The sequence below is a fragment of the Chiloscyllium plagiosum genome, unplaced genomic scaffold (genome assembly GCF_037043375.1).
Source record: "Chiloscyllium plagiosum isolate Xiang-an unplaced genomic scaffold, Cpla_swu_hap1 HiC_scaffold_6, whole genome shotgun sequence".
In the NCBI taxonomy this organism is placed as follows: domain Eukaryota; kingdom Metazoa; phylum Chordata; class Chondrichthyes; order Orectolobiformes; family Hemiscylliidae; genus Chiloscyllium; species Chiloscyllium plagiosum.
This window is the reverse complement of record NW_028270144.1, coordinates 7,641,308-7,785,486: the sequence shown is the minus strand read 5'-3', so window position 1 is coordinate 7,785,486 and position 144,179 is coordinate 7,641,308. Positions and strand designations below refer to the sequence as shown.

The window sequence follows — 144,179 nt, the reverse complement described above, 5'->3', positions numbered from 1 at the left end:
TTTCCCATGACTAATACACCTTCTCCCTGAATGCTATGGATGATTTAGCATAGTCAATTCATTTAATCTGTATATCTTTGGACTGTGGGGGGAATCCAGAGCACTCAGAGGAAACCAACGCAGATACAGGGAGAATGTGCAAACTCTACACAGTCACCCGAGGCTGAAGTCATATCCAGGTCCCTGCTGTTGTGAAGCAGCAGTGCTAATCACTCAGCCACTGTTCCACCCTATTCCTGATCTAATGTACACATTCCACATTCCATGCTGCAGAAATCCCACTTCACTGGAGGCAGATAATGATTTAACTGACTGCTGCATTCAAGGAAAATGGCTTGCCCCCAATTTTGCTCCTGCAAAAACGTGAGATCCCAGGTTGGAGGTGGGACTTCGGTTTCCTACCTTCATTTGATATTTCTGATGCAACAGAAAAGCTGTCTGTCACCGTGAAAATCTGGGACTGAGAGTCTGAAAAAGATTACTTCACCAGTCAATGGACCACAATGAGCAACCAAACGCCTCCAGTCTTATCAACAACTCAAGGGAAATGAACTGCATATGGAAACCAGACCAATGTCCACAAATCCACGACATAGTCTAAGAGCCCAGAATATTGTCATAAAGATAAACCACTTCCAATTAAAAGTAATTCCTTGATTTAGAAATCTAGGACACTACACGGAAGACCATCGTTACTGCAAAACATGATCTAATTTCCAGGAAGCAAATTGAGACTTAATAGCCTCCAAATAAGGTGATGGATCAATGTCAACGTGGGAACCAAAGCAATAGTGAGAAAACGGAAAAGGCTGAGGCTGGTACAGTAAAGAAGGGGAGCAAGTCAAATAGTCAAAGCAGATAAAAACTTGGTAGAGGACAAGGTGAGACTGATAAACTGCATTTACTTCAATGCATGAGGCCTGACAGGTAAGGAAGATGAACTTAGCTATGATATTCCAGTCCCACACTATTACAGAAACATGGCTTAGGGGATAGACAGGACTGGCAGCTTAATGTTCCAGTGTATAGATGCTATAGAAAGGGAGGGAAGAGAGGAGGGTGAATGGCATGGATGAGTTGAACCAAAGGGTCTGTTTCCGTGCTGTATAACACTATGACTTTTCTGAACCCTTTCAAGTTTAAAAATGTCCTTCCTATAGTAATGTACAAGACATTGGTTAGGCTACTTTGGAACACCATGCAATTCTAGTCTACTGAGGAGAAAGACATTGAAGCTAGGGAACTTGGGGAACTAAATAATGATGTTTTAAAAATAGTACATGATATAGAGGAAGAGGTGCTGGAGGTCTTAAAACAGGTAAAGGTAATTAAATCCCTAGGACCTGGTCAGGTGTATTCTAGAATTCTGTTGGATGCTCGGGAAGAGATCGCTGGGTCCCTGCTGAGATAATTGTATCATCGATAGTCGTGGGTGAAGTCAGAAAGATTGGAGGTTGGCTGACATGGTGCCTTTATTTAAGAAGGGTGGTAAGAAAGCATTGAGATCTATAGACCAGTTAGTCTTACATCAGTGGTGGGTAAGCTGTGAGAGGGATTTCTGAGGGATAACATTTACATGCATTTGGAAAGTCAAGGATTGATTAGGGACAGTTAACATGGCTTTGTGCATGGGAGATTGTGTCTCATTAACTTCATTAAGTTTTTTGAAGAGGTGACAAAGAAGGTGGATGAATGCAGAGCAGTAGGTGTTGTCTATATGGACTTCAACAAGGCTCGACATGGTAGACCTAATGGTAAGATTAGATCACATGGGATTCATGGGAAACTAGCTAACTAGATACAAAATTGGCTTGAAGGTTGGAGACAGAGGGTGGTGGTAGAAAGTTGCTTTTTGGACTTGAGGCTTGTGTCCAACAATGTGCCACACGGATCGATGCTGACACAACTGCTTTTCATCATTTATAGAAATGATTTAGTTGTGAATTTAGGAGGTATGGTTAGTAAGTTTATAGATGACACTAAAATGAGTGGTGTTGTGGACAGTGAAGAAGTTGATCCCTGAGTACAACAGGCCTTGAACAGATGGGCCAATGGGCTGAGGAGTGGTGGATGGAGTTTAATTTAGATAAATGTGAGGTGCTGCATTTTGGAAAGGTAAATCAGGGCAGGAATTATACACTTAATGGTAGGTCCTGGGAAGTGTTGCAGGTGCATGGTTCCTTGAAAATGGAGTCACAGGTAGGCAGGGTGGTAATGAAAGCATTTGGTCCACTTGACTTCATTGAGCACTGCATTGAATATCGGAGTTATCATACTGCATCTGCATAGCACATTGATGAGGCCACTTTTGGAATACTGCTTTCAGTTCTGGTCTCCCTCCTATCAGAAGGATGTTGTTAAACTCACAAGACTTTAGAAAAGATTTACAAGGGTGTTGCTGGGATTGGAGGATTTGAGCTATAGGAGAAGCTGAACAGCTGGGGCTTTTTCCCAAGAACTCTGAAGCTGAGGGGTGACGTTATAGAGATTTATAAAATCATGACAGGCATGGACAGGATGAATAGCCAAGTTCTTTTTCCCAGAGTAGGGGAGTACAAAACTAGGTTTAAAGTGAGAGCGGAAAGATTTAAAAAGGGCTCAAGGAGTAGCTTTTTCACACAGAGGGCGGTGCGTGTGTGGAATCTGCTGCAAGAGGAAGTGGTGAAGGCGAGTACAATTACCGCATTTAAAAGGCATCTGAATCAATATACAAGTAAGAAGGGTTAGATGAATGTGGGCCAAATGCTGGCAAATGGGATTAGGTTAGATTGAGACGTCTCGTTGGACACATTGGACCAAAGGGCCAGTTTCCATGCTATATGACTCTGAGTCTACAACAATATATTCAAGAAACAACATCCTCCACAAAAGGTATGCAAAACAAAAAAGATTCTCCAGTGAAGAGGTCATCCACAGATTAGAACTAAGGTCAACAGTTCTTAAACATGTCCAAAGAAAGAATATTCTGAGATAACTGTAACATACAGACTTACCTGCATTTGTGAGGCCAGCGACTTGGTGAGGTTGTAGGTTTTAGTGTCAGAGAGTCATAGAGTTACAGAAACAGACCCTTTGGTCCATGCCAAAAGGGATGCGAAACTGATCTATTTCCATTTGCCAGTTGTGTTTGCAAACAAAGTTGCCATCAAGTGGAGCATTGTCTGTGCCTGTACAGAATTAGAACATTGCAGAGTTATGCCACTACCATGCTACAGTGTAAATAAAGATGGTGCTGCCCATATGTTTACAGGGCAAAAGGTCCAAAGTGCCTTTGGCAATTTTAAAGATTCTGATTAAAAAGATTAATCCTCTGCAAAGTGAGTATGGAGTCCATCAGCCATCATGGTAGTGAATATTGTATCAGGCGAACACAAATATTAAGGTTTCACTCAACTGCCACTACCAAGCTGGTAGAAAGATCAATAAATAAAGTTTAGTAATAAAGTCGTAGAGATGTACAGCACGGAAACAGACCCTTCGGTCCAACTTATCCATGCTGACCAGATATTCCAACCCAATCTAGTCCCACCTGCCAGCACCTGGCCCATATCCCTCCAAACCCTTCCTATTCATATACCTATCAAATGCCTCTTAAATGTTGCAATTGTACCAGCCTCCACCTCTTCCTCTGGCAGCTCATTCCATACACATGCCACCCTCTGCGTGAAAAAGCTGCCCCTTAGGTCTGTTTTATATCTTTCCCCTCTCACCCTAAACCTATGCCCTCTAGTACTGGACTCCCTCATCCCAGGGAAGAGACTTTGTCTATTTATTCTATCCATGCCCCTCATGATTTTATAAACCTCTATAAGGTTACCCCTCAGCCTCTGACGCTCAAGGAAAATGGTTCCAGCCTATTCAACCACTCCCTATAGCTCAAATCCTCCAACCCTGGCACCATCCTTGTAAATCTTTTTTGAACCCTTTCAAGTTTCACAACATCTTTCCGATAGGAAGGAGAGCAGAATTGCACACAATATTCCAACAGTGGCCTAGCCAATGTCCTGTACAGCCGCAACATGACCTCCCAACTCCTGTACTTAATACTCTGACCAATAAAGGAAAGCATACCAAACTTCACTATCCTATCTACCTGCGACTCCACTTTCAAGGAGCCAGGACCCTGCACTCCAATGTCTCTTTGTTCAACAACATTCCCTAGGCCATTACCATTAAGTGTATAAGTCCTGGTAAGATTTGCTTTCCTAAAATGCAGCACCTCGCATTTATCTAAATTAAACTCTATCTGCCACTTCTCAGCCCATTGGCCCATCTGATCAAGATATGGTGTCAGATTGAACTAAGCCAGAAATGGTTTTGTACCAAGACGGAGTATTAATGCCAGTCTAAAGAACTTTTTTTTATAATATATTTTTATTAAGAAAAAATATATTTTTAAATATTTCAACAAATACAAAACAATGCAATTCAAAACAGTACAAAAATAGTACAAAACTAAACCCAAATAATAAAAAAATTCCCCAACCCACCCTTCTATACGAATGTATAAACATATATAGAAAAGTATAAAATTAAAAAAAACTAAACTAGCTATTTAACTAACTAAAAAAAACCTAACAACAAACAAATAAATAGTAATAACTCAGCCCAGCCAAACAAAACACTCATACATTCACAGTTCCTCCTCCCTGGATATTGGACTCATGAAACACAATCGTTACGGCTATATAAAAGCCCTTGTTAGTGTGGCAGATAAATCTGTGTCCAGATATTTCAAAAAGGGTTGCCATGTCTTGTAAAAATTCTCAGTTTTGTGGTGTACCATATTTGTGAGAAAATCCAGGGGAATATGCTCCATAACAATCTTCCGCCAACCCGACAGGCCTGGGGGGTTTTCTGATATCCCACCTAGCAAGATATCCTTCCTTGCACAGAATGTAAGAATATTGAAAAGTTTTGCCTTATGCGAGTCTGCAGGAAATACAATGGGTGGGCCCAAAAGGAGCGAAATAGGGTCCTTCTCCACCCCTACACCTAAAATCCTCTCCATTGTACCACCACAGCACTCCAATATGTTTGAAGCCTGGCACAAGACCAAAGACAATGGGTAAGAGTACTCGTACAGACCTTGCCCTTGGGGCATGCTGAAAATACCCCTGGTTTAAATTTTGACAAACGGTGTGGGGCTAAGTGGACCCTGTGGAGAATCTTCAATTGTAAAACATGTGTCCCACTGCAAATTGATATCTTCCTTGCATTCTCCCAAATATCCTCCCATGCCTCTGAAGAAACTTCAACACCCACTCTCTTTCCCACATCTTGCAGAGTCGATCAGACTCATCTGAGGTGGCACCCCCCAATTGGTGATATAGAGTACTAACAGAGAGTGTACTCTTAGCCCTCAGTACCCCGCTTTCTATGTCCGATTTGTAGGGATCAGTCAAAAGTGTGGTCCTTTTTTGAATAAAATCCCTAACTTGAAAAAAATGAAAGCGGTCTCTATTAGGTACTCGTACTTCCATACTAACTGACTGAAGGACATCATTATATCTCCCTCAAATAAATCAGCTATGCAAGATATACCCCTAGCTGCTTTGTTATTTTAAGTTTCTGATAGTTAACTATACCATGTTTTAGCATACTAGTCAGATGCCTTGGAGTTAGAAATGTGTATGGGCCATACTGAGCCAGTGAACATTAATTTAAAGTTGAAACTTTATTGCTGGAACAGCACAGCAGGTCAGGCAGCATCCAGGGAACAGAAGATTCGACGTTTCGGGCACAGGCCCTTCCTCAGGCCTACATCAAACCAGCTGACAAGGGAGGCGCAGTAGTAGTTTGGCGCACTGACCTTTACACCGCTGAGGCCAAACGCCAGCTCGCAGATACCTCCTCCTACCGTCCCCTTGACCATGACCCCACCCCCCACCACCAAACCATCATCTCCCAGACCATCCATAACCTCATCACCTCAGGGGACCTCCCATCCACCGCCTCCAACCTCATAGTCCCACAACCCCGCACCGCCCGTTTCTACCTCCTGCCCAAAATCCACAAACCTGACTGCCCCGGATGACCCATCGTCTCAGCCTGCTCCTGCCCAACCAAACTCATCTCGGCATACCTCGACACGGTCCTGTCCCCATTAGTCCAAGAACTCCCCACCTACGTTCGTGACACCACCCACGCCCTCCACCTCCTCCAGGATTTCCGCTTCCCCGGTCCCCAACGCCTCATCTTCACCATGGACATCCAGTCCCTGTACACCTCCATCCCCCATCACGAAGGACTCAAAGCACTCCGCTTCTTCCTTTCCCGCCGTACCACCCAGTACCCTTCCACCGACACCCTCCTTCGACTGACCGAACTGGTCCTCACCCTGAACAACTTTTCTTTCCAATCCTCCCACTTTCTCCAAACAAAAGGAGTAGCCATGGGCACCCGCAGGCTCATTCCTGAGGAAGGGCCTGTGCCCGAAACGTCGAATCTCCTGTTCCCTGGATGCTGCCTGACCTGCTGTGCTGTTCCAGCAATAAAGTTTCAACTTTGATCTCCAGCATCTGCAGACCTCACTTTCTCCCCCAACATTAATTTAAAATCTCAGCTCATTCTTGATTGTCCATGATGTCATTGCAATTGCACAGGGGCATAACAGCAACTGAGATTCTTGATTCTTGACAGCTGTCAATGAGCATCTTTAACAATGACATATACAGGGAACACACACTCTTTAAGATCACTATGAAATGCAGAGAGGTTTTCTTACACAGCACATTGTTATGGTTGGAACATATTTCTTGGAAAGATATTGGACAAAGTCTCAAATAACTGAGACATAAACACTGATCTTTGCAACACTCTGCAAAGTACAGCTGCTAAATTAAAAATAGCTGATCTATTCCTGTTCCCTCCTCCAATAATCAGTCCTCAGTTCATAGTAATACATTGCCCTTAATTTTATGGGCCCTAATTCTGTGTGATAACTTCTGTTGAATGCTTTGTGAAAATCCAAATACATGGTGGGCGGCACGGTGGCACAGTGGTTAGCACTGCTGCCTCACAGCGCCAGAGACCCGGGTTCAGTTCCCGCCTTAGGCGACTGACTGTGTGGAGTTTGCACGTTCTCCCCGTGTTTGCGTGGGTTTCCTCCGGGTGCTCCGGTTTCCTCCCACAATCCAAAGATGTGCAGGTCAGGTGAATTGGTCATGCTAAATTGCCCGTAGTGTTAGGTAAGGGGTAAATGTAGGGGTATGGGTGGGTTGCGCTTCGGCGGGGCGGTGTGGACTTGTTAGGCCGAAGGGCCTGTTTCCACACTGTAAGTAATCTAATGACAACGACTAATTCCCTCCATGCTCTAAGTAACAACAACACCCCAGTAGTTCCTGAGCAGCTGCTTTTACTCATATAACCATCTTTCAAAGGCAAGGCAGAAAATGTCTGAACCACATCTCGGGGATAATTAATATGCAGAGGGTTCATTTGAAAATGTTCCTTTACCAGGTAATTAAATGTTAGATTCTAGAATGTATTATTATTATTATTCACACAACTCAATATCAGTTGTGTTTGGTCTCATCATGTACTCTATCCCATGGGATACATTCATCAATGATACATGGGAAAGTGGCCAAGGACACAAATATACCTGTGAGTTACACAAAACAACTGCTCTACTCAGTTATATAATGTGAACTGATTGCACATGAACAGTAGTGTACAGGCAACTGATATCCCTGATGTGGGAAGTCACTGTCATCTGGGTGCCTGCACACAAACAGTTATCCTCACTGCCCTGTCAGTGAGGTATTTTACTGAGGCTTCCCAGTTGCCATCTATGGATTACAGTATGACCTTGTCACTAAGCCCAGGTTGATAATTACATTATCAATTACTGTTGTCCAATACCTGAATGAAGCCTCAATATAAGGGTCAGAGAAAACATTTAAAATGATGTTCAGCTGAGTTCAGGAAAACTATCTTGGAACAGAACTTCTGCAAGGAAGAAGGAAGTGGTTAGATCTGGGGAGCAGTATCAGAGGAGAGATGGCATTGGGCTGGAGATAGTGGTAGAGGTGTCATGGGCCTTTGAGGGTATTGGAGTGTTAAATCCAATGTTGGGGAGGTGTGTTAGCTGGCCATTTGCTTTTGGGGGATTTGGAAGGGGTGGGGACAGAATCAATGAAGAGTCTGATGACATAGAGGGGCAGTTGGGGTAAGGTGTTAGAACTAGGATTATCAGTAGCAGTTATCAGTGGTGCATTTGGAAGTCAATTTAAAAGCCATCCTGGAGTAGAACAACGTTTAATTAATCTAACCTTACGTTACTCCATAACCTTTAGTTACGGAGTAACTATTAAGCAAAGTCAGCTGGGACCGCTCCAAAGCCCCTGACTCTAGGTTAGAGTTAAGAACATTATCAGAGTATTCCAAATGGTGGCCAATCGCCCTAAGAAAATTTAAACTTCCCAGACAATTTCCATGGAATCAGCTATAGGATGGTTGGAACTATTAGATTAGAAAGGAAGAGGAAACTTAACATAACTGGAACTCCATGGATGAATAAGGACACAGAAATGTCTGATGATTAGGAAAGAGGCAGACATAAAGTAAATAGACAGCATAAAATGAAAAAGGATAAGATGAAATTAGGTGAGAAACTAGAAAACAATAACGAAGACAAAGAGGAATGACAAATTTAAATTATTAAGGAATGTTAAAGAAAATAAAGAAATATTCCACAGGGTAATCAATAAAACAAACAGGCCATGATGGGAATAGAACCATTACACAATTGACAGGATACTATCACAGGTAACAATACCACAAGCAGAAATAATAAACAATTATTTGTTTTGGTGTTTGTCAGAAAAATAGAATACAAAGATGTGACATTGAATAATGATGCGAGCAAAGAGATAGGGTTATATTGAATAAACTGATCAAATGTAAAAAAAAATTCGACTTGTGAGAAAATACATAGATAGGAGTCTTCAATGTAAGATGGTAAACCTAGACATCCAATAAACAAATTTGGAAGAAATATTTTCTGAAGAAGAGTCATTGATTCAAAATGATAACATCTGTTCCTCTCTCTCCAGATGCTACTCAGTCTGCCGAGTTCCTCCACAATCTCTAGTTTTACCGTTGGAGTAGGTTGCTTCCAACAGCAAGACAAACAAAACCTCAGAGGTTTTGTTTTTATTTATTCATGCGCTGTGGGTGTTGCTGGCAGGGCTGTCCTTGAGAAGGCGGTGATAAGCTATCTTCTTGAACTGCTGCTGACCCTGTCCTGTTGAGAAACCCACAGTGCCCGTGGTGAGGGAATCCCAAGATTTTGACTTAGAGACCGTGGAGGAATGACAATAGTATTTCATGTCAGAATGGTGAGTGGTTCGGAGGGGAATTTGCAGGTGAGTGGTGTTCCTACGATTTTTTTCTTCCCTGTGCTTCCAGGTGGTGGTGGTCATCAGTTTGGAAGCTGCTGTCTGAGAAGGCTTGATGATTACTACCCTCAGCCCTCCTGTAGATGTGGTTTTGCTGTCTAAACTACTTGGGCGGTACCTTTCTGATAACCACCTGCCAGCTTCTATTGAATGGTCACAATCTGTTTCATCCTTAATAGAAACATAAGGAATATGACAATAGTAGGCCATCTGGCCCTTCAAGTCTGCTTTGCCATTCAACATGATCATGGCTGATCTTTTTAGGGACTCAGCTCCACTGATCTGCCCGCTCACCATTTCCCTTGGTTCCTTTATTGCTCAAAAATCTATCGAGTTTTGCCTTAAAAACATTCAACAAGATAGCCTCAACTGCTTCCACAGATTCACAACCCCTTGGCTGAAGAAGTTCCTCCTCAACTCAGTCCTAAATCTGCTCCCCCTTATTTTGAGGCTAAGCCACACACATGTTGTGACTCTTGAAGGTGCAGACAGTGGGTGGAAGGTTCCAACAGAGTAATTCCAACAAGGAGCAGTACCTGTTAATCCTGCACATTCATTGTAGTCAGTTTTGGAATACAGCTGACTGAGATTAAAAAGGTTTCTGTCTAAGCAGTTTTTAATACTCACACTGTAGGTGAATTGATGTTTTATGAGGTAAATAGCTACCGTCAGATTGTAAATAGTACAGGGGCTATCACACAGCTTTGCTTGACACAAGTTCAGATTTTGAAAGCAACTTTTTCCGATCTCCTACTCAAAGACAGTTACAATCATATCGTCGTGAATCATTTGCATAATTATGATGACGTTTTTTGGTCATGCAAATCCCCGAACCACAATCCGCAGAGCCTCATGATTTACTGAATCAAATGTTTGATCAGGTCGATGAATTAAATGAAGAGTTATTCTCAATATTTTTCTTTGATTAGTCGAACAATTAAGAACATGGGAAACACCATCCTGTGAATGAAGTTGAGTTTATCTATTTGACTTTGGTTTTAACTGCTGAAAATGTGTTGCTGGAAAAGCGCAGCAGGTCAGGCAGCATCAAAGGAACAGGAGAATCGGCGTTTCGGGCATAAGCCCTTCTTCAGGATGCTGCCTGACCTGCTGCGCTTTTCCAGCAACACATTTTCAGCTCTGATCTCCAGCATCTGCAGCCCTCACTTTCTCTCAATGACTTTGGTTTTAAGAGAGCATCAAAAAAAAAAATCACTGGTAATGATGGTCAGTATATTATTGAATCTATTTTTTTCCTTCCCACCACTTGTGCTTTATTTTTCCTGGTTTGCCTTTGGATGTCAGTCTTGGGTTGTTGGAATGTTGTCTTCTTGATTTGCAACCTTGAGCTTTTCTGTCAGACAATTGTTTTTGTTCCAGGAGGCCACATCTCTCTGCAACATTTTTGTGGATGCAGTCCTGGTAGTGATGTTATTTAAACCAGAAGTTTGGACATTTAATTAATTGCACTATTCTGAAAATGAGTTGGAAATGTGAAAATCTGCTGGATTAACTGTGTACTGTATTTGAATTCTTATGTTTAGTCAGACTGCTTTCGGATTGAAACATTGACTGTCTTTCTGTTGGACTTTGGATTCTTGCTGTTTCTTGGAGATAAGCAAATGTTCAGTACCCCTTGAACAAATCAATGATCTGACCAGTAGGCAGCAAGTTCCCTCATGTTTGTGAAACACAGACTTCACTCAGAGCAACGACTCAAATAATAACTTAATTCCAGAGGAGCCTGTGCTTTCGTTTTTGATTTTTTAAAAGCAATATACGATGCTTGTTATGCAACATGTAGTCTGAGCTGTTTAACACAATTAGCCTTTTCAATTTCTTAATGTGTTTTCCTTAACACTTAACATATTCTGAGCAAGGTACCAATTTATGGCTCTTCACTTGAGAATTTTCCTCAGGTTATTACAAGCAATAAGGAATATATTTAACGAAAAAACATACTATATTTGTCACAAAGGTATAGCAACCAAGCTTGGCACATATTGTTCAGCAGATACTGCTCCTGGATATTTCCATCTGAATTTGTCGTAGATTTTTAAAATTTGGGTTGGCATACATTTGTCAAATGATATTGTCTTCAACTGTCATTATTCAGTTTGTTAATAGTTTGTTCATAGATACACAACAGTATGTGTGTGTATTGTAAGTATGTACTTGAGAGCATCTTAATCAACTTTAAATTGATTTGCTTCAGTTAGAGTATAATATCAATCATGGAAGATGCATTAATCTGTCTTCATGGTTGCTGCTTCTAGACAGATTATAAAGTTGTTTTGCAAACACATGCATGAAATGTCACTCAAAATTAATACATATTGCAATCTGTTGTGACCATATACCATTAAACACATGAACTGTTTATCTTGGTATCTGCCTTTCTTTGCAAGTGCTCTTCAATATGTAACAGATTGGGCAAAGTGGAATCAAAATGAAAACAGCATATTGGCAGCAAATAACACCAGGGATTATGATGAATAAAGTCAGCGGGCTCCTGATGATTAGATTAGATTAGATTCCCTACAGTGTGGAAACAGGCCCTTCAGCCCAACAAGTCCACACTGACCGTCCGAAGAGTAACCTACGCAGACTCATTCCCCGATCCTACCACTGACTAATGCACCTAACACTAATGCACCTAGCATGGCCAATTCACCTGACCTGTACATCTTTGGATTGCCATCATTAGTGATGATAGTAGACTGGACTGTGCTGAGCCTTTCTGTTCCCCTCAGCATGTGGCTATATTGAGCTGAGTGAGTTGTCGCAGGGTACAAGTATATGATTCCACCACTGAATAGACTGGTTTTGGGTTGGTTGGTCTGGCCTAGCCTGATGTAGACTCTGTATCACTGTTATGGACAGCTACAGTTAAATGTTAAATAAATGCAAAGCATTGTGGAGGCTGGAAATCTAAAATAGAAACAAAGTGCTGCAGGAACCCAGCAGGCCTGGTGTTATCCGTGGAGAGAGAAACAGCATTAATGATTCGAGTCCAATGCTCTTCTTCAGAACTCAGTGAAGTGTTTACTGTCTCATTGTGGAATTTGGAAAAGGTGTAATGTGGCTCAGGCGTGGGAGATAGGAGACCTGAAAGGCTGCTGGCCACAGTGTGCTCACCAACTATTCCACCATTTTGCTGGGTTCTGATTCCAAATCTGTAGCTTTCTACCATCTCTCATGGCTTAAAGAGTGCTCAAGAACTGTATAATTTATAAGTTGAAGGAAGGAACATGTTTTTCAAAGCTAATCATCTGGTAGAAGTCAAAGATGACAATGAGAAGGTACAGACTCAAAATAAGATAACTCTGGAGCAGATATCTTTGCAGCATCCTTGAACAGGGGGAGGTCCCAGAGGACTGAAGAATTGCTAATGTTGTCCCCTTGTTTAAGAAGAGTAGCAGGGATAATCCAGTTAATTATAGACCTGTGAGCCTGACGTCAGTGGTAGGGAAGCTACTGGAGAAGATACTAAGTGATAGGATATATACCCATTTGAAAGAAACTGGGCTTATCAAACCTAACAGGATTCTTTAAAGAGGTGACAAAGTTGATTGATGAGGGAAGGGATGTAGAAATCATACACATGGACTTCAGTAAGGTGTTTGATAAGGTTTCCCATGGTAGGCTACTGAAGAAGTGAAGTCGCATGGGATCCAGGGTGTGCTAGCTAGATAGATATAGAACTGGTTGAGCAACAGGAGGCAGAGAATAGTAGTGGAAGGGAGCTTCTCAAAATGGAGACCTGTGACCAGTGGTGTCCCACAGGGATCCGTGCTGGGACTACTGTTGTTTGTGATATACATAAATGATTTAGAGGAAGGAGTAGGTAGCCTCACTAAGATTGGTGGAGTAGCAGATAGTGAAGGGGACTGTCAGACAATACAGCAGAATATAGATAGATTGTCGAGTTGGATGGAGAAACAGCAGATGGAGTTCAATCCGGACAAATGTGGGGTGATGCATTTTGGAAGATCCAATTCAAGAGTGAACTTTATAGTAAATGGAAAAGTCCTGGGGAAAATTGATGTACAGAGAGATCTGGGTGTTCGGGTCCATTGTTCCCTGAAGGTGGCAATGCAGATCAGTAGAGTGGTCAAGAAGGCATATGGCATGGTTTCCTTCATTGGACGGGGTATTGAATACAAGAGTTGGCAGGTCATGTTACAGTTGTATAAGACTTTGATTCGGCCACATGTGGAATACTACATATAGTTCAGATCGTCACATTACCAAGAGAATGTGGATGCTTTGGAGAGGGTGCAGAGAAGGTTCACCAGGATGTTAAAATCAACGAGGTAAAAACATTGGAGGGTGCTAGCTATGAGGAGAGGTTGAGTAGATTAGGATTATTTTCCTTGGAAAGAAGGAGGTTGAGGGGGGACCTGATTGAGGCCTACAAAATCATGAGAGGTATAGACAGGATGGATAGCAAGAAGCTTTTTACCAGATTGGAGGACTCAATTACTAGGGGTTATGAGTTCAAAGTGAAAGGGAAAAGATTTAAGGGAGATATTCCTGGAAAGTTCTTCACACAGAGGGTGGTGGGTGCTTGGAATGCGTTGCCAGCAAAGGTAATAGGGGCGGGAACGATAGCATTATTTAAGATGTTTCTAGGCAGATACATGAATGGGCAGGGAGCAAAGGGATACAGATCCTTAGAAAATATGTGGCAGGTTTAAACAGAGGATCTGGATCGGTGCAGGGTGAAGGGCCATAGGGCCTATTCCTGTGCTGTAATGTTCTTTATTATTTTGATTTTTTTCTATAAGAGAATAATAATGCTATTGGAGAATGGTTGGAAGTGTATGGCATGCTACCAAATCATCTCACCCCCCATATGTGCGTCATTCAAAATATCCATTACCAAGTTGGAGGAACATTTCAGCCCTAAACCACTAGAGATGGTAGAAAGCTACAAATTTGGAACAAGAACCCAGCAAAATGGTTTCTGTGTGTACTGTGCAATGAAGAACTTACAACTTTGGTGTATTCCTGCACCATGCATTATGAGACAGATTTGTGTATGGAATGTGACAAAAAAATCTAATCAAAATTACTGAACATACAAAATCTTAAAGTTGAAGATTGCTTTTCGTATGGAGATGGCATTTAGAATGTTGGGGATGCTCCATTCTGTTCATAATGTTAAGGCTTCCAACAAATCTAAAGTAGGCAGGGTTTAGCGAAAGGAGCATTTGTGATAGTGGCTTAGTAACTTGTTATTACTGTTTTCCCAATGCAGTTTCAAGCCTACAATTGACATGACCTTTTCAGTTTGACAGCTTCAAGCTGCTGTGAACAAAGAAGACCTCCATATCCCTGCATTCAGTGTTGTCTCTACAGCATCCGACCTTGTAAAATAGGAAATCTATTTCAGCTCTGGAGAAGATTGGCTGCCTGCTGAAGCTGCTCAGTGTGAGCTCCTTTAACCATTTACAAATGTATCCCTGTACAAAATGTTCATTTCAATGTGCGGTCACATATCATCATCTTCTCAGTGATGATCTGTGTACAGCCTCCATTTCTCACCTCTCAAACCTTACATGCTAAATGGGAAGTACAATATTTTCTGTTATTTTCTATCGCCAACTCCCTGGTCTGCTTTGCCAGACTTGGTTTGCTTTCTTGCAAGTTTCCTTTGCATCATCCTTTGGATGAGCAACTCCTCAGACCACGATGTCAGCCTCAATTGCCCTCATTCCCTCACTAACCACTTGTGCATCTTCTCTCCAGGGTACCTAAGATGGGTCTTCTTCCTCACTTACTTCCTTCTCCAGTCTTCCTCGCTGTCTTCAGGCTCCAGTGCCAGACCCCTTCACAGTGCATGGGCCAAGCTAAAATTACATAGGACAGGTGCGTACTATAATGCCTGGCCCTGAATGATGTAGCATCTGACTAGTCATGTGTGTTGCTAGCTTTTTATTTCTTCTATGGGCTGTTGTCATGGACTATGAACAGGCACCTCCTCAAGGGACACCCTTATCCCCAAGTATCAATTCATGTGCAGATGGATGGAACAATCGAGGCAGACTTCTATAAAATAAAGACATAATGGCGTATACATTCAAAGGCAGGAAGTTTTTCCTGCTTATGTACTGATTTGCATTCTGTGTAGGAGAATATACCCATACTCAAACGCACCTTGCACTTATAGAAAGCTGACTATGATGCAAAGCCTATCGATCATGTGTTGGTGATGAGAGAGGTGAAGTTGGCCACCCTGGTCACTGCGTGGATTCACCTCCATGCAGCTGCTTGTGAGATGCTATACAAGTCAACTGCAGAACCTTGGAATGGTTCACGGCTGTGGCAATCCTCAGGGCACCTGGCACAGTGTGTCTTAGATGTTCCCTTCCCTGCAGCTTGTTGGAGGTGTAGTGGACAGCGAAGAGGGTTACCTCAGATTACAACAGGATCTGGACCAGATGGGCCAATGAGCTGAGAAGTGGCAGATAGAGTTTAATTCAGATAAATGCGAGGTGCTGCATTTTGGGAAAGCAAATCTTAGCAGGGCTTATACACTTAATGGTAAGGTGTAATGCTGAACAAAGAGACCTTGGAGTGCAGGTTCATAGCTCCTTGAAAGTGGAATCGCAGGTAGATAGGATAGTGAAGAAGGCATTTGGTATGCTTTCCTTTATTGGTCAAAGTATTGAGTACAGGAGTTGGGAGGTCAAGTGCGGCTGTACAGGACATTGGTTAGGCCACTGTTGGAATATTGCATGCAATTCTGGTCTCTTTCCTATTGGAAAGATGTTGTGAAACTTGAAAAGGTTCAGGAAAGGGTTCAGAAAAGATTTACAAGGGTATTGCCAGGCTTGGAGGATTTGAACTATAGGGAGAGGCTGAACAGGCTGGGGCTGTTTTCCCTGGAGCGTCGGAGGCTGAGGGGTGACCCTATAAATGTATGGTTATCCACTTTGGTGGCAAGAACAGGAAGGCAGATTACTACCTCAATGGAATCAATTTAGGTAAAGGGGCAGTACAGAGAGATCTGGGTGTTCTTGTACACCAGTCAATGAAGGCAAGCATGCAGGTACAGCAGGTAGTAAAGAAGGCTAATAGCATACTGGCCTTCATAACAAGAGGAATTGAGTATAGAAGCAAAGAGGTTCTTCTGCAGCTGTATAGGGCCCTGGTGAGACCACACCTGGAGTACTGCGTGCAGTTCTGGTCTCCAAATTTGAGGAAAGATATTCTGGCTATTGAGGGAGTGCTGCATAGGTTCACGAGGTCAATTCCTAGAATGGTGGGACTACCTTACACTGAAAGACTGAAGTGACTGGGCTTGTATACTCTTGAGTTTAGAAGACTGAGAGGGGATCTGATTGAGACGTATAAGATTATGAAAGGATTGGACACTCTTGCAGCAGGAAACATGTTTCCGCTGATGGGTGAGTGTCGAACCAGAGGACACAGCTTATAAATATGGGGTAGACCATTTAGGACAGAGATGAGGAGAAACTTCTTCACCCAGAAAGTGGTGGCTGTGTGGAATGCTCTGCCCCAGAGGGCAGTGGAGGCCCAGTCTCTGGATTCATTTAAGAAAGAGTTGGATAGAGCTCTCAAAGATAGTGGAATCAAGGGTTATGGCGATAAGGCAGGAACAGGATACTGACTAGGAATGATCAGCCATGATCATGTTGAATGGTGGTGCAAGCTCGAAGGGCTGAATGGCCTACTCCTGCACCTATTGTCTATTGTCTTATAGAGGTATACAAAATTATGAGGGGCATGGATAGGATAAGTAGACAAAGTCTTTTCCCTGGGGTCAGGGAGTCCAGAACTAGAGGGCATAGGTTTAGGGTGAGAGGGGAAAGATATAAAAGAGACCTGAGGGACAACTTTTTCACGCAGAGGGTGGTATGTGAATGGAATGAACTGCCAGAGGATGTGGTGAAGGCTGGTACAATTGCAACATTTAAGAGGCATTTGGATGGGTATATGAATAGGAAGGGTTTGGAGGGATATGGGCCGGATGCTGGCAGATGGGACTAGATTGGGTTGGGATATCTGGTCGGCGTGGACAGGTTGGACCAAAGGGTCTGTTTCCATGCTGTACATCTCTATGACTGTCTGACTAGAGCTCACAATTCGTTGAGATTTCTCTGGAGAACTGCAGTCTCTTGCTGCATTGTTTCTTGCACATGGCAAGTAAGTGACCCTGTTGTCATAAACATTGCCGGAGGATTCATGCTCACTCTCTGGCATTGAGATCCCTGCTGCCTATGTTCCCCTGCATGTTGCAGATGGTGAATCAGAGCATCAATGATGGTGCTTGTAGGTACCTTGGTGAAGTATTATGGATAATGGGGTCATTTTAAAGGGAGTAGTTAATTGCTACAGGCCTTGAGCAGTGAAACCTTGTTGCTGACAGATGAGGAGGTGGACTGAGTGTAGCCTCTACAGACACCTTTCCTTTTCCCTCCCTAACAATGAATTTCCTTGCTGGCCTGCCAGAGGTATTCCCAACACAATGGAAGGTATATGGTTTTAGAAACTTCCAAAATGCACATAAACAGAGGAAAATAACATGGACAGGGAGAGGAGGTAATACATATTTACTCTGCCTCATACAATGGCAGCCCCCTGTTCTGCAAGTACATCTGCAAAGCCACAGCCTTAGCTGGAGCTAATCTGCAAAATGATCATCAGGAAGACTCAGGAAATTCCAAATCAGAGCAGGCAAGGGAGCGTTTTTATCATTCCTCACCATGTTCCTGCCTCCACAATGAGAAAGAAATTCTACCCTAAAATGTCAACTTCAATCACATCAACTTATTTTATTTTCAGTGTTGAAGTTGTATGCTAAGTGAAAAAATAAATTCTGTAGAATGGTCACTGGACCCAAAGTGTTAACTCTGCTTTTCCTCTCCAAATTCTGCCAGACCTGAGTTTTTCCAGCTATTTCTGATTTTGTTAAAGACAAAATCAGATTTATAGTAATACAGAATATATCTAATGCTTCATGAGTATAGATTTTAATGCACAGATATGATCTTGTGCCAATAATCTCAGAAAAGTGAGTGTCCTCTAGCAAGTTATTGACATGAAATCCATTGCTACATTTCCCTGAAACCTATGTTTTCTTGGCCTTAGACAAACTAGTACAAGCTCCCTGAGATACACAGCCAGTATTGTTTAAATGAAGAATCAAATTAAAAATCTCTAACATGACACTGTGAAACACTCACACTATTTTGAGAACCAGATGCTTGTGGGCCTAGGATCTACATCTACCCAGAGCCAACGGCTTTTAATGAATTAACCTTGTCATGCCAATGCTCAAACTGTAATGGCTCAGATTTTATTATCGGATAATCATCGTTATTGAAGTGTAAACTGAAATTGCATGGAGGACCATGAGGAAATCTCGATGAGATTGACTTCACTGAAATTGTCCAGGACCTCGAAACTTCTTGCAGCTGGGGCAGGAGGTGAATTTGAAGGAGGGCATCTAGAAAGGGGATCCAGAATGGAATGGGTCCAGAAATGAGGGGATCTAGAAAGGAGGGGATCTAGAAAGGAGGGGATCTAGAAAGGACAGGATCGAGAAAGGAAGGAATCTAGAATGTCTCTGTGGAACTTCCATCAAGGAAAGAGTGCCTTTGTCAGGCTGCTTATGGAGCAGAAGGCTTTGGGGAAAGAGATAGTGAGGACTGCAGATGCTGGAGAGGCCATCCCACCTACCTTTCCTCTAGCCTCAACCACCTCCCAATTTATTACTTAGCTCCCCTCCCCCTCCCCAATCCTGAAGAAGGGTTATGCCCAAAACACCGACTCCCTTGCTCCTCAGATGCTGCCCGACCTGCTGCGCATTTTCCAGTGCCACACGTTATTGACTTGGAGAGAGTCTGCCAGCCAGGTACAAAGTATCCCTCAGATCAGCCACAGGCTGTAACCACAGGCTCAGTGCAACATTCATACGCTTTATTCCTACTTGTAGCCTTAATTTAACTTGACCTTTGTAAAGACTTGATGCCGGTAGAATAAAAAAAATCCCTGCTCATAGTTTGTGGATGATTCTTGTACTTAAATCCTCTATTACACTCTAGAGAATATCTACTGGAATCTGGAACCCACCAAAAGGATCACTGCAAGTGTCTTTGACATTAATGTATACGTAAAAATATGACAAGACTTTGTCTCATTACAGCCACTCACAGACAAGCCACCTTTGGAATTCAATTCCTAAACAAGTTCATGAAATAGATTCCTCTTCCTCTCTAACTTGTTTTGAAATGAATACAGCTTTAATTGATCATCTATTTAATGAACAAACAAATTAAGATATAGAGATTGACTTATGGGGAAAATTGCTTCAGATTCATCACTGGCAAATTCATCAATCCTAATGAAACAGCTGTCAGGACTGTGGCCTTGGCATCTGGAGTAGGAGACAGCAGAATTTTGAGCTGACTTGTCAACGTTGCCATGTTTACTTTGACAATTCTGTTGCTTGATGGTTTGGGAGATTGGAACAGACTGGTTGTGTGATATATAAGGAGAGAGAGTTTGCAGTGTAGGAAATTGACGATCATGTCCTCTCTTGCACAGTATTGTGGCAACATGAAGCCACAGTAATTTATTTACTTGTGGGGATATGGGTATTGCTGGTTGGCCAGCAGTTATTTCCCATTCCTAGCTACTCTTAAACTGAGTGGTTTGCTGGGCTATTTCACAGGCAACTAAGAGTCATACACATTGCTGTGGGTCTGGAGTCATATATAAGCCAGATCACTTGAAGATCATAGAATCCCTACAGTGTAGAAGCAGGCCATTCAGCCCATTGAGTCCACACTGACCCTCCAAAGAGCATCCCACCCAGACCCACCATCAATGCACATCCCTGGACACTATAGGGAATTAGCATGGCCAATCCACCTAACTTTCACATCTTTGGACTGTGAGAGGAAACCGGAGCACCTGGAGGAAACCCACGCAGACAAGGGGAGAATGTGCAAACTCCACACAGTGGCTTGAGGCTGGAGTTGAACCCGGGTCCCTGGTGCTGTGAGGCAGCAGGGCTAACCACTGAGCACCAGTTGGCAGATTTCCTTCCATGAAGGACATTAGGGAAGAGGTTTCTTGAATAAAGTTAATAGTTTCTTTACCTCAGCAGATTCAGTGAGTAATTTTTGGAAGTACAATCAGATGAAGAATGTTATATAGTGGCAGCATGCCAAACAATAAGTACATAAAAATCTGTCATTATTGGAAAGGTTCAAGCAGGTCATAGGGTCCAATGAAGTAAAAATGTTGCTGACTTGGAATCAAAGATTGACACATTACCGTTTTGCTCCTGGCCTCACTGCAAATGACATTTGCTTCATTTCAGGATAGAACATAGAACAGTACAGCATGGGAACAGGCCTTTCGGCCCACAATGTCATGCAAAATGGTAGAATAGTGCAGTATGCTGTCTTTTCCAGGACTGTAAGTAAACATAAAAATTTAACTTTACAGCTAAACTTTAAAATTACGGTTGCAGAAAGGACTGGTGTATTGAGGTAGTATGGACTGAGATTAGAAACAGGAAAGAGAGGTTACACTGTTGGGAGTTTTCTAACTTTCCAAACATTGACTTATAATTCAAGTACTTTAGATGGGTCAGTTTTTGTTCAGTGTGTGCAGAAGGGTTTCTTGACACAGCATGTAGACAGGCCAACAAGGGGAGTGGCCACGTTAGATTTGGTACTGGGTAATGAACCTGGCCAGATGTTAGATCTGGAGGTAGGTGAGCAGTTTGGTGATAGTGACCACAATTCGGTTATGGTTACGTTAGTGATGGAAAGGGATAGGTATATACCGCAGGGTAAGAGTTATCACTGGGGAAAAGGCAATTACAATGCGATGAGGCAAGATTTAGGATGCATAGGATAGGGAAGGAAACTGCAGGGGATGGACACAATTGAAATGTGGAGCTTATTCAAGGAACAGCTACCACGGGTCCTTGATAAGTATGTACCTGTCAGGCTGGGAGGAAGTTGCCGAGCGCGGGAGCTGTGGTTTACTAAGGAAGTTGAATGTTTTGTCAAGAGAAAGAAGAAGGCTTATGTTAGGATGAGATGTGATGGCTCAGTTATGGTGCTTGAGAGTTAAAAGTTAGCCAGGAAAGATCTAATGAGAGAGCTAGGAAGAGTGAGGAGGGGACATGAGATGTCATTGGTAGATAGGATCAAGGAAAGCCCTAAGGTTTTCTATAGGTATATCAGGAATAAAAGAATGACTAGAGTATGATTAGGTATAGTAGTGGGAAGCATAATAGTGGGAAGTTTTGCATGGAGGCAGAGGAGATAGGGGAAGCACTAAATGAATACTTTTCGTCAGTATTCACACTAGAAAAATACAATGTTGTCGAGGAGAATACTGGGATACAGGCTACTAGATTAGATGGGATTGAGATTCACAAGGAGGAGGTGGTAGCAATTCTGGAAAGTGTGAAAATGGATAAGTCCCCTGGGCCGGATTGGATTATCCTCGGATTCTTGGGGAAGCCAAGGAGGAGATTGCCGAGCCTTTGGCTTTGATCTTTATGTTTTCATTGTCTACAGGAATAGTGCCAGAAGACTGGAGGATAGTAAATGTTGTTCCCTTTTTCAGGAAGGGGAATAAAGACAACCCTGGGAATTATAGAGCAGAGAGCCTTACTTCAGTTGTGGGTAAAGTGTTGGACAACGTTATAAAAGATAGGAGTTACAATCATCTAGAGATGAATAAGTTGATTAGGGATAGTCAACACGGTTTGTGAAGGGTAGTCATGCCTCACAAGCTTTACTGAGTTCTTTGAGAAGGTGACCAAACAGGTGGATGACGGCAAAGTGGTTGATGTAGTATATATGGATTTCAGTAAGGCGTTTGATAAGGTTCCCCACAGTAGGCCATTGTGCAAAATATGGAGGCATGGGACTGAGTGTGATTTAGTAGTTTGGATCAGAAATTGGCTAGCTGAAAGAAGACAGAGGGTGGTGGTTGATGGGAAATATTCATCCTGGAGTTCTACTAGTGGGGTAGCGCAAGGATCTGTTTTGGGTCCACTGTTGTTTGTCATTTATATAAATGACCTGGATGAGGGTGTTAGTAAATTTGTGAATGACACTAAGGTCGGTAGAGTTGTGGATAGCGACAAAGGATGTTGTAGGTTACAGAGGGACATAGAAACGCTGCAGAGCTGGCTTGAGAGGTGGAAATGGAGCTTAATGTAGAAAAGTGTGACATGATTCACTTCGGAAGGAGTAACAGAAATGCAGAGTACTGGGCTAATAGTAAGATCCTTGGTAACGTAGATGAGCAGAGTGTCGAGGTACATAGATCCTTGAAAGTTGCCACCCAGGTTGATAGGGTTTTAAGAAGGCATACAATGTGTTAGCTTTTATTGGTAGAGGGATTGTGTTTTGGAACCATGAGATCATGCTGCAGCTGTACAAAACTCTGGTGCAGCCACATTTGGAGTATTACATACAGTTCTGGTCAGAACATTTTAGGAAAGATGTGGAAGCTTTGGAAAGAGTTCAGAGGAGATGTATTAAGATGTTGCCTGGTATGGAGGGGAGGTCTTACGAGGAAAGGCTGTGGGACTTGAAGCTGTTTTCGTTAGAGAGAAGAAGGTTGAGAGATGACTTAATTGAGACATATAAGATAATCAGAGGGTTAGGTAGGTTGGACAGTGAGAGCCTTTTTCCTCAGATGGTGATGGCTAGTACAAGGGACATAGCTTGAAATTGAGGGGTGATAGATATAGGACAGATGTCAGAGGTAATTTCTTTACTCCGAGAGTAGTAGGGGCGTAGAATGCACTGCCTGCAACTATAGTGGACTCGCCAACTTTAAGGGCATTTAAACAGTCATTGGATAAGCATATGGATGATAATGGTACAGTGTAGGATAGATGGGCTTCAGATTGGTTTCACAGGTCGGTGCAACATCAAGGGCCAAAGGGCCTTTGATGCGATGTAATGTTCTATGTTCTAACCTTAAAGCCTTTAGCCTGACAATATCAGAGACAAGGCAAAAGTGAGGTCTGCAGATGCTGGAAATCAGAGTCTAGATTAGAGTGGTGCTGGAAAAACACAGCAGGTCAGCATCCGAGGAGCAGGAAAATCGACGTTTCGGGCAAAAGCCCTTCATCAGGACTTTTCCAGTCCCACTCTAATCGCGACTCCAATATCAGAGACAAAACATTCCTCAAACCAAGATGTGCAACTGCAGGAATCATCAGACATTAATATTTTAATTTTCTTGGTTTATGTCTGGATTTAAGTCCCATAACCTTCTCAGGGATGCAAATGATGTCCTTGATGATTTTAGTTGTGAGTGTGTAAACAGGTTGTGACAAGCATAATGCCTGAAAGCACAGAGCTGCCTGTGACCCTTTACAATTGGCTTTCTGTCTGTTGCTTCAGCTTCACAACGATAAACTCCAGAGTTCTAGTGGGGTGAGTCAGCCATCTTGCCTCGTCTGCAGAGGTGCTAATAACCTAAATTTCTTTCAGTTCTCCCCCTCTGTAGCAAGGTAAAGTTAACATAGGTCTTACTGGAACGGACGCTGCTCGCTTGTTAGAGAGAAATGGCAGGTAGTGGTTTAACCTACCTCAGGTTACTACGCCTCAGGTGAGGAGAGAGGTTATGAGGGCGAATTCTTTATGGCAACCTCATTTAGTGTGGGAATTGAATCCAGGCTGTTACATTCCAAACCAGCTCTCTAGCCAACTGAGCTAAATCAACTTCCTTATGCTGCATTATATATATATATATATATATATATATATCTAACAGTTAAATCAGCAGAAAATGCTGAAAATACTCAGAAGATCCAACAGCGTCTGTGGCAAGAGAAACAGAATTCATTGAGTAAGTATTGAGTCAAAGCCTATCTCTGCATGGTTCGCATGTCCTGCTTTTATTTTGCAAGCCATAGGTCTTAATTATTATGAAGCAAGACTTACAACACCATCTGAGAGGAGGTTTTGCCTCACAGAGGTGCAGAAGTACAGAACCTGCAGCACCACAAGAAACAGGGTACTGCCAACACAGCACCAAGAGCATTGAGGAAGCATTTAACAATGGGATGACTCTCCAGTAAGTCTGGGATCTCACTGGCACTACCTGACAGGGTTCAGCACAGTCAGGGTTCAGAAGGGACATGTTGGACAGGGCAGGTTTAGGGTGGACATGGGGTTGGGGAGGTGTGGAAGAGGACCTCTGATTAGTCCTGGGGACCCAGAGAGGAATTACATTTCCATCCACTTTCATTGGCTATCAGAGCAGCAATGGCTTTCATTGCCCACATACAAGTCTCAAATGGGTTATGGGCAAGCGGCTTACTGGAGACTTCCCCCACTACTTGTAAAATCACTAGCAGGCATGGTGCCAATGGCACAGTGACCGATTATACAGGTCCACTTGCCTGCTTGTTTACCTGCAGATGGTCAGTCAAATCCAACCCATTTAATCGTTAATGTTGATGGTCCTTTATGAGAGCTGACTGCATTAACTATTAGGTAAAAACAATGACTGCAGATGCTGGAAACCAGATTCTGGATCAATGGTGCTGGAAGAGCACAGCAGTTCAGGCAGCATCGAGGAGCTTTGCATTAACTATTCATGAGTTTTAATACACACATCACACAAAGGATCAGCAATCTGAAATTATAATGCCTTATTTCATCTTATGCATGCTGCTTCATTTGCTGTGTAATTCCCTTTCTCGTTCAAATTTCCAACTTTGACAATATTCACTTCCATCACAAACAATCCACTGTCAATCCCCATCAGCAGCTATTCATTCTCCCAGGCTGACCATTACCCATTTATTTGTCACACAGCTGCTTTTTTCTCTCTCTGGGCTCCATCACCATCTATCTTTTAATCCTCCTCCCCTCCTCCCACCCCATCTTCAGAACATGTACCAACCTTTTCCAAGCTCCAATCAGTTCTGAAGAAAGGTCCCTGGACTTAAACTTCAACGCTGCTTCTTCTACACAGGTGCTGCCAGACCTGCTGAATTTCTCCGGCAATTTCTGCTTTTGTTTTTAATTTACTTGAAGCTGTAGGTTGAGAAATCTTTTCCTGAGTGGCCCCAAGAGTTTTGAAGCTGTGTTCATCCAAACAAGAAAGGAACACTCTAACACTGTCCTGACTTTTGCTTTGTCGACAGTGCGTAAACTTTGGGAAGTAAGAATAGGTTACTTCCAGAGTTCCCAGCCTCTGCTCTGCTCTTACAAACACAGTATTTATGTTTTTGATCAATGATGATCTATAAAGGTGTTGATGGTGGGAGATTCAGGCTGGAAGATTTGATTAATCGACCTGTTGCTTCAGTTCTCAATGTCCCAGGTAAAGGGAGAAGTAATTTTTGCACTATTGTTTACATTGAAAAGAGATAAGTTGGATCACCCCAGAGGATAGAAGTTATTGTATCACCAATTGATTTATACAGTAAAAACCCCATGGATTGGTAATGTTAATAGTTTATATATTAAGGAGAAAGTGAGGACTGCAGATGCTGGAGATCAGAAGGAGATCCTGAAGAAGGGCTTATGCCCGAAACATCGATTCTCCTGTTCCTTGGATGCTGCCTGACCTGCTGCGCTTTTCCAGCAACACATTTTCAGCAGTTTATATATTAAACTTGTTTGTGGTAAGTTTTTTTAATATCCCATCAATTCAAACTTACCCAGAACACTTATTTATCTTTCCATATTTCAATGTGCAAGCATCTTGTAATAAAGAGCAGCACACTTCTCTTTCTATTTTATTACCTACTGGAAGTTTCTCAAATTAAATATTCCTTTGCATGCTCTCTTCATTTCAAGGACCATGCCCAGTTCCCATTCCAGCAACTTTTTAAATTATTTGATTCTTTACAAGACATTCTTTGATTCTTTACACATGGCTCAAGAGACCAATAATTCACCACTCTCCACAATCTGTGCTCTTTGACTCTTTTTTGTTGTGAAATCAGATCTTCCAGCATCAGTGGATAGGATTCCTGAGGTATCAATCGATCCTACAGAGTGAGGGTCACTTTCTATACATCAGTATCTCATTATTCTGAAGCATCTCTCTCATGACACAGTCTCCACAGTATTTCCTTGCAGCATGTACATTCTAATGATTAACTTCTGATGTAGTGATTTTCTGATCTTGTTACCTCATCTGTATTATTTATCTTTTGCTTGGAAATTGTATTAAGCATTCTCTGTATTCTGCCTACTTAACTTTGATGTCTGCTTTGTTCCATTAAGTGTATTGAAGCATGGAAGATGTGGATAGATGAATAGTACAGAGAAATAAAAGGAGTAGGTGGAAAACACAGGAGTAGAAAACTTGGAAGAGCTAGCAAAGAGAAAGATTGCATGAAATGGTTGCATTAAGGTCAGTGGTATATTTTATAATTATCAAAACTAAATGCATATAAACAAACAAATGATGTTATGTTTCTAGACTAACAACCAGATTCATGTTGTGTGCATTATAATCAAGAGGCTTGAATTAATAATCCACGGAGTGGGAATCCAAATGCTAATATAGCAGTTTAGGAAGATGAATTTCTGAATTAGAGACAAAATTGAACATTAAAAAAAAGCTAGCATCATGAAAAAGAGCACAGTGTTGTCAGATTAACATAAAAGCTCAAAAATTTTGTTTTTGTTTTAAGGAAGGAACTCTATCATCTTGGGCAGTAGGAGTCTGATTTAGCCTACACACATATAGTCAAATTGATGTCTATAATAAATGCTGATTATGCCAGTGAAATACCTGCACAGAGGTCCATATCCTGTCACCAAGTCACCCTTTGTTTACATGTGCACAGCATGCTGGCTGTGGCCAGTTTGGAGTCAATCCCTGCAGTGAGATTCTGACTCTCCTGTTTATAACTGTCAGCCAGGGCTCCCTGATCGTACCAGATTAACAACCCCAATCAGTGATCTCGTAGTCAATAAGACCCACCTGGCTCCAATCACCACAGTTAGAGATGCCTACAGCTGAAGAACAAAGCTCTAAAATGTCATCATTATGTTTTCAGGAATTTACACTTGCAGAAAACAAAACCCAAAAATTTGTTTAAGACCCATTGCATGAGTTTGGGTCAACATAATGAAATCTGAACATTTAAGATTTTAGAGTTTTGATGATTGAGAAACAATAGTGGTTGGAACAGTATGAGAACAGAACAAATAACTTATTCTTTAAAATTGATTTAGCTAGAATGAGTCAGGATAGTTTGAAAACATGAGTAAAGACTAGTTATGTACTCTAAGTTCCAGGCAATTTGCAGCTGACAAATGAATCCCGTCATCAATATATAATAGATATTCGCTATTGTTAGACTGGAATAAAAGCATCCAAAAAAGACTTATACCTGCATTTTACTATAGTTTGTTTTCCTATGAACTTTTTTGATTTAAATTTCCTCTTCTCCCTGTTGGATCTTCATTATTAAGGAGATGCCGTGCCGTGAGTTTGAAAAGAGCAGTTATTATTTGGGCTATCCACAAGATTAGAAGACCCTGCTGTCTTAGAATCTACTGACACATGTGAAGTAAGGCAGTGAGGAGCAATAATAGATAGATGCTCACCAGATCATGACTGTGCCAGAGGCAGATAGTGTTCGCCCTACTTCATTAAGTTAAAAATCACATAACCCCAGGTTCTAGAGCAACCGATTTAATTGGAAGCACTAGCTTTTGGAGCTCTGCTCCTTCATCAGGTGGCTGTGCAGCACTTGCAAAGCTAGTGCTTCCAATTAAACCGGTTGGACTATATCCTGGTGTTGTGTGATTTTTAACTCTGTACACCCCAATCCAACACCGGCATCTCCAAATCACTCTACTTCATGTTCATAAGCAGAATCAGTCATCAGAGAAATGTTTGCACATGTCTTAAATTACCAACCAGACAATGATAAGCAAAAGCAAAAATTGCTGGAGAAACTCAGCAGAACTGTGAAGGGAAAGTAGAATTAATGTTTCAGATCCATTGACCCTTCTTCAGAGTCTGTCACAAGGAAACTCACAGCTTAATCACGATATACTGGCACAGTTAATGATGCTAACAATCATAATCTCAATTTCACAGCCTCTATTTCATTTCAGCATATTTTAAAGCTGTCCTGTAGGAAGCTGCTCCAATAGTAAATAGAACCTGAGGAGATTTGCTCATGGTGTTCAGGAAGCAGGGAGTCTCGGATAGGAAGGAGGGCCAGTTCCAGTGATGTGGAAGAAAGAGTAGTACCTTGTGTCTGTGGTTTCGGATCCTGTATATGGGTCGAAAGAAGATTTCCAGACGGTGGGAGGCATGTTACTGCTTCAAGATGTGAGAATGTGACTGAGGGAGGACCCAGGCTGATGATACATAACCGGCAGCCACGAGGAGACCAAGCTAGACTAGGGATGTGTCCCTAAATTGTTCTGCAACTGCAAGTTATCAGTTAGTCTGTAAAGTAATCCATTTCCCAATTTAGTGTGAGATTAACCCAGTGTTGTGTTTAGGGATAGTGCCCAGCGAAGCAGTTGAGGCTAACTTGTTGAATGTTTTTAAGGCAAAGAGAGATAGATTTTTGAACAATAAGGGGTTTAATGGTTATGGTGAGTGGGCGATTGAGTGAAGCTGAGTCCATGAAAAGATCAGCCATGATCTCATTGAATGGCGGAGCTGGCTCGAAGGGCTGGACGGCCTACTCCTTGAAGTTCGTATGGTTTTATGTAACACAGCACAAGATACAATACAGCGGTCAGTGGTGATTTTGCTTAAAAATAAATGAAGGCAGTAATCTGAACTTTACAACCAGAGGCAAAGGTCTCAGATAAGTTCTGAAGCAGTGCAGGAGTTACTTTCTGTCAATACCCCAGAGGGAGAGAAGGCCACTGTACAAGCTCTGCTGGTTAAATGGTGAGTACTTGATTTGTCAGCTGGCCAGATTAGTGGTCCATGTGGATGATGACTCAGTTCCAATTTGGGCTGTAGAAACTGCAGAGCCATTGAGACAACTTTGAGTTCCAACTCTGCACATAAAAAAAGTATGCTGAATAAAAGGCTTCAGTCACAGCCAGAGCAGCAGAGGGACTAATTTAAAAAGCAGCTCATATAGTACGGCAGCTGCACTGCTGAATTTCCACATGGTGTAGCCTTATACACTAATGACTGTAAATTCCTTAAACGTTGATAACATTTGCAAAAAACAGGGAACATCAGAAAAGTGACTCTGAAAAATAAATTGCAAGACCACTGATATCCTATCTCTAGTATTGGAAAGGAACAATGTTGCAGGGTAATTAGACTGATTTCATAGAATTCCCACAGCATAGAAACAGACCATTCAGCCCAGCACATCCACATTATCCTATTGAAAAGCATGCCACTCAGATCCATCCCCGACCCTATCCCTGCATTTCCCATGACTAACACAGCATATCTACATATCCCTGAACACTATGCGTAATTTAGCATTGCTAATCCACCTAACTTGCACATCTTTGGTCTCAGCACATACAGCTGACCTATATGCAATTGAAAGTTATACATACTCTGTGTTTACCAGTGATCCAATTATATGTTACTGACAAATTCTCCAAATGGTGCAATGACCAGCAATGCCCTGGTTGTAAAAGCTGCTCCGATTGCAGCCTCAGGGGGATGATAACCAACTGAGTGTGACCTCATGGGTTGCTTGATGTTGGAAATGTACAAATGATGTCTACATGTCAGAGTGCACATGTCAGAGTGCACAGAGATTGATGCAATTGATGATCATGAATTGACATATGAAATGGCATTCCCGTAGGACAACCTGCAGCCCCAATGCTCACAGCTGACATAAAGGCTATTTGCTGACTGATACTTCCAACTACCTGCGAGGACCTGGTGGTCTGAGGTCTAGAAGCCTTCATTATAGTTCTCTCATGCTGAAAGTGATAGAGGTATTAACAGAGGAGAGCTGGAGAAGCAGAGTACCCTTGGGGAAGTTCTGGGGTGAAATCCTCTGACTGCCTTTCTAATCCTTCTCTCCTCTTCCACATATGATGATTCTTTGAGGAGAAGGGGCATCAGGGAGATTGATGTACCTCATCTCCCTCTCATCGTGCCTAAAGTGCTGGAAAACATTAGTTTGGGTCAGATCTCTGAAGTTTGAGCTGACAATGTCCTCCAAGACAGTTACCACACTTTCCATGAAGAGAGTCGAGAGTGTGGTGCCGGAAAAGCCCACCATGTTCAGGGATATGAAGTGAGGCAAGTCTGTGCATGTGGGAACTATGTTGGTATTCATCAAGTGGACATACCCCTCCAGCCTTTATTCAAATATATGGCGCCACCTTAATCAGATGGGGAGGGTCTCAGATGCCTTCTCTGGTAATCAGGACCTGCTGCCTCTTCAGAACAACTGTGGTCAAACTTTCAGAAAAAGTGAGGACTGCAGATGCTGGAGATCAGAGTCGAACCGTGTGGTGCTGGAAAAGCAAAGTAGGTCAGGCAGCATCCGCAGAGTGGGAGAATCGACATTTCAGGCATAAGCCCTTCATCAGGGTCAAACATTGCTAATTATGGGGTCACTCTCCTACTGCAGTGTGACGACCTGCTGGAGAGGGGAGCTGACAAGAGATGCAGAAATCCAAAAGATGAGCAGGTGAAGAGCATGCGTCAGTCGCAATGGAATCAAACATGCCAGATGTTCATTGAAGGTCTTGACTTTCCAGGAATGAACATCCATCCAGGTTATCTTTACATGTGGCTCCCAGATTTTCGACCCTGTCAGATATCAGTGGAGACTTTGACTTCTGGCTCTGCAGCTAGATTCATCATGCTCAGCACATGTGTAGATCGAATTCGCTCATCTCCATAATTGTGACCTGCCTACAAGTAAAAGTGGCTCTTATTTCCAGTCCCACCACAAAACTTTGACTGTTGAACAGAAGTTTTTGCTTTTTGTTTCTTTTCCCTTTACCTTCCCAGGCTTCTACATACACAATAAGATTTTGCTCAGTGTTCCATTTTATACTCTAACTGACAGATCTTCGACAGGCAATAATCCTTTACTCAAAACTGTCATCTATGTGCTTATCCCTGGTGCTATCAGTTCAGTCGATCAGCTCTCTGGATTGACATTTTAGTTACCAACTGCAGAACTGCAGCTCTGCATGTGTGGCTGCAAAGGTAGTTGCATTATACCGTGGAACCCACAGGCTTAGATTTAATTGCCCTTTTATATGAGGAAAGGAAAATTCCAGACATGAACTCTTTTTCAAATGACAAAGCTCTTGAAAATCCATTTATTTCAGACAGTATCGTAACCACACACTGTGCACAGCAGTTACAATTTTCATGACTGTAATTCTCACATAAATTGCATGCATTGTGGATAATTGCACAGATTTAAATATCTTAAATACCATCTAAGATGAACATTCGCTACATTACAAGTTAGAAATGATATTTTGAAAAGAATCATTAACTTCATTTTCTCTCTCTCTTCTCAGCCTGTCCCCTGAAGGAATAAGTAATGTTCAGTTTTTATTGGTGATATAGGTTGTAAAAATTTTATCTTACCTTTCGTAATGTTATTTAAGAAGTTTAATTCAATTCACATTCTTTGCAAGTTTCATATTCTCAGCTCAATTTTCTTTTTGTTTATGTTTTTGTACTGCAACTTTTTTTCTCAAACTTAGTTTTTGTTTTGTAACCATGAAATGATTTGCCTGCTTTCCCTGAAAGTTTGTTCATGCTTTAACTGGGTTATCTCATTCACAACCACTGATTGATTGGAGCTTTTAACTTATGACTACATATGTTGTGTTTTGTTTGTAGAGAACTGTGTATCCAGTGCTATATATTATCTCCTGTTCCTTTATTTCTCACCTGTTGTATCAGTCACAGGTTTGAAATCTTATCAAAATATAACACTCACTTCTCCAGTCAATCTTATCAATAATTCTTTGAAATACACTAACAGGTTGGACACTAAATTAAGAGTGATATTTAATGAATGGGACAGAATGTTTATTTGGAACATACATGTCAACACATACTGACCTTATTTTCAACACATCTTATTAAAAAAAAATTTGGATTTTTATACTACTGAAAATATGTAAGAGATATTCCAAAATAAATTCCTGCTGGTAACTTATCTTCTCAATTTTAGAAAACTTACCGTCAACTAAATTTTGCAGAAGAGGTTGCTTTGGTCAGACCTAGCCTTGTTTATTCTATTCAGTTGTGGAAATCAAGACAATGAAGAAACAACAACACTGTGGATGTGATTGGAGTAAAGACCTGTATGCTGATCAGTGGCATTAAAGATATGAGTTCTAAGCAAATTTCAGAAAGTCATGCAAGAGATCTCCAGAACATGTGTAACCTACTGTAATCTTCAAATAGGAAAGCTTATTGCATAGCTACCTGCACTACCTGAATGCTTGATGTATTTGTGTGAGGGATAGAAGGAAACACAACATGCTACTCCAGGCAGTAGCTACATCAAGTTGTGGGAACCACAATTTAAACAATAAGTGAGGAAGGGAATATTGTAGAGATGGGTTTCCTAAATGACAAAGCTCCTGAAAATCCTGGATTCTACTTCTGCTCCCCATGAATTGTGTGCAAACCACTGAATAGGGAATCGGTGCAAATTTGGATTTATGCCATCTTCTACAACTTAGAGATACTCTAAAATAACTTTCCAGTTATTGAAGTCGTTTTGAACTGCAGTCAACTGCGCATTGTAGAAAATATGGTCGTCAATTTCCACACCAATGTCCCACGTGGAGCAATGGCCAGCTTTAGTGGGAATTGAAGGATAAAATATACACCAAGAAACTGGGAAAGCTGACTGGCTCCTCTTTGAATAGTGCCATGGAACCTTTTCCATTTGCCCAAAATGTCAGAAAGGGCTTTTGTTCAACATAGTGTTCAACAAATGACACTGGGACAGTACAGCACCTGCTTAATTCTGCACTGGAATTTCATCCTAGATAGAGTCATAGAGATGTGCAACATGGAAACAGACCCTTCAGTCCAATTTCAGTCCATGCCGACCAGATATCCTAAATTAATCTAGTCCCATTTGGAAGCGCTTGACCCATATCCCTCTAAACTCTTCCTATTCATATATCTATCCAGATGCATCTTATATGTTGTAGTTGTACCAGCTTCCACCACTTCCTCTGACAGCTCAAACCATAGATGCGCCATCTTCTGCATGAAAAGGTTGCCCCTTATGTCCCTTTTAAATTTTTCTCCTCTCACCCTAAACCTATGCCCTCTAGTTCTAGAGTCCCCCACACCAGGGAAAAGAACTTGCCGATTTATCCTATCCTATAAACCTCTATAAGGTCACCTTTCAGCCTCTGTTACTCCAGGGAAAGCAGCTCCAGTCTATTCAGCCATTCCCTATATCACAAACCCTCCAACCCTGGCAGCATCCTTGTAAATCTTTTCAGAACCCGTTCAAGTTCCACAGCATCCTTCTGGTAGGAGGTAGACCAGAACTTCACACAATATTCTAAAAGTGGCCTAACCAATGACATGTACAGCCACAGCATGACCTCCCAACTGCTGTATTCCATGCTCTAAGATTTGATTCCATAATCTTGTGATTTACATCTGATAGTAAATTAGATCCAGACTGACCAATAATTATAATATACTATATAAGCACAAATAACTTTACATGCAATAATGGATTGTGGATAACCCTGGTATGTACAAAGGTGTCCTTTGGGCATGTTCACTGTACAGCCTTGGTGGGGTCAGGTGCCTTTTGGGAGAAATAGGTTTCCTTTTGGGATTACTAAAAGCAAACATGTATGGTGTAAAAACTCATTAGAACTGTCAAGAAGAGCTGTCAATCTGTCAAGGCATTCGAAACCTCTGCCCTTTTAAATCTTAGGGAAAGTAAGTATAGATTTTAAAAAGACAATGCTTGCTAATTGACTTTGTTGACATAAGCTTGAAGGGCTCCTCTATTGATTTAGTGCAAATATCACTGTAAGTGCCTGCCATCCGACAGTTTGATTGACAACTCCAGGTAGTAGTCTCAGATTCTTTGACCTGGGATTATGAATTCTAACGCTGTTGTTATAAGGGAATATACAGTTGAATGAAATGTTAGTGGCTATACAGGATTATGCAGTTTAAGGAAGCTAAATGCAGTGACTTTTTTGGAGAATTTGAGTTTTTAAAAAATGTAATGAATTCCGCAATAGACACTTTGAACTTCATTTATCTCACCCCAGCGTTAGTCATGAAAGCTGCTTATTGTTGCCATGGTGGATATATAATGAGTTAACATGGGAGGTTTAAAAGTGGTAGGTGGGAGTATGAGTTGGTATAAATTGGCACTAAGTTGACATGAAGCTGGGCAGGGGTCACAGGTTGAAATGAGGTCTTTGCAGCATCTTGGGAGCTGGGCAGAGCATTGGAGGTGACATGGGTTGGCCTAATTAGGGCATGGAGAGTGTTTGTGAGGTGGAGGAGTTAGAGCTGGAAGTGGGTTTTTGTCTTTTTTTCCAAACATTCTTCAACACAGCGCTGGAGCACTGCAGTAAGTGTTGTATGTTTATGTATGTTGGACTGTTACTTTAAGAGTCCAATCACTTGACATTATGACTCTGTCAACAGCCATTTTGAAGGGAAATAGTTCAGTCTAACCTTGTTGCTGAAGGGTGAACATCTTCCTTCGTAAATCTCCTGATGTTGTTTAAACACTTTGGCCTTGTATTCCTCCTTGTATGTAACAGTGAGCCTTCAACCCAGCCTGCCTCAGGACCGACAGCCTCCGCACTCATTCCAGTGTTGCCCATGGTGGTCCAGACCCAGGGAACTCTGCCATCCCAGAATGCAAGTCCCAAAATCCACAGCACCTTCTCCTGGGTCAGCTTAACAGAGCCAATATCCTGACTCCAGACCTTTTGTTTCTCATTTGAGGTCTGGAAATTTTTAAAAATTGCAAACTTTTAAGGATGAGAGAAAGCATGTTAGTTGGAACATAACCCTTAACAGTGAGTAATAAACTGTCTCCAGTGTTGAGTAGTCCCTGTGCCAATAATATTGATTGATAAATATTAAAACTGCAACAAACAGTGAAGAAATCGGCACATAAAATGAGAATCCAAATCTGCCACCACTTACTTTGTAACAAGTTATTTTTGCTGTTTGATCTGTATTTTTAGACAGCCCTCAATGAACATTCACACTCCTGGGATTAGGTCGGATAGCAAAGAAGGTGTCTCTCAAGAAATTAAACCAAGATTGTAAAGAATTCTGAATCATATTTTCAAGCAGACTCCAATGATAAATTGGGCCATGTCAGATCGACCTGGTGGAGAAAATGCATTTTGACTGTGTTTGAAAAATCCAGTAAAATGCTCCATATACATGTTGGAACAAATACCTATTTCTGTTTTATAACAACCTTTTTATAGTGGAGTTAGCAAGTTTTTGTTTTGTCGAGCTATAGGGAGAGGTTGAACAGCCTGGGGCTGTTTTCCCTGGAGCGTCGGAGGCTGAGGGATGACCTTATAGAAGTTTACAAAATTATGAGGGTAAATAAGAAAAGTCTTTTGCCTGGGGTCAGGGAGTCCAGAACTAGAGAGCATAGGTTTAGGGTGAGAGGGGAAAGATATAAAAGAAATCTAAGGGGAAACTTTTTCACACAGAGGGTGGTACGGGTAAGGAATGAGCTGTCAGAGGAAGTGGTGGAGGCTGGTACAATTACAACCTTTAAGAGGCATTTGGATAGGTATACGAATAGGAAGGGTTTGGAGAGATATGGGCCGGGTGCTGGCAGGTGGGACTAGATTGGGTTGGGATATCTGGTCAGCATGGATGGGTTGGACTGAAGGGTCTGTTTCCATGCTGTACATCTCTATGACTCTATCATGTTGTATATGAGTCACTACAAGTAAGGGAGCAAGAAATGTGACAAATATTTTCAGAAGAATCTAAAATGGAGTGTCCAAATTTGTTTATGTAATTATCTATTTTCTTATGATGCATAGAGGTTTAGTGTGTGATCCTAGATAGAGAATTCAATATAGTCTCACCAACCAAGTAATGCACCTATCTTCCAAAAGCAACTGCAATTTATAATTACACCACTGACCCTCCTTTCCCTTGTTCATTCTCAAAACCTGCAAACTAAATTAGCCTCGTAATTTTCTGTTGGAGTCGCTGTTTATTTGTGTTGAATACTGTTTCACCATTGCAATAATAGTTAAATAATAAAAATGTTAAATTTTTATTTATTTCATTAAATAAATCTAAATAAGTCAGGCAGTGATCCATGTTAGGAAGATGTATGTTTTGATTTTAAGTGATAGTTCAAAATAGAGAATCAGAAGTCCATTTTAAATCCAGTGGGCGAGTGTGAAATATCTGCTAAGTTGCTGTCATCAATTTTAAATTGTCACATAATGTCATTACTACTGCTACTTCAAATATTGAGGATAAAATTCAGTTTATTACCAACACTTCCACTATATTAAAACATAGCTTAATATTATCTGTTTCAATGTGATTGCTTATAAATGGACTTTATTCCATTGTGCTTCCAACTGATACAAAACAATTGTTCTTATTCTCCTGGTAATTGAAATAGACGAGACCTATTGGAATGTGGGGGATTGTAACATTGGCGAAAAATATGTTATGTCAATGTCTGAACATTTTGTTGCTCTCCTGATGCTTTTTCCAGAGGTGGCTTCCTGGTGTAACTTTAATCCACCTCAGGAAGAGTGGGTTTTCCATATTCGCTGTAGTGGAGGTTCACTAAACCAATTCCCAGAATGCTGGACTGCCCACTGAGGACAATTTGAAACATGGGGGCCTCTATTGTCTGGAGTTGAGGAGAATGAGACTGAAATAGCTCCACAGAGGCTGGTATCTGGTCGCCAAGTCACCTTTTATTTACATGTGGACAGTCCATGACACTGATCCAACTCCCTCAGAGCCAGCAGTCAGGGTGTCTGACATCCTAGTTCTTTTTTTCTTTTTTTTTAGGGCAATGCGTCTCCTGTTTTTTAAAATTTATTTATTTATTTTTTTAAACCTCCACACTACCGCCTAACTGCGGTAGTGCTTATTTTTCCCCAGCACCCATGGTGTGTGTGTGTAGGTGTGAGACACAGTGAGAGACACAAAGTGCACAAATCTTTATTCAATTTCCACCACCAGGAAGATAGGAAACACCCGAGTGGCCAGTGACAAGCACTGCCCTTCACATCAAAGGGCAATGCTGTGTGATCAAAACAGTGAAGGGGAGGGTAGGGACTAAATCAAAATAGAGTTGGAGGGGGAAATAATGCAGTCCACTCCCTGCGGCGCCCACCTCTCCCTGAACAACTCCAGGGTGTTGGTGGACACCGCGTGCTCCTTCTCCAAGGACACCCGGGCCCTAACGTAACCGCGGAAGAGGGGCAGGCAGTCGGCCCTAACGACCCCCTCCACGGCCCGCTGCCTGGACCTGTTGATGGCCAGTTTGGCCAGGCCCAGGAGCAGACCCACGAGGAGGTCTTCAGACCTGCCCTCCCTCCTCCGTACCGGGTGCCCAAAGATCAGGAGCGTGGGACTGAAGTGCAACCAAAAGCAGAGGAGGAGGTTTTTGAGAAAATCAAAAAGGGAGTGCAAATGCCCACACCCAATATACACGTGGTCCACGGACTCCACAGCGCCACAGAACAAGCAGTGACATCCTAGTTCTTTTTTTTTTCATTTTTTTTTTAAACACCCGAGTGGCCAGTGACAAGCAGTGCCCTTCAAAAAAAAGGACTATCCTGTTTTTTTTTCTTTTTCGTTTTTTCATCAGCAACACTCCTATTCTTTTTTTTTCTTTTTTAAACTTAACCCCCACACTACCACCTAACTGCGGTAGTGCTTATTTTTTCCCCAGCACCAATGGTGTGTGTGTGCAGGGTGAGACACAGTGAGAGACACAAAGTGCTTGAATCTTTATTCAAATTCCACCACCAGGAAGATAGGAAAACACCCGGGTGGCCAGTGACAAACACTGCCCTTCACATCAAAGGGCAGTGCTGTGTGATCAAAACAGTGAAGGGGAGGGTAGGGACTAAATCAAAATAGATTTGGAGGGAGAAATGATGCACTCCACTCCCTGAACAACTCCAGGGTGTTGGTCGACACCGCGTGCTCCTTCTCCAAGGACACCCGGGCTCTAACATAACCGCGGAAGAGGGGCAGGCAGTCGGCCCTAAAGACCCCCTCCACGGCCCGCTGCCTGGACCTGTTGATGGCCAGTTTGGCCAGGCCCAGGAGCAGACCCACGAGGAGGTCTTCAGACCTGCCCTCCCTCCTCCGTACCGGGTGCCCAAAGATCAGGAGCGTGGGACTGAAGTGCAGCCAAAAACAGAGGAGGAGGTTTTTAAGGAAATCAAAAAGGGAGTGCAAACACCCACACCCAATATACACGTGGTCCACGGACTCCACAGCACCACAGAACAAGCAGTGACATCCTAGTTCTTTTTTTTTTCATTTTTTTTTTAAACACCCGAGTGGCCAGTGACAAGCAGTGCCCTTCAAAAAAAAGGACTATCCTGTTTTTTTTTCTTTTTCGTTTTTTCATCAGCAACACTCCTATTCTTTTTTTTTCTTTTTTAAACTTAACCCCCACACTACCACCTAACTGCGGTAGTGCTTATTTTTTCCCCAGCACCAATGGTGTGTGTGTGCAGGGTGAGACACAGTGAGAGACACAAAGTGCTTGAATCTTTATTCAAATTCCACCACCAGGAAGATAGGAAAACACCCGGGTGGCCAGTGACAAACACTGCCCTTCACATCAAAGGGCAGTGCTGTGTGATCAAAACAGTGAAGGGGAGGGTAGGGACTAAATCAAAATAGATTTGGAGGGAGAAATGATGCACTCCACTCCCTGAACAACTCCAGGGTGTTGGTCGACGCCGCGTGCTCCTTCTCCAAGGACACCCGGGCTCTAACATAACCGCGGAAGAGGGGCAGGCAGTCGGCCCTAAAGACCCCCTCCACGGCCCGCTGCCTGGACCTGTTGATGGCCAGTTTGGCCAGGCCCAGGAGCAGACCCACGAGGAGGTCTTCAGACCTGCCCTCCCTCCTCCGTACCGGGTGCCCAAAGATCAGGAGCGTGGGACTGAAGTGCAGCCAAAAACAGAGGAGGAGGTTTTTAAGGAAATCAAAAAGGGAGTGCAAACACCCACACCCAATATACACGTGGTCCACGGACTCCACAGCACCACAGAACAAGCAGTGACATCCTAGTTCTTTTTTTTTATTTAACCCCCACACTACCACCTAAGTGCGGTAGTGCTTATTATATTTTTTTTTCCCCAGCACCCATGGGGTGTGTGTGTGTGTGTGTGTGTGCGCGCAGGTGTGAGACACAGTGAAAGACACAAAGTGCACCAATCTTTATTTTTTTTTCTTCTTTTTTATTTTAACCCCCACACTACCGCCTAAGTGCGGTAGTGCTTATTTTATCCCCAGCACCCATGGCGTGTGTGTGCAGGTGTGAGACACAGTGAAAGACACAAAGTGCACCAATCTTTATTCAATTTCCACCACCAGGAAGATAGGAAAACACCCGGGTGGCCAGTGACAAGCACTGCCCTTCACATCAAAGGGCAGTGCTGTGTGATCAAAACAGTGAAGGGGAGGGTAGGGACTAAATCAAAATAGAATTGGAGGGAGAAATAATGCACTCCACTCCCTGCGGCGCCCACCTCTCCCTGAACAACTCCAGGGTGTTGGTCGACACCGCGTGCTCCTTCTCCAAGGACACCCGGGCCCTAACATAACCGCGGAAGAGGGGCAGGCAGTCGGCCTTAACGACCCCCTCCACGGCCCGCTGCCTGGACCTGTTGATGGCCAGTTTGGCCAGGCCCAGGAGCAGACCCTCCGTACCGGGTGCCCAAAGATCAGGAGCGTGGGACTGAAGTGCAGCCAAAAACAGAGGAGGAGGTTTTTAAGGAAATCAAAAAGGGAGTGCAAACACCCACACCCAATATACACCTGGTCCACGGACTCCACAGCACCACAGAACAAGCAGTGACATCCTAGTTCTTTTTTTTTTATTTAACCCCCACACTACCACCTAGGTGCGGTAGTGCTTATTATATTTTTTTTTCCCCAGCACCTATGGGGTGTGTGTGTGTGTGTGTGTGTGCGCGCGCAGGTGTGAGACACAGTGAAAGACACAAAGTGCACCAATCTTTATTTTTTTTATTTTTTTTTTAACACTGCCCTTAATCTCCTGTTTAATTTTTTTTTTAACCCCCACACTACCACCTAAGTGCGGTAGTGCTTATTTTATCCCCAGAACCCATGGTGTGTGTGTGCGCAGGTGTGAGACACAGTGAAAGACACAAAGTGCACCAATCTTTATTCTCCTGATTATATTTTTACATCCTCGTTCTTTTTTTTTCCAACAGAGGAGGACACTCCTGTTTATTTTATTTTATTTTATTATTTTTTTTCCTTTTTTTTATTTTAACCCCCACACTACCACCTAAGTGCGGTAGTGCTTATTTTATCCCCAGCACCCATGGTGTGTGTGCGCAGGTGTGAGATACAGTGAAAGACACAAAGTGCACCAATCTTTATTCTCCTGATTATATTTTTACATCCTCGTTCTTACCAATCAGCCAGGGGTCTCTGATTGGACCAGATTAACAGCCCCAATCAGGGAACTCATACTTTATGAGATCCACCTGGCAGACTTTGTTACAATCATTACAGAGACCATCCCTTTGAAACTTATGCAATTCTTAAAGGGCTGGACAGGGTGAATGCAGAAAAGGTATTGACCCAGGTTAGGGGTCTGGAGTGAGGGAACACAGTCAAAGATTAAATGAAAAACCATTTAGAACTGAGGTGAGGAAGAGTTTCTTCACTCAGAGGGTAGTGAATTTTTGGAATTCTCTATGCCAGTGATAGAGATGGATACATTTCTAGTTGCTACTGACATCAAAGGATCAGAGGTTAGCACAGGAAAGTAAGGTCAATGATCAACCATGTTCTCTTGAATGGCCTGCTCCTATTTCTGTGTATCTGTGCTATACAGTGCCTCTATGCCGCAAGGGAAAGCGTTTGTTAACTGGGCAACTATCAACAAATATATGATGTAATTTTGATACCATCAGAATGTTCTAATTGAAGTTCAGAAAAGGTGATTGCACCAGTGGGAATTTGAAGCAGTGTGCACATAAAATGTAATCTTCCTGTTTAATGATCCGAACCTGAGGTATCCACAGGCAGAGGCTGGCTATTGCAAAAGCAGCTTCTGGAGACTATTCTCACAGATGGTGCTCAGGAGGTAGTGATGGTTACTGTTTACTCAGACTTTTCCAGCAGCTATTTCACCTTTTCCTCTTTTGAAGTATTTGTCTCAGCTGCATGCTCGTGCTAAAGTGCTATGAAGAATGCCGGTGAACTGATTGAGCCTCTTTTTTTCAACTTCAAAGCGTCCCTAAGTGGGCAACAAATCAAGAGGCGACTGACTTAATTGGCTACGTTTCAGAAAATTGATTGGAATGCTGTTCAGACAGCCGCAATACAGCCAAAGCTACTCTAAACCCAAAACGTTAAGCCCCTTTCCCATTTCACTTGTTTTGTTTATGCAGACCCAGCCAGTACACTTGCACAGTATCATCAGTGTTTCATTGCACGTTTAATGTCATGTACCAAAGCTTTATGATCTGTAATTCATTTATTCACACATTTATATTTTCTTGCCTTTAGGCAGCATATCAACTACATGAACTTTACCTTTTTATGATTTGTGCTATATTTCTTTGTGTTCATTCGCAGTAATATTTCCACGGTGTACATAATTCGAACAATACTGTCCCCTTACTTATTCATTTCCAAAAATTAAGTTGACGGAAGTTAGTTGAGCAATAACCCACTGTGTGTGTGTGTGTATACATGTCAACCTCTAGTGTACTCTTACCTCTGTCTCAGAAATGTGTGGCCTCAAGTATCTGCATCAAGACTCGAGAAAGCAAAACTGACTTTCCACTGTGGTATTGAGGGTGTGCCATATTGTTGAAGGTACTGTCTTTTAGCTGAAATGTTTAATGAAGGCTACATCTCCCCTTTAAGATGGACCTATTGCACTATTTCAATGAGTTCCCCCTGCTGTCTGAGACAACATTTACCCTGAGTCAGCATCATAAAAATAGATTCTCTGGTCATTATTACATTTCTATTTGAGAGAGTTTGCTGCAATCAAATTGACTGCCACAATTCCCACACTGCATAACTTTAAAAGTAATTATTTGGCTGTAAAGTGCATTAAAGCATCCCGTGTTGCTGAAAGGCACTATATAAGTTTCTCTTTAGCAATTTAAAATATTTTCTGGTTGTTTTGATAAGGCATTCAACTTTCTAAAAATATTGAATGAACCTATGTGAGAGTTCAAAACGAGGGGCCATTTTTCTTAGGTGAGAGGAGAAGGACTTAAAAAGGACGAGAGACAACCTTTTTACACAAGAGAGTGGTTAAAGTGGGGAATGAACCGCCAGAGGAAGTCATGAATGCAGGTACAGATACAATGTTTAAAAGACATTTAGATAAGGATATGAATAGAAAAGGGTGATGGGCCAAGCACAAGCAGGTGGGATGGTTATAGTTTGGGAACACAGTGGATGTGAACTAGTTGAACTGAAGGGTCATTTTCCATGTTGTATGACTCTATGACTCCATTTTCAGAGGATTTTGAGGATTTAGAAAATGTGGAAATCTTAAGAATTGACTCGAAGATTTATTGACTGGGGCAAAATTACCCCAGAGTTTAAGATCATTCAGCTTGTATCAGTGGTTACTCCTTCCTGTTTTATCTAGTTCAGTTTTATTCTGTTATTTGCCCCATTCCCTTAAATATTTCATTTTCCCTTTCTAATTCCCATTAAGGAGATTTATTCATTCTGCTTTAGCAATGGTCTGTAGCAGTGAATTGTGTATTGTAATTATCCCGTGTAAAGAATTTTTCTTATCTGCGCTTCATCTCATTTTATCTTAAATTTGCATACTTTTCTTACTGTCTTACTGACCAATGGAAAAAAAATCTGTCACCACTTATACTTGCATAATCTTCCATAATTTAGAAGTGCTTATCAGGTGATCTTTTAACCTGCTCAGCATCAGAGAAAGATAATATCTTTTCATAACGCTAGTATTGAATCCCTGAAATACCACTGTGAGTCTATATTCCATCTATCTTAAATCCTTTATGTAATGTATGACCAAGAATAATGTACAGTGCTTCAAAATTTTTAAGGTCTTATACACTTTAATATTAGCTCTCTACTTATGTCATACAACACAGTGATGAGGAAGTACTGCACAGTCAAAGGTGCCATTTTTAAGGTATAATTTAAGGTTTTAATGATTAAAGGTCATAGCATATCAGCAAAGGTTGTGGGGAGTGAGATGCTGCAGTCTGATCGAGGCAAGAGCAATTCAATTACATGGTGAGATGCAGAGTAGTTTGGCAGGCAACGGGAAATATTTCTGTTTCCTTTTGGCTCACAGGCCTTTTACGGCTGAATCCAACTACTTCTGTCTCCTTACAGATCCTAGAAATCTAGCAGGGAACACCATTCTCTAATAGTCTTCATCAAAATTCAAAAAAGGGGGCTCGTGGTCTGGTCGCTGACCTCTGAAATTTTAACCCTTCACTACATTTAGCCCCGTTCCATTCTGGGAGGCTTTAAAATTGATCCCACTGGATAAATAAAGCATACACGATTGAAAAATTGCAAAGATTAGAACTTTTACTTTGGTGTTCTTCCCTTTTGCACAACTGGTTTGAATCCTTTTTTCTGTTTACATATATAAGGGAAATAAATTGATAATTCAGATAACAGTCAGGAAAAGTTAAAATCTAAAAGTAATCTTAAGTTAACTGCTGTGTTCAATAGATTTCGGTAAGGCTGTAAAATTGACCTCTGTATCACTAGAAGAAAAATATCCACAATTCTCAATTAAAGTTGTTTGTATTCCTGAAAATTACCACTTTAAAATTGAATGACTTTAGGTGAAGCATTAGTTCCCAAATAAACCAATGTTAAAACTGTATTTTGCTTCTGTAGGATCTTCATTATGAGAAAAAATGACAAATAACATAAAGTTATACTCTCTAAGTTGAAATATTTTACATTGCTCAATCTTTGCTTGAGAAAATGTGACAACTTTGCTGAATCTTTACTTTGGAAATGTAATACCCTCTAGAATAAAATAAGTTTAAAAGTATGAAAGGAGAACGTAGCTAGCTATGTAAAATATCCCCTTTTTTGCTGGCAATCTTGCTTCCTGAACTTCCTGCTTCCCAATCCTTCTGGTTGCTGTGGATCTTCCAAGTTCCTTGATCCGCAGGGTTGTGAACTTGCATTATTCCCCGCTCCTCTGAGATGTATTCTTTTTCACCTCCAAGTTGTGGCTTCCTCCTTTTGCAGGGCCCGCCCTCTTGCTGTATCCTTTTTCTGAACTTGTGTTTTCATTCAAGATCCAGATCTAGGCCAAAGCTGCAGCTCCAGTGTTGTGAAGGCATCAATCCTGGAGGTTTGGAAGGACTGGGGCTATTACAGTACATATTTTTAAAATGTTTCCATTGTGCGGGCTAGGTGCATTAGCAATGGTGAAGGTGGGGTCACTGGGATAGGCCAGGGGGTTGAGTCTGGGTGGGATGCCCTTTGGAGGGTCTGTGTGGGCTCGAACGACCAAATGGCCTGCTTCCATATTATAAGGATTCTATGATGCCATGATTCTATGACTTGCTGCTTCCCTCTTCAGAACCCTCATTGTACTAAGGGCTTCAGAGAAGGAGGGTGAGGAGGAGCAGCTTTGAACATCATTTAAAAAAAACGGTGATTGTGAAAGCCTTCAGTAGCATTGAGACTCCACATCAGAGCTCCAGCTTCAGATTAAATCTGGATTTTGAATGGAAGCACAAATTCAGGAGAGGAAAAGGCATGTGGGTAAGTCACAGACAGGGCAGAAAGTAGTCAGCAGCCAGAAGTTTGGAATGGGGAGAGACTGCGAATCAGAGATTGGAAAAGAGGGAAGTCCACAAATAGAGAGTCTGGAAATCGAGGGAGGCACCACAGGTCACACCAGAAATGCTGCTAAACCAAATATCCTAATGTTGAATGAGATTACAGATTCCATTAACATGGCAACATTAAAGTGGAAATTGTTGGAATAGCTCAGTCGGTCTGGCAGTGTCTGAGGAGAGAAAGTGCGTTACTGGAAAAGCACAGCAGGTCAGGCAGCATCTGAGGCACAGGAAAATCGAAGTTTCAGGCAAAAGCCCTTCATCAGCACAGGAGACACAGGCTATGGGAACCCAGAAAACCTGGTGAGGGAGGAGCAGGTGCAAATCCTTTCAAAGCATTTTTCTGAGAGAGTGCAGAACTGAATATGCGCTGCCTCAAGAACAGGGGGAGGGCACAGAGAAGGTGCCAATCAAAGCAACACCCTCATTCTTGGTCTTGAGGACTCTACATTGAGTACATCTACTGCTAAGAGTAATAGATAGTGCACAGATAAAAAACAGAAACAGAAATTGCTGGAAAAAACCAGCAGGTTAATCAGCACCTGTGAAGGGAAATCAGAGTTAATGTTTCAATCCAGTGACCTTTCTTCATAACTGGTGACGTGGCTGTGGAAATGTGTTTTGAAAATGCCATGTAAAACACCAGGAGCGACAGCAAAATTAACGATGGTGAGCAAGAGAAAGGATTAGAACTAAAATCCTGTTGGAGAGAGAAGCACAATGTCTTCATGGTGGGCTTACCAGGGAACTGGAAATCCTTCTTCATAACAGATGATTCATTTCTGAAGAAGGGTCAGTGGACCTGGACACAGGGTCACTGGTCAGACAGATGTGCTGAGCTTTTCCAGCAATTTCTGTTTTCGTTTCTGATTTTCAGCATCCACAGTTCTTTCAGCTTTTTGTTTAGCTCAGAGATAAAGCTCCTTTGAAGACTGGGCCACAGCAAACATCAGAGTGCTGCACAGTTTATTGAGGGAGAGAAACAGCCTGAAAAGAGGAAGGTCAGGGCTGACTAAGCTGATTGCCTCAGAGCAGGCAAATCTTGCTGTGATATGTACTCGACTTTGTGTTACAATCTTCTCAAAGCAAGTGTTGATTCAATATAATTAAGCAATTCTGCATGGGGAGGGGGCGGATTATAATCAAGCTCATTATCTCATAATCTTTCAATCTTCAATTCCTAATTCAGCATGTGAGAAAAAAAGAAGGATCTATTCTCGTTTAGTGAAGTTGCTGGTTGTAACATTTTCAATGTGTTTCCTGAACATTTGCTATGAATTCAGGCACACTGTGGTTAGAAGGGAGAAGAATTGTTGAGTGAAGTATTTCATAAGTGGCTGATAGTTTATTTTATATCAGCTGATGGCTTTGATTGCATTGAACAGCAGCAGTATAAAACCATCAAGGGCACATGACAATGAAGTATTCAACTTGTGCTCTGCAGTTTGAAAGCTCTGCTGAGAGAAGTTACAGAGATTAAACATAGGAGTTAACTCTTCATGTACCATTCCAGAGGTGGCTGTGCAATTTGATGCTATCTTACATGTCTAAGTTGGGAGGGTAGGTAAGGAAGAAATTCCTCAACCTGGGGATTAATGCCAATGTAAAGTCATTAGTGGTTTTCTACCTCAAATTAAGTCAATGCTATAAAGCGTGCACTGAGCACAGTGGAGAGCGATTACACTGATCCTTTGATAATAGGTAATAGATTTGATTTGATTTGGTTAATTACTGTCACATATAATGAGATACAGTGAAATTATTTTGCGTACTATCCGGACAAAACATACCTTACTTAAGTACAAAGTTAAAAATCACACAACACCAGGTTATAGTCCAACAGGTTTAATTGGAAGCACACTAGCTTTCGGAGCGACGCTCCTTCATCAGGTGATAGTGGAGGGCTCGATCGTAACTCCACTATCACCTGATGAAGGAGCGTCGCTTCGAAAGCTAGTGTGCTTCCAATTAAACCTGTTGGACTATAACCTGGTGTTGTGTGATTTTTAACTTTGTGCACCCCAGTCCAACACCGGCATCTCCAAATCATTACTTAAGTACATCAGAGTAATAGAACAGAATGCAGAATATAGTATTACAGCTCCAGCGAAGATGGAGAGAAAGATCAACGTTAATGCATGAGAGGTCTGTACATAAGTCTGATAAAAGCAGGGAAGAAGCAGGAAATGCAATTTGGTGAAAAGGATAGGCTGTGATGATTACATTTAATTTAAGATTTTGGATGTGTATGTACAAATAAATAAATTAGAGGCAGAATTAGGCAATTCAGCCCCTCGAGCTGTTCTACCATAGTGATGGAAAAGATAGACCAGATCTAAAAGTTGAACTTCTAAATTGGAGAGAGGCCAATTTTGACAGTATTAAGCAAGAACTTTCAAAAGCTGATTGGGGACTGATGTTCGCAGGTAAAGGGACGGCTGGAAAATGGGAAGCCTTCAGAAACGAGCGTCCAGGCATAGTATATTCCTGTTAGGGTGAAAGGAAAGGCTGGTAGGTAGAGGAAATGCTGGATGACTAAAGAAATTGAGGGTTAGGTTAAGAAAAAGAAGGAAGCATATGTCAGGTATAGACAGGATAGATCAAGTGAATCCTTAGAAGAGTATAAAGGTATAAAATAGAAATATACTTAAGAGAGAAATCAGGAGGACAAAAAGGGGATAGATTTGGCAAATAGAGTTGAGGAGAATCCAAAGGGTTTTTACAAATACATTAAGGACAAAGGGTAACTAAGGAGAGAATAGGACCCCTCAAAGATCAGCAAGGCGGCCTTTGTGTGGAGCCACAGGAGATGGGTGAGATACTAAATGAGTATTTTGCATCAGTATTTACTGTGGAAAAGGATATAGAAGACATAGACTGTAGGGAAATAGATGGTGACATCTTGAAAAATGTCCATATTACAGAAGAGAAAGTGCTGGATGTCTTGAAATGCATTAAAGTGGATAAATCCGCAGGACCTCATCACTCTGTGGGAAGCTAGAGAAGTGATTGCTGGGCCTCTTGCTGAGATATTTGTATCATCGATAGTCACAGGTGAGGTACCAGAAGACTGGAGGTTGGCTAACGTGGTGCCACTGTTTAAGAAGGTGGTAAGGACAAGCCAGGGAACTATAGACCAGTGAGCCTGATGTGGGTTGTGGGCAAGTTGTTGGAGGGATTCCTGAGAGACAGGATGTACATGTATTTGGAAAGGCAAGGACTGATTAGGGATAGTCAACATGGCTCTGTGTGTGGGAAATCATGTCTCACAAGCTTGATTGAGTTTTTTGAAGAAGTAATAAAGAGGATTTATTAGGGCAGAGCAATAAACATGATCTATATGGACTTCAGAAAGGCGTTCGACAAGGTTCCCCATGGGAGACTGATTAGCAAGCTTAGATTTCATGGAATACAGGAAGAACTAGTCATTTGGATACAGAACTGGCTCAAAGGTAGAAGACAGAGGGTGGTGGTGGAGGGTTGTTTTTCAGACTGGAGGCCTGTGACCAGTGGAGTGCCACAAGGATCGGTGCTGGTCCTCTACGTTTTGTCATTTATGTAAATGATTTGGATGCGAGTATAAGAGGTACAGTTAGTAAGTTTGCAGATGACACCAAAATTGGAGGTGTAGTGGACAGCGAAGAGGGTTGCCTCAGATTACAATGGGATCTTGATCAGATGGGCCAATGGGCTGAGAAGTGGCAGATGGAGTTTAATTCAGATAAATGTGAGATGCTGCATTTTGGGAAAGCAAATTTTAGCCGGACTTATACACTTAATGGTAAGGTCCTAGGGAGTGTTGCTGAACAAAGAGACCTTGGAGTGCAGGTTCATAGCTCCTTGAAAGTGGAGTCGCAGGTAGATAGGATAGTGAAGAAGGCATTTGGTATGCTTTCTTTTATTGGTCAGAGTATTGAGTACAGGAGTTTGGAGGTCACGTTGCAGATGTACAGGACATTGGTTGGAATGTTGTGTGGAACTCTGGTCTCCTTCCTATCAAAAAGATGTTGTGAAACTTGAAAGTGTTCAAAAAAGATTTACAAGAGTGTTTCCAGGGTTGGAGGATTTGAGTGATAGGGAGAGATTGAATAGGCTAGGGCTGTTTTCCCTGGAGCATCGGAGGCTGAGGGGTGACCTTATAGAGATTTGTAAAATGATGAGGGGCATGGATAGGATAAATAGACAAAGTCTTTCCCCTGGGGTGGGGGAGTCCAGAACTAGAGGGCATAGGTTGAGAGTGAGAGAGGAAAGATATAAAAGAGACCTACAGGACAACGTTTTCATGCAGAGGGTGGTATGGGTATGGAGTGAGATGCCAGCTGGTGGAGGCTGTACAATTACAACATTTAAAAGGCATCTGGATGGGTATGTGAATAGGAAGGGTTTGGAGGGATATGGGCCGGGTGCTGGCAGGTGGGACTAGATTGGGTTGGGATATCTGGTCGGCATGGACGGGTTGGACCGAAGGGTCTGTTTCCATGCTGAACATCTCTATGACTCTATGACTCTATGATTCTATGAATAAAGTCATGGCTGATTTGAATGTAACCTCAAAACTGCATTCCCACCTATCCTGATAACCTTACACCTCGTGCATGGTGAGAATCCAACTACCTGTGCCTTTAAAATATTCGAGGACTCTGCTTCCATCACCTTTTCAGAGAAAGAGAATTCCAAAAACTCATGACCCTCTGAGAAAAAATCGGCAACTCCTGATTTTTAAACAATGATACCAAGTTCTAAAATCTCCCACGAAGAACGATCCTCCCCAAATCAGCCCTGTCAAGACTTCTCAGGATCGTATGTTTTAATCAAATCACCCCGTTCCCTTTCTCTGGAAAATTGCCTTCTCCAGCTTTCCATCAAAGTAGGAATAAAGAAATGGCACGGTGGCTCAGTGGTTAGCACTGCTGCCTCACAGCACCAGGGTCCCAGGTTCAATTCCAGCCTCGGGCGACTGTCTGTGTGGAGTTTGCACATTCTCCCTGTGTTTGCGTGGGTTTCCTCCGGGTGCTCCGGTTTCCTCCCACAGTCCAAAAATGTGCAAGTTAGGTGAATTGGCCATGCTAAATTGCCTGTAGTGTTAGGTGCATTAGTCAGAGGGAGGGGGGGAGGGGGGGTGTCTGGGTGGGTTACTCTTCGGCGGGTCGGTGTGGACTTGTTGGGCCAAAGGGCCTGTTTCCACACTGTAGGGAATCTAATCTAATCTAAAAAAACCACATTCAGAATTGCTGAAAGGAATAATATTCAAGCACTCAGAACAAAGAAAGACCAGATGACCAAGCAAGCAGTGAACTAAACACTGATCATCACTGCAAATAACTTCAAGGTATCAGTTAAGAAAGGAAAAGGATTGTGGAATGAATCCATCTAGTTTTGTGATCTTGGTTGAGTGATTCAACACTGTTGTTCCTCTGACACCTTTTTTTTTCTTTCCACTTACAATATTTATGTTTTGTGTCTTTATCTTTCTCTTTGGTGTGTCTGGATGCACATATGGGAGTTTTAAAGGGAATCAAATTCAGATACATGAAGTAGAAATCCTGTTCTTTTACTGTTCTTGTTAAGAAGCATTAATAGTTAAGACCGTTTCAACAACTGGTTATATTTATTTGTTCCTAAAGAACCCTGATGTGGTTTCCTTTTTAATCCTCGATCACAGTTCAGCATGCATTTGGGATTCATTTCAGTTTCATTAAATTTTAAACTTTTGTTGTGACTGGGAATGGTGAGGCTTGATTTCCAGTACGTGACTCCAGTGGGTCACGACAAGATTAAAACCTTTTACAATTATCTCTGTGCTTTTCTGGCAAGCTGTCATTATTTATTATACTCCACCCTCCCATACGGTTTTGGTTAGGAACCTGTACACCACTCCCACAAGGCGTTGTTAGATTAGATTAGATTAGATTACAGTGTGGAAACAGGACCTTCGGCCCAACAAGTCCACACCGACCCGCCGAAGCGAAACCCACCCATACCCCTACATTTACCCCTTACCTAACACTACGGACAATTTAGCATGGCCAATTCACCTGACCTGCACATCTTTGGACTGTGGGAGGAAACCGAAGCAGACACGGGGAGAACGTGCAAACTCCACACAGTCAGTCGCCTGAGGTGGGAATTGAACCCGGGTCTCTGGCGCTGTGAGGCAGCAGTGCTAACCACTGTGCCACCGTGCCGCCCACATGTTGTACCTTTATCATTTCTACTCAACTTGTTTCCACATCTTGGTTTCCTGAACTTCACCTTCTCTGTTACAATAACACTATCAGGAACGAGGAGAACCGCCCCTCTACATTTCTTAGTTTCCTTCCATACCTAAATGTCCTGTACCCTTCAAGATTCATGTTCAAATCCAGCAGCCATACCTTTATGCACGCTCAGTTCATTGGGTTGCTTTGAATTCTACAGGTCATACATGTCCTATCCCACACACCTCTCCATTGAACTTGATTTGACACCTCTCCACCCACTTGCTTATGTTCTCCTGAAGTTCTACAGTGCACAGTTCTGGTCGCCATGTTAAGGGTATTTTATTCTGTTATAGGAGTGGTCTAATCAAGTTTGAGAGGGTTCAGAAAAGATTTACCAGGATGTTCCCGGTTTAAGTTAAAAGGGGAGGCTGGGACTTTTCTCATTGCAGTGTAGGATATTGAGAGGTGACCTCACAGAGGTTTATAAAATTGTGAGGGGTTTGGATAAGATTAATGACTGGTGTCTTTTCCCCTTAGGGATTTCAAGAGTAGGGGGCATAATTTTAAGATAAGAGGAAAAAGGTTCAAAAAATACATGAGGAGTAACTTCTTTTACAGACAGTGGTTAGTGTATGGAATGAACTTTCAGGGGAAGCGATGGATGTGGGTACAGTTAAAATATTCAAAAGACATTTGAGTAAGTACATAAATAAGAAATGTTTGGGGAGTTGTGGGCCAGATGCAGGCAAGTGGGACTAGTTTAGCTTGGGGCTACGATCAGCATGGACTTGTTGGACCAAAAGATGTGTTTCAGTGCTGTATGACTCTACGAATATGCTTCATATGATATTTCCAAATTTTGTATGTCTGCAAATTTTGAAATTGTATCCTGTACCCCAAGACTATGAGGAAAAGCAAACATCCCACAACTGACCCCTGGGAATTCCACTACAAACCTGTTGCCAACTTGAAAAAGTATCTAAAGGGAACTATGGAGCTATAAGGGAGGAGCTGGCCAAAGTTCAATGGTGCAATATCTTAGCAGGGATGACAGTGGAGGAACAATGGCGGATATTTCTGTGTATAATGCAGAAGTTGCAGGGTCAGTTCATTCCAAAAAGGAAGAAAAATCCTAGGAGGAGGCATGGGTGGCCGTGGCTGACGAGGGAAGTTAAGAAACATATAAAGTTAAAAGAGAAAATGTATAACATAGCAAAGATAAGTGGGAAAACGGAGGACTGGGAAGCTTTTAAAGAACAACAGAGGATTACTAAGAAGGAAATACGCAGAGAAAAAATGAGGTACGAAGGTAAACTGACCAAAAATATAAAGGAGGATAGTAAAAGCTTTCTTAGGTATGTGAAAGGCAAAAAAATGGTTAAGACTAAAATTGGGCCCTTGAAGACAGAGACGGGGGAATATATTATGGGGAACAAAGAAATGGCAGAAGAATTGAATTGGTACTTCAGATCTGTGTTCACTGGGGAAGACACAAGCAATCTCCCTGAGGTAACAGTGGCTGAAGGACCTGAACTGAAGGGAATTTATATTTGCCAGGATTTGGTGTTGGAGAAACTGTTAGGTCTGAAGGTTCATAAGTCCTGGGGCCTGATGGTCTACATCCCAGGGTACTGAAGGAGGTGGCTCGAGAAATCGTGGATGTGTTGGTGATTATTTTCCAGAGTTCGATAGATTCGGGATCAGTTCCTGTGGATTGGAGGGTGGCTAATGTTGTACCACTTTTTAAGAAAGGTGGGAAAGAGAAAGTAGGAAATTATAGACCAGTTAGTCTGACTTCAGTGGTGGGAAAGATGCTGGAGTCTATTATAAAGGATGAAATTACGACACATCTGGATAGTAGTAACAGGATAGGTCAGAGTCAACATGGATTTATGAAGGGGAAATCATGCTTGACTAATCTCCTGGAATTTTTTGAGGATGTAACTCTGAAGATGGACGAGGGAGATCCAGTAGATGTAGTGTACCTGGACGTTCAGAAAGCTTTTGATAAAGTCCCACATAGGAGGTTCGTGAGCAAAATTAGGGCACATGGTATTGGGGGCAAAGTAGTAACTTGGATTGAAAGTTGGTTGGCTGACAGGAAACAAAGAGTAGTGATAAACGGCTCCATTTCAGAATGGCAGGCAGTGACCAGTGGGGATCAGTGCTGGGACCGCAGCTTTTTACAATATATATTAATGATATAGAAGATGGTATTAGTAATAACATTAGCAAATTTGCTGATGATACTAAGCTGGGTGGCAGGGTGAAATGTGATGAGGATGTTAGGAGATTACAGGGTGACCTAGACAGGTTAGGTGAGTGGTCAGATGCATGGCAGATGCAGTTTAATGTGGATAAATGTATGGTTATCCACTTTGGTGGCAAGAACAGGAAGGCAGATTACTACCTAAATGGAATCAATTTAGGTAAAGGGGCAGTACAAAGAGATCTGGGTATTCTTGTACACCAGTCAATGAAGGTAAGCATGCAGGTACAGCAGGTAGTGAAGAAGGCTAAGAGCATGCTGGCCTTCATAACAAGAGGGATTGAGTATAGAAGCAAAGAGGTTCTTCTGCAGCTGTATAGGGCCCTGGTGAGACCACACCTGGAGTACTGTGTGCAGTTCTGGTCTCCAAATTTGAGGAATGCCATTCTGGCTATTGAGGGAGTTGCAGCATAGGTTCACGAGGTCAATTCCTGGAATGGCGGGACTACCTTACGCTGAAAGACTGGAGCGACTGGGCTTGTATACCCTTGAGTTTAGAAGACTGAGAGGGGATTGAGACATATAAAATTATTAAAGGATTGGACACTGTGGAGGCAGGAAACATGTTTCTGCTGATGGGTGAGTGCCGAACCAGAGGACACAGCTTAAAAATACGGGGTAGACCATTTAGGACAGAGATGAGGAGAAACTTCTTCACCCAGAGAGTGGTGGCTGTGTGGAATGCTCTGCCGCAGAGGGCAGTGGAGGCCCAGTCTCTGGATTTATTTAAGAAAGAGTTGGATAGAGCTCTCAAGGATAGTAGAATCAAGGATTATGGAGATAAGGCAGGAACAGGATACTGATTAAGGATGATCAGCCATGATCATATTGAATGGTGGTGCAGGCTCGAAGGGCAGAATGGCCTTTCATGCACCTATTGTCTATTGTCTATTACCTATTCACTTTGTTCAGATGTTTGTTGTGCAGCACTATGTCAAATGTCTTTTGATCAAAAGTTAAAGTTACAGGTACTAGAAATATGTGAGATTGATGTTACCTATATGAGTAGAAGATCAAGTACTTGCATTGACAAAACACCACTGTGTTCAATAGTGGGAAGTAATGCAACAAAGATAACGAAGATGCAGCTATGCTAAAATGAAAAAAGAACAATTTTGAACTTTCAAACATAATTGACTCAAATCGTCCAGTCTCTGGATCAGAGGAAAATCGGTGTCACAATGCTATAGCAGTTCTGACAGTATTACATGGAGGAAATCTGGCAAATTTTAAATTTTGATGTGCAACCCCTTACTCCTTGGGACACTCGGCGCATGTCCCCGACTCTGAGTTAATTTTGGAGAGTTTGGACAGATCAGCAGTACTTACTCATTCCTGAAGAAGGGCTTATGCCTGAAATGTTGATTCTCCTGTATCTTGGATACTGCCTGACCTGCTGCGCTTTTCCAGCAACACATTTTTAAGCACTAATCTCCAGCATCTGCAGTCCTCACTTTCTCCTAGTACTTACTCTGACCCTCCCACTAACCTCTGATGCACTGAATGCTCCCTAACCTAACTGACCCCAAAATCTCCCCCAACCTGACTACCCTCCACATCTGACCTGACTATCCTCCCCAACACAATCTGTATAATCGCTGGCCTGACCTGATTAGTCCTCTGAACCTGGCTTACTAAATATTGTCCTACTGATCTCACCTACCTTAACTACTGCTTCTACCCAACACATTACCCATCTCCCCCACTCATTTATGAAACCCCACCCTACTCACAATCCCACTCCTGATTTCATGCACATCCCTACCCTCACACCTACCCATTCACTCTCTCACCCCATTCATTCATCCACTCATGAAAAACTGGACCTTTGAACTTACCATTTGGAAGTTGCTACTGTAAAAAGAGTGCATGTTAAATCTCCCCTCAAACACAACACTACTGTAATGGCATTCCCAAATAGATGCTGCAAGGTGAATGGGCAAAACAAAGGCAAATGGAATATAATGTAGCAAAAAGTAAGGTTATCTACTTTAGTAGGAGAGTACTTTGTAAATGGTAAGATGTTGGAAAGTGTAATTGTCTCAAGGGATCTAGGTCCTTGTCAATAAGTCACCAAGGGCTAACATGCAGGTGCAACAAGTTATTACGATGGCTAAAGAATATTAGTCTTTAATGCAAGAGAACTTGAGTAAAGGACTAGGGAGGTCTTGCCACAATTGTATAGGAGCTTGGTTAGACTGTATCTGGAATACTGTATGCACTTTTGGTCTCTGTTTTAGACGTGATAAGATGCTAGAGAGGAAATGCAATGCAAGCTCAGCAGGATTGTCAGATAAAAAGAAATTAGTCATGTTGTGCCTGCATTGGGATGTCACTGAAACTTACAAAATACTTAAAGGGAAATACATAGGATGTATCCAGGTAAAATGTTTTCTCTGTTTGGGAAATTAATTTCAAATTAAAGGAGATTCTGCTAGGGTCCAAAGTAAGGAGACTAAGTAAACTCAGCGAGCTGTGGACATTTGGAATTCTCTATCCCAAAGGGCTGTGAAAACTTAGAGAGGATACTTAAGGTAGATATTGAGATATTTTTGATTACTGGTGCCATACAAGGATATGAGGATAGGGTGATGAAAACCCATTGAAGTGCTCAATCAGCCATGATCATACTGAATGGTGCGGCAGGCGCGAAGGCTGAATGGCCTATTCCTGCTCTTATGTTCCATTGCATATTTCTATGAAGGTCAGATCCCATAAGAAATATGCAGCAAGGCAAATCAGGAAAATTGACAAGCACAGGGGCAATTCGCTTGTCTTTACTGTTAGGCAGAAGATGGTAGGCCAATGTTGATAGATGCAAAGTCCTAATTTGTTTCATGAAGGCCAGACTGAGTAAAACATTCTAGCATTATGTATTTCATGTAGCAATAGAGAAGCTAGAATTAGTTTTCTGAAAATCTAGGGCCTGCTGACCACATTGATCAAGCATTTCTTACTTGATGCAATGAAAGGTTCTCACAGTTTGTAAGGGTCTTACTCTGTGACTACACCTTCATTAATCCAGCCTCACTGATGCTGATTTATCATTACAAACTTTTCTACAATGATAGCTTTATTTGCCTTTGGGAATTACGATTGGATATCCATTATGAGGGCAACATTAAAGCCTAAGAGGTGCTGTGAGGTTCTGTGCGAGTAGAGTTCCATTTACATAGAATGGCGGGACTATTTTACGTTGAAAGATTGGAGTGACTGGGCTTGTATACCCTTGAGTTTAGAAAGCTGAGAGGGGATCTGATTGAGATGTATGAGATTATTAAAGGATTGGACACTCTGGAGGCAGGAAGCAAGTTTCCGTTGATGGGTGAATCCTGAACCAGAGGACACAGTTTAAAAATAAGAGGTAGGCCATTTAGAACAGAGTTGAGGAGAAACGTCTTCACCCAGAGAGTGGTGAGTGTGTGGAATGCTCTGCCCAGAAGGCTGTGGAGGCCAAGTTCTCTGGATACTTTCAAGAAAAAGTTGGATAGAGCTTTTAAGGATAGTGGAATCAGGGGTTATGGGATAAGGCAGGAACAGGATACTGATTGAGGATGATCAGCCATGATCACAATGAATGGTGGTGCTGGCTTGAAGGGCAGAATGGCCTACTCCTGCACCTATTATCTATTGTCTAACATAAGACCATAAGAACTAGGAGCAGGAGTAGGTCCTTCAAGCCTCCTCCGCCATTCAATACAATCATGGCTGACCTTTTCGTGGACTCAGATCCACTTACCTGTGCTCTCAACATATCCCTTAATTCCTTTACTTTTTGAAAAAGTATCTACCTTAGTTTTAAAAGTGATTACTGAAGTAGTGTCAATGAGTTCCCTGGGCAAGGAATTCCATAGATTAACAACCCTCTGGTTGTTAGCTTGTGTTCAGAGAATGAATCACTCATAGAGTCTGAATTACAATGAAATTTGTTGAGCTCTATGTAGAGCAGAGCTCATTGTTTCCTGAAGTACATTTCTTATATTCACGTTGGACCTTGCTGACTGGAGCAGCATTTATTGCCCATTACTATCTGTCATAGAGTCATAGAGTCATAGAGATGTACAGCATGGAAACAGACCCTTCGGTCCAACCTGTCCATGCCGACCAGATATCCCAACCCAATCTAGTCCCACCTGCCAGCATCCAGCCCATATCCCTCCAAACCCTTCCTATTCATATACCCATCCAAATGCCTCTTAAATGTTGCAATTGTACCAGCCTCACCACATCCTCTGGCAACTCATTCCTTACACCTACCATCCTGTGTGAAAAAATTACCCTTAGGTCTCTTTTATATCTTTCCCCTCTCACCCTAAACCTATGCCCTGTGCCACAAGGATTAGTGCTAGGTCTTCTACTTTTTGTCATTTACATAAGTGATTTGAATGCGAGCATAAGAGGTACAGTTAGTAAGTTTGCAGATGATACCAAAATTGGAGGTGTAGTGGACAGTGAAGAGGGTTACCTCAGATTGCAACAGGATCTTGTCCTTGAGAAGGTGGTGCTGAGCTGGTCCAGTGACAATGAGGGAACAATAACATATTCCCATGTCAGGATGGTGTGTTTGGAGGGTAACATTTTGATGGTGAGGTCCTTGCCCTTCTAGATGGTAGTCGTTTTGGGTTTGAAGGGTGCTGACTAAGAAGCCTTGGTGAATTTCTGCAGTGAATCTTTAGGTGGGACACATTGCTGCTACTGTGTGTCCAGCAGTGGTGAGAGTGAAGGTTTGTGGGTCTGGTGCCAATCAGGCAAGTTACTCTGGGATGGTGCTAAGCTTTTGAGCTTAGCTCGTTGTTAGAGCTGCACCCATTCACACGAGCAGGGAGTGTTCTATCACAATCCTGATTTGTGCCTTGTAGATGGTAGACATGCTTTTGGGAGCCAGGAGGTGATTACTCACTGCAATATTCCTAGCCTCTGACCTGCTCATGTAGCCACTTTATTAATACGGTGAGACCAGTTCACTTTTTGTTCAATGGTCACCCCAGGATGTTGATGTTGTTGGGCGATTCGGAGATGGTAATACCATTGATTGTCAAGGAGTATTGGTTAGATGTCTGTTATTGTAGCTGGCCATTGCCTGGCACTTGTGTGGCATGATTGTTACTTGACACTTTGAAGCCTGAATATTGTCCAGGTGGCGCTGCAATTGTACATGGACTGCTTCAATATGGAGCAGTATGGAGTTGTGAATGATGTTGAACATTGTACAAATATCAGCAAACATCCCCACTTTTGATCTTATGTTGGAGGGAAAGTAATTGCTGAGGCAACTGAAGATGATTGGGGTCTAGGACACTAGCCTGAGGATCTCCTACAGAGATATCCTTGAGCTGAGATGACTGACCTCCAAAAACCACAACCAATTTCCTATGTGACAGGTATGACTTCAACCAAATGTCTCTAACTTCAACTTAAATATCTTTACTCAGGTTAATATCATGTTGAAAATATTTACCACGAAAAAATCCAAACATTGAATTACTTTAAGGTCAGCAAAACATGTTCCTGCCATTGATCTCATTTTACCTCAGGGGATTCTGTTTGCACAGTCAATGATAAACAAAAGAACATCTTTTCTTCATTCTATGTGGCCACACATAAACTACATGAACAACATAACCCCTGGAGTTAATATTACTTTTACTAAGATTAGGCAAACGGAACATTCACTGATCTTGAACAATTGAAATGAAAGAAGCACTCAAACATCAGTTGCAAAATTCCATTTTCATTATATTATTATTCTCTATCTTGTTGTTCATTTTAGAGGTACAACTGAGAAAAGAAATCTGGTTTCTGATCATACAGCAATCCTCCTGCAGTGAACAAAAATCTAAAGAACTGTGGACCATGGAAATCAGAAACAGGAACAAAAATTGCTGGAAAAACTCAGCAGGTCTGGCAGCATCGGTGGAGAGAAGAGCTCTGAAGACGGGTCATAGGACCCAAGACATTATCTCTGCTTTCTCACTACAGATACTGCCACAACCTGCTGAGTTTTTCCAGTAAATTTTGTTTTCATCCTACACTGAGGCCTGGCAGGCATACATTAATCCCTGTGGAATTTTATGGGCCTATTATGTATGTTAATAAGTAAGAGAAAATAAACCTTTTATCTAACCAACCATGGGATCACCCTATTGAATATTAACATTCAAATATAGAAAATCCAAACTCTGCACCTTGTTAATCTTAAATTCACAGTTAATCATGTCTGATGTTCTGAACATTTCATGAGAAATAGTGTGATTTGCAATTCAACACTTCCCATCTGCCCATGCATCCATGAACATTCCTGTCACTGAAATCAGTAACAAATGCTTGATTAGATTTTTCACAGGCATCACTTATTTACTCTTGTTAGACTTTGGAGTCACTTCAAAAAGAATCGCTGCAAGCTGTCTGCAGATACCAACTTGTTAATTTAATAGTATACATTCTAGGACTTTAATCATTAAACTGACTCTTACCAAACCTTGCGAGTTCAATGAAGTGGAACCCTTCACTTGCAGTTCTTTATAATAATACAGACAGTCTTGCGGAGGGTCTACCTTGAGTCCAGAAGGTCTGTGCTCAAATCTTGCAGAAGAATTTTTTAGAACATATTTGATAACATGTCAGAACGGGTTGATTAAAATAGCTACAGCAGGAGGCAGAAATTTTCTACCGGCAGCCATCAGGGTTTAGTACAAGTTGGAGAACCCTATTGTGTGGAAATAGTCAAGCATTTGTGATTTGTTCAATGAATAGCTAGGGAGCAGTCACTTCTTTTCTTCCTTCCATTATTATTGTCTTGGGATCTAAGCCTCATTGATAAGGGCAACATTTGTTGACAATCTCTAATTGTTCCTGGACTGACTGACCATTTCAGAGCGCAGTTCAGAGCCATTGTTTTGGGTCTGTAGAACATATGGGTCATGTAGGTCATAAGGGCAGCATATTTCCTTTGCTGATGGACATTGATGAAATTTACAATAATCAACAGTAGCACCATGGTCACCATTAGTGAGACTAGTTTTCAATTCCACGTTTGTGGATTGGTTAATTATGCTAAATTTGGCCAGCTGCTGTTGTCCATGATCACAGAGCATTAGCCTCCAAACCCTGGTCCCTTGTTCTTCTGGACAGTAGATGTCAGAGGCTTGGAAGGTGGGTTACAGCAGCGTTTCTCATAGATAATATACATTGCTGTCAAAGTGCATCAGTGATGGAGAGAGTGAATGTTTAATGTGTTGGTGGGTGGGGTGTTGCCAATTCAAAGGGATGCTTTGTTTTGGATGGATTCAAGCTTCTTGTGTGCTGTTGGAGGTTAAGTCACCTTGGCAATTAAAGGGTATCCCTTCACATTTTCTGACTTTCATCTTGTAGATGATAGACAGGCATTGGAAATTCCTAGCCCTGACCTGCTCTTATAGACTGTATTTATAGCACTGGTCCAGTTCAATTCCTGGTAAATGGTCAGGATAATGACAATGGGGGAATTCATTGATGACAACACCACTGAATATCAATGAGCAATGGTTATAGTCCCTTTTGTTGGGGATGGGCATTGCTTAGCATTTGTGTGGCATGAATGTTATTTGCACCTTATCAAGCCAGGTCTGGATATTGTCCAGATCCACAAACATTCACTCTCTCTGTCATCAATGTTTAACAGCAACATTGTGCTCCATCTACAAGAAGCTCTGCAGAAATTCACTAAGGCATCTTGTACAGCACCTTCCATTCCTGATTAAAGGCTTTTGCCTGAAATGTCATTTCTCCTGCTCCTCGGATGCTGCCTGACCTGCTGTGCTTTTCCAGCGCCAGACTTTTTGACTCTGATCTCCAGCATCTGTAGTCCTCACTTTCTCCCACCTTACAAATCCAGTTCCATTTACATCCAGAAGGCCAAAAGTTAGCATACAACTTCAGGAGGTATTGGAGAAGGAAAATGGAATGTTGGCCTTTATTTCAAAGGGAATGGAGTGTAAAAATAGGGAGGACTTGCTAAAACTATACCAGGCACGAGTCGCACCACAGCTGGCATACTGTGCACGGTTTTATCTCAGGATACATAGACTAGCATTGGAAGCAGTCCAGAGAAGGTTCAAAACACTGACTGCAGGTATGGAGGGATTGTCTTATGAGAGCTTGAGTAAGTTGAGCATGTTGTCATTGCAATTAGAAGAGTGAAAGGAAACGTTATTGAAGGATGTAAGATTGATAGGGGGAGAGCAGATGCAGAGACAGTATTTCACCTTGTGAGAGAACATAGGACCAGAAGGCTATAATCTCAGAGTAAGAGGTCACCCAGTTAGGACAGGGATGAGGAGATATTTCCTCTTTCAGAGGGGAGTGAATCTGCGGAATTATGTCCCTCAGAGAACTGTTGAGGTTGAGTTACATAGAACTGTAATCAATAAAGGAATTAACAGTATGAGGAAATGGCAAGAAAGTAGATTGAAGGATTTTCAGATCAGCCATAATCCTATTGAATGGTAGAAAAGACTCATTTGGCTGATTGGCCCTTTTCTGCTCCTACATTTTACAGACATATGTTTATATTTTGCACAGAAATGCTTAAATTACATTTAAACAAATTATTAATTTTCTTTGGCTACTAATATGTGAGGAAGTCTTCCAGCATTTGCTGTTGGATTTCCACAGTCATAGCTAGGCAACCTCAGAAGTAATTAGAATAAAAATATTACCCAAACTCTGTGCCTTTGAACTCTATACAGAGAAACATTCTAAACATTCAGACAACAACAAAAGTGTTAATTATGGAAAATACAAGAGTTTGCCAAAAATTGAAATTGATCAACATATCACAGGCCACAGGCAACTGTTTGTCTCATATTTTGCAAATGCAACAAGATAATTTTATAGATGTAGAAAATTCAAGCCACAGCAGTTGAAGGAATTCTCTGACTTAATTGAAAGGAAGGAATACATTGTATTAAGACACAATGTGATCAGGTGACTTTCTCTATGTCAGCTATTGTCAGATTAATGAAAAGCTGAAAACCCATGAGAGTGTGGTGCTGGAAAAGTATGGCAGGGCAGGCAGCATTTGAGGAGCAGGAGAATCGATGATTTGGGCATAAACCCTTCATCAGGAATGAGGCTTGTGTGCCAGGGGACTGAGAGATAAATGGGAGGGGGGTGGGGCTGGGGAAAGGTAGCTGGGAAAGTGATAGGTCGATGAAAGTGGGGGTGAAGGTGATAGGTTGGACAGGCGGGTGGAGCGGTTGGTGGGAAAGACGGTGGACAGATCAAGAGGGCGGTGCTGAGTTGGAGGCTTGGGACTGGGATAAAGTGGGGGAAAGGGAAAAGGGAAAGCGGTGAAATCCACATTAATCCCGTGTGGTTGCAGGGTCCCAAGGTGGAAGATGAGGCATTCTTCCTCCAGGTGTTGGTTTGGTGATGGAGGAGGCCCAGGACCTGCATGTCCTTGGTGAAGTGGGAGGGGGAGTTGAAGTATTCAGCTACGGGGCGGTGGGGTTGATTGGTGCAGGTTTCCCAGAGATGTTCTCTGAAATGATCTTCAAGTCATCTCTGGGACACCCATACCAACCAACCCCACTGCTCCATGGCTGAACACTTCAACTCTCCCTCCATTCCAACAAGGACATACAGGTCCTGGGCCTCCTCTATTTCCAAACTCTAACCACCCAAAGCCTGGAGGAAGAATGCATCATCTTCCACCTTGGGACCCTGAAACCACATGGGATTAATATGGATTTCCCATCTATCCGGTCCTTAGCTCCGTCCTTTCACCTTAACCCCCACCTCCACCTACCTATTGCATTCCCAGCTCCCTTCCCTCAGCCCCACCCCCTCCCATTTATCTCTCAGTCCCCCGGCCCAAAAGCCTCATTCCTGATGAAGGGCCTATGCCCGAAGCATCAATTCTCCTGCTCGTTGGACGCTGCCTGATCTGCTCTGCTTTTCCAGCACCACACTCATGACTCTGATCTCCAGCATCTGCAGTCCTCACTTTCTCCTGTAAGTGAGAACAGTGCACCAATACACCAGAGAAGCATTTTGGGGGAAAAGTGGGGTGGTGGTGGGGGGGGGGGGGGGAATGGAGTTGCCAATCCAGCGCCTGAGCTTTATTTTTTGCAACAACACTCTTGGACTATACTTAAGCTTTGGAGGCAAAGTCACTCAGCATTCTTAGCATACACTACAAGTTCTGAAGTTTCTAATCATTTTCCTGCCTCTCTACCTTGCTCACCTTGTCATTGAGACAGTCCTTAAAATCTACCTCTTCAATTAAGCTTTTCCCATCAACCTTAATATCTTCTTTTGTGTCATAGTCAATAACGATCCTGGGAAACACCTTGTGACATATAATTATTTAAGGATACTCTGTACACTGTGGCTGTTTTGTAAGCATCATGATTAGGGATTTGATACAGAATACGCTACTTTGACTCATAATAACCATCAGTCTAAAACTTAATACCAGATATGTCAGGAAGATGTGAGTGAGACTTTTCGACTTGTCACAAAACTCATGAAGTACTTGAGTGACAGATATGAATTGCCTGAAAACAGTTTTCACAGCTGAATGTCCAAATTAGCCTTGCAAATACTGTGCCCTTTGAAAAGTTTTGCAGTGGTATTCAAGTGTGGAATTTTAAAGAGTTTGACATGGATGGGTTGTGTGAAGAAACTGACATTGTGTAAAGTGTTATATCCTCCCCTGAGATGAATCACTGTTAGACCGGTGAGCAGAGGTGCCTGAAAACCTTCCGCAAAGTTCATGAAAATAAAAATTACAAGTACAAAGAAAACCAGCCCTTCGCTATTCTCCATCCTTTGCTGCAATGATTGTACAGAATGCATTTTCTTCAAGTTGATTGCCAGTTGGAGAAATGAGCGAAACAGGCAATGTGAAACCAGAGCCCAGACCCACACCAATATAATCAGAAGAACTGAAGGTCATGTACAATGTGTTGTCATGGAACAGAAAATTTCTGACTGCCACTTGGGATAGACAAAAGTATAACCACTAGTCATCCCATGCAATGGTCAGTACTTTAGCTTCAATTGTTGACATAGTTATAGTATATATTAGTTATATGTCATATGTTAGTTAGTATAGTTATTATTTGTAATCATTACTTAAACATCATCAAGAAAATTTTGGCCGAGGGTTTCATTAGTAGCAGAGCAGCTGCCAAAAAAAATGGGCAGCAGGGTGGCTTAGTTGTTAGCGCTGCAGCCTCACAGTGTCAGGGACCTGGGTTTGATTCCACCCTTGGGTGACTGTCTGTGTGGAGTTTGCACATTCTCCCCGTGTCTGCATAGGTTTCCTTCAGGTGCTCTGGTTTCCTCTGACAGTCCAAAGATGTGCACGTTAGGTGGACTGACCTTGCTAAATTGCCCCATAGTGCCCAGGGATGTGCAGGATAAATGGATTAGTTACAGGAAATAGCATGTGGATGATTAGCTACAGGATGGAGTGTCTGGGTGGGATGATCTTCAGAGAGCTGGTGTGGACCCAATGGACTGAATGGCCTGCTTCCACATTGTAGAGATTCTATGAAAATGGCTCATGCAGTTGCAACAGCATTGCTTTGTGCTCACTCTGATTAATTATATTGGCAGGCTTTAGCTCATAGTGATTATTATGAGTGCACATTCACGTTGGATGGTGAGCTGGGTGCTGTATAGTCAATGAGGAGAAAGTGAGGTCTGCAGATGCTGGAGATCAGAGCTGGAAATGTGTTGCTGGAAAAGCGCAGCAGGTCAGGCAGCATCCAGGGAACAGGAGAATCGACGTTTCGGGCATAAGCCCTTCTTCAGGAATCACAGGCAGCTGATTCCTGAAGAAGGGCTTATGCCCGAAACGTCGATTCTCCTGTTCCCTGGATGCTGCCTGACCTGCTGCGCTTTTCCAGCAACACATTTCCAGCTGTATAGTCAATGCCCAGTGTGTTGAACCTCTGCCAACTGGCACCCTGGAACTAGCCCCCTCTCCCTTGGCCTGCTGCTGATTGGATGCACTGGGGAAGCTGAGCTATTTTCCGCTGTGCCCAGGCACCTGGGAAGCTCAACTGGAAAATCCTAAGCACAGAGTTTCACCAGGATAACAGCTGCACTGTCAGGCCAAAAATAGCAATAGTAGCCAAAAAATGTATGTGTTGCCCAAAAATGCATTACCGATTTTTTCAGGAGAAGAAATGGGAGCAGGCTATGTATTGCATGTAGGTGTTTTATGCAGTTATCCAATCACTTGAATCACCGTCAGCCTTCTCTGAAATAACCACCGAATTTGAAACCTTAAAATCATTTAAAGGATCAATTGGCGACCTGGCATTTGCTGTGGGTATTCCTGCTGCTCCAACCATCTCATCTTTTGGATAAATACCCAGGGTATGATGGGGCTGAGGAACTGACATGCAGGCTGGTACTGCAAACTTCTGTGCCTACTTACTTCCATTCCAGTGGCTAGCAGGGACTAAAGTTCCGACCTAAGAATTTTTTTTATAACGCTATTTGCGTTATTCGTTTCATCAATTCTTCGTTCTTTTTACTCTTTTGTCCCTGACAGGTAATCTGTGCTTTCCTTCTGCCTTTTCAATAGAATGAACTAGACCTGAGATGTTATTATCCATCACAACATGTTTTGATTTCATTTTTAGCTTTGGGACTACTTGACAGTTATAACTCAGATACTTCACTCCACAGTGAGAACCATCCATTCGTGTGGCTGAGTAGGCAATTGGCTGATAACATATACTCACAGTCAACCACAGTCAGTAAAGCTTGATGCTGAAAGGCGCTTAAGGGTGTAGTAATTGTAGTGAGGTCAGCCATGTGGACCTCACAGAGTTCCCTGATTGGAGCTGTTAATCTGGATTACAGATAAAAACAAAAGTGCCTGCAAGTTGGTCTATTGGTTCAGATGGTTAGAGTGTGGCATTAATAATACCAAGGTCATGGGTTCAATCACCATACTAACCAAGTCTGCAGACTTCCAATCACAAACATAATAATGTGTATTTTAATTTTATTGGGTCTTGCTTATTAATGGTTCACTATCCAAATGGGTGTTTTTCCTGGTGGTGGAAATATTGAATAAAGTTCTTGCACACTGAGTCACCATGCACACTCAAACATGGGTGTTGTGCGGAAATGTAAGCACTATTGTTGCGCAGTGGTAGTGCGGGGGGGGGGGGAGGAGTGGGAAGAGAAAAGGATAAAGAGAACAGGAGTGTCCTGGGTTCTGTTCACTCCGAGAGCTGATTCTCAGGGAGTTGGATCAGTGTTAAAGACTCTCCACGTGTAAATAAAGGGGGACTTGGTGATCCGTATCAGCCTCTGTGAAGTTATTTCAAAGGGGAACCTTTTGTGTCTCCAAAGGTCCTTTCTGGCCTCAACCATTTTCTTTTATTAATATAAAGCAATGCAGCTGATATCAAGAGCTGAGCACCCCAGAGAAAACAAAGCTCACCATCACTGCACACTTCAATAAACACTTTCTTTTTGTTACCAACAGTCAAAGTGAAAAACTTTACATTTTGATTTATTTTCCAAAAACAACCAAGTGTTGAATTTTTTTTCTTTTGAATATTTACGCTGCACATAGTGGAGAAAGTTGAATTTAACTGAAAACCAACACACGACAATGCATGACATTCTTTAATAATTGGAATTGAAAATTTTAGAAACTTAATAACAAAAAGCATTTAACAGTCCTAGTCAGCTAGTTCTATTGTATTCATTGGCCTTTTTAATCTTAGAGTTACATATACACCACCAATGGATCATATTATCTGTACAAATAAGGATCTAAGCACACATACATGTTGTTGCATGCTTTATTGCACAATTTCTAATGTCTGTACAATGTTCTAAATAAACAGGATCATTTTAAGTAATTCCACTTTTGGTCTAACCACATGTAGCTTTACACAATTTAGATGGGTTTGGAGTATTTCAATTTTTAAACCAAACTCTATAAACATTACATCTGCAGAAAATATGTGGTCAGACACTGAGGTGCATTAATGGATAGTTTTTAACAAAGGCACTTTAAATTGCAACTCTTCTTGGAAATTCCTTCCAACAATAATCATGTATGAAAATTCATAGCCAATAATTATTATCCATTGGGTTCCACTTTCAAAAATGGGGCTCCTTCAGCAGCTTATACCAAACCAAGTATGCGTCCTACCCACCAGGAGCATGGCATGATTAATCTACAAACAACACGACACCCTCGATAATTATAAGGCCAGGGGATGTAGCCACGCAAGGGTTCACATATACGCTGGCAATGTGAATAACTGCGTCTACACTCAGCGCAACAGATTCCGTTGTGATCCAGCATAGGGTCAAAGGTCATGGTGCCACTCTCACCTTCTAAGATTCGCTGAAAAAGCAAGAAAGACATTTTAGTATTGCTTGTGTTCAGAATCCTTTTTCCTTAAAAACTAGAGCTTTTGGTAAAGCAAGACATCATAACAACAACCACATGTTAACATTTTCAAAAGGGTAAACACGAGGAAAGACACTGTGCAGAAACCTCCCCTTCCTAAAAACAATGGAGAAAGTGCCAGAAGAAGAAGATCATAAGGTGATTAGTGCTGGGGAAATCCATGGCACCTCTGTGTATCACAAGAATTATGTTCAAAGTGCAAAGGTTTTAATGCCTTGCTATCAATTGAGACTCTTAAGTGGACAATAACCAATTAAAGATCTCTTCGTGCCACCACTCTGATTAACTTTATTCCCAACATGCAAGAACACTGGCAGCCTTCTTGGTTGGTACAATTAAGAGACCTGTCCTTTAGGTTTGGTGAGGTAGTACCTTGATCTATTCCAATTTTGGGATGATAAGAGGCAAATGTAGGAGCAGGAAGCTGGCAGTTAAAAGCTAATCCTTCTGACTCCCCACCCTCTCCATGTGAGCCTCATCCAATCTCCCATCCCCATCCCCTGAATCTAGCTCTGCCTGTTGCCCCTGAACGTCCGGGTCACTGTACCATGAGCAGCCATGACTTCTTATTCAGTGCTCCATCTCTCACACTGGCAGCAAGCCTGTGATTGGCTCAGGAGGGAGAGCACATCGGTGTCCCATGATGTATATCTCACAGAAAGACCATTGGGTGACCATGTACATGCCTGACAGACACATGGCCCGGTGGGTTCTGGTGAAAGACATCTCACTCATTTTCACATGGATCACCACACTTGCAACAAATAATGGAAGATTCTGCCCATTGCATCTGATTTCAGAATTGCATCGTTATAAAACAAAATCAATGTACACAAACAGGCACCAAATTTGTTGGTTTGTTAGCCCATGTCTCATAAGTTGACTGCACTTAAAAAATTACAAAGTCTGTTGAGTATTGTCAGGAAAGTCATTGGGTGCAAAACTTCGCCAATGCAGCTTAACACCATAACAGAATAAGACCATAAGAAATAGGAACAAGTGCAGGCCAGCCGGTCCCTCAAGCCTGCTCTGCCATTCCATAGGACTGGCTGAGCCAAACTTCTTCACGTTCACTTTCTGAACGTTCCCATAAGCCATGATTCCCCGACTGGTCAAGGATCTATTTCAGCCTTAAGTATATACAAGAATTCTGCCCACATGTTCCAAAGACACTCAATCCTCTGAGAGAAGAAATGCCTCCTCACTTCAGTCTTAAATTGGTGCTCCTTTATTCTGAGAATATGCTTTCTTGTTCTAGACTTTCCCATGAAGGAAAACATCGTCTTAGCATTTGCCCAGTTGAACCCTTTAAGATTCACATATGTTTCAATGAGATCACCTCTCATTCTTCTGAACTCCAGTGAGTTAAGTCATAACCTGTTTAGCCTATGCTCATTTAAAAATGTTTTTTTTCTGAGCTTCATGTGTAGGATCTTTAATCAGCCTGATCCATTGTTCTACAACTTTTGAAATCTGGATTGTCCAACATATGTTCTGTTGGGTACAGTCTGACCTGCCAAAGGTTTGTATCAGCCCATCAGTTGCCTGGTGAGCCCTTTGAAAATGAGAAGTACCATATTGTCAATGTGAATTTCTGTGAGCATCTGAGAATTGTCTCATGGCCTAGCACGGTCTGTAACCCCAACAGGAACTGGGGAGCGGAAATGTCCAGAACGTGGCTGTCACCATGAAGAAAGCAGTGAGTGTTAGAGGGTGGGAGGGAGGAAACCAAGGAAGAGGAGGGGTAGAGAGAAGAGAAGGGTGCAATCAGTAGAGAGAAAGGGAGATTGTGGAGAGACAGAGGGAGGGGGGATATGGGTGGGGAGATGAAGAGTGAGAGAGAGAGAGAGACAAGGAGACAGGGACAGAGCGAGAAGGAGAAGTGAGGAAAAGGAGGTATGGAAGGGTGAGAGATGCAGGCTGGGGAGAGAGCATATGCAGGGATTGAGAGAGATTAGATTAGATTAGATTACTTACAGATTAGATTAGATTAGGTTACTTACAGTGTGGAAACAGGCCCATCCGCCCAACAAGTCCACACCGACCCGCCGAAGCGCAACCCACCCAGACCCAATCCCCTACATTTACCCCTTCACCTATCACTACAGGCAATTTAGCATGGCCAATTCACCTAACCTGCACAGTTTTTTTTTGGACTGTGGGAGGAAACCGGAGCACCCGGAAAAAACCCATGCAGACACGGGGAGAACGTGCAATCTCCACACAGAGAGTCGCCTGAGGCGGGAATTGAACCCGGGTCTCTGGCGCTGTGAGGCAGCAGTGCTAACCACTGTGCCACCGTGCCGCCCACAAGAGATAGAAGAGATAGATGGGAAAGAGAGGGTTGGGCTGAGAAAGAAAGAGGTGTGTGGGGTAGAGAGATAGAGAGGGATGAGGGAAGAGACATCGTCAAAGAGATGAGAATGAATGTCACTCTCATCCATGTGACTTTTCACTCAGCTTGGCTCATCAACAGACTCTTGTCCCTCCTTCCCTTAGATCTGCAGTCTCAGCAACTCTCTCCTGACCCCTGGTCAAAACGTCACCTACCTCAACTGATTAAAACAAAATTGGCCCTCAAACAAAAGGTTTAGAAATCTTTGATTCAATCCTAGTCTCCTCACCAAGCCTCCTGTCAAATTGCAATAGGAGGGGATAAAGCCGATTGGCCTCCAAGTCTTCTTTATGGGGAAAGTGATTTGAGAGTAGGTCAATTCATTCTTTCCTGATTCTAACCACCACCACCCAATCCTAACCCAAACATCTGCAATCTCCCCCAACATCTGCAATATGTGCCAACATCTGCAATATTCCCCAACATCTGCAATATGTGCCAACATCTGCAATATTCCCCAACATCTGCAATAACCCCCAACATCTGCAATATGTGCCAACCTCTGCAATATTCCCCAACATCTGCAATATGTGCCAACCTCTGCAATCCCCCCAACATCTGTAATATGTGCCAACATCTGCAATATTCCCCAACATCTGCAATAACCCCAACATCTGCAATATGTGCCAACCTCTGCAATATTCCCCAACATCTGCAATATGTGCCAACATCTGCAATATTCCCCAACATCTGCAATAACCCCCAACATCTGCAATATGTGCCAACCTCTGCAATAACCCCCAACATCTGTAATATGTGCCAACATCTGCAATATTCCCCATCATGAAACAAGGCCTTCCGTTGGTTTTGGGCGTTCAGCAGCGATACACTGAGGTTGGGAATTCAGCAAACTGTGCAATTAACCCTTTGACTTCATTTCTCATAAGTTTCATCTTGTTACAACACAACTCCACTTTCTAAATGATAGAATTAAAACTAAATATAGTGACTGCCAAACTATACCAAATAAACTATGTGACAGAACAGATTGTGATCCAAACTGGGACATGAAGATGATCAGGGAGTTTTACCTTTGCAACCTGCCAGGGCAGAACATGACCTACAGCATTCTGAAAATGTATTTGCAAATGATATCACTGACAAGTTGCCTGCATTGAAGCTGTCTGATTAACAGGCTTGGCCTCTAGTAGGTAGTGAAATGTTGCTTCACGTAGATCAGAGCCCTAATCTGATTCCAGTAGCAATCTTACCTTGGCGGAGGGTGGATGGGGATCAGAGGCCTGTAGAATTGGAGGCAAGGGATCATGGTTATAAATCAGAGACCAGGCAGGTAGTCAAGGATTAGAGATAATAGTGTGGGGCTGAGATTCTGAAGGATCACAGACTGTGGTTGAGTGGAGAACTGGAGGCCGGGAGATGTGGGGAAAGGATTGTGGATTGAAGGCCTGAGGAATCTCTGAACCACGTGGAAGAGAGTAGATGCCTTAAAGGTGAGAGGGTAGGCTGCTTGGAACAGCCAGCTGAGTGTCACTTGTGGGAAACTATCAAGGGAGGAATGCTGAATGCAGCAAATAGGTTCAGTTATTTTTAAAAATCTCTTGGAACCAGCATTCCTGGGCTTTCTGGAGCCTCTGGTTTTCCGAAAACTGATTGGGAAAAGCTAACATTGAAATGATGGATAAGTGTGAGTCTCCCAGTCTCATTCTAATGTTGAAAATAGCAGCTTGTTTGTCTCAAGCAGGTTGGCTGTTCTTAGCCCCTAACCCATCTCCAATGAAATCTGGTTTGGATATTATGGACCTGTATTTCAGATTTCTAACACTTCAACCCCCAACCTGACCGAAACCCACCCAGTTTCGGAAAAAAGACTTCATCTGTTCCAAAGTGGAGTAAAAAATCAAATCAAAATAATAACTGAGTGGAATTTCAGTAATTCTTATAATTAATAGCTTTCATGTGAAGCTTGTGTTTCACTTTGATTAGTGTACTTGTAAAATTCTGATGAAGCAAACTTGCGTGGGAGTTTCTCCCATTCATCCTTCACAGTTTTGGGGTATTTGTCTCATAATTTCTGACTACTTATTTACCAGTTCTGATGAATGAATCAGAGACTGTCTAAGAAAATTCACTTAACACCATGAGGAAATTTATGATGATGGTGTTATGTCAATTTTTAAAGCATTGGTATTAAATTCCTTATGCTGCTACTTAGGCAGAGGTAACAGACGATTAAATCACGATATATTAACATTCCCATGAGTAATTTCTACCCTTGTGTCTTAATTGTATTTAATGGAAGAAAAGGCATTTGTTTGATTGGCAGCTAGGGTGTAAGATTTACATAATAGTTTTTAGAAAGCTACTAATTAGCTTTCAGAGAAAAAATGTCTTGTGGAGAATATCTACTACATTCACCTCTGTGGCTCGACTGTGCTCTACTTGTGAACAGTGTCTTCTTTGTTACTTTCCCAGCATTGCATGACTGTTGTAATTCCAATACTGTTAGCATTAGAAGGTGAAAATTTACAGTTCTCTCCACAGAAACTGCTTTCATAGTGGTGGTCCCAAAAGATTTTATTGAAAGGGTTATGAAAAATGTAATCGTTGGCAAGTCTTCGTGGTATGTCTCCTGAGATTGAGATTACAGTTCATTCAGCTGAAAACTTAAATCAATCACTGCACCAGCATGCTAACATGCACCCCATTAACTCCTCAAAAAAGGTTCGCAAAATGTCAAGATCAACAAAGTTGAAGGGCATGTTCAGAATTGTTACAATATTCTGAGATATAAACTTTTATGGGCAAAAAAATGAAATATTTTAAAATTACAAAGAGCTTTGATGGAGTAGATAGGCAGAAAAAAGCTTCTAGTGATTATGAGGGTCAGTAGGCAAGTCACGCAGGTTTAAGACAAATGGCAAATTGGATGGGAGACATAGTCTAACAGGGTGGTGGAAGCAAATTCAATGGTAAATTTCCAAACAAATATTGCTAAATATTTGAAAAGAAAATAATAACTTGCAGCACTATGAGGAGAAAAGAGAGACTTAGCAAATAACTCTTTCAAAGAGCTGAGTTTATGACTCCTTTATCGATGTTATAATATTCTTTGATCTTGAATTTGTGACCAGCATGCAGTGACAATAAAACTTGAGGGAACAAACATGTGGCTATCTTGCAGCTCCTGCTACTGGGATTTCATACCAAGTACAAGACAATAATAATAATAATCTGATCTGGTGATTTATAGGTTCAGAAACATTTCCTCAAGTGCTTAATTCTTATTCTGTAGCCAACATGTCATGTGATACCACACATGTATGGATGGTATTGAGCAGAGCGTCAATCTGTGAACATGTACTTTGCCTCAGTGGACAGTACTGCTGTCTACAGTGTGGTTCACGCTGCTTCAATGAGCTAACATCGTCAAGCAGGGAAACAGGTTTATTAATGTAGCCTTTCAAAGAGGCAGAATATCTGATTTCCTAATATACTAGCATGGCTTATATTTTATAATTATAAAATTTCATAGAACAGAAGGAGGCTATTTGACTGATCATGTCAGTACTAGCTCCTGAAAGAGCTATCTAGCTAGTCCCATTCTCCAGCCCTAACTCTGTAGTCATCTAAACTCATCACTTTCAAACGCATATCCATCTCTCTTCCGAAACCTCTCATGGAATGCATCTCCACCACTTTCCCAGGCATGACATTTCAAACCCTAACAACACTGAGTAAAGAAGTTTCCCCTCATCTCACTCCGAGCTATCTTGTTGATAATACTGAAATTATGAACTCCAGTTACTGTCATACCAACTACTGCAAACAAATTATTTGTCTTTATCCTGTCAAAACCAATCTAAGGTCACCTTGCAATCTTCTCTGCTCGACAAAGAATAAGCCTAATTCCTTTAACCTTTTCTTATGTCTAAACATCACTCAGTTCAGATATAATTCTAGTAAATCTCCTTTGCACTCTCTCCAGGATTTTAAACATCCTTCCTTCAATTAAATAAATAAAGAACTGAACACAATACAGTACAACCTCGGTTGTCCTAACATCAATTATCCGAATTTTGGATTATCTGAACAAGATCTCAAGGTCCTGTAAAAATGGCATTAGGCAACTCAGCATTCACTTATCAGTTATCGGCATTGTGGCGTGCACTGGCGGATAACCAAGAAATGTTCGGCTAACTGGCACTCATAAATTACCGCTTGTTTACGATCAGATCGGTTACTTGTTCAATCAATTATCTGAAAAAAAAATTCCCCGCCCATCTCGTTTGGATAATTGACATGCAACTGTATTCTACATGTGGTCTCACCAATGATTTGTAGAGGTGTAGCATCACTTCCTTGTTTTTGTACTCTAATGCCTCTAGTTATAAAGGATCCTAAAAGTCTTCTTAGCATGTTTCAATTTTCTTGGCCACCTTCAGAGAATTGTGCACTTGAACTTTTGAAGTCCCTCTGCTTCTGTACTCCCTTCACAGTTGTATCATTGAACCTGTATCGTTTCCCCGTGTTTCATCTACCAAATGTATTACCTCACATTTCTTTGCATTGATAGAGTCATAGAGATGTACAGCACTGAAACAGACCCCTTGGTCCAAATCGTCATAGCCAACCAGATATCCCAACCCAATCTAGTCCCACTTGCCAGCATCCGGCCCATATCCCTCCAAACCCTTCCTATTCATATACCCATCCAGATGCCTTTTAAATGTTGTAATTATACCAGCCTCCACCACATCGTCTGGCAGTTCATTCCACACATATACCATCCTGTGTGAAAATGTTGCCCCTTAGGTCTCTTTTATATTTTTCCCCTCTCACCCTAAACTGATGCCCTCTAGTTCTGGACTCCCCCACCCCAGGGAAAAGACTTTGCCTGTTTACCCTATCCATGTCCCTCATGATTTTATAAACCTCTATAAGGTCACCTCTCAGCCTCTAACGCTCCAGGGAAAACAGCCCCAGGCCAGTCTTCCTCTCCTATAGCTCAAGTCCTCCAACCTTGGCAACATCCTTGTAAATTTTTTCTGAACCTTCTCAAGTTTCACAACATCTTTTCGATAGGAAGGAGACCAGAATTGCATGCAATATTCCAAAAAATTCCAAATTCATATTTTACATTAAAATCACATGTCAAATGAATACTTGAACATGAAGAGATCTACAAAATAATAAGAAAATTTGTATTATTCTGGGATCATTCTGTTATCTCAATAGAGATTAATTCCCCCTATTTCACTACTGCCCCTGAGTTCACAGACTTGCAATGGGTCCTGGTCTAAACTCCTCCATGACCATGCCCAAGCCCCATCTCTGTAACCTTTCTGAAATGTTTGCACACCATTAATTCTAGCATCTTATGTAATTCCAATTTTAATTACTCAACTGGGAGTGGCTTTGCATCCAGCTGATCAGGCTAACCTTCCTACACCTCTCTGGTTCTCCACTACCTTGTTTTCCACCTTTATGACCATTCTTTAAATGTATCTCTTTGATTAAGCTGACTTTGTATCTCCTTACATGCCTTAGTATCATAATTTGATTTATAACAATCCTGTGGGGCACCTTGAAGTAGTTCATTGCATTAAAAGTGCTAAAATATACATTACCATTGTGAGATATTTAAACATTTCTGCCCTCTAAAACATGGTGATTTATAATTGCTATCCAGTGTCACTACTTTAGTATGGTGAATAATGAATTATGGTGCTTGGCAATTAATTTAGTAGGTCATTAGTTCAATCTCCACCATGATGCTCTGAAATGAACGCTAGGGTCAGCATAAGTGATGAAGAGATTGTCAGATAGATCTGGCCTGTGGGACAAATAAGACTGACTCTGAGGTGGTCCACAAATTTGTATAAAACTATTACAAAGAATACAGGCTGCACCCCACAAACATCTTCTTCGAGTAAGCAGAAACAGAATATATATTACAGATTGTTCACAACCTGAAATTGATTGATGAATAACTATACTTCATACCAATAAATTGTCTTGTAAATGGTCTATGTACAAACACTTATAAAAGAAAATCAGTTTTGGACGTAAAGTGTTAGATTATCTGAGATTTGCTTCCAGCTCTAAATCTGCCCGAACTGGAGTACTATGAATGGGTTCATTAATTCTTCTTAATGGCTAATGGTCTACTTCAACAAAGTATATTCAAAAGCCCAACAAGTGTCAATGCCAGTATTGCTGCAAAAGGCACATTTTGTTACATCTTTTGATCTTTGACTCATCAAAATAATTTGCAAGAAATACCAAAGTAAATGAAACCATTTATACTGTACTAGAGGAAACCGATGATTGACTAGCAAGTGTGCTCTGATTGATAGAGGCATTACCTTGGAGAATGCACTGATTAACGATCACTGATAATTAACTGTCAGAAGTTATTTAAATTTTAACCAAGACTTTGTTTGGTCAAGCCATTGCTCTGAGAAATGATTCAAAGAATACCTGTTACCTCATTTTTTGCATTAAAATAAGAGCAGTGTTTGTATGTGTTCTTTCCCTTTGCAAAGAAGGCCCTGTGTATTAATATATATTTCAATTTAAACAAATATTGCTACCAGATTAGCAATGAATAGAATTATGATATTGCTTGACCAGTCAAGCCTTTTTACTAGTTTAGATATGATTATTATAATTAGGATATTCAGTTCCAAACATAGATAAACAGTCCAAGGTAATAAAAACATCCTCAGCTAATTTAAATAATAGATAAAATATAGAGAGAAACTTTAACTGACATAAGGAATGCATGCTACGACTACATGAATATTCATCGTTTTATCTGAAACTTTATTTTAAGTTATCATACTAAATGTGCTCTATTCCACCAAAAAGTAATTTTTCTGTCATCTGTATTAACTTGTAATAATAACTATCTGACTCTAGATTTGCCAGATTAAAGTATTTTCAATTGAATCAATCAATTCTAATGCATGACACATTTAAGATTGGCAGTATTGAGTGTAGTCGAAGAGTGTGGTGCTGAAAAAGCAAAGCCAATCAGGCAGCATCCGAGGAGCAGGAGAGTCAACGTTTTGAGCATATGCCCTTCATCATCTGGAATGTATTGAGAGTAGCATAATAGTGTTTTTAAAAATGCTTGAAATTTTTGTCCTTTTCCTGCTGCATCTTCTTCAGGTTTTTTTTAAAGAATGGGATGTGGTCAGTGGCACCAATGCCAATGAGTGTCATCATTCCACTCCTTAATTAATAGACCCAGGAAGTTTTCTTCAACATACTGTGGGTAATAATGCGTTCATCAAACCTTTAGAAGTAGATAAGTAATGAAAGAACTGTGGATGCTAGGAATCAGAAGCAAAAACAGAATTTGCTGGAAAAGCTCAGCAGATCTGGCAGCATTTTGTAGAGAGATATCAGAGTTAACGTTTCGGGTCTAGTGACCGCTTCCTCAAAACATCTGTTGTGAGTGGATCTGTTGTTGGTTCTTTGTGAACAGATGTATAATTTTATGATGCAGAGCATAAGTCAAAAATCTTCCTCCACTGGTGCCTTTAAACTTTATAGGAAGGCCCAGTCTTCTGTCAATTTTCCTCTCATTCCTCAGGCATCCAGACAGACAGAAGTAAAAGTCATCCTTTATGAGAATTTTGAAGTGGGACTTTAGTCAGGAAATAGAGTAATATGTGTAAACTAAAAAGTAATATCTAGTATTTAGAAAGAATAGTCAAGATTAATTGGAGATATGACCCTGAATTAGTGTGGAAGCCGAGCACTGCAGTATTAGCATATCATAAATGATATTTCACCCACATTGTTCCTCATTATCACAGAGCAATTCATCTGTGCAGCCAAATTCACCTAACAGATCGGGGGAAATGTTCAGCAATCTCAATAGATAGCACCTTATATAAGTAGAATGTAGTGGCATTCATTCAGGGGATAATGATGTGAGAGATTCCATTCTTCTGGTGTGTCTGGCTCATATAAGTGTGGAAAGTGTGTGCACGTTCAGCTACTGACCGAGCATATTGCAGCACTGATGAAAGAACTCGAGGACCTTAGGCTCATCCGAGAGAACGAGATCTTTCTGGCCAAGACCTTCAGCGAGGTTATTACACCGACCATACCAGAAGAGAGCAGAAGAGAGCAGACGATGAGGAAGGCAGAGAGGAGACAGGTGCAAGAGACCCCAGGGGAAGTACCTGTCAGGAACAAGTTGAATCTTTTGGAAACAGTAGAGACAGATGATACTGCCAGTCTGCGAGGCGGCCAGGTTTGTCAATCAAAAGTTGGCGCAGAAGCAGAGCGGAAGAGTCGGACATCACACAGAGCCGTGGTAATAGGGGACTCCATAGTGAGAGGAACTGACCAGGGTTTTTGTGGCAGCAGGCGGGACTTAAGGATGGTGTGTTGCCTTCCTGGTGCCAGGGTTAAAGACATCACAGACAGAGTGCAGGAAATCCTCCAGGACGAAGGTGAAGAGGCAGAGGTGGTGGTACATGTCGGCACAAATGATGTTGGGAAGAAGAGGAGGAACATACTATAGCGGGACTTCGGAGAACTAGGAAGAAGGCTGAAAAGCAGGACGTCCAGGGTGGTTATCTCCAGTTTGCTTCCAGTTCCTCGGGCTGGTGAGGCCAGAAACAGGGAGATAATGGACTTGAACGTGTGGCTGAGGAACTGCTGCAGGAAGCAAGGATTTAAATTCTTGGATCACTGGGGTATGTTTTGTGGTAAGCATAAATTATACAAAAGAGACGGTTTGCACCTTAATAGGTTAGGGACCAGCATTCTGGCAGGCAGGTTTGCTACTGCAACACAGCTGCGTTTAAACTAAGTAGAGGGGGAAAGGGGACAAACTGGAAGTTTGAGAAGGAAATTAAAGGGAAAGTTAGAACAAGGGAAGTCAAGAAAGACAACTGTATCAACGAAGCAGAAAACTCAAAAAGGAATCATGCTGTAAGGTTGAGTGAAATAGGAATTGATGGGAAGGGTGAGGGCAGTGACAAATTAAAAATACTATATATGAATGCACGAAGCATTAGAAATAAGATGGATGAGCTTGAGGCTCTTTTGGAAATTGGCAGATATGATATTGTGGGGATAACTGAGACGTGGCTTCAAGTGGACAGGGCCTGAGAAATGAATATTCAAGGCTACACGTGCTATCATAAGGACAGACTGACGGGCAGAGGGGGTGGGGTGGCCATGTTGGTAAGGGATGATAGTCAGTCCCTTGCGCGGGGAACCTAGAATCAGGGGATGTAGAGTCAGTATGGATACAGCTGAGAAATTCTAAGGGTAAAAAGACCCTCTTGGGAGTTATCTACAGGCCCCCAAACAGTAGTCTGGATGTCGGATGTAAGTTGAATCAGGAGCTGAAATTGGCCTGTCGCAAAGATGTTACTACAGTTGTTATGGGGGATTTCAATATGCAGATAGACTGGGAGAATCAGGATGGTATTGGACCTCAAGAAAGAGACTTTGTGGAGTGCCTCCGAGGTGGATTCTTAGAACAGCTGGTGCTGGAGCCTATCAGGGAGAAGGCAATTCTGGATCTCGTATTGTGCAACGAACCAGAATTGATCAGGGACCTCAAAGTGAAGGAGCCATTGGGAAATAGAGACCATAATACAATAAGCTTCAATCTGCAATTTGAGAGGGAGAGGGTATAATCAGAAGTGACAATATTTCAGTTGAATAAAGGGAAATATAGAGCTATGAGGGAGGAGCTGGCCAAAGTTCAATGGTGCAATATTTTAGCAGGGATGACAGTGGAGGAACAATGGCAGATATTTTTGTGTATAATGCAGAAGATGCAGGATCAGTTCATTCCAAAAAGGAAGAAAGATCCTAGGAGGAGGCATGGGTGGCCGTGGCTGATGAGGGAAGTTAAGAAACATATAAAGTTAAAAGAGAAAAAGTATAACATAGCAAAGATAAGTGGGAAAATGGAGGACTGGGAAGCTTTTAAAGAACAACAGAGGATTACTAAGAAGGAAATACACAGAGAAAAAATGAGGTACGAAGATAAACTGGCCAGAAATGTAAAGGAGGATAGTAAAAGCTTTTTTAGGTATGTGAAAGGCAAAAAAATGATTAAGACTAAAATTGGGCCCTTGAAGACAGAAACGGGGGAATATATTACGGGGAACAAAGAAATGGCAGAAGAATTGAATTGGTACTTCAGATCTGTGTTTACTGGGGAAGACACAAGCAATCTCCCTGAGGTAACAGTGGCTGAAGGACCTGAACTGAAGGGAATTTATATTTTCCAGGAATTGGTGTTGGAGAGACTGTTAGGTCTGAAGGTTGATAAGTCCCCGGGGCCTGATGGTCTACATCTCAGGGTACTGAAGGAGGTGGCTCGAGAAATCGTGGATGCTTGGTGATTATTTTCCAGAGTTCGATGGATTCGGGATCAGTTCCTGTGGATTAGAGGGTGGCTAATGTTGTACCACTTTTTAAGAAAGGTGGGAGAGAGAAAGTAGGAAATTATAGACCAGTTAGTCTGACTTCAGTGGTGGGAAAGATGCTGGAGTCTATTATAAAGGATGAAATTACGACACATCTGGATAGTAGTAACAGGATAGGTCAGAGTCAGCATGGATTTATGAAGGGGAAATCATGCTTGACTAATCTCCTGGAATTTTTTGAGGATGTAACTCTGAAGATGGACGAGGGAGATCCAGGATTCCGCTGATGGGTGAGTGCCGAACCAGAGGACACAGCTTAAAAATATGGGGTAGACCATTTAGGACAGAGATGAGGAGAAACTTCTTCATCCAGAGAGTGGTGGCTGTGTGGAATGCTCTGTCCCAGAGGGTAGTGGAGGCCCAGTCTCTGGATTCATTTAAGAAAGAGTTGGATAGAGCTCTCAAGGATAGTGGAATCAAGGGTTATGGAGATAAGGCAAGAACAGGCTACTGATTAAGGATGAGGTTAAAAACAATGACTGCAGTTGTTGGAAACCAGATCCTGGGCCCTTCATTTTGCCCGAAACGTTGATTTCGCTGCTCCTTGGATGCTGCCTGAACTGCTGTGCTCTTCCAGCACCACTAATCCAGATACTGATTAAGGGTGATCAGCCATGATCATATTGAATGGTGGTGCAGGCTCAAATGGCAGAATGGCCTATTCCTGCACCTATTGTCCATTGTCTTACCATTATGATTTCCTCTCATTTTTGCTACAATTGTTAATGTGTGTTAACAGCATTTACACTTCTGGAATTACTAATGCAAAGGCAGGGATGCTACTCACTGGGCCACATGATCTCCCACACACCTGCACCAACATCTAAAACAAATTCAGTACTGACAGAAACCCTAACAAAGGCTTTGGGTGCAGATACATTGTACCTTGAAAGTGGTGGTGAAAGCGGCATTTAGAACACTTGCTTTCATGAGTTATTGATTTTCCAAAAGTCCATGGATTCTGGAAAGGTACCAGTGGATTGGAAACATGCTAATGTGGCACCCATATTCAAAAGAGGAGACAGGAAAAAAGTGGGAATCTATAGATCAATTAGTTTGATCTCTGCAGAGGGGACATTGCTGGAGTCAATCATAACGGAGGAGATAACTGAACATTTGGAAAAACAAAGCTCAATTCACCACTGTCAGCACAGTTTCAAACTTACTGGAGTTCTTTAAAGATGTAATCAGCAAGGTCGATAATGGGGATCCAATGGATGTGGTACATCTAGACTTCCAGAAGACATTTGATAAAGTGCTACACAAAAGATTGATCCAGAAGGTTAGATCCCAGGGGATTAAGGTAGAGTATTGGCTTGGTTAGAGGATGGGTTGACTGATAGAAAGCATAGGGTCGAGATAAATGTGGCGAACTATAACTAGTGGGGTGTCGCAAGGTTCAATTCTTGGAAACTAACTAATTACAATATATATATAAATGATCTGCAAAGAGGGGCAGAGTGTAACACAGCAAAATTCACTGATGATATTAAAACAGATGGGAAAGCAGGCAGTGATGAGGAGATGAAGAGTTTACAAATGGATATTAATAAGCTAGGAGGATGCAGAATCTGGCAAGATGGGGTTAATGTGAGTAAGTGTGAAGTTGTCCATTTTGGCTGGAAAAACAACAGGACAAGTTATTATTTAAATGGGAAGCAGATTCAAAGTATATCAGTGCAGAGGGATTTGGGAATCTTTGTACATGAAATGCAGAAAATAGGTAAGCAAGTTTAACATACAATAAGGCAGGCAAATGGAATCCTGGCATTTATTGTCAATGGATTGGAATTATGGCCGTAAAGAAGTGTTGTTAAAAAATACATAAGGCACTGGTGAGACCCCATCTGGAATACTGTGTTCAGTTCTGGTCTCCTTACTTGGTAAAGTATGCAGTGGCACTGTAAGCAGTTCAGAGGAAGTTCACAAGGCTGCTCGCAGGGATAAAGAGCTGTTGTATGAGGAGCGGTTGAATAGCTTGGGCTTATACTCACTGGAGTTCAGAAGAATGTTGGAGGGATCTGATTGAGGTACATGAAGTGCTAAAGGGACTGATAAGATAGACATGGAACAATCTTGAATAAGAGAGCATAGGTATAGAGTGAGAGAAGGTGGGTTCAAAACTGGGAGGAGGAGAAATGACATCTCTCAGAGGGTTGTGAATCTGTGGAACGCACTACCTTGGAATGTCGTGGAGGTAGAATCATATAATAGATTCAAGAAAGAAATAGATATGTTTCCAATGAAAAATGGATAAAGAGCTATGGGAAGCAGGGAGGTAAGGGCTGTTGAGACCAGAATAAGATCAGTCATGATCATGTTAAATGGTGGAGATGGCTCAAAGGGTTGAATTGCCAAATCCTGCTCCTAATTCCTAAGTTCCTATTGGTCAGAGCATTGACTACAGGAGTTGGGACATCATGTTATGGCTGTACAAGACATTGGTTGGTCCACATTTGGAATACCGTATACAATTCTGGTCAGCCTGCTGTTGGAATAAACCAGGGAGGGTGCAAAAACGATTTCTAGAGATGTTACCAAGACTGGAGGGTTCGAGTAATGAGGAGAGTTTGGATAGCTGGGACTGTTTTCCTGAAGCATAGGAGATTGAGGGGTGACCTTGTATAAGTTTATAAAATCATGAGAAGCAGAGATAAAGTAAACAGCCAACGTCCTTTCCTCAGGGTAGGGGATTGCAAAACTAGAGGGCATAGGTTTAAGGTAAGAGAGGAAAGATTTACAAAGGGACTTGAGGAGCAGCTTTTTCATGCAGAGGGTGGTATGTATACGGAACAAGCTGGCAGAGGAAGTGGTAGAGGTGAGTACAATTACAATTAAAAAGGCATTTGGACAGGTACTTGGATAGCAAAGGTTTAAGAGAGAAATGGGCCAAACACAGGCAAATGGGACTAGTCTAGTTTAGAAACCGTGGCCGGCATGGACAATTTGGGTCATAGGTCTGTTTCTATGCTGTATGACTCCAGGGCCATGCTAATACTTGTAAAGAATATTTTTTTGATCACTATCAAAAATATTTATAGTTACATTGCACCCATATTTTCAGGGCTGTGGATGGTCTCGTGGTGTTGAAATAGGATCCTCACTGTCTGTACATATTGTTAATAAGACCCCTATCAAATTCCATTTGAGACAGGTCACTACTGTGGGAGCTGGGAGCAGCAGAGGTATGACGTGGCAGATTGTGGTGTCTGTCAGCATGCACATGGATTTCATGGCAGCCAATTTTAGATTCAACATTTCAACTAATGTCTTATTTTAATCACATATATAAACATGTATTCATGGAGCCTGCTGAGTTCATAAGTGTGGAAGATTGTGCAACTATCTAAACTTCCTAAGGGAGCAATGAATTGTGAAGTAAATGCTATGATACTGACTTTGAAGATTCTGCTCAGACTATTTAGTCTTTGTCTTGGCTGATGCAGTTAGATTGAACAGTGATGGAAGGTATTGTTGATTGTGCAGGCAAGAGGCACTTGCAAAGGAATAATCTGATCACCGACGTTCAGTTTGAGTTTCAACAAGACCACTCAGCTTGTGAACTCATTACGGAATTAGCTCAATAGGAACAAAAGAGGTAAATTCCAGAGTGAAGTGAGAATGACTCCCTCAACAGGAAGGCAACATTTGACTGATTGTGGTATCAAACAGCACCAGCCAAACTCCAGTAAATGAGAAAGTGAGGACTGCAGATGCTGGAGATTAGAGGCAAGTGTGTGTGGTGCTGGAAAAGCACAGCAGGTCAGGCAGCATCTGAGGAGCAGGAGAGTAGGGCAAAAGCCCAGAAAATTGATTCTCCTGCACCTCGGTTATTGCCTGATCTGCTATGCTTTTCCAGCACCACACTCTCAAATCCAGTAAATGAGACTCAGGAAAAACTGTCTACTGTTTTCAGTCACACCCAGCACAAAGGAAGATGGTTATGCTTATTGAATATCAATCACCTCAACCACACAATATCTCTGCAGGAGGTCTCAGGCAGTATCCAAGTTTCAACCATCTTCAACGGCTTCAGAAATGACCTTCCATCCATCGTAAGGTCAGAAGTGGGATGTTCACTGATAACTGCAAAATATTCAATGCCATTCACAACTCCTCAGATACTGGTGCAGTCTATATTCAAATGCAGCAAAACCTCGACAACATTCAGGTTTAGGCTGATAAGTCACAAGTAACATTCACGACACACAATTGGTTATCACCCACTGAGAGAATCTAACCACTGCTCCTTGATTTTCAATGGTATTATCATAATGAATTCCCCATTATCAATTCCTTGGGGTTACCATTGACCAGAAACTGAACTGGACTAGCCATATACAGATTGTGCTTACAGGAGTAGGTTAGAGGCTAGGAATTTCACAGCAAGGAACTCACCTCCTACTCTTTAAAGCTTATCCATCATCGAATACTCCCCACTTGTTTAAACAAAAAGCTGATGTGGAAAGTTAGGCTCTGATTTTCACTGTTGCAGAAGGTGTCTCTGTTGCTGGAAAAGTTATTATGGATCATAAGTCCCATCTCAAACCCAGAATTTCTGGGGCTGCCGTTCCTTCCCCAACTGCAATCAGGTTTGATACTCTCTGAAGCCTGGAATATGGAGTGTGGAGGTTAGACCAGGTAAGAGCAGGTCTACCCTCAATGTATATCTTTCGGATAGACAAGGTACCCCTTTGGAGAGCTGAGATACTTCAGGTATGGTTCCAGTTAGATAGATCCAACTGCTTGTTGAATCAAAATGCTTGGTGATATGAGAGATAAAGCACTTGATTGGCAGATATGTTTACATAAGGGATTTGTTAAAGTAATTTCAATATTAGATGCTTCTTTGTGTCAATGACAGTATTTTTTTGATTAGTGTCATAATCAATTAACTGGTTACTTTTTTTTGTCAGGATTCCTTGATCACTGACCATGTTGGATAAAGGTGAATTGGCAGGACGAGGAAAGAGACAAGGAATGTTGTTAGTAGAGTATGAGTTGGCACTAAGTTAGAATTGGGCTCTAAAAGTCTATGAGAATGATATGGGGCATACGAGATACAGGAGATCAAGTACTGGATTTACTTGGGGATGTGAGGGGCCATGGGAGATAGCTACAGGAGCAGAGATTGACATGGGAGCATGATGGATCATGGGAATAGGTACAGGAAATAGGAGGCATGGAGAGTGAGTGGAGTTAGGAGATTACAGCAGGAAGAGTGTTTTCTGTTTTAATTCCTATGTTTAAATTTAGAACAAGGTACAACAGCCCCAGAGCAGGTCACCGAGAGAACTGGCAGCCTCCTTCCAACCTCACCCAACCCAGAGAGTGGTAATCATGGAGCTGTGATTTTTCACAACTCAAAAATCTAACAGAAGCTAATATAAAGGCTAATTGAATATTCACTTTATACCGAGAGAAACAAAATTCAAGGTAGTAGAAATCATGGGGTCACAAAGCTGTACAGCTCAGAAACAGATCCTTCAGTCCAAGTCATCCCTGCCAGATATCCCAGACAAATCTCGTCCCATTTGCCAGCATTTGCCCTTACCCCTCTAAACCCTCCTTATTCATGTATCCATCCAAATTCCCTTTTAATGCTGCAATTGTACCAGCCTCCATCACTTTCTCTGGCAGCTCATTCCATACTGGCACCACTTTCGTGTGAAAGGGTCGCCCCTTAGGTCATGCTTAACTTCTCCAAAGCTCATAATGAGTCTTCATGAGAAGTACAAAGAGTGATTCTGGGCATAATGTCTGAGAAAAGATATTTTGAACTTAAAGTAAGTGCAAGATATATCCAGCAGAATGACATCTGAACTAACATTTCCATTTCAAGGAGGAATTACATAAACTAGGGTTGTGATCTCTAATTTAGAAAATTAATGGGTAATCTGAACACATTTCCAAAAGATAGAAGGGAATAAATGAGTTATATAGAATGGTATTGTTTCCATTCCTAGAGAGTCTGGGAATAAGGGACACATTAAAATTAGAGTCAGGCACTTCAGGAGTAAAATTGGGGAATATTTCTATGCACCAAGTGTAGAAGGAACTTAGGGCATCCTTCTGCAATGACAATTGGTTCTAGAATGGATACATCAATTTGGAATTTGCGACTAATAGATCTTTCTTCTCCAGCACTATGATGAAATATAGGAAGAAAACACCAAATATGTGGAGCTAGGTTATAAGTCAGCTGTGATCTCATTGAGCAGTGGTACAAGCTCAAGCAGCGAAATGATCAATTCCTGTTCTTTGTTTTTAGATTAGATTCCCTACAGTGTGGAAACAGGCACATTCGGCCCAACAAATCCACACCAATCCTCTGAAGGGTAACCCACTCAGATCCTATTCCCCTACCATATATTTACCCCTGACTAATGCAGCTAAAACTATGGGCAATTTACGCTGGCCAATTCACCTGACCAGCACATCTTTGGATTGTGGGAGGAAACCGGAGCACAAACACAGAGAGAATGTGCAAACTCTATGCAGTCGCCCGAGGTGGGAATTGAAACTGGGTCCTTGGTGCTGTGAGGCAGCAGTGCTAACCACTGAGCCACCATGCTGCCCATTCTTAGACATGGCATCATCCAACAATGATACTAGTGAATACAACCCCACTGGCCTATCCCAGCCCTGCCGAGTTTTCACCATTCCCCCTGACCTCCCCCTCACTGAGGACGAACATTCAGTCCTCAGCAAAGGCCTTACCTTTATCCCCCTCCGCCCATGCATCAATGAATTTAATACACGCTGTGACGTCGAACACTTCTTCCGCCGCCTCCGTGCTTACTCTTACAATCAGGACTCCTGCCCACCTTCCGAAGACCACTTCATCTGCCTTCAACACACTCCATCCACCTGGACACCCTGCGCTGGCCTATTACCCACCTTCAATCTCTTCATTTCCAACTGCCGCCGGGACATTAACTGCCTCAACCTGTCTACCACCCTCCCCCACTCCAACCTCTCACCCTTACAATGTGCAGCCCTCCATTCCCTCTGCTCCAATCCCAACCTCACCATCAAAGGGGGCGCAGTGGTAGTTTGGCGCACTGACCTCTACACCGCTGAAGCCAAACGCCAACTCAAAGTCACCTCCTCCTACCGCCCCCTCGACCATGACCCCACCCCCCATCACCAAACCATTATCTTCCAGACCATACAGAACCTCATCACCTCAATAGATCTCCCACCCACAGCTTCCAACCTCATAGACTGGATACCTTGCACTGCCCGGTTCTACCACCTTCCCAAGATCCACAAGCCTGACCACCCTGGTCGACCAATTGTCTCAGCATGCTCCTGCCCCACCAAACTCATCTCCACCTACCGCGACACTATCCTATCCCCCCTAGTCCAGGAACTCCCCACATACGTTCGAGACACCACTCACGCCCTCCACCTTCTCCAAGACTTCCCTTTCCCCAGCCCCCAATGCCTCATCTTCACTATGGATATCCAATCCCTCTACACCTCCATCTGCCATGACCAGGGCCTCCAAGCCCTCCGTTTCTTCCTCTCCCGATGTCCCCAACAGTACCCTTCCACTGACACTCTCATTTGTTTGGCTGAAATGGTCCTTACCCTTAATGATTTTTCCTTTTAATTCTCCCACTTCTTCCAGACCAAAGGGGTAGCCATGGACACCCATATGGGCCCCAGCAAAGCCGGTCTCTTTGTTGGCTACGTAGAACAGTCCATCTTCCGTGGCACCACTCCCCACCTCTTCCTCCGCTACATTGATGACTGCATTGGCGCCACCTCATTCTCCCGCGAGGAGGTTGAGCAATCCATCAACTTCACCAACACTTTCCACCCCGACTTTAAATTCACCTGGACCATCTCTAACACCTCCCTCCCCTTCCTGGACCTCTCCATCTCTATTAATGACGACTGACTTGACACTGACATTTTTTACAAACTCACCGACTCCCACAGCTACCTGGATTACACCTCTTCCCCCCATTCCTCCTGCAAAAATGCCATCCCATATTCCCAATTCCTCTGCCTCCACTGTATCTGCTCCCAGGAGAACCAGTTCCATCACAGAACACACCAGATGGCCTCCTTCTTTAGAGACTGCAATTTCCCTTCCCACATGGTTAAAGATGCCTTCCAATGCATCTTGTCCACATCCCACACCTCCGCCCTCAGACCCCACCCCTCCAACCGTAACAAGGACAGAACCCCCCGGTGCTCACCTTCCACCCTACCAACCTTCACATAAACCAAATCATCCGCCGACATTTCCTCCACCTTCAAACGGACCCCACCCATTTCCACTTTCCACAAAGACCATTCCTTCAGTGACTACCTGGTCAGGTCCATGCCCCCCAACAACCACCCTCCCTTCCTGGCACCCTCCCCTGCCACCGCAGGAATTGTAAAACCTGCGCCCACACCTCCTCCCTCACCTCCATGCAAGGCCCCAAAGAAGCCTTCCACATCCGTCAAAGTTTTACCTGCACATCCACCAATATCATTTATTGTATCCATTGCTCCCGATGCGGTCTCCTCTACATTGGGGAGACTGGACGCCTCCTAACAGAGCACTTTAGGGAACATCTCCAGGACACCCGTACCAATCAACCACATCGCCCTGTGGCCCAACATTTCAACTCCCCGTCCCCTCTGCCAAGGACATGCAGGTGCTGGGCCTCCTCCACCACTGCTCCCTCACCACCAGACACCTGGAGGATGAATTCCTCATCTTCCGCCTCGGAACACTTCAACCCAAGGCATCAATGTGGATTTCATCAGTTTCCTCATTTCCCCTTCCGCCACCTTACCCCAGCTCCAACCTTCTAGCTCAGCACCGACCTCATGACCTGTCCTACCTGCCTATCTTCTTTTCCACCCACCTCTCTGACCTATCACCTTCATCCCCACCCCCATTCACCCATTGTACTCTTTGCTACCTTCCCCCACCATCCTCTCTGACCTATCACCTCCATCCCCACCCCCATTCACCTATTGGACTCTATGCTACTTTCTCCCCACCCCCACCCCCTCTCATTCATCTCTCCACTCTGCAGACACCCTGCCTCTATTCCTGATGAAGGGCTTTGGCCGAAATATTGATTTTCCTGCTCCTTGGATGCTGCCTGACCTGCTGTGCTTTTCCAGCACCACTCTAATCTAAACTCTGGTTTTCAGCATCTGCAGTCCTTGTTTTTACCATTCACCAATAGTCCCACTCCGTACCTTCTCTCTTGTCACCATCACAGCTGGACCATGATCATACAAAAAAGTCACCACAGAACATTCCAAACTGACTTTATAAATCAAACATCTAATATTCCATATTGAAGTCATAGAGATGTACAGCATGGAAACAGACCCTTCAGTCCAACCTGTCCACGCCGACCAGATATCCCAACCCAATCTAGTCCCACCTGCCAGCACCCAGCCCATATCCCTCCAAGCCCTTCCTATTCATACACCCATCCAAATGCCTCTTAAATGTTGTAATTGTACCAGCCTCCACCACATCATCTGGCAGCTCATTCCATACACATACCACCCTGTGTGTGAAAAAGTTGCCCCTTAGGTCTCTTTTATATCTTTCCCCTCTCACCCTAAACCTATGCCTTCTAGTTCTGGATTCCTCACCCTCAGGGAAAAGACTTTGTCTCTTTAGTGTATCCATGCCCCTCATAATTTTGTAAACCTCTATAAGGTCACCCTTCAGCCTCCGACTCTCCAGAGAAAACAGCCCCAGCCTGTTCAGCCTCTCCCTGTAGCTCAGATCCTCCAAGCCTGGCAACATCCTTGTATATCTTTTCTGAACCCTTTCAAGTTTCACAACATCTTTCCGATAGGAAGGAGACCAGAATTGCACGCAATATTCCAACAGTGGCCTAACCAATGTCCTGTACAGCTGCAACATGATCTCCGAACTCCTGTACTCAATACTCTGACCAATAAAGGAAAGCATACCAAACACCTTCTTCACTATCCTATCTACCTGCGACTCCACTTTCAAGGAGCTATGGATCTGCACTCCAAGGTCTCAATGTTCAGCAACACTCCCTAGGACCTTACCATTAAGTGTATAAGTCCTGCTAAGATTTACTTTCCCAAAATGCAGCACCTCGCATTTATCTGAATTAAACTCCATCTGCCACTTCTCAGCCCATTGGCCCATCTGGTCCAGATCCTGTTGTAATCTGAGGTAACCCTCTTCGCTGTCCACTACACCTCTAATTTTGGTGTCATCTGCAAACTTACTAACTGTACCTCTTATGCTCGCATGCAAATCATTTAAGTAAATGACAAGAAGTAGAGGACCCAGCACTGATCCTTGTGGCACTCCACTGGTCACAGGCCTCCAGTCTGAAAAACAATCCTCCACCACCACCCTCTGTCTTCTACCTTTGAGCCAGTTCTGTATCCAAATGGCTAGTTCTCCCTGTATTCCATGAGATCCAACCTTGCTAATCAGTCTCCCAGGGGAACCTTATCGAACGCCTTACTGAAGTCCATATAGATCACATCTACTGCTCTGCCCTCATCAATCCTCTTTGTTACTTCTTCAAAAAACTCAATCAAGTTTGTGAGACATGATTTCCCATGCACAAAGAGGCAGCACGGTGGCTCAGTGGTTAGCACTGTAGCCTCACAGCAGCAGGGTCCCAGGTTCGATTCTGACCTCGGGTGACTGTCTGTGTGGAGTTTGCACATTCTCCCCGTGTTTGCGTGGGTTTCCTCCCACAGTCCAAAGATGTGCAGGCCAGGTGAATTGGCTATGCTAAATTGCCCATAGTGTTAGATGCATTGGTTAGAGTGAAATGGGTCTGGGTGGGTTACTCTTCGGAGGGTTGGTGTGGACTGGTTGGGCTAAAGGGCCTGTTTCCACACTGTAGGGAATCTAATCTGAACAAAGCCATGTTGACTATCCCTATTCAGTCCTTGCCTTTCCAAATACATGCACATCCTGTCCCTCAGGATTCCCTCCAACAAGTCAATTAATCATTTTTTGCAATTCTTTAATACCAGCCTTCCTGGTTCCTTTGCCTGGCTACAGCTGTCCTGCAGGGATGCCCTCGTGAGCTAGCTGGGGAAGTGGTGGGGGGGGGCTGATTTTCAGGAAGTGAGATCACAGCTAACCTTACACAAGCACAACTTCAAGCAGCTCTGGCACTACAGCTTCTGGGTTTGGGTTACATCACCATGGTAAAGGTGATAATCACAAAACCAGGGCACTGGCAGAACTGCAGTGATTGTTGGGTGAACACTGTCAACCTTAGAAAGCACAACAGGTTTGTTCTCCACAAATTCACATCATTCTCTTGGGCCAGTGCCCCAGTAATCTTAGTGAACTACGAACAAAAGTTTGCTGAAATCTGTCAAGCCCATGCAAAAAGGGTGTACTGGAAGCTCTATGTTAAATATGTTATTGTCAGACTCCTCGATAATCCTTGATCTTAACTCTGACAGGCCTGCCAATGCAGAGAGTATTCCTGTGTCCACATCTGCCTGCCATTTTCTGCATTCTGGATTAGTGGTGCTGGAAGAGCACAACAGTTCAGACAGCATCCGAGGAGCAGTAAAATCGATGTTTCGGAAAAAAGCCCTTCATCAGGAATAAAGGCAGAGAGCCTGAAGGGTGGAGAGATAAGCTAGAGGAGGGTGTGGGTGGGGAGAAAGTAGCATAGAGTACAATGGGTGAGTGGGGGAGGGGATGAAGGTGATAGGTCAGGGAGGAGGGTGGAGTGGATAGGTGGAAAAGAAGATAGGCAGGTAGGACAAGTCATGGGGACAGTGCTGGGGTGGAAGTTTGGAACTAGGGTGAAGTGGGGGAAGGGGAAATGAGGAAACTGTTGAAATCCACATTGATGCCCTGGGGTTGAAGTGTTCCGAGGCGGAAGATGAGGTGTTCTTCCTCCAGACGTCTAGTGGTGAGGGAGCGGCGGTGAAGGAGGCCCAGGACCTCCATGTCCTCGGCAGAGTGGGAGGGGGAGTTGAAATATTGGGTCACAGGGCAGTGTGGTTGATTGGTGCGGGTGTCCTGGAGATGTTCCCTAAAGGACTCTGCTAGGTGGTGTACAGTCTCCCCAATGTAGAGGAGACCGCATCAGGAGCAGGTTGTCTCAAGCAAGTCTTCATCTGCAGCTCAACTGTGCCCCCTGATGGAGGTTGGCACATGCGTTATCTTTTCTCCTGCCTTGGTCACTCATGCTAAGTGTTTCACCATATGCTGACACTGTCTCTAAACTATCCTTACCTCATACACAGTTGGTGACCATGAGCAAGAGAGTTCCTTCATTGTCATGCTTTCTGCTCTTCCACCTGTATGGTAATATTTCAGTTACTGGTTATATGAGATGAATGGCACAAGGGGTTGGTTGTGGCTGTAGAGTCGGCGATGGGGGAAGAGGAGCTGCAAGCATTTGCCATTTGTAAATTAGAGTAACTTGTGCAAAGAATGGGAAGTTGGAACAGGAGATGGTTTACGTCACCTTTAGATTTCACCCCTGCTGTTGTCCATGGTCTCAGTTACAGCTGCTCCAATAATAGTCAGCACCATCTCCTCCAACAGAGTAAGGATAACCAGCTGTTCATGATCCTACCAGGTAGATTCTACTGTCTGCGCATATCCATGAAGTTGTAAAGTTCATCAAACAAAATGAGTGTTGTTGGAGCTGCACTCATTCAGGCAACTAGGGAAATTTCCATCACATTCCTAACAGTGCTTTGTAGATAGTGGACAAAATCAGAAGTCACAGGAGAACAGATTATAGTCCAACAAGTTTACTTGAAATCACAAGCTTTCATAGCGCTGCTCCTTCATCAATTGCACTGATGTCACCTGACGAATGGGCAGTGCTGCAAAAGCTTGTGATTTCAAATAAACCTGTTGGACTAGAATCTGATGTTGCATGACTTCTGACTTTGTCCACCCCAGTCCGACACTGGCACATCCACATTGTAAATAGTGGATAAGCTTTGAGGAGTCAGGAGATGAGTTACTTGCCACAGAATTCTAACTGGTCCTTATAGCTACATATGACTGGTCCAGTCCACAGTATCTGAGGAGTTACAAAAGGGGCTGCACAGTTTGCAATCGCAATGAACATTCCCACTTCTGACCTAATGGTGGGGGCGAAGGTCATGGATAAAGCAGCCAAAGAGGATTGGGCCTTTGGCAGTACCCTAATGAACTCCTGAAGTGATGTCCTGTGGCTAGATGATTAACTTCCACACAGTGGAAGGTTTTCCCTTGACTCCCATCCAGTTTTGCTAAGGCTTTTTCATGCTACACTCAATCAAATGCTGCCTTCGTGGCGAAGGCAGTCACCCTCACTTACCTTCTTAAGTTCAGTTCTTTTGTCCATGTTTGGCATGAGGTTAGGAGCTTATGGACCTGTCAGAACTCAAACTGTGCATCAGTAACCAAATTATTGCTGAACAAGTAACAATTGACATCACTGTCAATGACAAGTTTCATCACTTTATGGACAATTCAGAGTAGACCGACGGAGTGTTAATTAGTCCTATCTTTTATGGACAAGATGTACCTCAGTCGTTTTCCATATGGCTAGACAGATGCAAGTGGTCTAACCATACTGGCACACTTCGCTAGGGGAGCAGCCAGTCCTGGAGCACCAGTTCTCAGTATTATTGCTGGAATATTGATGTGGAGGTGCCAGTGTTGGACTGGGGACTATAACTTGGTGTTATGTGACTTTTAACTTTGCTGGGATATTGTCAAGGCTCATAGCCTTTGCAGTATTAAATGCCTTCAGTTATTTCTTGATATCACATGGAGTGAATCATATTGGCTGAAAGCTCAAATCTGTGGTACCAGGCACCTCAGGAGGTATCCACGATGATAATATAAAAACAAAGGACTGCAGATGCTTGAAATCTAAAACCAAAACAGAAATTGCTGGAGAAGCACAGCAGACCTGGCAGCATTTGTGGAGAGGAAGTAGAGTTAATACTTCAGGTCCAGTGATGTTAACTTTGCTTTCTCTTCATGAATGGTGCCAGACTTGCTGAGTTTCTCCAGTAATGTCTATTTTTGATGTGGGCATCCATGATAGATCATCCACTCGGCATGCCTGGCTGAAGACACCCATAAATGCTTAAGGGATGTGCAAAATGCTTTTCCACTGGGCTCTTTCATTATTGAGGATGGGGATATTTGTGGGGCTTCCTCCTCCAGTGAGTTGTTGAATTGTCCACCACTATTCAAGACTAAACATGGAAGGACTACCAAGCTTAGATCTGATCCATTGGTTGTGGGATTAATGGAAGATCACAGCAAGTTCCCAAAAGTGAAAAAATAATGAGTTGTATTATTGCACCCACAGAACCACAGAAATGATACAGGGTGAAGGGGGCTATTTGGCTCAGTTTGTCCACGCTGACCCAAAGACACCAATTGCTTTGTTTATAGTTAAACATTTTCTGATCACAGAATCACATACAGGTTATGGTGCAGAAAGTGGCCATTCAGTCCATTCCATCTGCACTGACTCTCTGAATGAGAATCATGACTTAGTGCCATTCTCCTCTGTCCGTCATGCCTTTGTACATCAGTGTAACATCAGTGATACTCTAACATTAGGAATTATGATAAAGTACAGTTGTTTGTAAACTTTTGCACAAGATGCTAATAACATTCTCAGTGCGTTTGACTGAGCATTGGAGTCTGGTTCAATTACAATATTGCTTCTCCTATATTTTGATTCTGAGCCATGGTGAGGGTTTGATGTTTATGAGTGTTGATATTGCCTCTGGAAATGTTACTAAGAATGATTTGCATTGTAGACTTACTGATATTGTGTGCATTTAGCTTCCAGATAAACAGTTCAAATATTTTTGTAAGTAAAATTTTGAGCATTTCAGATATTGTTTGTTGTTTATCGTGTAAAGTGATCTGTAAGAACGATTTGTATCATTTGATTGAGTGTAATGTTAAAATCAATCCCTGCTTTTTTGAAACATTTCCTCCTCGTAGATCTCTTTTTACTTTTTACAATCGTTTTATCCATTGTTATTTTAACTATTTCCTATATCAGAGTAGTTCAGCTGACTGCTGTGAAGTACTGACGGTAATCTCCAGGATGAACAAACTCTTGGACTGTCACCATTGATAAAAGTCAACTTGAAATATGATGACAGCGGGTATGTCAGTTATTGTATATAAAAAACATGCTCTTTTCCAAAAGCTTAGTATTATGAGGGTGTGGGAGTTGGAGAAGAAGCATGTATTAGCTTTAATTTGTTTTCAGTTCCATGTTTTCCAACTTTCGATCTTATCTGTGAGCATCTCATTATGGAGTTAGGAATCCATGATGGAAGATTAGAAATTGATCTCTAACAAATGTTACCAATTTGAATTTTTGCACTATTTGTCAGCCAGATCCTATATAATGCTTCTTTTGACTCACAATTCTGCTGCCTTTGATTGTTTTTAAGTCCTATTCATTTGAGAAACTGTGACTCCATGAAAAAAGGGGTTGTGAAAAATGAATACACACCCTAGTTTTGCCATCTTTAACACTGAAAGAATGGCCCATTATTACTAGCTCGAATCTTCCATTTTTATACCGAAACCAAACATTCTAATGATTTGCTATTGTTCATCAGAACAATGTTTACTTAATTTCTAACCATTTGATGTTGGCTACTACACGTTTTATTGGAAATGGAACATTCTTTAAATTAGATTAGATTCCTTACAGTGTGGAGACAGGCCATTTGGCCCAACAAGTCCACACCAACCCTTTTGAAGAGTAACCCATCCTGACCCACGTTCCTACATTTATCCCTGACTAATGTACCTAATGCTATGGGCAATTCAGCATGGCCAATTCACCTGACCTGAACATCTTTGGACTGTGGGAGGTAACAGGAGGAAACCCACGCAGACATGGGGTGAATGTGCAAACTTCACACAGATGGTTGCCTGAGGCTGGAATCGAACCATGGTCCCTAGCACTGAGAGGCAGCAGTGCGAACCACTGAGCCAACAATGCCACCCTTTTATAAACATTACAGGTGCTGACCCTGACAGCTATTAATTTGATTGTAGCTCTATTATTATCTTTGTAGCCACCTTCTGGGGGAAGGCTCTCACAATTTGCTCTAATTTTGCTTGGAATTCAGGTTGAGGTGGCTGATTGTCAAATGCACATATTATTGTTCCCCAGAATCTACAGCTAATATCTGAATTCCACGCAGTTTGCACAAGAATGTAACTTAGCACTTTATACATTTCAAGCAATGTAGTGACTTATGAATATTTACTGTAACAATGAAGTTTATGGAGAAAGTGCAGAAACTGGATTATGGGATATAAAAACTCAACAAGCACAAAGAATTCCATGTTTAGAAGGAAAGAATCATTAAATGAATCAGCACAGAAGGAGGGCATTTGACCATTTGCTGGCATTTTGCATGAGTCATCCAAATAATCACATTCTTTCATCATCACAAACTGCAAACTTTTCCTGTCCAAATATTTATCCAATTTCACTTTGAAAGTCATTATTGACTTCTTTCACTAATCGTGCATGCAGTTCAATCCAAGTCTTGGTACTTTTCTTTATTCATATAGCCTCTGGTTTTTCTGCTAACTGATATATAGAGGGATCTTGGCGTCCATGTTCATAAATCCCAAGTTGCCATCCAAGTTGATAGGGTTATTAAGAAGGCATATGGTGTGTTGGCGTTCATTAGCAGGGGGACTGAGTTTAAGAGCTGTGAGGTTATGGTGCAGCTCTGTAGAGCCCTGGTTAGACCACACTTAGAATATTGTGTTCATTCCTGGTCACCTCGTTATAGGAAGGATGTGGAAACTTTAGAGAGAGTGTAGAGGGCTGGAGGGCATGTCTTATGAAGAAAAGTGGAGGGAGCTAAAGCTTTCTCACTGGAGTGAAAAAGGATGACAGTTGACTTGATAGAGGAGTACAAGATGATGAGAGGTGTAGACAGAGTGGAGAGCCAGAGAATGTTTTCTCAGAGTGGAAATGACTTCACAAGGGGGCATAATTTTAAGGTGATTGGAAGAAGGTTTGGGGGGATGTCAGAGGTCAGTTCTTTACCCAGAGAGTGGTGGGTGCATGGGATGCAATGCCATGGTGGTAGTAGAGTCAGAGACATTAGAGACATTTATACGACTCTTGGACATGGATGATAGTAAAACGAATGGGTATGTAGGTTTGTTTGATCTTAGAATAGGACAAAAGGTCAGCACAACATCGAGGGCCAACGATCCTGCAATGCTCTATGTTCTGTTATGTGGCTTTCCTTTAAGGTAATTGACATCAAAGGGTTCCTTTGGGTGTGTATATACAGTTCTGCTTTGGTGACTCTGGCTGGTGGATTAGTCTGCTTTGGGGCTTGCAAGCTGCACAACCATAAATCAGATCATGTTATGTAATGCCTGCTAAAGTTGTAACGGTGTTTCACTGTTAAAATAAACTAACCCACAGAGTTAATCAATACCAGATAAACAATTGACTATTTATCGTTATCATTGAAAGGACATGATTAACAGCAGTGGAAAATGTTGCACTTGAACAGTCAGCATGCAAGTAAATGTTCAGGTGAAAAACATGGTTGACATTAATAAAATGCTCAAGTGCACGAGACAAGCTTCAATACCATTGTTCTTCACGATGTTGGAGAGTGTTGAAAACAGTTTCCTGGTAAGCAGACAAATCCCTATCAAGAGGCTAATTTAATTCATTTGAAAAAGACAAGTGATCAACTGTGTCTACACAGACACAATACATCAGGATTAACAGCTGAACAGCTAAAAGATCCCTGAAAAGATACGAAGCACTTTAGGAGATCAATTTAGAGTGAGATTAAATTTCCATTTTAATCGACCAGAACTGATATAATTTAGATAGGAGCCATAGACTACTTTGTGAGCAGATTCAGAAAAGAAATGGGGGCATTATGTGATTTTCATGTGAGGAGTTAGCAAACAGAATTCTTGAATTGGTGTTTGCAACTGTGTATGGAAACTTTCAAGAGAGATTTGTTTGACAATCCAAGAGTTACAGCAGCAAAGAGCTTCTATGTACCTAAAAATGAAATGGTCTTTGCGGGGTGATGGAGCTTACAGGTACAAAGTACAAATTCGATAGCTAACACAATAATTAGAACAGCCTTCTGCATTCACCAAGAAAATGTGCAGCTTTCAATTAATTTTGTGTGGCACGTGGCAGAAAAAAAGCCATTTGCTAAAAAAGGCCATTTGGCAGGAGCAGTGTACCAAAGCAAAGGCTGATGCAGCTACAAAGATCTGTGACCCAAACATACCGCACAGAAAGCATCTGTTCCAACTCCAATAAAGGAAACCTCTTATCCTGCCAACAGCCATAGACATGAACTGATTGAAAAGTCAGAATCTGACGACATACATGACGAGACACAAAGCAGTGAACTCGTTTCACCCCTTTAACCTTGTTGAAAATGTCAATGTCATCACACCATGTGAAATGTTTGCAAAAATTCAAATGATCTGTCCTCAGAAAACTTTGTAATTGGCTAAGATTAACACAGGTATCAATATACAGCTTCTGGGAATTTAATTAAAAAACTCAACCCCACAGAGAGGGGAAGCCATGATTAAATCTTCAAAAGTAAAACCTTCAGCGTGCAACATATCATCAACCTCAGTGTACAGGATCAGTCATGCTGCAATTCAAGTATACTCTGCTTAGACACTGCAATTACTCTAGATTGTAGACACTGCAGAGCCAGTGGTTCACCAGCATCCTGTGAACGAAAACCGGTCACAATCCCAGGAATCTATCAGACATCACACAACAATTCAAAATCTAACATCGAAATATCCAGAATGTTTAGATAAAATTGGCAGTTTCAAGGGAACTGCAGCATTGAACTTGAAGAAGGAGGCAAACCTCCTCTGCTAAGTGTGATGTCCATTTAGAAGACAAATTGAAGATTGTTAGACGAGATAGTCATCAAAAAAGAGTACAGATGCATGTAGACTAATGCAGCTCAATCAGAAGGATGGATTATTGAGATTGGACCTCAATCCACAACATCTAAATGCATCTCTAAACAATGCCCTTTAAATATACTCTCATTAGAAAAGCTAGATCCAAGCTTTTCAGGTATGAAATTCTTTTTGAAGTTTGATGCTTAAAGCATGGTTACTGGTCAGTATATTTCCAGTGGAGTCCTAACAGCTCACTATAGTGCACTCCCCATTGAAACAATACCATTTTCAATTACTCCCCTTCGGGCTTTGTGCTGCACTGGGATTTTTCAAGCTCACATCAACCTGGTCACATCCAATGAACCATGAAGTATCTGTATCGCTAATGGCATTGTTGAAATAGGAAGAACAAAGCAAGAGCAGAACCATAATCTGCACTTATTGCTGCACATGGAAGATTGTTTTCACCAGTCAAAAATTTCACATCAGCATTTCGGATCAATGCTTATACTCGCATTTATTCCAGGATGGCCATATGTCTCAATCCAATTAAACTAGAGGACTCGAAACCAAGGCAACTCATTAACACAAGTACAGTCTTTGTAGATGTCTTGTTCCCTTTAATTCTTGCTACCATACATTCCCAATTATTACTCAAAAGTCATTAACACCAAGGGAATGATTAAGCATGAATGTGCCTTTCCTGTGGATTGAGAATCACCAGTGCCTCTTTGAAGCACTGAATCAGTCATTATTGGAAACATCAAACTTACAATGACATTAACTTAGGAAATCAATACCTTGGAAATCGATGCCTCACAGAAAGGTTTGGGAATGTGCATCCTACAAAAAGGCAAACTGATTTGACCATAGTTCAACTACTCAAGTGCTGAATGGGAGACATTAGCTTTAGTTTTTGGAGTCATGTGTTTTCAGAAAAACCCATTCAGGAAAATGGTTTGTAGCAGAGATTGACCACAAATCATTGCAGAAGATTTGTTGAAAAATCATTGATAAATGCAGCTCCAAGCTTGCAGCATCTCCTCATAGAGATCCAATAACAATGCGATTAGGTACAAAAACAGGTCACTTTGCAGGTGACTCAACCCAGTGAAAATAAAAGACATACACTTACATCTTCAAGACGACTTCATTGACACTGAACTTGAAGATGTTTTCCAACTTGCATTGGTATATTTCAGACCATGTAAATGTCAGTGACTGTAAGAAGGAGCTCACTAGAAAATCATGTATTAGCCAGTGACATCGAAATCCTTGTTGTAAGCCATATTGCATGTGAAGGCTGTATACGACAGCACTAAAGTACCATGCATACTGCAAAGTCCATGCCCAACCTTTGCCTAAAATCATACTTGGCCTTTATCAGGTCCATGGAAGTGACTATATCCTCATCATTAACTACTTTACCATGTCCTTCCTCATTCATCAATTTCATTATATTACAAACACAACTGTTGCAGATACTCTAAACTCATTTTTAATTCATTCAGCGTCGCTAAAGAGATAATTAAGGACAGGACATATGTGAGAAAGAGCGTATCAATCACATTATGTTTTCTCTACGTTGTCCTGGGTCCAAAAATCTAACTGAACTCATGATGCACAGATTCAAAAATCTAATGCTCAGAGGTTGGCAATCTAAGCAAGATTGACACATTTGCACATTGCAATGAGAGAAACACCTCTGCATGTTATCATTCTATTTCAGCGGAACTCTTGTTTGGTAGATCATTGCACATTAATTTAACAATTCCAAACCAAAGCACTCCTTTTGGAATTTGAGAGTCGCTTGTAAACCTGCAAGAGAAAGTGACCACAATGCGCAACAAAAAGATACAGAACTGCCAAAATTACAAATGGGGCATTCAGGACCCCATAGAAGTTACATGGCGATTGGGAGAAGCGGCAAGAATGTGCTCAGAACAGAGATCCAGTGAGATCCATCCATGTGGTGGCACAATAGTGAGACTAAACATAGGAACAAAGAAAACAATCAACCCATCGAGCCTGCACTGTACGATCACAGCTGATCAAACATTTCAATGCCTTTTGCCCACATTACCATAACCCTTTCTGCCATTGATAATTAAATATGTATTAATCTCTACATTAAATATACTTAGAGATTGAGCTTTCACAGCTTTATAAAGGTAGAGAATTCCAAAGATTCACCACCCTATGCGTGGAAAAAAAAATCCCTTTACCTTGGTCCTAAATGGCACCCCATTATTTTTAAATTGTGTCCCTGGTTCGGGATTCTCCAACAGGGAAACATCTCACCTGCATCTACCTTTTAGTAGTTTGAAGGTTTCAATGGGATCATGTCTCATCGTCCAAACTCGAAAGAATACAATAGACAATAAGTGCAGGAGTAGGCCATTCAGCCCTTCGAGCCAGCACCACCATTCATTATGATCATGGCTGATCAGGTCCAATTTGACTCATGCCTCCTTATAGTGCAATCCTCCCATCCCAGGAACAAGTCTGGTGAACCATTTTTGCATTCCCTCAACGATTATATCTTTACTGAGATGCTCAGTGTTCCAGGTGTGTCCTAACAAAGCTCTTACAGATTTAAAGCAAAACTTCACTACTCCTGTACTAACATTCTCTTTTGTTAACAGCTAACATTTCATTAGCCATTCTAATAGTTTTCCACACTTGCGTGTTAGCCTTCAGTGACTTATTGACAAAGACACACAAGTCCGTATGCATATCTATACTTTCCAACCTCTCATCATTTAAGTAATAACCTGCACGTGTTCTTCCAAACAAAGCAGATAGCCTCACATCTTCTCACATTACATTCCATCCGACATACTCTTTCACAATCACTAAGCCTGTCTAAATCCTTTTGAAAACACTGTCCATCTTTCTCACAGCACAAATCCCAGCTTAGGTGTATAATAGATTTGTCATGCTACTGTGGACGAATCAGGTTTTGTAACAGTTTCCCAACCACTGCCCAGTTTGGTTGTGATACTAGATCCTTAATATACACAGAAAGAACAGACAGAACAGAAAGAATTTCACCAACAACTGCAGGCAATCAACAGTCCCTCCAGACATAGTAATATCTGAGGAGAAGGTGATTCCTAATGAAGAGCTTATGCTGGAAACGTTGACTCTTCTGCTCCTCGGATGCTGCCTGACCGGCTGTGCTCTTCCAGCACCACTAATCCAAAATTTGGTTTCTAGCATCTGCAGTCATTGTTTTTACCTGGCTGTGCTTTTCCAGTACTACACTCTCGACTCTGATCATAATATCTGAACCTGATAGTAAAGTACGTATATGTTCCAGGGACTCAGGCAGTATAATGTAAAACTGAAAATCTCCTGGATGCTTGTAGTTCTTTTATGCATTATTTAAAATGTTGAATTAGTTTCTGGCACAGTAACCCATGCTTATCAAGGCTCTGCTATTTCATTAACTGCCGCATACAAGCCTTGTAAAATAATCCTGAGTGCCTCAAGGGTAATCAATACTTACATGATAGGGGTTTTCTGCATTGAAAGTAGATGGAACCCCTTCTTCTGGAGCTGTGTCATTTACTCTTTGTTCTGCTCTTGCATCCTGAGCTTGGACATCAGCTGTGTCAATGTCAACTTCAGCAGCTGCACCCACAACTTGGCCATATTCGTCTACAGCACCAATGCCATAGTCATACTCATTGTAGTAAGGTTCAAATATTCGAGGTCTCTCATCATCCACTGATCGTCTCTTCCTTTGACCTTCTGTAAACAAAGCAGCGATTACAGGGCAATTTGACTACCCTCAAGCAAATTTTATTTTTAAACGCTAAAAGCAATGTTACCCATTTATCACACTTGGGTTGAATCCAGCTCAAATTAATGGGACAAATGCGTTCTGCACTCACCGGCCTTATACCGAATTAAAAATAAGGCTGTTCATGCTTAATTAACTTTCTTCAGCTTTTTGATGATGTCACAGCGAGGGTGGATGAAGATAATGTGGTTGAAGTAATGCATGTAGGCTTCCAAAAGTCATTACATAAACTGCTGCATACCAGGCCTGCCAGCTGTGTTAGAGCTCAAGGAATAAAAGGGTTAGGAGCAGGATGGATACAAGATTGGCCAAGTAGCAGGAAACATTGCTGTCATGGAATATGGGAGGACAATGGCTGGAAGGTAGTGGGCATGAGTTGGCATTAATTGACACAGGTGCTATAAAGTGACATGGGGACATAATAGATAAACATAAACATGTGGATGAATCAGATTTTGTAATGGTTTCCCAAACACTGCCGAGTTTGGTTGTGTTATTAGATCCTCAATACACACAGGGGCATAGGTTATCATCGGATGTAAAAGGGGCCATGGCAAGTGGGTGTGGAACATGATGTGCCATGGGTTTGCCAGGCTGAGGTATGAGGAGTGTGTGTAGCCCTTGTGGTTGCCTCTGAACTTACTTTCTGCAGAAATCGTGCTCAACTTCTACTAATAAACACTCCCTTCCAGAATAAAAACCTGAACCTCTAGAGCACTTTCTCCTGGGTTGGATTTGCAAAGTTGATAATTGTCCTGGACTCTGACCTCCCAACTTCCGAATGAAAATTCAGGGCTTTGTTTCACCTGAACATCTTGCTATCTAGACTTTGCAAATAAACATCAATATCACTGGTTACCTTTTGTATACATTGGACGCAGCCAGTATATAGGCAGAGCACCACACAATTCCAAAATCTTAGGGCTCAAGAAGCCGTGATCTTTGACTGGCTGTTTTGCGGCAACCCAGATGAGAGATTCTTCTTCAAACTTCGCAGGCATGATTTCATCTTCCTTAAAGAAGAGAATAGTAGATAATGCATCACATATTGCTCATCAATTATTCAAACAATTGTGCAGCCATCAACCATCTGTTATACAACAGAAAGCCTAGAGGGAGTTCTGCTATTACTGTCCAAAATAATTCAAACATTTGTTGAAAGCAGAGACCTGTTTTTTTTAACCCTTCCTTAAGGATGGAAGGTTCAGTCTTCCCAGAAAAGTAACTATATTTATTCAAATTTTATTCACTGCAAATACTTAAGTAATCACTTAAATATGTGGAGCCTGCAAGGTTTGTGAAGGTTGAGATTTAGGGTGTAGGTTTGATATCCAGACGTTTCATTACCTGGCTAGGTAACATCATCAGTGGTGACCTCCAAGTGAAGCGAAGCTGTTGTCTCCTGCTTTCTATTTATATGTTTGTCCTGGGTGGGGTTCCTGGGGTTTGTGGTGATGTCACTTCCTGTTCATTTTCTGAGGGGTTGATAGATGGTATCTAGATCTATGTGTTTGTTTATGGCGTTGTGGTTGGAGTGCCAGGCCTCTAGGAATTCTCTGGCATGTCTTTGCTTAGCCTGTCCCAGGATAGATGTGTTGTCCCAGTTGAAATGGTGGGTTTTTTCATCCGTGTGTCGGGCTACGAGGGAGAGAGGGTCGTGTCTTTTTGTGACTAGCTGGTATTCGTGTATCCTGGTGGCTAATTTTCTTCCTGTTTGTCCTACGTAGTGTTTGTGGCAGTCCTTGCATGGAATTTTGTAGATGACGTTGGGTTTTTCCATGGGTTGTACTGGGTCTTTTAAGTTTGTTAGGTTTTGCTTGAGAGTGTTGGTGGGTTTGTGTGCTACTAGGATTCTGAGGGGTCTTAGTAGTCTGGCTGTCATTTCTGAAACTTTTTTGATGTATGGTAAGGTGGTTAGGGTTTCTGGCTGTGTTTGGTCTGCTTGTCGTGGTTTGTTCCTGAAGAATCTGCAGGCTGTATTTTTTGAGAATCCGTTCTTCTTGAATATGTTGTATAGGTGGTTCTCCTCTGTTTTCTGAAGTTCGTCTGTGCTGCAGTGTGTGGTGGCTCGTTGGAATAGTGTTCTGAGCCTTTTATTGAATATATTAATTTCCAAAGACTGATGCAATTGTTCTTGAAATCCTATTCCCTTAAATGTAATTCAAAATCATCAAACAGGAACATTTACTGAGTTTTAATAAAACCAGTTGCATTGTGCTATGCTTGGTATTTAGTGATATTACATCACTGGACTATTCCAGCTAGTAATGGCAGGGAGTTCATTGCTTCAGATAGAGACTCCAGTTTTTTTTTACAATATTCCAATAAAGACTTACATTTCATAAATGCCAGAGACAAAGCAACTGTATCCCCCCCGTCAGACAATCCAAAAGCAGGTGGGCAGCTTAATGTGCTTTTCCCCCTCTTAAAATGGCTCTGAGAATTACTGGCATTTATATGAACATTACCACATGATGGCACTGTTGGCACAAAAGTGCTTCTGCATGGATTCACTTGTCAATGTGAACATGGTGGAATCATCATCAAACTCTGACAAACTCCCTGCTGTACTTCAGAGACAAGCTCATGCTGAAGTTATCGCGGATATCATTCCTTCACGGTTACACAGGTGTACATCTATTGTGCAGAAAGAGCAAACTTCCACCTCTCGCTAAGCCACTTCTTCAAGGAAAATTCTCTAATCTAATTGATTGATGAGAGGTTTCCAAGTGTTTCCCTTTAGGCATCTCTGAAAAGGGATTTGGTAGAACATCTTGTGAAAAGGGCACCTTGTATTGCTCAGACAGGCATACAAGCATGCTTTGCTATTGCTTAAAGGTCTTGCACTCAAATATCCAAAAGTACAATTGTCAGCTGTTGGCAATTTATTTGGCAATCTCATGTAAACAAAATTCAAGTTAAGGTAGCAACTATCCGAATTTATTTTTCGCAAGATTTCTCAAATATATTTCACACACAATAAATGTTAGGTGTTTTAGTATGGAAGCTCTCTATATATTTATGTACAAATGTAACCCATGTCAATTATTACGATTCAGTGATAGGTTTCAAGTTTTAACATACTTGAATGATTATAAACTGAAATAATTCAATTAAAATGACAAAAGAATCTAGATAATTAATCATATGAAAAACAACATATTGAAATTAATGTTTCTGGGACTAGTGAAAAAGGTTAGTGCCGCCACAAAGGAATCAGCTTTTATTTTTCTGATACTTTATTAATGAATGGTCATTAACCATATTGTAAAATCTCTTACAGCAGCCTACACTAAAAAAATACTGCAAGCTCTTGAAGTATGAGAGGACAGTTCATAAACAATCTTAATTTCACATCAATTGATTTTAATAGTACACTTTAGAATACACACATACAATCCACTCTCTCTTTCCTTCCAGAGAGGTGTTAGCATATATATTGCATCTCCAAGCACTTTAATTGAATACAGTGTTTAGAGGTAGCACTTGGCTGAATGTTAGGTTTGATTTCCCAGATTTATTCAGTGATACCTCTCCTTGATAGCTGACCATTGCACCTCTGGGTGGGGATGCTCATGAGCTCATTTTTAGCTTATTCATTATGTTGTAATTGTCACGAATATAAAATTCTACGTCTGTCATGAAACCTCCAATGGGACAAAAGCAAAACAAAAACCACAGATGCCGAAAATCTGAAATAAAGGCTGAAAATTAAAAGAGAAATACTCAGCAATTCAGGCGGCATCTGTTCAGATACTCTGTGCCCAATGGGTATTGTGCCACTGCCAATCACTGCCCCATTTTATCCCCATTCTCCTCCCCGCCCCCCCAAACTCTGATACCTAACTGCTGCCTCCAAAGCTTCACTCAGGACAGCCTGACTGACACAGGTGAAACGTACCACTGGTTACTATTCTCTAGGACACCGTTGGCTCTGAATAGCAGCTAAACATCTGATTGATCAGCAACTGTTAGAGGCAGGGTATTCACTAAGATGAGCTGGAAGCCACAGCTTGATGACTGTAAAATTAGATGATGGTTTCCTGACCCAGTGGAGCTGGGGCCTCACTGACTTGTTAATTTGGGGGATGGGGCCACTGCCTCGGAGAAAAGTTCCCGCCATCACCCATTAAATCCTTGCTGCCTGTCAGGTTACTGCAGTTTGATGACATCCTGAAACACTGCTTACGTGGATTTTTAGAGACAGCATTTTCAGCATGATGAACATTTTTATCTCCCTCTTTCTTAGATTATCATATGTATTCCAGGATTCCAAGTGATTTTCTCTGGCCTGTTGCATTAAAATGTTCGCACATAAACAAGTCATTTTGCGACAACGCATGTTTCGTTAACGCAAATTTGCTGTAAGGTGATTGACGAATTAGGGACACTGTTTCTACCGCAAGAACTTTTAAAACATGTTGGCTGTGATCCGATTACATCGTCAATACTTTAAGTTCTGTTTCTAAAGCGCAATTTTTCTATAATGCGGGGTTGCACAAGAAGGCAACCATCACGTTATCGACCTGTATATACTTTACTCAAGGAAGCATTACTCCAGACCAGTGTTAAAACCTGGGGATAGTTGAGAGTTGGGGATTCTAACGTCATGCTGGAGACAGTAAGCTGTTACTATTGTGATGCTTTTCTAAATGAACAGAAATATTTTCAAGATGTAGACATTGCATAAGCAGCACTCTGCCTGTTTGTCATGACAACTGGAATAAATGGTAGAGATTCATGATACTGATCTTTGCTTAAAATGCATATATTTCATGCCTCCACAGAATGGAACTTAGTTAAGGAATACCAGTAAAAATGACTGTAAAGCAGCTTGCAAAGATGTCTGGTGGCATATAATTTGTACAGTACAATCTTATTGCTATTCTCCACAGCAACTATACTATCACAGGAGCATTGACTCAAGGGCTGTGCCTCAGGAGGGGAAGATTTAACAGGGAAGAGTGCCAGCTGTCAGTGTCAAAATTTCCACAGCTTCAACCTTTAAGCAACTAACTCATTCCAAACGAATACTAACATAAACCATTTTTCTCAGTATGGATATTGTTTAAGGTAATGGTTCTGAAAGAGTTGATGTTGAAGCTGCATTAAAGGTCCATCCAATCTAATGATGTCACACAATGTTTGAGTAAAGTTAATTCAGCACAAGGTGCCAATGAAGACAGGTGTGTCATTGCCAGCCTTATAATCATGCCAACCAAGTCAATGTAACTGGTACCGGTTTGCTATCAATGCAATAAATGACACCTCGTTGTGTAAAAAATGCCTCTTGTAAAAGCTCAATATCGGTTTTTCCTCCACAACTGCTAACTGGACAGCCCCTTAAACTGAGGCAGCACCGCCCACAACCACAGGCTCTCAGTGCAACATATGACAAAGTGATCTGGGGGTTTGGGGCTGTCAGAGTCAGTACAGCTATCTTTCTCACTGAGTAGAACTAAGAGGATGGTCAATTTCATCAGAATGATGTGGTCTTGGTCATGGAGGGTTGTTAATTGCAGCCATTTGGATCTTGCACAATGAAATTGAGTTTTTCTTTTTAAACTCTGTGCAGCTGGTTTGAGGCACTTATCCTAAAATCACAGAACATAGCGCACAGTACAGGTCCTTAGGCCCTCGATGTTGTGCCAATCTTTTATCCTACTCTAAGACGAATCTACATACCCTTCATTGTACTAACTTCCTTGCGCCTATCCAAGAGTTGCTTAAATGTCCCTAATGTCTCTGACTCTACGCAGAGTGGTGGGTGCATGGAATGCACTGCCAGCGGTGGCAGTAAAGAACTTCAAAGTTTGTGCGAAGATTTGTAGCTCGGGTGCTCATTGCTGTGGTTCTGTTCGCCGAGCTGGAAGTTTTTGTTGCAAACGTTTCGTCCCCTGGCTAGGCTCCCAAGCACTGATGATGTCGCCTAGCCAGGGGACGAAACGTTTGCAACAAAAACTTCCAGCTCGGCGAACAGAACCACAGCAGTAAAGAACTTACCTCTGACATCTCCCCTAAATCTTCCTCCAATCACCTTAAAATTATGCCCCCTCGTGATTGCCATTTCCATCCTGGGAAAAATTCTCTGCCTACACCTCTCACCTTGTACACCTATATCCAGTCACCTCTCATTCGACTTTGCTCCAATAAGAAAAGCATTAGCTCCCTCAACCTCTTGTCATTAGGCATGCCCTTCAATCCAGGCAGCATCATGGTAAATCTCCTCTGCACCCTATCTAAAGCTCCCACATCCTTCCTATAACGAGGCAACCAGAACTGAACACAATATTCCAAGTGAGGTTTAACTAGGGCTGTATTGAGCTGCAACATAATCTTACAGCACTTAAACTCAACTTCCCTGCTAATGAAAGCCAACAACACACCAAACGCCTTCTTAACAATCCTATCAACTTGGGTGACAACTGTGAGGGATCTATGAACATGGTCCCCAAGATCCCTGTGTTTCTCAACACTGCCAAGAATCCTGCCTTTAAAGTTGTATTCTGTATTCAAATTCGACTTTCCAAAATGAATCACTTCACATCTTTTCAGGTTGGACTCCACCCGCCACTTATCAGCCCAGCTCTGCATCCTGTCAATGTCCCATTGCAACGTACAACAGCCCTCCACCCAATCCACAACTCCACCAACCTTCATGTCATCAGCAAATTTACAAACCCACCCTTCTACTTCCTCATTCAAGAAATTTACAAATATCACAAACAGCAGAGGTCCTAGACTGATCCCTGTGGAACACCAATGGTCACCGAGCTCCAGGCTGAACAATTTCCATCTACCACCACCCTCTGTCTTCTATAGGCCAGCCAATTCTGTATCCAGACAGCTAGATTTCCCTATATCCCATGCCTCTTACCTTCTGAATAAGCCTACCATGGGGAACTTTATCAAACACCTTGCTAAAATCCATATACACCACATCCACTGCTCTACCTTCATCAATGTGTTTTGTCACATCCTCAAAGAATTCAGTAAGGTTTGTGAGGCATGACCTGCCCCTCACAAAGCCATGCTGACTATCTCTAACCAAACTACAGTTTTCCAAGTAATCATAAATCCTGTCTCTCAGAATCCTCTCCAATAATTTGCCTACCACAGACGTGAGACTGACTGGTCTGTATTTCCCAGGATCTTCCCTATTCCCTTTCTTGAACAAGGGAATAACATTTGCCACCCTCTAATCATCTGGCACTACTCCAGTGGACAGTGAGGACACAAAGATCATTACCAAAGGCGCAGCAATGTCTTCCCTCGCTTCCTGTAGTATCATTCGGTATATCCTGACTGACCCAGGAGACTGATCTATCCTTATGTTTTTCAAAATTTTCAGCACATCCTCCTTCTTAACATCAACCTGTTTGAGCAGGTCTATTTCATGCTGTTCTCACAAACGTCAAGGTCCCTCTCAATCATGCATTAATTCCTCTTCTGTGAATTCTAATGATACTTTTATCTGTTACACTCCTGTTTTAGAAGTGATGGGATGGTTTCTGATGCATGTTTCTTAATGTTTCAGAAATCACATGGCAATACAGACCAAAACCACTGTCAGTCACTGTATAAACTTGCTCTGCAAAATCTCACTGTCCCGAGTAGCAACCAAAACAGTATCGTGCCAGAATAGGAAGGTAAAAGCAGCATTCCATGAAGGAGAAATAGGTGAAACATTAACATAACATTTCAAATATCGCATCATCAGATACTTAAATTGGGAAGCTTCGGCACTTATTCTTAAACTACTTGGAGAAAAAAAAAATTGCTTAAATCATTTTCTTCTCTTCACACTTCCTCTATATCCATCAACAGAAATCCATGGTGCTCTCACAGCTCTTGAAATAATTACAGATGAATCCTCCCAGCAACAGATTAATTAAATACAAGACATTTCATCAAATCATTGTAGGCTCTGCAAATACCTCTCTCCTTTGTGTTGCTACATTGTGGATAATATACAACATTCAACTACTTCACCAAACTGATTATATTATGAAAAGAGTAAAATTGCTGGCCAGCTGGAAGGTTTCACTGGTGTCTCTCTTGGATACTGATAATCATAGATTACCATGTACAGTGGATTTTAAAGGAATGTCATTTAGCCACTGAGTGCTGAATCCTTAGTTTCTGTAACAGAGACAGGAATCATGCAGGAACGCCACCCAGTGACTATATTAACTTCAGTAGCATTTGCTCCACTGTACCCCCTTGTACTCTATGTATCCTCCTCAATTTCTGGTGGTCTACCAGTTGTTTGATCCTGCTCATAGAGTTATACATTACGGAGACAGGCCCTTTGGCCCAAACTGGTCCATGCCAACCAAAATGTTCATTCACACTAACCTCATTTCCCTAAACTTGGCTCTTATCCTTCTGATCCTTTCCTATCCATGTATTTGCTCAAATGCCTTTTAAGTGTTGTTAATGTACCCGCCTCAACCACTTCTGCCTACCACCCTCTGTGTAAAAACCATGTCCCTCATTTCCCTTTTATTCTTTCCCCTCTCACCTTAAACTGATGCTCTCTTAGTCTTTTTCCCAGGGTTGGGAATCGAGGATGAGTGTATTCACTCTATGCATGACACTCATGATCTAATACACCTCGATAAAGCCCCCCCCCTCAGTCTCCTACGTTCGAAAGAAAAAGTTCTAGCTTGTCCAATCCCTTCCTATAACTCAGACCATTGAGTCCAGGCAACATCCTTATAAATTTCTTGGACACCCTTTCTAGTTTAATAAAATCCATCCTATAACAAGTGGACCAAGACTGAACAAAATACTCCAAGTATGGTCTCACCAACACTCTGCATAACTGCAACATAACTTCCCAACTTCTATACTCAATGTCCTGACTGATGAAGGCCGGTGTGCCAAAATCTTTCTTCATTTTCAGAGAAATGTGAACCTGATCTCCAAGATCCCTCTGTTCCATTACATGGCACTACCATTCACTCTGAAACTCCTACCTTGATTTGACTTTCCAAAATGCAAGACTCACACTTACCTATTGCTCATTCAAAAACTTGTCGTCACTTTTTAGTTCTGCTCTCTCTCTGCCATACCTACTGACATGTGAGTTGAGATGGACTGGAAACTTTGTTGTCTTGAGGGATAGAAACACAATCCTTTCCTACTTTGCTGAGCACCATCTCTTCTTGACTTCTGTGTCAGAACTGAACTTTGGACACTGAGATCTGTGAATCTCTACTGCAAGGACATCGGTTGTCATTTACCTAGCATGTTGGTTCTGCTTACAGACCATCTTTGATTTACACACCTGGCTCTTGCAGCAGCAGTATGCTTTATGACATAAGACACTCTCATTGTTATTATGAGCTGCGACAAAGGGATTGTGTACCATGACAGATTTCAGAGTAACAATTGTTTGTCCTCATATCTGTTATTGCACACCTTCGTACTAATCCAGCTTTGCAACGTATTGTGTCAGGAAATAAGTGATTCATAGAGATAATTCTGCTTTAAGTAAAACCATGAAAAATAGATTATATTGTCATTCACTCTTTCCTTGTTAGTGGAACCTTATAAATTAGTTGCTGTGTTTGCCTGTATAACTGTGTCTGCATTTCAAAAATAATTTATCATGTTCTAACATGTTGTGAGGATATAATAGGCATATTATAAATAAAGTTCATTTACTCCTTTACTTTAGCAGAGGTGTGATTGTGTGGTAAGATTACTGTGAGGTAGTAACATGCTTAAGGAAACTGTACATGAAAGAAGTCTATTCTTCCTTTCTAAAAGCTCAAAATTTATTTTGCAAAGAACATTTTCAAGCAATTCTTCAATTGACCTAATGTTTTCTGTCTATTGAAGTCAGAATGTGCCTCAATGACATTCTCACAGTACAGCACTGCAGAATGTGAACAATATAATACAGTACTTGATAGGAGGCTGTGAGGGGCTCAGTATCACTGTGCCTTACACATTTAGTCTTTTTAAGCTTAACCTTAATGTGACGGGCTCAAGGTATTTGCGATATTGTATGTGAAATTCTGCTCTTTACGATCTTGTACCATTTTGTCCACGAGGCCAGTATAACAGTATAAGAGAAATTGAGCTATAATAGCATCAAACAACTGCTTATTCTCAGGTGCAAACCATGCTTGAACCTTATGTTGAACACTCCTGCCCTGGAACCCCTTTATGAACTGCTGCTGAATGCATTGCTTCCCCAGAGTATTGAGCAATTTGAAGCACACCATAACAAAGTCTGTCTGCCTGCACAAAGTCTTCCCTTAGTTGGTTCTGTGCGAATCTGAATGACTGATTGTGATTGATCTGGATATTCCAAGGATTGGCAATCCAATTGCCACTCTGCTTCCATTTTCTTTCCCTATTAGGGCAGGGGTCTGCATTTCCAGCCTGGAGTTCAAATCCCATCTCCTTCAGAAATGAGGAATGTACCTGAAATCAAACAGCTCCCTGAAAGCACAGGACAATTACACTCCTTTAGCCAGCAGCCGGAAAGCCATGCTTAAATCTCAATGTCCAGCAGCACTGCTAGATGTTTAGATACTAACCTATTCACAGGAGCTGACAAAAGGTAAGTGTGGGGTTATGGGGTCATTTGCTTAAGGAATTATGGTGCCAGGTGGATAGAGTGCCAGATGAATGGAGTGGTTAAGGATTCTGGTCTTGTTGGTCTGAGGCATTGTGAAGGTGAATTGTCAGGTTGGGTGCCAAGAGAGGGAGGGGAAGATGTCATTTGGGGTTTGTCATGTCCAGTAGTGGAGGTGGGTAGGTTAGATCCTAAGGTTCAGACTGTTGGCAGGGAGTGGCTGTTGGTTTCTGGTGGTGCAGGAAGTGAAATTGAGAAGAGTTCTGGGGAGGTGGAAGGGGTTAGTGGAGTCAGAAGGCTGTCCTTATGACTCAGGCTAGCTGCGCCAATATAACACAGTAACTTAGAGCATGACTAAATGAAATATTTAGCTGAGAAGACTTTCTGCAGCATATGCTTGTTGTGCACAACAATATTATTGTTTTGTCTTGGCTTCTAGATCCATTGAAGGGAGAGTGGAGGCCTCATTTTAGAATGTTAAATTTGAGGGTTATGAAAGTTCCATATCAATTAGAGAAAGTTTCTTGCTTTTCTCAGTATTGTATTAACCTCCAAGTTCATGTCTGGATTCTCTACAAGTTAGGTTCTGCCTCTCAACATTAGAAAGGAAGACCTTGAATGGTAACACATTTACACTTGCTATTCAAATTGTACAGTGGATAGCAAACCCATAAATCATACAATTTATCCATATTTTTTAAAAAGCTGCAATTTGTTGTTTTAGGAAGAAAAATCACTTGAAAAGAACATCTCTGCTTCCACGTGACTCTAAATGAATTTCATACATGGATTTGTTTAACACTGAAGTCACAATTAAATTACACATGTTTGATTTGGAATGCATGTTGCATTTGTCTAAATTGAATTTTGTCTGTATTACTGAAATTTTAAATTAGTTTTGTTAATCTGAACCATACATGTATTTTTTTCAGTTCCAGTTTGTTGATAGGTTTTGCATGGCTTGTGGATCTTAAATGTTTCCTGCTTAAATTTTTTTATGTATAATTAATCTTTTTTTTGAACAGTAGACTTAATTTACACTCAACCAACAAGACCTGATTCCTCTTAATCCTTCATAACTTTAAGTTGAGCTGCATGATCCTCTTTTTTTTTTGCAGGTCATTGCAAATATCTTTTCTCAGGTCTGTAACATTTAAAATCATTTTGAACATTCCCTGTGGCATGTGTTGTAGACACTGCAAAGATGGATCATGTCTTCTTTGGTGAACTATTTAAGGGAGCTTGCTGTGAAATTACATCCCAGGAAGCAGTGAATGTAGATGCGAACACTGTCAACAAACACTTATTATATTTCAAATCCGATAATGTTTCCTGAAATTCTGATAATCACCAAGCTCCATTTTGACAGAGCGGCGAGGAGAGAAGGTAGAGTGAAGCGAGGGCTGCCTGGAAGGTAAGGGCTTAATTTATATTTGGGCAGTTGCTAAACCTGAGATAGTACACATGTAGTGTCTCCCTCACCCCCCCCCCCCCCCCCCCTCCGCTAACTGGAAGAAACAGATTCTGTAAGGTAAGGCTTTTATTTTTTCTTTATCTTTCTTTTTCATATATTTAAGGGCATTGTTTGGTTTTAGTTAGTTCATATAAAGCTAAGCTTTTACAATGGCAGGGGACCTCAGACCCATGCATGTGCCTCTTGCTTGATGTGGGAGCTCAGGAACGTGTCTGACTTGTTTGACAACATGACGGTTCTGGAGCTGCGGATAGACTCACTGTGGAGCATCCACAATGCTAAGGAGGTCGTGGATAGCACCACAGGTTAGAATTGTTGAGGGAGACAGTGAATGGGTGACCAAAAGACAGAAAAAGAGTAGGAAGGCAGTGCAGGTGTCATCTCTCTCCAAAACAGGTATGCCATTTTGGATAGTGTTGGGGGAGCTGGCTCACCGGGGAGGGCTGCAGTTGCCAGGTTCATGACACTGTGGTGGGCACTGCTGTTCAGAAGGGCAGAAAAAAGACTTGTAGGGCCATAGTCATAAGGGACTTTATTGTGAGGGGGGTTGATAAGCGGTTCTGTGGCCGAAAATGGGACTCCCGGATGGTATGTTGCCTCCCAGGTGCTCGAGTTAGGGATGTCACAGATCGGCTGCAGAGCATTCTAAAAGGGAAGGGTGAACAGTCAGTTGTCTTGGTGCATATAGGCACCAACGATATAAGTAGAAAACGAAATGAGATCCTGAATGAAGAATTCAGGGAGCTAGGAGAGAAGTTAAAGAGGAGGACCTCAAAGGTAATGATCTCGGGATTACTACCAGTACCACATGCTAACCAGGGTAGAAATAAAAAAATAGGCAGGATGAACATGTAGCTTAAGAGATGGTGTAGGAGGGAGAGGTTCAGATTTGTTGGACATTGGGACCGATTCTGGGGAAGGTGGGACTATTACAAAATGGAGTGGAGGAATAGCAGAAAGCATAAGGGACTGTCAGAGAATACAGGAGGATATAGATAGACTGGAGAGTTGGGCAGAAAAGTGGCAGATGGCTTTCAATCCAGCCAAATGTGAGGTGATGCATTTAGGTAAGTCTAATTCTAGAGCGAATTATTCAATGAACGGAAGAGCCTTGGGAAAAGTTGATGGTCAGAGAGATCTGGGAGTGCAGGTCCATTGTACCCTGAAGGTTGCTGCATAGATGGAGAGAGTGGTCAAGAAGGCATATGGTATGCTTGCCTTCATTGGATGGGGTATTGAGTATAACAGCTGGCAAGTCATGTTAAAATTGTACAAGACATTGGTTCGGCTGCATTTAGAATACTGTGTACAGTTCTGGTTGCCACATTACCAAAAGGATGTGGATGCTTTGGAGAGGGTGCAGAGAAGGTTTACGAGGATGTTGCCTGGTATGGAAGGTGCTAGCTATGAAGAGAGGTTGAGTAGGTTAGGTTTATTTTCATTAGAAAAAGGAGATTGAGGGGGGACCTGATTGAAGTTTACAAAATTATGAAGGGTATAGACAGGGTGGATAATGACAAGCTTTTTCCCAGGGTGAAGGATTCAATAACGAGAGATCATGCTTTCAAGGTGAGAGGTGGAAAGTTTAAGGGGGATACATGTGGCAAGTACTTCACACAGAGGGTGGTGGGCGTTTGGAATGCGGTTCCAGTAGCAGTGGTAGAGGTAGGCATTTAAGATTCATTTAAGATGTGTCTGGACGGATGCGTGAGTAGGTGGGGAGCAGAGGGATACAGATGCTTAGGGATTGACCGACAGGTTTAAACAGTAGATTTGGATCGGCTCAGGCTTGGAGGGCCGAAGGCCTGCTCCTGGGCTGTAAATTGTCTTTGTTCTAAGTCGGGGGGAGGAGAGTAACATTTTAAATTATTTTACCATGTTAATTCCACCTGGTTGTTTGGTGTACTTTACTCCAGGTGTAAATCACATGTGGACTAATACATAACATAATTTAATAGCTGAGAAAGCTTTCCAGACAACAGAAATCAAAGTCCTGTTTTAACATCAGTTAACATCAGTGGAAAGAGAGGCATCAAGCTCAGTATTGGTGAATGGTTTCCTCAATGCTCAAATATTGTACTAGAGGGTGAAACTGTATCCTGCTAGAACTTTTCCAGATGTCTTCTGAGCACTCACTTCAATTAAGTATCTCTCCTTGACTGATTTACAGATAGCTCCTGACTAAAGATAGCTCCTCATCCATCATTGAATTCATTTTTGTTCTTGAAATTTTGTTCTTGGAATTCCCAATTATACCTAAATGTCCATTTCGCTAATGCAGGCGCTGCATTGCACCTTCTAATAAGAAGTCTAAGAGTCTTGCAGTTAGAGATGTGTCAGTATTACCCAATATATAACTCTACTGAATCATAATACAAGGATATAATAATATCAAGCTCTTGAACTGGATAGTGTCTTTTGCATATCCCCTCAAAAGGTTTCTCCAGCTTTTCTCGGATATGGCCCACGGAATTCTGACCAAAAGGAGGCTTTATGCACAGGGCCATATTTCCAAAAGTTCTGCATGTGTTCTAGGCTTACTTAATTTTCCACAAAAGCTATACTACTGGATATCTTATAAGTAAACTTATCAGTCTTTGTGGAACATTAAGATTTGATTCCAGGTCAAATACAATGAGAATCAGAGAATTTTTCAAAACACTACTGACATAGGAATTGGCAAATCAAAAACTATCCATTAGGTAGGAAGACTTATCTTCAACTCCCTGCTTGTGCAACAAAACTAACGAGGGATGTGTTTGCTGAAACGTTATGAAAACCAACCTTCTCAGCTCCATACTCAGCTACTTTTACGTCAGCATCTCCATCTCGCACTACCTGTGACTTTGAAACAGTCATTTCAATTTGCCCTTGACTAGTGGCTGTATTACATCTTCAGTGATCAGTGTACTAATGTATCATACAATCATCATTATTAGTTTGAGTGCCTCAATTTCATTTGAGGCTGTATAAAATAGCACTTGCATTTGCTGTGACAGTGCATGTGGTGCATGTCCTTGGACTTCAGACAACCCAGGTTAATCTGTACAGAGAGAGATCCATATTAACAATGATCCATATTAACTACCTTTTCAGTATCATTGCAGGACAGCTAATATAGGAGGTGAACAAATGCTGAACTGCTTTTAATATGAACTCAGCATTGATATCATTGGCTAATCATTAAAATCAGAAAATGAGGTGCATTATTGAAGGGTAAGAAAAAAAGACCCTTACCGTGCATGTTGCGGAAGCCCACATCCTCAGCCTTTTATACTTCTATTAATTCAAGGCAGGAGACATTTGACACAATCATCTCTATTTCTAATGACATTTTTAAACTGCCAGGAGTCCCTTCTGTTGCTGTTCTTGTCTGGTGGGCTAAATGCAATTCAATTTACTTTATGTCCTTTGTTGTGAAAGTCACTTCTTCACTTGCAGCCACATTCATCCTATTTCTCGAAGATCAACATAAATTCTTTCTGATGCCTTTGATACATGGGCTGTGTGTGTGGGGTCATAGACCAATAGGGACATCCTCTTGGCCACTGGCACCATCACAATTAGAGCTTTGACCCTTTCTGTGATAGTGGTAACAGTTTGAAGCAACTTCTTTCTGGTGAATTAAAAAGGGGTTAGACACCAGTTTTATGCTGTACAAAGGCACTAAAGCTGATTATTCTTGTCGTACATTAATAGAGCAAACTAGAATACTACCTGTGTTAAGTTATAATGCTGCATGTGGACTTGGATCAGCTTCTAAACAGCATTTGCAACTACAAGTCAGGAACTCTTTAAACCTTGTCAGGTTTTTAAAAAGCACGTTAAATTTTCCATTAAAAATTGTAATTGAACATAGTCCCTCAAATTCCATTTTTGTCCAAAGACCTTAACTGTCAAATATTACATGTATGGTCAAAAATTAAAGTCTAATTAAACACTACATGCGAGATTAAAACATGTTTGCAGTTCTCAATTTATCTTGATACATATTATTTAAAGGACTGTTTGCCTCATCAGTAATTCTACTAATTACCCCAGGTGGACTAGGCCCACTGATAATAAACAGGAACGAAAGTATAATATATCATAGCTATTCAGGTAAAATAGACTTAGCTCAGGGCTGGCATATGCAAATAATATAATATAATAACGGGTGAGACAAATATTAAAGACTTCCAAATTGAATTTGCTCCCTGCTTTCAGTAATTACTGCATGTGCTATTTTATCTGGCTGATAAAACTATTCGTTTGTTTAAGTTGTGCAACGCATCTTCTACATTTTATACCTGCACATAGATCTTGTTTTTTCATTCCCCTGCTTTCCCACTGGGACGGTAAGTGAGTAGACTTCAGACGGTTTTTCTCAGCTGTCCAACTGTATGAATTTCACAGTATCTGGGCAACTAGGCCAGATTCTCTTCTGAATCAGAATGTCATACTCAAGGGGAAAAAAAAAATCTGCCCTGCAGCAAACTGCGTCTCCACTTGATTGACATGGCAATGAGGTCTTGAACGAGAACCTGCAAATTATGCATCAATTCGAATGAAAGTTTCTACAAGCGCTAACTCGAAATGGCATCAAAATGCTTGCTTTCTCCATTTAAAGATTATGTTACCTGGGTGTTAGTCTTCTAAAACCATAAACATTAAAACCACATAACACCTACAAGCTCAAGTGCAATTGCTTCAGTTTTCATGTTCTCAATATCAGGCAGGTGTGCTTTAGCTTGCGCTTTGATGTAACACATCCCTCCTCCAGCAAAGTGAATTCCTGTAATTCCCTGTAACACAGCAATGAGTTACAATTAAACAGCTCGCAAGCACATCCACACTTCCTATCAAGTTCCACTGAAACATGGTACAAATCAAAAATTACATTCACACATTGTTAATTTTGTTCTCAAGTCATCATTAGCTAAGTAACCAGAGCTCAGTGACCCCTCAGTTGGAAGGTTACAAGTCCAAGCACCTGATCTTATAGCGAATAATATCTAATGAGGCCTATTGTTACAAATGGTTTCAATCATAAGCAAATAAAATGTAATTCATGATGCTTAATGTACCAGATTATTATGACAATATACTTGTGGATAAGCCAAAAGAAAATGGGTTCTCAAGATTGAAGACACAGTATTTGACTTACAGTCTGAAAATCATGAATCTCCACTGCCTCTTCACTGCCACTTCCAGTCCTGAATGTTTCAAGGTTGTTCTCAGTGTCAATTTCCAGAGATCCATCTTTTATCTTTCCATTGACGCTCATGCTATAATGCATATTGTATATCTGTAAACCAACATTATTACTATAAGGAAATGGTTAAATACAAAGTGCAGAACATTCTGTACAATGCTGCCACATTTGAAAAGAAGAGAGAAAGAGGGATATTTGTTTTTAGTTGAGAAAGCACAAACGGAAGTCAGATGGGACTGACTTTGGTCTAATAGAGATGGACTTCTGCTGCCCCCAAAAAGCATTGGGATTCCCTGGCACTCTCATGGATCAAGGAGGATGCAGAATAATAAAGCACTTTGAAACCATTCATTGGGGCTTTCAGGAAATTGCCTAATTTCCCATTTGGCCAATTTGGTTCCAGTCACCGCTGCAGTGTGCTGTCTGATTTCGCTGTATATATTTCAGTTAGGCATTAAGCCAAATCCAAGTGCTAAAGAAGAAAATCTCCATAATTTACTGAGTGAAACTTGCTCTCAGACTTCTCCCAAAAGGCTTTTAAACCAGCTACTATGCAACATACAGCAGATACTCATGCAGACAGCTCCTTTATAGTCTTTGTCATTAATGCCATAAGAAAGCTACAATCCATTGCACAGCTCCTGTTTGGTTGCAGTCAAAAATCAAACATCATCAGTGTGGGCAAATGGTATACACAAACCCAAGTCAGTTGGTTTTCTTTAGTAAATAAATAGAAATTGGAACTTGCTAAACTAATTAGGGAGGATTAAAATTATGAAGTATCTTTCAATGCAATGTTGGTAAAGACGAACCACTGAACTGTTACCTTAATAAAGAGAAAGGTATACTTTGTGGTCAATGCATTATATGAAGGTATCATTCATTAGGTTGCTAGATTAGCATACTTGAATTGTTTTTACCACTTGTTAAGCTGTTGACTAAATAACCTCACGTTAACATAACAGCAATGTTGATGGACCAAACATTAAAAGCAATTAATTCATTTTTCTGTGCGGTATATTGTACAATGGTTTTGATTCTTCGCAGTTCATCTGAAGCCATCATATGTCCAAATGGCTTTTTGAGAATTGAGCAGTTTCTCAGATAAATTGTAGATGTGGGCAAGGCTGCCCACTTCCATTTATCTAAACACAGCCGACCAGGAAGGTCTATTCACACTGAAGTGAAAGGGGGGGGAGGCAGGGATAATGCAATGTCCTTGGAAAAGCATTTCTTTTACTTCAGAGCACTAACATGATGTCTTCATAGAAGAAAGAGTCACATAAATCAGATCAGATTGTTGCGCATTCAGAAACTGAAGTGAATTACATCAGTTAACCGAAGTCAATCATTTCTCACATCAAAAAGGTTAATACTGAACAAGGTTTCAGATTCACTGTTCTCAACACCATTATCCAGATTAAGTAATCAGCACCGGGCTCCATTTATATTTCAAAACATTAAATTAAAGATGTTAGTTTTACCACTGTAGTCGTAAAAATCCTTTGAAAGGAATTGAGAACATTTAGTGTGGCATTCATCCAATTCATTGTGAGAGCAAGGCCATTCACCTTCAGCTTGTTTCATACATTCAGATTGATCCTAATGTCACCGGACCATCCAATTTTCTTTGAATGGTGCAAGCAGTAAGCCTTGACTCTTATCTGGAAGTTTATACCATGTTAATCATTTATTGAGACAGATTTTGACTTTGTCCAATAATGTAAAATAATACGTGCAAACTTGCAACTCCTTCTACATCTGTTTCAACTTGTATTTCCATGCATTAATATTTGCTGATTCCTCATCACAAAGTGGAAGCAAACCTTTTTGTATCCTGAAAAAACTTCTTGATGTCTGTCTTAAAACTTGGCATTCATAGGAAATATTTTCTATAATTTTCTCCTTGAATTAATGTTTTGGCTTCACTTTTTCTAATACAGTTAACAATCTTCTTTCCCTCAGTAACATCACCTCTCAGATAATATTTCTTTTCGAATGATAAGTTCAACATTCTTCAATTATTGCTCAGAACCCAGCCCCTTACTCTGGGAATCAGCCTTATGCTGTCTTACCTCCAGCACCCGAACATATTTTCCTTTCTTGGTGATAAGAACTAAATACTGTAATCAACATGCAGCCTGACAAAAGCAGTATTAAAACTTGACCATTATTCTACCCAATTGATGACCATTTAGCTATGTAGTTCAATGTCTTATTAGCTTATGATTACTGTACTGAATTAACTAAGGGTACCCAAATCTTTTTCAACTTAATTCTTAACCATTTTATCACCACTTGTGAGTAAGTTTAGCTATATTTTCCTTCCTGTACAGACACTTACTTTGCTTGCATCAAATTTTATCTTATTTGAGCTGTCTATTAACAGTACATTGACTAATTCATCTCAATTTCTGAATGCCTCTCCCCACCTGTACCGTTTTAAACATCTGGCGACTTTACATAAGTTTCTGATTCAGGTACTCTATAAAAAATGACAATTCTCATCACCAACTTTGAATACCATCAGCCCACTCCCCATACCAATTCAGTTCAACATAACTACTGTATTCATTAATTTAACCTGTTCCATATCCATACTCTACAATTGTGCATACCTTTGAATTCAATTATTAAAATCACAGTTTGAAGGTCACAGTGCACCATTCATTGAACCTACTTCATATCTATTCAAGTAGGCATTCTCAAAGAAGTTAGAGAGATCCATCAGACTGAATCTTCACTTCTGAATTCACACTGACTACAATTACATAACTAATTGTGTACAGATGATACTCAAGTAACATGGTAAACAGCTCCACTATGTAACAAAAAATTGAAGACAAATGTGTGACTGCCTGTAAATATTTGATAAGGTAAAAACAATGACTGCAGATGCTGGAAACCAGATTCTGGATCAGTGGTGCTGGAAGAGCACAGCAGTTCAGGCAGCATCCGAGGACAGGCAAAATCGACGTTTCGGGCAAAAGCCCTTCATCAGGAATAAAGGCAGAGAGCCTGAAGTGTGGAGAGATAAGCTAGAGGAGGGTGGGGGTGGGAAGAGAGTAGCATAGAGGACAATAGGTCAGTGGGGGAGGAGATGAAGGTGATAGGTCAGGGAGGAGAGGGTGGAGTGTATAGGTGGAAAAGGAGCTAGGCAGGTCGGACAAGTCCGAACAAGTCAAGGAGACAGTGTTGAGCTGGAGGTTAGAAACTAGGATGAGGTGGGGGAAGGGGACTCCTCTACATACGCCCATCCTAGGACAGGCTAAACAGAGACACAAACAGGAATTCCTAGAAGCCTGGCATTCAAACTGGATTTCCATCAATAAACATATCGATTTGGACCCCATTTACCAACCTCTGAGAAAAAGAACCGGAAATGATATCATCCACCTGAGCAGACCAAGACACATGAACAGAAAGCAGGACAGAACACCGGTGCTTCACTGATGATGTTACCTAGCATCGTGACGAACAAACCTTCCAGCTCAGCGAGCAAACTTACAACCTGAACCTCAACTTGGGCTACAAATGTTCTCAAAAATTGCAAACTAATACTTGTTAAGTACCTTGTTAATGACCACTCGCTTCATTAATATATATCCTCCCATCTTATCAAGCTAACCAAATGAGCTAGATATGGGGAAACCCCAATATAGAAGTCAGAGTGGGCACCCAAGAGATTCATCTCAAAGCTTGTGTGAATTACCTCAGTGTTGGAAATCAGACACCAACATCTCAGGGATGCTCCATGGACACTGGACATATGCATCCCATAGCCATGGACATAGGCATCCAATATGTACAAGCTTCTAATAACCCTCATGGTATATCTTTGATCTAATTACTGGATGCCTCTGCGCTTCAATGCTGCATGGGCAACGGTGATTACTGTATTGCAGCAGGGAAACTGTGGAATTAGTTACAATGTACACAGGACTGGGACCAGGCTGCATCTTCATGCTGTCCACTTGTTTTCATACTGCTGACCTGTGTGATGATGATGCTACTTTAACAAGGTTATATTGTCCTTGGCTTTTTCTTCCAAGAGGTTGTAAAAGACACAGACTCCAAAAAGTCTACATTTGAAGGGTTTTAGGGCCAGTTTGATTATAGCTAACAGATACTGCCTCAGGAAAAAAGGCTTTTAAGGTTTTTTAAAAAAGACTCTTGTGCTGTGAAAGGGGGGTGGTCAGTCCTGCCAGCTCAGCTTTTCCCTGATTTGGTTTGATTTGGCTTTGGCAGTCTGTTGTGAAGCTGCTGGAGCCAAGAGAAGCAAGTCCATGCTGACCCTCTCTCTCTCTGGTTTCTCTCCTGTAAGACCCTGTGTTTGATTTTACCTTTTGTGCCAAGGGGTGTTTATGGGGATTGTTGCAAGTATTGGGAACAATATCATTTGGTTGGTATGACCTGCTGGGTTTTCAGATTGGAAGACAGAATAACTTAACCTTTCTCTTTTGTTTGCGTTTCATTTGTAAATAATGCGTTTTGTTTAAAACTAAGTGGTTGGACCTGCTGCATCTCTCCTGGAATATCCACTTCACAACCTGCTTAAAACAACCAGCAAAGTTAGGGTCTGGGCTACCTTCCTGAAAGGTTTTGAGGGGGTCAGGCCTAGTCCATAACACCTAGAATGTATCCCTCCCTGCAGATCCCTTTTTGTGCTTTGCTCCTTCAGCTATAGATATCAGGCTGATATTACTGCTGTCTTGCCATGTTGTTAAGTGCAGACACAAAGTCAGGAAGCTTGTCATTACTGTTGGCAGGACTCAGTCAAGTCAAGGAGGATAGCCTTTGCTCAGGGGTTCGGTAATCTGATCCTAGTGCAGGCCCTGCTTGGGCTGGACAGAGTCAGGATCCTCTTCTCATAAGGGATGTGGAACCAAATGGTGGGCAGCCAACCATTGGTCTGGACCCTTTCTGCCCTACAGTGTGCAGTTTACCTTCTGGAATATGAGAGAGACGAGTGTTCAAGGGAGATGAAAGTGGGTGACACAGCTGTTACTTTTAATGCTGGTGGGATGGTGGCCTGAGAGAGAGAAAGAGAGAGAGAAAAGTCACAGAGGACATGCGCGCAAGGTTAGTTGGAAACTGGGGGAGGTGGCAGTGAGTGGGGGAAGATGTTGCAGATGGAAGTGAGAGTAGTACAGTATGAACTTTGATGGGAGGTGGGTACTGTAGCAGAGATAGAGTGAGCCTGAGGCACCGTAAAGAATGTGCTGGAACTTATTGTGGCGGATGGTGGAGTGGAGACCATTGACCTTCACCATACAGTGTTGCGCATTCTTCCAGACAGCAGATGGTGCACTGACTGGATGGCAACCTCAGACCAAGCTGGCATGGTTTGGTGTTGTGGCTTCCACTGCTGGTCCTGGGGGAGGAAGTCCTTCATTGGCATGGTCTGTGCCAAACAGCAGGATGCCAAAATCCATGTACCGCGAACCATCCCTACCCCGTATTTGCCATATCTCAAACAAATGTCAGCAACTCTGCGGGGTAGCTCCAGACTGAGTGCTTATTTGGGTGAGAAGGAGGACTTTAACAAAAAAAGGTGGCATGAACTCAAGCGATGTGAGCCAATTCCAGGATATACAAAGAATGGGGAGTTCTTCCGGGAACAGCAGGCAGCAAGATGGAGTGGAAATCAGCTGAGACACATCATAGGGGGATGTGATAGGTAATTAACAAGACAGGTTGAGTATGATAGGGCAAGAGAGCTCACTGGGTCTTGTAGTGACATTTTCCAAAAGACTCGACAACTCTGATTAAGACAAAAAAAAGGTCAAATTCAGCCGTAGGAATTTGCTTTAAACCCAATTAACTGGATTCCCATTTGTAACACAGTCTGATTTTACTTTGGATATACTGGTTTGGGGGAGCACATGTTCTTCATGATTCGCTTTGTGAATATTTAGAGAAAGTAGCCATTTGGAACATTTAGTACTTCATATTCAGGAGGAGTTTGAGGCACACTGCATCTTTTGTGATTTTCATGCCCTGCTGTCATGATGCAGAAATATACATTTGAAAATTCTTCTGCTTAGCTTCAGCTATGACACCCATCATCATTCTCCACCCCAAACACTTGTTTTTTTCTAATCACCTTCATTGCAATTTGTGTAACCATCCTCAGGAAACCCTTCTTTCTCCCTTTGGCAGTTGTACTTATCAATTTCCCTCTTACTCATTTTTAACTTGTTGCTGATAATGAGAGGGACATATGTGGTTATTTCAGTTGGAGATGTATTTATCCTGCATGGTCAATTATGTTGACATTGAAATAAATTCCCTCCAACTATTTACTTTGTTGTCTCATTTTATTCAATGAATGTTTCCCACCGCCCCCCCCCCAAACCTCTGAGGTCAACTCTAATAACAAACTGGAGAAAAAGGATCAAAACAACTTGTGAATTTCAGTAATAAACAGCTTAAACTGGTGCAGCTGAGGGTGGCAGATCTATTATGGAAATAACATATCTCCTTTCCTTTTTGTTTAGTTTGGACAGAGATTAAAAAGGGTGATACATAGTCATTGTAATAGTGATAAATAAATAATCTTTAGTATATACATACACATACAGAACTGAAATGACTGCACAGAGACCAGTAACCAGTCACCACAACACCCTTTGTACACTGTACATTGGCAATGACCAACCAGCTTGGAGTCAGTCCCCATAAGGAAGAAATTCTGAATCTCCTATTTATATGTATTTCTTCACAAGGGCTCAGCCCAAACACCAAAAAACAGTGAAGACACATACAAAAAAAAACATACAAAAATTGAGTCCAAGGGCTAAGTCCTGCCACAAAAATCAACATTGTCCTTTTCTCAAAAGTAAAAGAGAAAAGAGTAACACACAGGCAGTAACCAGCCAGTGAAACATCAATCCCCTAATGAGAACTGAGTTACACCTGAAACACATGGTGCACATCGGGAGTTTAGAAATCAGTCCTCACTAAAGGGATACCAGTTAACAAACTGGCTAAATAATTCAGCCAGATCAGGAATCAGGTTTATTCCCCCCCCCCCCCCCCCCCAAAAAAGCAGAAACCAACACTCTGACTGTGGCCCAGCCAGCACAAAGTCAGTCCCCTAAATTGAGAAGACTATGAATCTCCTGGTTATATCTAAATCTTCTTTTTTATTTCAAAAATATACTTTATTCATAAAATAATTTGATGGTCTGTACAGTTGGACATGCCATACATACGTAAACATTCCATTTCTTTGTATACCAAAACAGAGTAATTATTCCTATTTACAGGTCTGTACGATTACATTTTTAACTGAGGCGTCAGCAGAGCCCAAACGGCTACGCGGGCCCCCTGTTCTTCTTTAGGCAGGCAGACGGTACACGGTGGTCTTTCCCCATCGCGCCTTGGCGGCAGGTGCCCCAAGCTTCAGCGCGTCCCTCAACACGTAGTCCTGGACCTTGGAATGTGCCAGTCTGCAACACTCAGTCGGGGTCAACTCCTTCAGCTGGAAGATCAGCAGGTTTCGGACCGCCCAGAGAGTGTCCTTCACCGAGTTGATGATCCTCCAGGCACAGTTGATGTTCGTCTCGGTGTGCGTCCCGGGAACAGACCGTAGAGCACGGAGTCCCACGTCACGGCGCTGCTCGGGACGAACCTCGACAAACACCACTGCATTCCTCTCCAGACTTCCTCTGCGTAGGCACATTCCAGAAGGAGGTGTGTGACAGTCTCGTTCCCCCCCGCAGCCGCTTCGAGGGCAGCGTGCGGTGCGGCTGAGAGTCCGGGCGTGCATAAAGGATTTCACATGCAGAGCTCTTCACACCACCACCCAAGCCATGTCTTGGTGCTTGTTGGAAAGTTCTGGCGATGAGGCATTCTGCCAAATGGCTTTGACAGTCTGCTCAGGGAACCGCTTGATAGGATCCGCCCTCTCTTTTTCCCAAAGGGTCTCAAGGACACTACGTGCTGACCACTTCCTGATGGACTTGTGGTCAAAGGTGTTTTTCTTCATAAACTTCTCCACGAAGGACAGGTGATAGGGAACCGTCCAACTACTCGGAGCGTTCTGCGGCAGCGAGGCCAGGCCCATCCTTCGCAACACCGGGGACAGATAGAACCTCAGTACGTAGTGACACTTGGTGTTTGCGTATCGGGGATCCACACACAGCTTGATGCAGTCACACACAAAGGTGGCCATCAGGGTGAGGGTGACATTGGGTGTATTTTTTCCCCCGTTGCCCAGATCTTTGTACAGCGAGTCCCTTCGGACCCGGTCCATCTTTGACCTCCATATAAACTGGAAAATGGCCCGGGTGACTGCAGCGGCACAGGTTCTGGGAATAGGCCAGACCTGTGCCACGTATAATAGCAATGACAGTGCCTTACACCTGATGACCAGGATTTTTCCGGCGATGGAGAGCGACCGTAGCTTCCATCTGCCCAATTTCTGCCTCACTTTGCTGATACGCTCCTCCCAAGACTTGGCGCACACCCCAGCCCCCCCCGAACCAAATACCCAGCACCTTCAGGTGGTCGGTCCTGATGGTGAAGGGGATCGAGGATTGGTCGGCCCAGTTCCTGAAGAGCATAGCCTCGCTCTTGCCTCGGTTTTCCTTGGCTCCCGAGGCCTATTCGAACTGGTCACATATGCACATGAGTCTGCGCACGGACAGCGGATCAGAGCAGAAAACGGTGACGTCATCCATGTACAGGGAGGCCTTAACCTGCAGGCCCCCGCTGCCAGGAATAGTCACCCCTCTCAAGCTCGCATCCTTCCTGATGGACTTGGCAAATGGCTCTATGCAGCTCACAAACAAGGCAGGAGAGAGAGGGCAGCCCTGCCTGACTCCAGATCTGACTGGGAAGCTATCTGATTCCCACCCATTGATTGAGACTGCACTGACAATGTTGGTGTAGAGCAGTCTGATCCAATTGCAGATTCCCTCCCCAAAGCCCATTTTGGAGAGAACATCTTTCATATACCTGTGTGATATCCTGTCAAAGGCTTTCTCCTGGTCCAGGCTGATCAGGCAGGTGTCCAACCCTCTGTCCTGCACGTAGGCGATTGTATCCCTGAGGAGTGCGAGACTCTCAGCGATCTTCCTGCCCGGCAAGCACAGGTTTGGTCAGGGTGAATCACCAACCCCAGAGCAGACCTGACCCGGTTAGCAATTACCTTTTATAGAATTTTGTAATCCGCATTCAACAGTGAGATTGGTTTCCAATTTCTGAGTTCCTCCCTCTCCCCCTTCCACTTGTAGAGGAGGATGATGATTCCTTTCCTCATGGATTCACTCATGGTACCTGCCCGAAGCATACTGACATACACCTCCAGCAGGTCCTGGCCAATCAAGTCCCACAGAGCGGAATAGAGCTCGACCGGTAAGCCGTTGCTTCAGGGAGTTTTATTCTTTTTGAAGGACTCGAGGGCCTTGGTCAGCTCGTCCAGAGATAGCGGCTGGTCCAGCCTCTCCTGTGTTCTGTCGTCTAAGACCTCCGTGATAGAGGACAGAAACAACTGGGAGGCCGTGCTGTCGGTCGGCTTCACGTCATACAGACTGGCATAGAAGGATTTACCGATCCTCATGATGTCAGCCTGAGATGGCGTTACCAAGCCATCTTCTTCCTTCAGGCTGCTGAGCACAGAGCTCTCTTTGTGCACTTTCTGGAAGAAGAAACGTGAGCATGTCTCGTCCTGCTCCACCAAGCGGACCCTGGACCGGAAGATTATCTTGGAGGCCTCCGAGGCAAAGAGCAAGGCTTGCTGGCCCTTCACCTCCTTGAGGTCCTCCGTGACATCGACCCCCATCATCTGCAGCAGGAGCAGGTTCTGCATACTTTCCTGGAGCTGGGACAGTTTGCCCTGTCTCTCTCTCGCCTCCTGAACACCTTTGAGGATGAAGAACCTCTTGATGTTCCCTTTTACTGTTTCCCACCAGTCCGCTGGGGACTGAAAGAGGGGCTTCATGGTTCTCCAACCTGCGTAGTCCCTCTTGAGCTCCTCAATGTTTCCCGGGGTCAACAGCGTTGTGTTCAGCTTCCACATTCTCTTACCAGCCCGCTGCTCTTCCTGTAGGTGACAGTCGGCCAGCAGGAGGCAGTGGTCAGAGAAGAACACCGGGTTGACGTCGGTGGATCTGACCGAGAGCGTTCGGGACACAAACAGGTAATCTATCCTTGAGCGGATAGACCCGTCTGTCCGTGACCAGATGTATCTACGCTGTGCTCCGTCTGCAGGGGTGCTGAAGACGTTGTGCAGCTTGGCATCTTTTACCGTGTCCATCAGGGCTCTGGACATGGTGTCCAGTTTACTGTCCCCCCCGCCGGATCGTCCATCTGCATCAATGATACAGTTGAAGTCTCCGGCCAGAATGACTGGCCTGGACGTAGCCAGCAACAGTGGAAGCTGCTGCAGGATGGCCAACCGTTCCCTCTTACCCACTGGGGCCTACACATTAATCAGTCTCAGGGGAGCATTCCTGTACATGACGTCGGTGACGAGGAAGCGCCCGCCCACCACCTCATTAACCTCAGAGATGTTGAAGTTGCCTCCTCGCAACAGGATACCCGGGCTGGAGGCGCAGCTATCGTTGCCCCCCAACCAAACTGACGGCCCATGGGCCCACAAGCTCGACCACCTCCTGTAGCTGCTGAGGTGTGGTATCCCACAGTCCTGCAGGAACAGGACGTCAGCTTTAACGTTGGCCAGGAAGGCCATCGTAGAAACACATCGCATAGCCGATTTGATGCTACGCACATTGATGCTGGCAATTTTTGACCCCATTTTAACAGTTTACAAGGTTAACAGTGTCCATTTGCTGCTGGTCTTGCCCCTTTGGGGTAGCTGTGTGCATCCCCGTGGTGACGGCAAACTGCTGGACCCTCCCAGGGCTGAGGTAGCTGTCCGGCTCCACACTGGAGCCATTTCCCCACTCTGGTGTCTTCGGGTCGGGCCCAGGGTCCGCACAGTCCAGTTCTCCATCTGACAGCGGGGCTGTCACAGGACCGCTGCTCCCAGTTACCTGGAACTGTGGGCCGGTGGGTACCTCTTGGTTCTCACCGGGTGTGGGGAGGCCTTTAGACATCCCCTCAGAGGGATCATCTTTTCCTGCTTGGGCGGTGCTGCCTTCCTTTTTCCCCACGGCGCTCTGTCTCTTCCTCTGGTGACGACCCTCCTTGCGCCCGTCCTCACCGTCGGAAGAGCTGCCTGTATCCTCATCGTGTAGGTGTCGCTTCCCCCTTTGCTGGGTGGCTTTGGCGTCTTTGAGAGGTTTCCTCTTCCTGGTTTTGACAGTAATCCAATCCTCTGCCTCCTTTGGACCCTCCTCTTCCATTTCCTCCGTCTGTCTTGAAGGAGCTTGGATCGGCTGCTGCATCTCCCCGCTGTCTGCCGTCTGCTCCGCTACAGCCTGCCCTTCCTTCTGGGTGCCTCCAGACACCATTCCCGTGCTGTTTTGTGGTACCTTGCTGGTCTTAGGCGGTCCATGGCTCATGTTGCCACCTCCGGCCATCTGTGCATAGGTGGCAGCCCCTCGTCTTGGGCAGGCCTTGTACATGTGGCCCGCCTCTCCGCACAGATTACAGTACTTGGCCTCCTTACATTCCTTGGTCGGGTGGCCTTCCTGCTTGCAGTTTCGGCAGACGGTCACCTTACAATCCGCCACCTTGTGGCCTGACCTCCCGCAGGTTCGGCACACTTTCGACTGCCATGCGTATGTCAGGTAACCTCTGCTTCCTCCGATGGCAAAGCTGGAGAGTGGGTGGAGGATGTTCCCACTGGCATCGGCCTCAGGGTTACCCTGACCTGTCGTTTGCTGGTCCAGATCCCGAAAGGATCGACCACATTGGTACGCTCTCCCTCGACCTGAACATATCTTCTCAGGAAGGTCAGGACATCTGCATCACCCAGGATGTCCTGATTGGCCCAGGTTAACAACCCTAATACAAGATCTCATTGTCAATAAGATCCAACTGGTTCCAATCACATTATAGTTGTGTTTAGCTTTTATTTAATTGGAGCATAATTATTCAAACAAGTGATAAATCGGAACCCTAATTTAATAAAGCGAATTTGCATGGGTTCAAGATGTGAACTGAATTATTTCACGAGGTAAGTTGCACTAAGATGCAAAATGCAATTTAAGCATGAGCAATCTAGATCAAGTTATCATAGTCAGAAATTATAGTTATTAGAAATAATTCAAAAATTTTGTTCATTAGTACTCTTGCTGAAGGCATTGTTACCAAATTAAAATTCTAGTTCAGCAATAGATTATTGTGATAATTCTTATTTGTGAGAAAACATTGTAATTGTGCTTATGGGAGTACAGAAAAGATTTGACACTGAACCACATGTTAGGCAGATGACCAAAGGGGTAGATTTTAAGATTTAAAAAAAACTAGATTAGTTTGGGATTATGTTCAGCATGGACTGGTTGGACCAAAGAGTCTGTTTCCATGATGTATGACTCTATAAAGAGGTTACAAGTGAACACTGCATGTGTTTGTATAGACAAAAAGAAATGGGAACAAATCCCTACAAAGGACACTGAATTGTTAGATCCAAAAAAGAATTGCTCCGATAATTTTTAATGTTCCAAAATCCCTTATTACCATTTGTATGAAGAATAATGTAAAGTAAGCTGGTCTTAAGAATTAAGATTTGCATCAAAGATTGCAATTATTGACTTCCTTATTTGTCACTAGATTTCAGTGGCCTTCTTTTGGAAGGCAGGGCATAAATGATTAGTTATGTTAGGATGGGTACTCAGGCATATATAGGCCACAGTAAGATGGTAGGTTTTATTTTTAAAGGATATTAGTGAAGCAGTTGTGTTTTTACAATTGTATCATGGTCAGTTTATCAATTCCACGTTTTAATTCTAGATTTCTGCCATTGAAAGAATAAAACAATTTCATGAAGATATGAGCAGGTCATGAGATTGGAAAGGACATTTAAGAAACAGTAAAGGACGACCATATTAATGAAAAGAGCCATTCAAGCAGGAGGAAAAGCCAGCTGGAAAGGAAAATGAGAAGCAAACATTGGTTCTCTGGAGAATAATCTGATGAATTACTGATGAAAAAAAATTAGGGAAACTGGGGATAAAGTGAACAGACATTTTGTATCTGTGGAGGATACAAATAACACAAGTTGTTGTGTAGCAAGAAAAGAATTGAGGGAGGAACTTTAAATAATGACAATCGTCAGTGAAAGGATAGTCAGCAAGTTATTAGAACAAAACACTGATAAGCCTCCAAGTCTTCACCTTGTAGTGCGAAAATAAATGGCTTTTAATGTAATAGATTCATTAGATTCAAAATTTCCAGAATTCTTAGATTCTGGAAAGGTTCCATCGGATTGTAAAATAGTAAATTTAACTCCTCCAGTCAGGAAAAGGAGAAATACAGAAAGTAGGAAACTACAGACCAGATAGTTTTACATCTGCCATAAGGAAAATGCTGGGGTCTATTATTGAGGAGGATATTGTGAGGCATTGAAAAATCTCAATACGCTTAAGCGAAGTTAAAATGGGAGTCATGTTTGACTAATTCATTAGGAATCCTTGTGGAATTAACAAGAAATTTGGGTCAGAGGGAACCTGTGGACATTGCATACTTTGATTTCCAGCAGTTGTTAAATGGCTGTATGAGCTGTCAGCCAATCTTGTAACCGAGCAATTCTCTGGTTCCAGCAGATCCACCCAGAGAAGGGACCATTGCAGCTCGACCTTTAAGAGTTTAATTTGGTACCTGTCATGATCAGAAGCTTCAATCTTCAGGGTGGACAAGACACAGAAGTGAGTCATAAGGCTGATTGCTCTTCCCATTAGAGATTAAAATGATTTTCTCACTTGAACCCAGAACTCCTGCCACACTGCTGATAAAATTGCAATGAAGATGGGGAGAGGGAGCTAAGCAATAGGAAGAGCGCCATATCTGGATGTCCAATTTTACAGCCCTGCCCCATCCTGCCCATTAGATTTCTTGGCATTCCTAGTCTTGGATGAGGGTGAAATCCTGCCACAAGAATTGCATTATTAAATTTATTGAAGTTAGAGAAGATGAATGGATAATTATTAGTTCTATCAATCTAGAAATAAAGAAACTCAAACCATGCCAAGGACAAATGTCTTGAGGATGGTTTGTAACTGGGATTCACACTGAGTGGGCAATGGACAAGACAGATACTATGCCAGTCCCCTCCTTGTCGTGGTCCTGATGGTTTTCAGTGACAGGCTGTAACTTGGCCCCTGAAACTCCCATCAAGCATCACGTCAGGCTACTCAACCCTTGCTACCAATTGGTACAGAACAACCGACTTCAGCTCACACTATAAAATTTTAGAGGTTCAGAGTTATTGACTCAGTGTAATTTTCCCCCTTCCTGAAGATGAGGAAGATGGCAAGATAGGCAAATAATCGAGCGAGTTGACCCTGCAGAGTGAGTCATCTTCTCCTTGCCACCTTCGCAATAAAGCACTGGGCAAGAAGAGCCACAGGCAATTTCCTCAAGTTGCTCACAACTACAGGCCATTAGGTATTAATTGTGGGCTACCTAAGTGTCTCACCTCACTGACCTAATTATTCACCTTCCTAGGAGGTGAGGCATGTGGTTGGTATACCAACTGGAATACCAGGCCACCAGCCTACTGTTTGGGTCAGGGGCTTCCATTTGCTCCAATCTGAGGCTAATCAGTCACATGGCAGGAATGGGAGGTGATGACTGAGAGTCATACCTCTCTGCTCTTGCCGCTGAGCTTCCCTCTCCCCACAACTCTCACCCTGCAGCACGTAAAGGCAAAGAAATGACTCAGCTTCTTGCTGCTGATTTCCTGCAGACCAAGCTTCCAACAACACAGGAAGTCTAACTGGTTAGCAGCTTCTGGGAAGGTGGGACTTCAGCAGCAAGACCTGTGATACTCTGAGGCTCACCAGTTAGCTCTTAAACTGATGGAGAGAGCTCGTCAAATCGCACTCCAGCAATGGAGTTGCCCATCAGTGCCACTGAAGACACCCATTCTCACATTTAGGGTGATTATAGAACCCTTGGCCTTTGCACCAATGTCAGAACCATTCCTCCAAGCGATCCTGAAAGCCTACACATTTATTTTTCTTGAGCCCAATTTCCTTTTGCAAATCTTATTGATTCTATGGCTGTGGATAGGATTCTGCTTTAACCATGCTCATAAGGTTACCGGTTTTTGGTGAGTGCACAAGCTTTGTGTGAACAAAAGTCCAAAAGGAGTGTGTTCAGGTTTACTGTTGCTGATTTCATTGCCTCCTGGGAGCAACTGAAAACCCTCCTCCTGCTCGTGACGACAACCAATAATCCTCCATGTCCACTTCCTTGTGGTTTTGTGCTACCCCAAAACCAGGAGGAAACATGCTGATTTTGACAAAAGTTCACACACAGGACAAGATTACGGTTAGCATTTATTGCCCAGACGACAGTTAAGAGCGAACCACATTGCTGAACTGAGTCTAGATTAGAGCGATGCTGGAAAAGCACAGCAGGCCAGACAGCATCTGAGGAGCAGAAAAATAGACATTTCGGGCAAAAGCCCTGCCCAGAACGTTGATTTTCCTGCTCCTCGGATGCTGCCTGACCTTCTGTGCTTTCCCAGCACCACTCTAATCTAGATTCTGATCTCCAGCGTCTGCAGTCCTCACTTACGCCTACATTGCTGAACTGAGTCAGCCATCACTGAACTGAGCAAGACCATAGAAAACTGGAGCCAGAGTAGACCATTCAGCCACTCTGCCATTCAATATGATCATGGTCCAACTCAGTTTCTTGAAAACATTCAATGTTTTGGCCTTAACCGCTTTCTCTGCTGGCGCACCAGTTCCTGGGGAAGAAAATTTTCCTTATATCAAATCTGAAATGGCCTATCCCATATCCTTAGATTGCGATCTCTGGTTCTGGTCTCCTCGCTCACTGGGAACATCCTTCCTGCATTTACTCTGTCTAGTCCTGTTAGGTCTTTTACAGGATTCTCACTTTTTTTTCTAAACTCCGGTGAATATAATTGCAGAATCCCCTCACACGCCAGCTCTGTCAACCTCAGGAATCAGAGGAGGTAAGGCTGGCGGGCTTCCCTGGCTTAAGAACAGCAGTGAACAAGATTTATTTGAAATTACAATTGACATTAGGCCAGAACTTTAGCTTGGGGCTTTTAAATTACTAGTGACATTGCCAGAAGCTGCCAGCCTCCTCAATTAATATGCCTTTGTCAAGAGCAGAAAGTGTCTGTCCTCGAGAAAATATAAGTATTCATTTCTGGCCCAGCAGAAAATCTTGTGTTCACATTCTGCACAGACGGCCAACAGAGCAAACTCTTATATTGATGGAATTTCGCACTATAAAAGAACAGCCTTGTCTTAGCCTGGATTCCTAAATTCTTCTGCAGGAGCCTTGGCTCAAAACAGTTTATTTTACTAGCTCCTGAAAATCCACATTTACCTTGAATAAACCAAATACAAACATTGGGAGTCTTCCTAGCTCAGTATTACTTTTATTGCAAAATGACCATCATATGTGGCTGTGTTTTGGAAGTGGGAAATGCTACAAAATGTTACAGAACAAGTAGCAGTGCATACTTAGGGTTAATCTTAGAGTAGGATAAAAGGTCAGCACAGCATAGAGCACTGAAGGGCCTGTACTGTTCGATGATACCTTCCTGAAATTCTGAACAGCTTGGTCACCAGCATTTTCTAAAACCTCTTATCCCCTTCTCACTTCTAACCCCACTCAACAAAACCTGGACTGACATTCTTTATATACACACCAACAGGTTCAAAAACAGTTTCTTTCCTGCTTAATGGAGTTCTCTAACTTCAAAAAGTGTTGATCTTGTTTTGTAAACTGCATGCCTTGCTCTGAGTACCCTGTGATCTGTGTGTCCTTGTCTGCTGTGATCTGCCTGTACTGTTGGCAAAACAGAACTTTTTACTGTCCCTAGGTGCATGTGAGTCAGGAAATGTGATGCTGGAAAAGCACAGCCGGTCAGGCAGCATCCGAGGAGCAGGAGAGAGTCGATCTCTGGAACATAAGCCCTTCATCAGGATGCTACCTGGCCGGCTGTGCTTTCCAACACCACAGTTTCTGACGCTGATCTCCTGCATCTGCAGTCCTCACTTTCCCCGGGGTACATGTGACTACAATAAATCAAATCAGATTAAAAAGGACCACATCTCGGGTCACTGCAGCAATGTTGATCCACCCAAAAGTTTCTAATTTGCAAAATCAATGGAGCAGCTGGTATGGGGATTTGGGCAGGAGACTGCATAGTTAACTGGAGCAAGTGGGGATGCACTGGGAGGAGATTCTGTGAATAGAAATAAAAAAAAAGGGTGATGCACACCAGCCGGTCCTATGCAGCCAAGAGACCTCAACAGTCTTCCAGACAGACAGCTTGTTGCCTCAAAACCCAACCAAGAGCCTCTGACCGCTTTCACGTTTTCCATTCGCAGGCACAAGTCAGATAATGCATTCGGGGCGTGAGTTGCTTACGTTTTTGTCATTGACCTTCCAGAAGTAGAAAGCTCCAATCGCTCCGAGGACGAGCAAGGCAGCTCCGGTGATGAGGATCACGGCTCCGATCTTGAGCAGGCGCCCACTCCTGCTGCTGCTCCCGGGGGGTGTCACAGCCACCGCGTACGCCTTCAACACACACACACACAGCAACACTTTACAAAGCGGGCACCTCAAAACAATTACAATATACGCACAGTACAACTAGCAAAGAAATGCCACAGCCCCTTCCTGAGACCATGACCTTTGGAGAGCAGATTGCATTATGAATTGATCATTAGAAAAAAGTTCATTTTCTTTTTTTTTAAAAAAAAAATTCCTCCAGACAAGTTTTATTGGACCCAATCCGATGCAGCTGAACAAAGACTGCCGGATAAAACGGCTTCCGAGCCTAGAGACCCGGGTTCACGTCCCACTCCTTCCAGAGCTTGATTAGAAAATAGATTTTTATAACTGGTGATTATTTCATTGCTACTTGTACTGATCCCAGAATTTTAAAAATCCCTGGCCTTTTGAAAATAAGCACTTTTTTCTGCCAATTAAAAAAAAACGACCAAAACCGATGCTTTTCAAATTGCTAATCAATCCATTTTCTCGTGATAATGTATGGACATTCCTAAAAGGTTTTTAGAAAGTTTGGACTAAGTGTGCATCGAGGTTAGTTTAAAATGCCATTCCAAAAGTGCCAGTAAATTGAGCTTGAAAAGACTTACAGGCGGGAGGCATTGCTCCAGGTCGGCTGGCCCCGCCAGAGCTATGGGCACTTTTTCTGATGTTTCTACCATGGTGTCAGCTCCGCACTGACCCTCTGTGTAAAAGTCCAGTCTCCTTACACTAGGCAACAGTGCTCTGAATACTTATAATCCCAGCCGTTCCCCCACTGCTCCCACACAGAACACACACACCCCTCACTCACCACCTCGCGTCATTTCCTTGAAGAACAATTCACTTATTTAAGAATTTGAAGAGTAACTCTGTTACTCCTGCAAGTGCAAGGCTTAATACACTTCAGTTAAAAAAGACATCGTACCTCAATATTTAAAATAGAAGTTATTTTGCACCAACAGAATCACAGTATCTCATTAGTTCCAGGAAGGAAAGTGAGCAGCAGTTACATTGAATGAAGTGATTTTGAGTATTCATTCCACCCATTACTTTACAGGAGGTGGCAATTTAGTTCAACTTGACATTTATTTGTGAGAACACTCCTATTTCCAATCTCTCTTTCTTTAGGTTAGACGTCAGCCGATACCAGGTTAGAGTCCAACCGGTTTATTTGAAATCACAAGCTTTCAAAGTGCTATTTCTTCCTCAGATGAGGTGGCTTCACCTGACCAAGGACCAATGCTCTGAAAGCTTGTGGTTTCAAATATACCGATTGGACTATAACCTGGCATTGTGTGATTTCTGACCCTGTCCAGCCCAGTCCAACTCTGGCACATGCACATCAAAATTTCTTTTCGTGCTGCTTTGGCATCCAATTCTTCGTATCAAGTCAGCCACTTGTGCCAGCCTGCCATTGGGTGTCAGCAGAAGAAGTAGCACAGCTAATTCTAGTATTTCTTTCACCCAAAGTCGACACATGTGCATTCTACAGCAGAGGCATCAGGAGCGTCAAAGCAATTGAAAGTTTCCTTCCTTCGGGTAACAACAGTTTAAAACCAAACAACATGAAATAATTCTAATTTACTCCTTGGTTTGCAAAGCTTCCCAGTCTGTATAGTTTCTTAATTACAATTAGATTTTATTGTCACATGTAGTCAAATATAGGAATACATGAGTGCAGTGAAAAGTGTACAAAGTCATCATTCTCCAGGACCATCTTGGTCTCAATCACAACCATTGGTTCATATACCCATTCATTCACTAGAAGAATTCTCAGTAACAACATTTTGTTTTTTATCAAATTACTTTTGTTTCTATCTATATTTAAACTAGACAGATTATTGGTCTGTGACACAACTGTCAATGAAAACTGAACATTGATCTGGTTAACCAATATTTTACCAATTTTCAGCTGTAGAGATTTGACCTTGATGATGATTTAATTGTATATCTTCCTTTATCTGTGTATTTGTTGAGATTTGAAAGTATAAACAGATTAAAAGCAAAATCCATTTGGTGCACAGGAGTTAAAAACGCCTTGTTAACTGGAACTTATTTGTGGCACATTCACCCCAAACCAGGAAGTTGTAAGATCAAGATCGATTTCAGATCTTTGAGTATATCATCGCAAATGACAGTTCAACGGAGTACAGTACTGTGGAATGCAGGAGAGTCAGAGACTTTCAGAGGAGACATTAGACTGAGGAATTATCTTTTCTTAGGTCATTATAAAAGAACTCATAACACTACTTGCGGAAGGTAAAACACCTTCCCACCCAGTATTCCCACTCATCACCCTGATGAGTGATTGCATCTCAAACAACATCCAAAAATGGTGTAAAATAAAATGAAACCAAGCATTTTAGTGAGATAGCAGTAGTATCCTAGTTTCAATTTTCATCTGATCTAGAGTTGTGGAGGAAAACCTCTATCAGATTGATTAAAACAAACAATAGAGTGATTGCTGTTGAAGTAGTCATCTTGCTGTGTTCACAATCCATCATAAGGACCATGTTGAACGTTGTTTATAATCTGCCTGCATTTCTTGAGCAGAGTCAAGTTGTCGGACTCTTGTGGCACAGTGGTAATGTCTCTACCTTTGGTCCAGGAGGCCCAGTTTCAAGTTCCATCCACTCAAGGCGTGTCATAACACATCTGAACAAGTTGATCAGAAAGTAACTAGTCTGAGCTAACCAGACACTAAAGATGTTTGATCTTTTCAACCTGTAGGTTAAAATCTTCGAGGAGAAAGTGAGGAAGTAGGGCATTCCTGAAGAAGGGCTTATGCCCGAAACGTCGATTCTCCTGTTCCTTGGATGCTGCCTGACCTGCTGCACTTTTCCAGCAACATATTTTCAGCTCTTTTCAACCTGTGCCTGGAATATCCACAACATATTGTTTGGTTTTTAGTCTATTTGTCTTAATCTTCACTGTAGAAATGTGTGAGCACTGTTGGCAACCGTCCACCACAGTTACTCTGTACCTGTTAAGGGCTTAGTCTGCAATTAAAGATCAGTAGAGGCTAAAATATTTTGAGCTGGAATTTGTTTATAAAACAAATGAAATGTAAAAAGAAAGTATGCGATTAATGGCACATGCTACAGCTCATTTTCGGCTGTTTTCCCATTGGCTTCCAACAGCATCACACAATTATGGTCCCTTTAATTTTCATGAGACTTCTGCATTCACAAAATAATTGTCCTTTAAACTTACCACATACTTACCAATGATCCAAAACTGTGCCGCAACAGGACAACTCTGTGTTAATAAGACATCCCCTTGTTTAAAGGTAGGTAATCTTCTACATCGATGTGAATGGGATGTGGAAATAATGTATAACAGGGCACCTTGGATCAAAGTTAATTTGTGGAACTCCTTCCTTAATGAAATTACAGAATTGTGAAATGAACTGCTCAGATCCTGAAGAAGGAAATGTAAGTTAGAACAGTGGATTCAATCTCATACAATATTGAGAAATAAGAAGAAAATTAAAGTTTTGATGAAGAGAGGGAGAAAAGAGAAACCTGTCACAACAATTTAAACTTGAAGGAATGAGACAACATTTTGTTTTGTGGCCAACTGACCTCTGGTAATCATTAACACTTGTTAAAAGGCCAAATAGTCTATAAATACCTGGCGAATTTTCATACCTACAGTGCAAATACAGAAATTCCACGGCACTCAATGAATTTGAATGATTAGTCAGATGCAATTGGAATTGCAGTTAACAGTAGAGTGACACAGCTCTGACCTCGCTTGATTCCCACACTTGATCTGGCTTCTCCCGTGGCCTGAAGTTACTCCAGGTCTTGTGTATCAATAACAGTATGTCCCGACAGACTCGCTGTTTTGACATGTATTTTTGATTCACAAACGGACTCTTGATGACATGAATAATTTTGTTAATAATTGCCAATCAACACTTCTGACTCCTAAAGTGAACTATTAAAATGTGGGACCTCAAGCTTTCAAACAATGAACAGTTGGAATTTTAAAAACTAAATGTTTAGATTTTATCTTAATAAAACAAAGAACTGCTGAGGCTGGAGATCTGAAACAAAAACGAATTGATGGCGAAACCCAGCAGGTCCACCAGTATCTGTGGGAAGAAATCAGAGTTAGTCTTTCCAGGTCAGATGACTCTACATCGGAACATCTTCAAAGCTGATCCAGTTTTGAAAAGTATCTGTCTGCCTTCCTCAGATGATCATGATAAGACTATAACACCACAAGACATTAGGGTGGAAGCAAGGCCATTCAGCACATCGAGTCCACTCCGCCACTTAATCATGGCTGATGGGCATTCCACTCCACTTACCCGCACTCTCCCTGTATCCCTTAATTTCTTGCAAGATCAAGAATTTATCAATCTCTGACCTGAAGACACCCAACATCCTGGCTCCACTGTGCCCCGTGGCAATGAATTCACAGTCCCACCATTCTCTGGCTGAAGAAATGTTTCCTCATTTCCATTCTAAATTGACCCCCTCTAATTTTAAAGCTGTGCCCATGGGTCCTAGTCTCCCTGCCTGACGGAAACAACCTCCCAGCGTTCCACCCTGATTTGAACACATACCTGCTCTGAATTTAAACTGCATTTTATGAGAAGCTTTTTTCCTAAATATAAAGGAAATTATTTATAGTAACTTGAAGTTTGAATTACATTTTTAAAAAGTGAATTGCTTAAATATTAGATCTCAATTTGTTTCGGATTAACCCATGTTTAAGTTGTAAATCTCTTTAGAAAACACATAGAACAATTTATAGTAGTATTGAGATTCTTTAAAAATTAAAGCAAATTGCATTCATAGGTTTCTCTTAAAAAAACTTTTCATTCGAAGGAATCAATTTAATTTGAGTTCCTCAAAAGCTGAACATAATTGATGGAAATATCCAACAGTATTTAATGCCTGCAGGGGGCACTGGTGGGTATAGAAGTGATTTAGTAGTTAGAGTCAAAACGTGGGCCGCTGGAAAAACGCAGCAGGACAGGCAGCATCTGAGCAGGCATAAGCCCTTCCTTAGGAATATGCAGGGGAAGGGTGCTGAGAGATAAATAGAGGATGGGGTGTTATGGCTAGGGGAAAGGTAGGTGGGAAGGTGATAGGTGCATGCAGGTGGGGTGTGATTGTGATAGGTCATCGGGGAGGGTGAACGGTTGGTGGGAAGGAAGATGGACAGGTAGGACAGGTCAAGAGGGCAAAGTTGAGTTGGAGGGTTGGATTTTGGCTGACGTGGGGAAAGGGAAAAGTTGGAAACTAGTGAAGTCTATGCTAATGCCCAAGGGTCCCAAGGCAGAAGATGAGGCATTTTTTTCCTCCATTTGTCAGATGGCTTGGAT

At 42.3% G+C, this 144,179-nt stretch overlaps 1 protein-coding gene across 1 annotated transcript; it reads right to left on the bottom strand.

The window, feature by feature from the left end:
* Nucleotides 1-67,558: 67,558 nt before the first annotated feature.
* cnmd (chondromodulin) lies at nt 67,559-139,577 on the bottom strand. The gene is made up of 7 exons (XM_043691168.2): nt 139,447-139,577; nt 138,713-138,862; nt 121,169-121,309; nt 120,693-120,806; nt 104,814-104,967; nt 103,658-103,902; nt 67,559-68,309 (listed from the first exon to the last, which is right to left on the bottom strand). Exons 1-7 carry the CDS (start codon nt 139,516-139,518, stop codon nt 68,085-68,087), a joined length of 1,101 nt encoding a protein of 366 aa, XP_043547103.1. The 5' UTR covers nt 139,519-139,577; the 3' UTR covers nt 67,559-68,084.
* Between the last annotated feature and the right edge of the window lie 4,602 nt (nt 139,578-144,179).

Coding starts and splice junctions, on each gene's coding strand:
- cnmd (XM_043691168.2), bottom strand. CDS start 139,518: ATGGTAGAAACATCAGAAAAAGTGCCCATAGCTCTGGCGGGGCCAGCC. Junction 103,903..104,813: donor GCGTCCAATGTATACAAAAG/GTAACCAGTGAT, acceptor CTTTGTTTACAG/AAGGTCAAAGGAAGAGACGA. Junction 68,310..103,657: donor ATGCAGAAAACCCCTATCAT/GTAAGTATTGAT, acceptor TTGCTTTTTCAG/CGAATCTTAGAAGGTGAGAG.